The 144,179-nt window shown below is 42.2% G+C and overlaps 2 long non-coding RNA genes across 3 annotated transcripts; one reads left to right on the top strand and one right to left on the bottom strand.

The window, feature by feature from the left end:
- Positions 1-25,011: 25,011 nt before the first annotated feature.
- LOC101137671 (uncharacterized) lies at positions 25,012-131,205 on the bottom strand. The gene is made up of 5 exons (XR_008670332.2): positions 131,039-131,205; positions 127,289-127,343; positions 61,408-61,527; positions 29,625-29,842; positions 25,012-25,630 (listed from the first exon to the last, which is right to left on the bottom strand). It is a non-coding gene; the product is annotated as an uncharacterized lncRNA (long non-coding RNA).
- An 11-nt stretch (positions 131,206-131,216) lies between these two features.
- LOC129525830 (uncharacterized) lies at positions 131,217-139,314 on the top strand. 2 transcript variants are annotated; one of them, XR_008670335.2, is made up of 3 exons: positions 131,217-131,387; positions 132,242-132,364; positions 139,267-139,314. It is a non-coding gene; the product is annotated as an uncharacterized lncRNA (long non-coding RNA). The 2 variants fall into 2 exon arrangements; XR_008670334.2 differs by having other exon boundaries at positions 132,224-132,364.
- Positions 139,315-144,179: the final 4,865 nt, after the last annotated feature.

The following is a 144,179-nucleotide window of genomic DNA, read 5'->3' as shown; positions in this document are numbered from 1 at the left end:
GGGGCAGAGGGGATTTGGAGAGACCTAGGAAGACACTGTTCCTGTACTGGAGATGAGGTTGTAGTGGCTATGATGGTAGAGAGGGGATAAACAGACGTAGATGGATCTGAAAGATATTTTAGAGGTAGAATGAGTAGGACTTGGTTGGCTGGGTCCCCATGCACTCTCGAGGACAGGACTTACACAGGGCTCTTCCTACACAGTGGGCCAAGCCTAATCTATCTCATCAGCTCTGTTTCAGCTCTCACATATCTGCCACTGGATGGATAAACAAATGGGCTTCTTTTGCAGATCTCTTGGCTTTGTTGGAGGAGGTGATAGAAACCTGCTTAGGCTCCCAGGTCTGTCTTGTACCCCAGCACAGGTAGCCAGAAAACCCTGCAAATGGTGGCAGAAATGGGGGCCAGTATGGAGAAGAAGGAGATGTGAGTGCTTGTCCAACTATCACTAGAGTAGCATTTTGTTTCCATTCAGTGCTTAACCCTGGGGAATCAGGATCTCTCCATGGGGAATCCAAGAGGCACAAAGGAGTGAATGATGAAGACCAGGTTCCTAAGCCTTATTCTAAGCTCTTGTCTTTGTAACTCTAACGTTGGCACATGGTAAACTCTAACATGAGCACATTGCTGGAATAAGCAATGAAGAAGGAAAGGTAAATACCCTTAAGCCACAGCAGAAAGATCTTCCCCAGTTTTCCCACTCAATCCTAAGAAGGGTTCCTACCCAGGGCCATTTTGAGCAGAATCCCTCTTGCAGCCTTCCAGAGAAAGTTCTAATTACACGGCTCCCTGGCATCTATCTCTACAGCAGAATTCCTGATGAAGCCCTCAGGACTACATTCCTTGGACCAATCCAAGCTCTTAGGAAAACTGGCACTTGGGGCAACCACTTAAAACTAGGAAGGCTCAGGGAGAAGTAGGTGGAAAGAAGGAGCACTGATTTGGAAGCCGACTACTGTGCCACACAACCCCAGCAGGCACTGTCTACACTGTATCTGTGTGAGAATAGCCCTTGGGTGTTGTGCGGTAGCCCAGGTGGAGAGTCAAGCAACCTGGTCCCACCTCTGAATGTTTAACCTGACTGCATCATTCCCCACACACACCACAAAATCTCAAGCCTTGCATTTATGACTCCAGCATACTTGATTCCTTTCACAGATTCCATATACCACCAATGTCCCATGCCTAAAACAACACACTGCTTCCCGGGCTTGAATTCACAACACGTATATGATGTGTAATGAGAGGAAAAGTCCATAAGGAAAAAACAAATGTCAAAACTAAAGAGCCCAGGTAGTTTAATACCTAGGTGATGGGTTGACAGGGGCAGCCAACCACCATGGCACACATTTACCTATGTAACAAACTTGCACATCCTGCACATGTGCCCCAGAACTTAAAAAATAAATAAATAAAAATAAAATAAAATAAAATAAAAAACTAAAGAACCCAGGCTTGACAAAGAAGCCAGAGAAAACCAGTGCAATGGCTGAGGGGATTTCCTGAAATACAAATGCACTCTGCTCCCCACCACATAGTCATAAACTCTGCCAGACCCAGGGCTTGGATGGCTCATCCCATCCCTCCCATAGTTAATGACTGTGTCCTCTGCTGAGTATGCCAGGCCCCTACATGGCTCCTCCACTCCCCCAACCAGCGCTCCTTAATGACAAGCCCAGGCATCCTGGGCCCCTTTCCAGCCAGAGGGCCGCATTGTTGACATTTATCTTTGGACCACTCAACGACACGATTATAGCAGAAACAAAGAAAGCATACTTGTAGTAAACTTTGAACCAAAAAGGCGAAATTATTAAAATGTTGGGTTTCTCTCCAGTGGCCTTAGCAGAAAGAAGCAAAAAGAAGGCGATATTTACGCATGGGCTTCAGCATCTTTAATTCCCTCCCTGCCCTCTCGCGGCTATGGACTGAATGGTGTCTCCCACAAAATTCATACATTGAATCCCTAACCTCCAATGCATTGGTATCTGAAGACGGGGACTTTGGGAGGTGATTAGGTCATGATGGTGGAGCATGAGAGAGATTATTTCTCTCTCAACACTACATGAGGACGTAAGAGGAAGGCAGCATCTTTAAACCAGGAAGCAAGCCCTCAACAGACACCGAATTTACCAGCACCTTGATCTTGGACTTCCCAACCTCTAGAACTGTGAGAAATAAATGTTTCGTTTTTTTTAAGCCATGCAGTCTATGGTATTTTGTTAAAGCAGCCCAAACTAACTATGACTCCCAACTCAGCCTGCTGGCCCATGGACATGATGACTCTCCCCATCCCCCAGACTCCCAGGAGTTCCCTCATGCAGCCCCTATCTGAAGGACTCTAAGGCAAGAGAATTTTGAGACAAGTGGTAGGGGAATTAAATAAAAAGACAAATCCAAGAAGAAAGGCTGGAGTGAAGCTGTTGCATAGCTTGTAGGTGCTGGTTAACAAGATTGGGCACCAATAGGTGTTATCTCCCCAGCAGAATGTTCACTCTGAGAAAAAAAGAACCATTCACTGTCTCATTCTCTGTAAAAACCCCAGTGCCCTGGTCAGTGTCTGGCACTATTTGTCAAATGAATAAATAAACGAGTGAATGAATCTCTTTCGGTCTCTATTGCAACCTTATAGAGGGTTGTTATACAGACTTGACAGATGAGAACACTGAGATTCTAGACGTCAGATAAATCCCAGGCAGAAAGTTGCAGACCTTGGACACAGATCCGACTCTATAGACACATAGGGAAGATGCAGATCATTGTCAATATAATTCCATGAACTAGATCAATCAAAAAGAAAGCTCTTTTTCTTCAAAATGCTCAGGACACTTTGAGCTTGCTTTGTTTAGATTTTACTTCAAATATCTACTGTATTATATTTATAGCAATGTGAATCTCTTACTCTCTTTTTTGTCCCATCATTTTACATGAGGTGTAGCACACTGATAGTATTTATTACACTTTACTGCAATAATTTTCTAATGCCTCATTAGACCACGAATTTTTATCTCAACATCTCCAGCACCTAGTAAAGTCCACTGCATGGATGGATGGATGGATGGATGGATGGATGGATGGATGGATGGATGAATATGTAAAACATCTTGCATTTTAAAATACTTTCATTTTCATTATCTCATGTAATCTTCATGTTACTTGAATTACTATTATTATGAACATTAAGTACACAAAATCCACTTAGAGGAAGAACAGTCTTTTGCAGGAAAATGCTTTGAGGTACTTGAGATAGTTGAGAATCACAAGAGCAGGAATGTTGATGCAGACGGCTTTAGGAAGGGGAAACTTTGCTACCTTGGGCAAGAGGCAAGGGGATGAATTTTCTGAGATCAGTGAAGAGTAGAGAAGATAGAGGATAAAGTAAGAGGATGCACAGATAGAGAAGGACTTAGACTTGATAAGGTGAGGAGACAGTGAGACTCTTCACGGTGGAGTGGAAAAAGGATATTTTATAGATGGTCTAATACCTTCTATCCTTCTGAAGCTGATCAAATGTCTGCCTTGTAAACCTCTCATCTCTCTTTCTCTTGTCAAAACCAAGTGCCAAAAAAAGGCACTTTTGTCAATTCTACTAACCTTACCCTTGCTTCTTTACAAGTAGAACTCTCAAAAGGAACTGGGCTTCATGTGGGTTGACATGGTACAGAGCAGAGACTGCATTTGGAAACTGGAGAAGATTCACACATTTGGAGTATGTTTATGGGCTTTGGAAGGAGAGGGGATAGGTCTGAACTTCTTTTCCCACTATCTCACTGAAATGGAGGCCCTATTATCCATCTATTGTATACTCTGTGAAGAAACTGAGGCCTGGAGAGATTAAGTGCCTCACCCAAGGTCACACAATTAGCAGTTGACAGAAATAGAACATAATTAAATTCAGGATACTTGACTTTAAATTCCTTGCTTCACTTGCATCTTGATGCAATTTCACAAAGATTACCGTCACCATCAAAGGGGTGGGACATGAAGCTGGAATTATATTCAGGGAGCTTGTATTTTAGACAACATGAGCCAAGATTCAGCTCCCTGTTCTCCCTCATCACAGCAGACCCAGTTGCAGCTTTCCTGACTTCTATCTATAAACCCTGGAGAAAAGCAGTAAAATTCCAAGCCCACAGTCCCCTCGTATGTGTCCCCAGAGCCCTCTAATGCTAGCTCTAACCTCAAAGAAATGGGAAGAAGCGGATGCCGGAAGGCTTGTTTGTGGCTTTGCAGACTATTCCCCAAGCGGGCCCAGAGTATGGCCAGTTGAGCAAACTTGGCAAACAGAGGCCTTCATTACATGTGTCAGAGGCACTCACACACATAGGCTTTATTAGGGACAGGTCCTGGGTGAGAGCAGGCCGGGATAGCATAGGAGAGTGTTTACCCACCTGTCTACCCATCCTCTCCACACCTGGGGCTCACACTAGCCAGGGCACAGGCCATGCTCAAGGAAGTGGCCAAGCAACTGCAGACATCCAGACTGCCTTCTGTCTAGCCCAGTCGTTACCATGTAAGAACTGGCTGGCTAGGCCTCAGGAGATGAGCTGCTAAAATTCTGCCCAGACTCTGCCAGGGCCTTCCCAATGCTCCTCCAGCTCCAACAGCACGCATAGTAGGTGTAGTGCTCAGCAAGGTCTTTGAAAGACTGATGAATGAATGAATCTATTCGGCTCCAACATGGAGTGATTTAGGAATTCTCATTCCTCCCATCCTATCGTCTTTCTCCAGCAGGTGTCTGAAATGAAGTGACTCCTCGTTAAGACTTAAATATCTCTTAACTGGGGAAACACTAAAAAAATTTTTTTAAAAGAAGTAACTTACAATTGGAATGCCATTTAATCTTTATTAAGGACCTACTGTATGCCAAGTTATATATACCATCTCTAATTCTCACTGTAGCCCTACAAAATGGTTTTCATAAATGTAGTCAAAAAGAATCAGATTAAAGTTAAGTTGGGAGGAAAGTATTTAAACCTATGGGCTCAAAACCCATGCTTGGTCCACTATATTGTGTAGTATTTAAGGGAAGATTTGATGTGGGCCAAGAAAAGGAGAATCTTTGTTTGCTACAGGCTTACAAGGTGACAGGGACCCCACCTAGAAGGGAAAAAGATGAAGAGCTAGACTCCAAGGCACTCTTCACTTTCGAAGTATTTGTTGAGAGTTCAGGGAGCCCTTGAACTTACGGAAAATTGCATCTTTATTTCTACTAACTCTAACTGAAAAGTAGTCAATTATGACGTGGACCACAAACCACAATAGCATAAGCAGTTCCTGTGATGTTGCATGACTAGAAATCATAGATTTTTTTTTATCACTTTATAGTTGGCAGAGCATCTCAAAATATCATTTGGACTCATTGCAACATTGAAAGTGTAGTAGTTATTAGCCAGGCGCAGTGGCTCATGCCTGTAATCCTAGCACTTTGGGAGGCCATGGCAAGCAGCTTATTTGTGCCCAGGAGTTTCAGACCATCTTGGGCAACATGATGAAATCTCACCTCTACAAAAAATACAAAAATTAGCCAGGCATGGTGGCATGTGTGTACAGTTCCAGCTACTCAGGAGGTTGAGGCAGGAGGATCACTTGAGCCTGGAAAGCAGGGACTGCAGTGAGCTGAGATAGCACCACTATACTCTAGCCTGGGCAACAGAGCAAGACCCTGTCTCAAAAAAAAAACAAAAGAGAAAAAGAAAGTATAGTAGTTATTAGACCAACTGCTAATTCTTGTTATGTTAATATAAGAAACACTTATAGTACTGTATCCAAAAGTTGGAGTTTTTAATGTTCTTATTGATGTGTTTTTATATAATGAATTTTTCTTTGTAATCCTATGTATATTTTAGGATTTGTATTCTATTCCAAGAAGGGTCTCTGGGCTGCAACAAACTGCCAAAGTATCCATGCACGAAAAAGCTAAGAACCTTTGGTTTAGAAGTCAAAGGTAATGGCTTGTCTATTTTGCAATTTTACCTAACCCCCTACAAGATTGGAACCTGGGAATCTTTCTTCATCTGGCTCCCAGTAAAGCTGTCCCATATGGTGCCCATAAGTGGAAGTAGCCTCCTGGGCAGCATGGCTTGGAGTGGACTGGACCCCCTTGGCCAGGTGGAACAACCTGCACAGCTTCACCTGGGGACTCTGATCCTTCAGGCGATTTCCAATGCTCTCTAAAGCTTCTCAGTGAAGGAGAAGAGGATTAAAATTAAGGTAGAAACTGGCAGGATTTATTTTCTGGTCATAACCCTGTGGACCAAAACAGGATTTGGTCCAGACAGGTTAAAGTGAAAAAAAAAAAAAAAAAACAGTAGAAATCAGCAGATGGTGATGAAAGTGATCCCTAGCTCCCCTCATTGCTCATTAACATAAGACACTCCCACAGTTTACAAATGCCATGGCAATGACCCAGAAGTTATTGCCCCTTTCAGAGAAAGTTCTAGTTTCCCTTAACTTGCATATAATTAAAAGTGGGTTTAAGTGAGTATAAATACAGTTGCCAAGAGCCCATTTGTCTTTTATTGTTGTTTGTTTGTTTGTTTGTTTTTGAGATGGAGTCTCACTCTGTCACCCAGGCTGGAGTGCAGTGGCAGGATCTTGCCTCACTGCAACCTCCACCTCCTGAGTTCAAGCAATTCTCCTGCCTCAGCCTCCCAAGTAGCTAGGATTATAGGTGCCCGTCACCACACCTGGCTAAATTTTTGTATTTTTAGTAGAGACAGGGTTTCACCATGTTGGTCAGGTTGGTCTCAAACTCCTGACCTCAAGTGATCCTCCTGCCTCAACCTCCCAAATTGCTGGGATTACAGGTATGGGCCACCACACCTGGCCCCTCAAGACCCCATTTGTTGCCAACTCTGGGTGCACTGCCTATGAGTTAGCCCTGGTCTGTAGGGAGGAGTACTGTTTAATCAAAAGAACCCTCTCAGACAAAGCCCCAGTTTTGGAGCTCACCTGCCCTGTATCGTCATCACTGATTTGGGTTTTTGAGTTCTAGTTACTTATAACTGTGGTAACAAATTATCACAAACTAAGATGGCTTAAAACAATAGGAATTTTTCCCTCACAGTTCTGGAGACCAGAAGTCCAAAATCAAAATGTCAGCAGTATTGGATCATTCCAGTGGCTCTAAGGAGAGCTACCATGCTTCTCTCCTATCTTCTAGAGGTCACTGGCAATCCTTGGGATGCCTTAGCTAGCAAATGCATCCCTACAATCTCTGCGTGCATCTTCACACGATGTTCTTCCCTATGTGGCTCTATGTGGGTCCAAATTTCCCTCTTTTTATAAGGACACCCATCATAACGGATTTGGGACCCACGTTAATCCAGTATGACCTCAACTTCACCTGGTTACATCTGCAAAGACTCTATTTCCAAATAAAGTCACTTTCATAGGTTCCAGGTGCACACAAATTTTGGGGAAACACTATTCAACCCAGAATAGTATGCATCGCTGACCTCCATTCCAGCCCCAGGAAAGATTAGAGAAGTAAAGCATTGGTTCTCAAAATGTGGTGCCAGCAGCAGCCTCACCTGGGAACTTGTTAGAAATGCTAATGATCAGGCCTCTAGTATCAGAATTTTGGAGGTGGAGCCCAATGATATGCATTTTAACAAGTCCTCCAGAAAATTCTCATGCCTATTCAAATTTGAGAACCTTGAAAATATGGGCGATCTTCCCCACAAGTCGAATCGTCCATTCATTCAACAAACATAGAGGAGAGTGCACCAGCTGCTGGGAATGCAGCCAGGTTCAAGTCACAGTCTTTACCTACTCAGAACTTACACTCCAGTGGAAAGATCAGCACACAAGATGAGATAAAGCACAAGGATTCATATGTCCCTGGCAGTAATCCTTTGTGACCCACAAAAATGGCAATTTCACATGGCTTGCCCTAAACAAAGCACAAGGTTTCCAGGTGCACCACGAAAGTCTCCCAGAGAATGTGCTCACATGTCCTGAGATTGAAGAATGACTCAGGAAAGGCTCAATGAACAACTGAGGGAGGGAAATCCAGAAGAGGAAACCACGCATGCAAACACTAGGATGTGTGGGAACCAGAGCCCAGGCTTCCACAGGCTCTGTAAATCCAGGCTGACCTTACCCTGGCTTCTGCCTTTGCCATGACTACTTCATAGTCACCTTAGTCTCAACTAAGGGAAGTTGCATCTAGACACCAAGATAGTGAAGCCCCCAAGCAGGTTCTGCCATAGTTATGATGTATCCTCTTAGTCCATGAGCACTGAGCTGACCTCTCCATCAGGCAGGTGGGCACAGTGCCTAGGGGCTCCCTTTTAAGGGCCCATGAAAATGTTCTCATTTCCTTAAAATCCAAAGGAAAGACAAATGAACTGATGAAGTTGAATAAAATGTTTTAATTTTATTTTTCAGAAAAAAATGAAATGTTTAGGGCCCCCCAAAATCCATTAAATTATTTTCATATGCTTTTATGGAGGAAGGGGCCCATGAAGACAAATGCGCCTCAAACTCACGGAAGTCATGATGTGGCTGTGAACAAGAAAGCTTCTGAACAGTTTGGGTGAGAGGCCAGGGTCCCTTGGGTCAGCTTCTGGGACTTCATGAATACTCAGCACAAAGGGTGGGGGGCCCCAAGAGATCCCTTCGTCCCAAGGCTTCCAAGGGTCTCCACCAACTAGATGTTCCAGCCCATTCTCTCCCATGCTCCCATGGGTCTCCTGGATACTTCTTTCCCACTGGAAACGGAGGAGGCAGGCATCAAAGAAGAAAGGTAGAGACAGGAGCAGAAAGAAGGGGTTCTGAAACCCTGAGGGTGGGGGGCTTCTGAGAAAGAGTCAGTCACCAGCAGCTTGAGAAGTGGGAAGGGAGCCTTGAAAAGTCCCCTAAACCTGAACGGAGTCCAAGCTCTGCCTCATGGGCACTGTGTCACCTGAGCAAGGTACTCCACTGCCCCAAAGCTCAGTCTTCTGTAAAATACTGTGACTTCTCTGTTATCACCAAACACTTCTCATTAGGTATTAAATAAACTTCACCCAACTATTTATTGTGAGGATTCCGTGAGATATCACTAGTGCACATAGCTCAGGTCAAGTGCATAGTAGGTACACAGAAAGAGTTCATTTCCTCTTCCATTGTCAATCTATATCAAGAGAATGTCACTTGGTTGCCTTCACCTTTTTATTTCAGAGGTATAGGAAGGCCCCTGAGCCTAAAGATTATCTTACTTTTTACTAAGCAGCACTTTGCCTGATATCAGCTATGTTTCTCCACTTATCATGATTAATATGGAATAGGCTCTCAGTAAAGACTGTCTCCCTTCTCCCTGCCACCACTGCAAGGTAGCAAAGTAAGGTGACCTCAAGCTATCCTTCAAGCTGACAAAAATTTCTGCCTCCAGTTTTATGAGGCCTCTGGAACAAATGGTTTTTGGCCTGTGAGCTCTGTGATTCAGGAACTTCATGTAGTTTCATAACTTGACATTGCAAATCAGACCATATCTCTGTCCCCCTCACCCCTGCCCAAGTTTTAAACTCACCAAACTTCTCATTCGCCCTAAAAAAGAATTTGAAATGTTGCCAGTCTAGGACACTCAACTGTCTTTCCTCCTCATCCCCCATCCCTACTGCTTGCTCCCACCACTGTAGCCACATCAGCCACTGATTGTTCAAGCTCGTCTTGGGCTTTTGCATGCCTGCATGGAATGCTCTTTTCCCTACTGTCCTCTGCCTCCCCGATTCAAGCCACTTGAGTCTTTGTTCAACTGTTGTTTCCTTAAACAGATCTTCTCTGATCTTCTCCCACCCATACCCTCAACGCACAAGGGTCATTCTCTATATCCTCACCACCATCACCTCCCATTTCACATACATGATGAAATAAGGGTATACTTGATGATGTGATTGCAAATCAAATCAGAGTATCCTAAATATGAGAGCGCAGTGACTTCTCTGTGCATCATTCACCAGTACTTAATATGCATCATAAATAGAGATCGCTCTCTTTTAATAGCAGGTCAGCTGAGTTCTTCCTGCAAATTCTTCGGCCCTTTTCATAAAGTTCCAGGTGGAAGAATTCCTTCAGGTATCAGGATATAGGCCTATACATACCACAAGGATATACTGGGTGCTGTTCTTTTTCTCATTTTCACTTCATACACTTTCCCTGGTCAATTTGAGCATCTCTAGCCTTGAGAAGAGATGGGACTGAGAAAACAAAAGCCAGGCGATGTGTAACTTTTTTTATTTCCAAAATAGTTTCTTGAGATTCAAAAAGGAAGGCGTTAGGGCAGAAAAGTGCAGAGTTTAAGCTATAGCCATAAAAAACTGGAAAGAGCATGGGAGGAAAGACAAGCTCATTCCTGTGTCACCTGGCCTGACAGGGGAACAACTAGACCAGAGGTATGACGTTACAGGAGATGGGAATTGGGTGGGGAGCACTGGAATGAAGAGGGCCAAAGCTGGCTTAAATAGGGAGAGTGGGGAAGCCATAGGAATCTGCTGGTCAGTGCCTGGAAGGCTTCCAACCATATAAATGCAGGTTGTAGTCTACCCCATATAAATGAGCACTCCAAGTCAACTGGGTAAACAAGCCAGCTTAGCTATATATATCTATATATCACCTGTGACTTGCTCATAGATCATACAGAAGAAAGTCATCTGCTGTGACTTGAGATTTATCTGAGCCCCATCAAACTCTTCTTGTAGCATACCCCCATTTTCTGAGTGACCTGAGACACTTATAAACCTCACAGGAACCAAGGGTAGGATGGGAGAGAAAGCCCCCGAAATGGGCCCTAATAAAGGCTGGGCAATGGGGAAATACACTCTTGTTAAAACGTAGAAAATGTTCAAGTCATCCTATCTATTATAGTCAAGATTTTGGTATCCAGAGGGAGCAATACCAAATCTGAAGTCCTCCTGGTTACATCTTGACACCACTGTGTCACACATTGCACATGCCCAAGATGCATGCGTGGGTCTACTATGGACATGCAACGTGAAGGCCAGTTGGCCTGGGCTGGTAAAGGAAGCTTGGTCTTCTCAGCCTCTCTGAAATCTCCGCCTTTTACAACTATCCAGTTAACCAAGTATTTTTGGATGCCTACTGGGTGCCCAGTTGCTGAGGATACAGAGATAAGCAAACTACAGCCCCTGTCCTCAAGGGTGGAGAAGATACAGTCCTCCACAAATAGCCATGTTTTGAGAGCCAACTCCAGGTCAGGCTCCATGCTAAGTGCCTGACATAGGACATATCACTTAATCCTTAAAATATTCCAGCAAGAAACTGAGCCTCAGAGTGTGTCAGTAATTTGCTCAAGGTCACGCAGCTGGAGTGATGATAAACTTACGGAGAAGTGGTTCGACCTCTTCTTGCCAGAGGAGATATAAAGAATTAAAAAGTCATTTTCTCCTTTTCTGAACCAATAGCCAAGGAAAACATTTAACATAACTTCTGTTTTTGTTTGATTGATTTGGTTTGGTGTATTTCTTTCTTTTCTTGTCTTTGTTTCTTTTTCTTTCTCTCAGGAGAGGGGAGGTGGCTCTCACCTGTAAGGTGAAGTGTGGTGAGGTGCAGCGTCTCACCTGTAATCCCAGCACTTTGGGAGGCTGAGGTGGGAGGACCACTGGAGGCCAGGAGTTTGAGACAAGCCTGGGCAACATAGTGAGACCCCATCTCTTAAAAAAAATAAATTAGCCAGGTGTGGCGGCACGTGCCTATAATCCCAGCTACCCAGGAGGCTGAGGTGAGAGGATCGCTTGAGCCCAGGAGGTTGAGGCTGCAGTGAACCAAGACTGCACCACTGCATTCCAGCGTGGGCAACAGAGCAAGACCCTGTCCTCAAATAAAAAATAAATAACACATAATTTAAAAAAAGAAAGACAGAGGAGAGGTGACTCAAACTGAGATGTTATGTGTTTTCCTTGAGATTGGGGAAGAAACCGTGGTTTAAAAGTCTCTGATGGTGGAGACCTACAGCACCAGACAGTGGATAATGAAGCTTGGGCCTAGGGATAACACAAGGTCACCAGCTGTGGGAGCCTCTTCCCAGACCCCCCGGCCCAGGGTTGGGATAGAGGAAGATGAGGAGCCCCTTCAAAATGGTACTTTGCAGGCCATGAGCAATTATTTCTTCATAGTGGACCCAAGGCCAGGAAGGTGCCTTTAGATCTTGCTGAATTACCTAATTCCCAGGGCTTCCTTATGTCCCCAAAAAAGAAAGAAAGAACCCCTCACTGCCCCCGCTGCCCCATCAAAAGAGACATAACTAAGAATGGGTTGCCTGCCAGCCCTGGCAGGTGGAGAACCAAGCCAGATTTATTTGCTTTAGAAAAATAAAGAAAACGTGACGCTGCTCACACCCAAGTGTCTCAGAGCAAATCCGCACAGGTTCCAGCTGGTGCTGGGAATTTCATGCACCCAACCTCCCTCAAAAGAACACAGGGCTTCGTGGGCCTCTGCCCCATTAAAGAACGACTCCTTCCCCACTAAAACCATCACTTCTGGCTCGGCATTGATGAAGGCACAACGCAGCTGGCGAAAGTACAATAATTAACTCGAGCGCTCCTGAAAGACGATCACAATAATTTATATTTCTCCACCGCCCTCCATCCCCCCACGAGCTTTCCAGATTTTATGGCCATGACTCACCTCCGCTACTGCTGTGGGGCAGCTCCAAGGGAGCGGGCTCACTCACACCACACCGCAGTTTAGGCAGAACATTTAAAAAAAAAAAAAAAAAACACCCAGCTAATTACAAGTGAAATGCTCCCTGTCACGAGCAGGCCAGCTGACTTCATGCCTGGGCGGCAGAACGCAGAACTGCGATAAAACTCCCAAGTTGGTCCTTATATTTTTTAAAAGTCAGATTGCTCAGCCATGATCTCACAGCCCTGCACCCCAGCCAGTGGCCCTGAGCCAGTCTTTGATATATGACCTCAGACAGGGCTGGTGACGGAGTGGCCCTTTCTGGCAGGGTTCATCTTAAGTCAGTTTTCCTATAAGGCCTCGTCCTTCTTGGGCTGCCTGAGAAGGCCCGTGTGCCCCCTCCATACTCCCCAGCACCAAATACTTGCTTGACCCAATGGCGAGGCCACCTACAGTCCGATGGCAGTGCCACACTTTCTCCCGGCAATCCACCCTTCTCTCTACTCCTGCACATTTCTGTCTGTACTAGACACTTGGCTCTTATCCACACTCACTCCTGTAGTGTGATTCAACTCCATTCAATCAGCAAATGTCTACTTGCAGGCATGATAGCATCGTGGCTGAGAACACAGAATTTGAATTAAGAAATAATATGGCTTTGTATTCCACATCTCTCCATTACTAGCTGCATGAACGTGGGCAAGTAATTTAATCTGAGCCTCATTTTCTCATTTGTAAAGAGAAGGAAAATGACATGTACCCCACGTGGCTCTTGATGTAGGAATCAATGCATGACACAATGGTGAAGGCCACAAATTGTGGATTACACCCTACCAGCAACAGTGACGGTCTTCTGGGTGGAGTGGACATCCATGCAGGAATCCTTTACATTTCAAAGCAGTGCTCTGGTTCAGTGATCCAGATGACTAATGTTTTCTGATGCTTCCAGGCTTTAGGGTTCTGAAATTCCTTTGGAAGACATTCTGGGGACCCTTTCTTATCTGTATATGACCAAAATGTTCCATGAAGATAATGTAAGAAAGAAGAGAGAGTCCTAGCATCAGCTCATACTCTCAAATTATATCATTTTCCTTCGGGAGTTAATAGAGAGGGCACTGCAATCCAGCTTCCCAGATTCTCCCAGTTCAGCCTTACTTGATGTATAAAAACTCAGGAGTCTGCCTGGTATGGAAGACTGACCAAGCACTAGATTTGCAGCCAGGAACTCTGGATTTAAGTCCCAGCTCTGCCACTTTCTAACTGTGCGATCTTCAGGAAGTCATTCACCCTCTGTGAGTCCCATTTTCTTTCTCTGTATACAAAGTCTATCATCCATGCTCACTGTGAGGATCACATGTAAAAATGGGAGAAAGAGCACATTATGTAATACTAAGTAGGAGAAACAGTCTGGTAGCACATACTCCCCTGCAAAGAAATCACCACCTGCCTCAGTATCTCTATTTAAATCAACAATTGCTGTGCTAGGCATCGAACCAGAGGAACTAAAAGGAAGGATTTTAGCATTCTTCCCCAAGACTCTCTCAGACAGGATGAGAAATCTATCCCAGATGCCATCTGGGTTCCCCCAAGCCACTCTGCAAAAGAAATGGCATTGAACTCATCAGAAACTACACTCGTCACCTTTCATGGGAACCAAGGCATCTCCACAGTCCCTGCAGGCAGCTGACGGGTGGGCTCTTCATGTTTCTTTGGCCCACCCACTCCTAGGTCACCTGGGATGCCACCGACCCATGAGTCAATGCTTTCTCTGGTTCTACAGAAATTCTTCTTGCTTCAAGAATTTTATCTTTACTGAAGATTTGGAGAATCCCAGGAAAAAGGAACATTGAGTGGGACACGTCATATTTTGCCATCTCCCTGGTTGCTCCTCCATCTCCTGCCACTCAAGTGCAACCACAGACACCCACTTGGGTTGTGTCAAGTGTCCTCATCTCAGCTCTCCCGGACTCAGCATCTGCTGCTGGAGAGAACTCACGTTCTCGACAAACATGGGTGACATTCTCATGTCAGGGTCTAAAAAAGTAAAGCTCCCTCAGTAATATCACAAAAAAATCAAGAACTCCTAGAGTATCAATCTGAATGTAAGTATCATGCAAAAGGTGTAAGATCAGGGGTACAAACTGCAGAGGTGATATCGAGTTCCCAGCTGACTGTGGCATCAGGGACTACCTCTTAACTGGGTGTTGAAGAGCAGGGCAAATCCAGCATCCTCAACAGCAGGAACAGCATGAGCAAAAGCTCAGAGGCAGGGAGACACCAGATATGTTCAGGGAGCAGTGAGTGGACAAGCTGGCTGCTGCCTGGCAGATGGAAGCTACAAAGGTAGAGAGGGCCAGTAGCAGAGAGCTCAAAATGCCAGCAAGAGGGGTCCGCACTATTTTCTCCTAGATTCCTTCTATTTTTCAGCTGGATCTCTGAGTATGCCAGATGGAGTGTGAAGAGGAGAAGCAGGAGTCAGAGATACCGATGAGGAAGTTACACCAACCACCCCAAAATGCAAAGTGAGGACCTAGAACTGGAAGCGGGGCAGGAGTAAAGGAAAGAAAATGATGGGAGTTGGAGAAAACAAAACACAGGACCTGGGAGACCTGGCTTCTGAGTAGAGGAATAGGATAAGAAAAAGGAAAAGCAAAGGCAAACCTGGGGTTTCAAGCCTAAGTAGGAAGAGAAATGCAGACATTGGGAAGGTATCAGTTTGAGGAGAGAAAAGATGAATCCTGATCTGTGGCAGTAGGAAGGCTGGAGAGAACCTTTCTCCCACATCCTCCACTGACTCCTAAAGGCCTATGCTCAGGACCTTGATCAAGACCAAAACCAGTGGCCAAGACTCCCTTGAAGCTGACCAGGTGGCCAGGGCCGTGGGTCCAATGCGCCCTGTGGATCCCCTGAGGCTGATCCTGGCTTTCTCACTAATCAGTACTTAGTCCATCACCCTCTTGTCATAGAAGATGGACCATCCCATTCTGTCCTCCACAACCCTTTGGAGTGGGCATTCTCACCTTCCTTGCCTTTCCTGGAAGGGAGGTGAGACTATGAAAGTCGAGACTCAGCGTAGGTCACACACCAGCAAGCAGCAGCCAGCTCAAACGCAGGCCCTGGGAGACCGCATTCACACCACTGCACACAAAGCACACAATGGGTGAAGTCCAAGGGCAAAAGGAGTGAAACCTGAGGCTGGTCCAGAGTTGAAAATCCTGAGTGTAATTGCTGTCCAGAAATCATGAAGTTTGTGTTGATTTCTTATGATGCTTAGATAAGGCTCTGGACCAGGCTCCTTGGAAGAAGCAAAGAAGTATTAGCGGAGATCTCTGCCCACGAAGCACTTGCAACTTCACAGGGCAGATGAGACTCACAGAAACAAACACTAGCATGATAAGTACATGATTCTCTTGTTTTATTTTCTTCATATCACCTATCACTAGCCTAATCTGCCCAATTTAGCTGTTTGTATGTTTATTGTGTCTTTCCCCATTGGGAACAAATGGCAGCTATTTGCTAATAAATCCCCAATGTCCGGAAAAGTACCCAACCCCTAAAAATCATGCATACCCAAATCCTTGTCTCAGGCTCTGCATCCAGGCAACCAGATCTAAACCAGACTCCAATGCCAAGTCAGCCAAGGGATCTGCCCCATCAATGTCCAGACCTCAATCTCAGGTCGTGCCAATTCAGGGTGAGAAAAAAAGTCCCACGTGCTGAGAGAAGCAGGAGAGACCAGTGGGCATTTAGGAAATATTTGTTGAATGAATGACAAGGAGTTGGGTCAGGCAGGAAAGTGGAAGAGAAGCTGATAGAAGCAAAAGACAACTGTGGGCTAAGACTTCCCAGAGAGGAGGGGTAGGAAGAATTTGATAGCCAACAAGTGAGAGGTAGAGTAAAGGTGGCCTCTGGGAGGAGAGCACCACTTCACTTCTCCTTTTCTCTATCCATTCCCTACCAAGACTGCACTCAATCCCTTCTCATCCACCCTATTCCACCCACAAAGGGGAGAAACGCTTATGATAGATGAGATGGAGCATTCACTGGGCATGTCTAAAAGGCCAGGAATAAATAATGTGTGTCTCTTCAACTCTCTTGCTTCCATAGTTGCTGGAGCCTAAAGACATGCTCTCCTGCATCTCTGGGCTGTTGGTTTTCTTACGAACCTGGAGCCCAGCTCCATCAGAGAAGGTCATCTTTCTTTCTGTTTGACACTCTCCATCCCATTTTGATATACTTTTTTCCTTGAGCCTGCCAAGAGGCACAAGCCTGTGACTCTCTCCACCAGAGGAGCTCCAGCAAATCTGGGTCAAGTAGTACAGACCAGCACTGTGGCAAGCGTCTGCTGCTGTAGTCTCTCCTGCTTCTCTCAGTGCATGGGATCTTTCCTCACCCTGCAGTGGCAAGACCTGAGACTGAGGTCTGGACATTGATGGGCAGATCCCTTGGCTGACTTGGCATTGGAGTCCGGTTTAGATCTGGTTCCCTGGATGCAGAGCCTGAGACAAGGATGTGGGTATGCATGATTTATTGTGGAAGTGAGGAAAGCAGGATAGGAAAGGGAGGAACTAGGCCAAAATGTGGTCCCAGCTGGGATCCAGCTTAAGCCTTATCCCACAGGGAGCTCCGGGGCACGGCTTGTACGGTCTGGTTTGCGTGGCTTATATGACATGGCAAAGTTGGTCTGACTTTGAAACAAGGGATGTCCTCTCATATCTCCTATTGGTTAGTCATTGGATGCAGGCTGCAGGGGACAGCTGTGAGGGGCATGTATGTTTCCAGTGAAGTGTCTCCTATTGCTGAAGAAGTCCTGTGGCTGAAATCTCTAGAGAAGGCAGGAGCTGTGAGTTTTTAGTAGGCCCCACTCAGAGCAGCAGGAGTGTGGGGGCACCGGCCCAGTAACAGGGTCTGGGTGGGGATGTCACCAGCATCCTCCCCAGACTCCTTCAGGGCCACTTAGCTTAAGAAAAGGAAATCTCCATGAGATAGAGCCTGGATGTGCTGTAGTTTACAGGACGGTTTAGAGTTAGGTCTCAGCTAATAATTCAAGGTTGCTTTGTCTTGTTTTGTTCCATAGACATTTATGTCCATAGAGACCTCTCCTGGATGCACTCAAATACACGTAGACCCTTGAACTGACCCGCTTAGTCTCATCCCCACCTTTGGCATCATTAGAAGCACCTCCTTTTGACATCACTTCTCTGAGAGATAATCCTGAAGAAGACAAAAGGACAAATATGTTCTCTACTGTTTATGAAATCCATTTTCATAAGACTGGAGTAGAAGTTGAATAGACTAGACAGGTTTTCTCTGGGAGCCTTTTCCAGAATAGATCCTAAGCATGGGCGCATGTGGAGACCTCAATTACAATGAAAGAAAAGATGTACCAAATATTTTCATTTGGGGAGGTTGATTTTTAAGTGAAAACTCCTTAACCTTTCAGCTAAACTCCATAAATTGATTGCAAATGCCCCATTCAAAAAAACACAAAAACCTACGGAGGGAACTGGCACATATTTCTATAGCCAGTATGCCATTTCAGCCACCCTGTCAGGTCATGTTGGTCCAAATAAGGAGAAAAAAAAATGCAGCATCTTTGAAAAGAAAGCTGAGAAGGCGAAGATGGCCTGGGAAAAAAGGGCTGAGGTAGAGGAAGGAAACGGGGGATAATTACAAATGACAGGAGTTTCCAAAGAAAGAGATTAAGATAACAGAATTCTGTACAGGAGTGGGTGGGACACAGGGGCAAGGGAGAGGTGGGGAAGCCGAGGTGGCATGTGGGGAGTAGGAAGCGGGTACCTGGAGAAGGGAAGGGGTCCTGACCTGGAGGGAGGGAAGTCTGATCAAGTTTATGCTGCCACTCCAGGGGTTCAAACGTAAATTGCAGGTTGGTGTAGAGAGCAAATGAGGCCACGTGGTGGCTCATGCCTGTAATCCCGGCATTTTGGGAGGCCAAGGTGGGCAGATCACTTGAGGTCAGGAGTTCGAGACCAACCTGGGCAATATGGTGAAACTCCATCTCTACTAAAAATACAAAAATTAGCCAGGCGTGGTGGTGGGCACCCATAATCCCAGCTACTCGGGAGGCTGAGGCACGAGAATTGCTTGAACCCGGGAGGTGGAGGTTGTGGTGAGCCAAGATCATGCCACTGCACTCCAGCCTGGGTGACAGAGTGAGACCGTGTCTCAAAAAATAAATAAATAAATAAAAACAAAAAGAGCAAGTGAGGGAAAAGGGCATCTCAGAGGCTCTGATTTTTGTGTAATGCCTGGTGGTGAGAGAGATGCCTGGAAATATGGTGGCCAGATGCACAGGAGATGGGGACATTCCCACAGGGAGAGGGGGAGCTGAAGACAGCCTCAGTCGCTGGGCTCTTCCCTGACCCCTAATCTGTGAGTCAGATTTCTAGCTCAGGCAGAGACGGGTTGATCCCTCTCCCATGGAGTGGGTTGTCTAAGTGCTCCCCTGGCCACCTGTGTTTAGGCCAGTGGCCATCTGGGAAGCATTCAGAGCCTTGAGGCCACTGAGCAATCTAGAATGCAAATCAGAGACCAAGCAAAGGGGATGGTTGTGGACAAGCAGCCCCCTGGCTCTTGTCCCCAGCACGCCCTGATGCTGGGCTCCTGGCAGAGCAAGACTAGCTCCAAGGTCCACCTGCTGGAGCACTGCTTGGCCTGGCCCAGCCGGGCAGGGCAGAACATTCTAGGGAAAAATCCTCAGGGTCAGCCTCTGAGCTGAGGGAAAGATGGGCCGGCTGCCAAACCTAGCAATCCTGCACACAGATTCCCCCATGCGGCCAGACTTCTAGACACATTATCCTCTAGTTCACCTCATTCATTTATTCATTTACTTCATTATTCATTCAACAAATAGAGCAGAGTCTGCTGCACAACTCAGGCTCTGGAGTCAGGCAAAGCTGTGTTTGCACTGTAGCTGTACCACTTCCTAGCTGTGTGTCCTTGGACAATTACGCAACCTCTGTGTCTCAGTTTTCTCACCTGTTGCAGAGACACAATCATAAAATTATCTCAATGTGTTGTTGTGAAGATTAAATGAGGTGGGGGATTCTGCTCAGAACCTGAGCAAGTAAATACTTTGTAAATGATCACTTTTGTTCTTATTATTGTCATTACTGTTATTATTAGTAATATTATCATTAAATTCAAAAGTGTGAAGGTAGAGGATGCTTCTTCCCCACTCATGACGATTTCTTCTATGTGGGAGAGGTCCCACTTCACTGCTGGTTTCTCTCTGTCCCCTGACTTACTCCCCCCAGGGGAGAAGTGGTTTTCTTATTCTGATAAATCTGGAAAGAGAAACTGGGTATGTGCAGCCCAGCCGCGTCTTTTCTCTTTCCCTTGGGAGTGAGGCTGCTATCAAGGAGTACGTTCTGCTGCCCCTCCATACACGTCCCACAAAGGCCTGTCCAGAGCTGCTGTGATTAGGAGGTAATATTTTTAGGTTGGGTATTCGATATCAAGAAATCTACCAATGCACAGATATAAGCTCCATTTTCCAGCACCCACTTTATCAGGAACAAAACGGATGCTCCATTTCCGTCTCCATCTGCCAAGTCTTTTGTTTTACTTTACCAACAGTTCAGAACTCTAGTGAAAAAAAATAGGTGCTATTTATTGGGTACCCTCTCAAATCCCAACAATTGTAAATAATTACATGCAAACAAACAGCAGAGATTTGACCACCTGGGTTCAATGAGACAGTTCAAAGGAAGAATTGAATTCAAATCCACAGATTTTTTTTTCTTCTCTTGAATCCCACCAGGATCCTCATAAACATTCCAAATGCTTGATGATTCTGTGATTTCTAACAGAAATTTATAGTTTCATTATGTAAAAGACAAAAAAAGGGCTCCTTGCCCACTTACTCTTCTTGACCTGTGCCCCTCCCTGGAGCCAAGGTTAGCAGTTTTCATGAGTACTGCTTACTTTTTGTTTAGGTCATCCTTTCCTATTGAATTCCAGATCCTTATCCAGGCCCTCATGCAGGAAAGGGCTTCTTTTATGTGGGTTTTTGTTTTTTTTAATGGGCTTCAAGGGCTGAGCTACCTTTGGTAAACTACGTCTTTGGCTCCCTGGTGATCACGAAAAGTTTCATTCGTGTAGGCTGACTCTTGTTTGGAAACGGTGATTGCATGAAGCAGAGAGATTCTGAGATTAGGGGGGCTAGAGCATTCCAGCTCAATAAATCAATCCCTTTTTAATTGTGTCCCTGTCAGCCAACATTCTTCCAGAGACAAGAGGGAAGGGAGCTTGTTAGCAGAGTGATTCCTCACTCCCCTTTGTGTGCTGATCTCATTGTAAATTAGATGGAGCAGCAGCAAGGAGAGCTGTGCTGCACCTCCCAGGTCTGTCCCAGTCACAAGAAAGAAGCCACTGGATCATCAATATGCTTGACACCAACTCGGAACTTTTGAGAAATTTCAACCTGGGTGTCCATCTTTGCATAGAAAACTAAGTTCTAACCCCATTTGGTGAAACTGACCGGCTCACCCTGCATATTTCTAATCGCTTTAAGTTAAAGATCATTAAATCATCGGTTACATTTTCCAAGTTTCCTCCAAAAGTTGTTAAACAATTCAGTTTCTATTAGGCGTCTAAACTTACCTTTCCTCGTTGATGTTCATAGCTCTGTTGCTCTAGAAACGGGCTGGGCTGACAGTAGATTTACCCTCACAAGATGAATGAAATCCCATGTTATTCACAAAACCCAGACATCTGGGCAGTGTTTGTCTTTAAATGTGAATGATCTAGAACCTTCATCTGCTCCTCAAATTTTAACATATATGGAAATCCCTGGGAATCCTGTGACCACGTAGATTCTAATTCAAGATTTCTGAGTGAGGGGCCCAACAGTCCGCATTCCTCACAAGCCCTCAGGTGATGCCAGTGTTGCCAGTCCATGGACGAGACTTTGAGTAGTAAGGATCTAGAATCCACTTATACTTTCACCTGAATAATGTTCAAAATCTGTAACACTGTCTCCTTTGTCTGGGCTCTGTAGTCTCACAGATCTGGACAAGTTACTTAAACCCCATAAGCCTACTTTCTTCATCTGTATCTCATGAGACAATGCATGAAAGTACTTATAATAGTGCCTCGCACAGAGTAGGCACTTAGCAAATGGTACTGTTTAACAGCATCAGAATCAGTATCACCTAGATCAGGGGAAGCTGCAGCCTGCAGCCAAATCTGTCCTGCCACCTGTCTTTAGAAATCATTTTATCAGAACACGGCCATGCTCACTGATTTCCACATTGTCTCTGGCCGTTTTTGCACTACAACGGCAGAGTTGAGAAGCTGCAACAGGGACCTCATGGAGCCCACAGCCTAACATACTTGCTACCTGGCCTCTTACAGAAAAAGTTTGCCAACCTTTGATCTATATCACTTATTCAACATGAAAAATAACTATGGAGCACCTATTGTGTACTGGGCCCTGGAGATAATAAAAAATTCCTTCCCCTGAAAGATCTCAGCATCTAATAAATATTTAATTAATCCATGTGATATCCCTAACACACTCTTGCCTCCAGGCACCCATCTTTAAAATGAAGATCATTACAGCACCCATTTCAGAGTGTTGCCACGTGGGCTTATTGAGTTAATGAATGTTAAATTCTTAGGATATTACCTAGAACATATTAAGTGTTCAATATTAGCCTTTATTATCATTATCCTTATAGGTGTTTTCATGCAAATTTTATACCCACAAAAGAGGTTTATTACTGCTCTTAATAGATGTAGAAATTGTTAGCAGGCAGAATCTTGTTCTTATTAATCTGAAGCAGCCCCATGTAGTCAGATCACAGATACCTCCCCATCATCTTCTCCTCAGTCCCCTCTGACAGTCTGGCTCAGGACAGTCCTTAAGTTCAATACAGTAATAATAAAAAAAATCACCAGTAACTAATGCTTTCTGAGAGGCAGGTACAGGCACATGTGGAATATATTATTACAATAAATCGCAAGCTATGAGGTAGGCAACTGCTGTTTTCTGCACACACAGATATGGAAACAAAGCCTTCTATAGTCCTTGTAACACAACTGATGAGTGATAGAGCCAGGATTTGAACCTAGTTGTATGTTAAGCATGGTCTTACTTCAAGACCCACAACACAACCCCTGTACTCTGCTGCAAACATCAGAAAGTGAGTGGGCTGGCAATAAACATCTAAGGTATCCTTGCAAATGGCAGGTATTATTCCAATGCTGAGCAACAAATTTCACACCCACATGAATAGGCAAAAACCTTCCCAGGCCTTTGGTTTGTTGGCAGCAGATAAGGCAGTCACACAATTGCATTGGCATCTGCTGCCAGGAGTGCAAACCAGAAACCAAAGGCAAAGAATGGTCAAAGCTATTCAACAGATGGAGTGGCCTGAGGTAAGAAGCACAGGCTTTGGGGTTTTAATCCTGGTTTGATGAACACACCTTTACCTAAAGCCTTAGTATTGGGCCTGGCCCTGGCCCTGTAAACCCACAGTGAGTGGTAGCTGTGCATATTTTATATAAGGTTATATGATGGGGAGCTTTGAAATCAGAGACCAGGGTTCAAACCCCAGCTCCAGTCATTACTAGCTGTGGTTCCTTGAAGCAAGTTCTTACAAAAGGGGACTCAATTCCTTTTCTGGACAATGTGGCCCATGACAGTGCCAACTTTGTAGAATCATTGTGAAGATCAGTTGACATAAGGAATGTCACATGTGTAGCAGGTACAGTACCACCAAGTAAGCCAACGATAAGTATCATTTGTTTTTGTGTTTATGACCCCACCCCAGTCCCAGGGTCTGGTAGGTCTCTACCAAATGTTACTTCCTTTCCCTTCTGTTTTTCCTGATATAAACCTGACTGCAGACATATCCAACAAGTCCTCCTAACCTTAAATCAACCCTTCACATATTTTTAATGAATTGCTTCCTCAAGCTCAAATTTATGGAAAGAGAAAGTAGATTTCTTCTAAGAGTAAGTAGATTTAAAATATGTCATTGCATGTAACATAAGTGCTTGGATCATCTTTTCTCCATTGACTTCCATATTCATTCAGACATGCTCTACTTTCATTGCTGATTGATCTGTATCCAGCCAGCAAATCTTTTTTGAGCACCTACTATGTGCCCAGTACTGTTGTCAGTGCCAAGATACAGAATCAAATAAGGCAGACAGCAGGCCACTCCCGTGAAAGTGATGTTCTAATGGGAAGAGACAGACAAAAAGCATGTGAAGAAGGAGATCATGTAACTTCTCACTTTGCTCTAAAGCAAATAAAGCAGGATTGTGTGAAAGCACTGTGGGTAAAAGGGGAATCAGCTTCAGATTGTGTGGTCATGGAGACACTGAATAATGGGAGAGACAAGGCAGGCAAAGGTGGGAAAGAATATTCCAGGTAATCAGAATGGCCAGTGCAAAGAGTGCAGAGTGGAGAAGAACCTGGCCTTTCCAGAAACATACAGACATCCAGGTGGCCAGAGCAGAGAAGGAGATTCGGCTGGACGGGCTGAAAAGTGAGGGGCAGAAGCCTGGTCAAAGAAATTCACATGAGCTACGAGAAGGAGCATGAATCTCTTCCAGGAGTAATGAGAAGCCACTTGAAGGTTTAAAGCAGGGAAGGAATGTGATCTGATTTTACTTTTAGAGCAATCACTTTGGTTGTATGTGGAGAATCAGCTGGAAGAGGCTGAACAGAAGCAGAGAGACCAGTTAGAAGGCCACTAACTGGTCTCACTGCAGGCAAGAGGAGATGGTGACATGGACAATGGCAACAAATAGAAGCAGGCAGATTCTGGATATATGTTCCAAGTTGAGCTGACTTGCCTAGTTGAATGAGATTAAAGAGAGAAAGATAATCTTTCACTGGCAGCAGGCCTTAATGTTTCTACCAATCAGCCATTTGATCAAGACTTTGATCTGGCCCATGATAGCATCTGCTAACTCTGATCTTGACCTGAGTTAAGGGCCTTAGTAAAACCAGTTTTAAGTGCTCAGTGGTCACTTTAGCAGGAGTGGCATAAAGGGTAACTATTTATATCTGGAGATATTTATGGACACCAGTGCACCTAAATGCCACTCGACAGGTGCCAGTCAAGACTCCTGGTTGCTTCTTCATCCTGAGAAGCCTGTCCCGCTGAGGGCAGCTCTTTCTGCCACTGATAACAACAGAAAGAACAAAAAGTTGGAGCCCAGAGGGTCCTGAGTTTTCACCTGAGGGCTCCTCACCTGGCAGCTACAGGATCGTCGTCCAGGTGCTTAATTTCACTGAGCCCCAGGTTCTGATCTATAAAGCAGGGACCTCCAGAGGTAATGAACGGATCCCACCCAGCACATCATTATTGCTGTGTAAACTCTCACAACATCTCACATCTTTGCTCTTAGTAACCAGTGGTTTGGTTCGCTTTCCTGCATTTTCTCAGAGCTGCCACTCCCTGAGGCAGGTTTTGCTCAGTACGATAAGTGTCCTAGCCACCACATCCCTCCCACTTGACTTGCTGTGTTAGTCTGGGTCCTCCAAGAAGCAGTCATTAAGGCAGGATTAAATGTGTAAGGATTTTATTAGGGAAAATCCCTGTGAGAGAAAATCGGAAGAGAACCTTGTAAGGCTGGGAGTTGTCAGATCACATTGCAGCTCTGGCCTTGAGTGAATGGGAGAAGGAAGAAGGGTGAGTAGAAATGTTCTAGAGTTCCAAGCTACCTAAGAAGATTCTGGCAAGGTCATCTGAGTTCTCAAGGCAAAGTCGACCATCAGAGGAGTCTCGTGTCTTATGACTACTCTGCATTCTCTCTACCAGCCCTTCCTCTCTTCATGTCCTTCCTGCCCAACACAGACCCTGTATTAGTCCATTCTCACACTGCTATAAGGACAAACCAGAGATTGGGTAATTTATAAAGGAAAGAGATTGAATTGACTTACAGTTCCACATGGCTGGGGAGGCCTTAGGAAACTTACAATCATGGCAGAAGTGGAAGCAAACATGTCCTTCTTCACATGGCAGCTGGGAAAAGAAGAATGAATATCCAGTGAATGGGGAAGCCCCTTGTAAAAACATCAGCTCTCATGAGAACCAACTCACTATCACGAGAACAGGATGGGGGAAACCACCCCCATGATTCAATTATCTCCACCTGGTCCCTCCAACAACACGTGGGGATTCTGGGAACTACAATTCAAGATGAGATTTGGGTGGGGACATAGCCAAACCATATCAGACCCCATGGTCCATCACTGGACTCAGGCACTGGCTGGGAGCTGTTTTTGTGAGGCGCAACTTTGGCACAAAAACTGACGAATTTCAGAGCCCAGCAGCAGAGCCCTCAGTCAATGACACGTTATGCAATCAGGAATCTGTGAGGAGCATTCTCATTGACGTCATGCTTGCTGCATCCAAAACCGAGGACTTTACTGGTTCAAAAAAAATTGAAGAAATCATCCAGTAGATAACAGTGTTAGGGAGCTGTAAAATGCCAGACATCGCACCATGTTCCCATCCTCTAAGACCCTTCTCTTGAGGGCCCAACTCCCTCTCTACAGTGGTTTCTCTCCTACATTTTCAGAGTTTACAAGGAGCTTTTGTTCTTCTCTCACAGCTTGGTCCATAAAGTGGGAACTGCCTCAAACACTGTGGGTCACTCAGACAGCCATTCTCTTCACCTCCTCTCTTGTGCCTCCTCAGGGCAGGAGTGGTGACCTAATGCCATGGCGATCCGGGCAGAGCCTTTCATCCACTGAGCTGCATTAACCAGGGGTGGATCTCCGCATGAAGAGGCAGGCCTGGAGGCCACCACTCCCCTGCAATGGATGAGGCGTGGGGCAGGGCAGTTTCCTCCAGGATGCTGCTGATGGGGCAAGACTGGCTTTGCAGATTTAACTCACCTCATAAGGGATGAGTCTAGGCACTAGATTTGGAGGAGCAGAAGTAGAAAGTCCAATTTGAGCTTCTGTTTTAAGCCATATTCTCCAATCCAACTCTGGGTAATAAATATGGAATCTGAACCCTTATTTATCACTCATTTCTATTTCTCAGATTGATTAGAATCAATTGGAAGAAAGAAGTATGATTAACTGGCACCTGTGGCACCTCAAATCTCAATGATGTCACACCTGAGATACTTGGATTATTGACCAAGGATAGTTTCTGTTGACACCACTGTTTGTGTGGTGGGATGCATCAACACTTCTTGAGCCTCTTCTCTAGTCTCAACTCCAAGTGGCTTTCCAAGTGGGCCTTTTTCATCTGTGGTCATGATTACGCTCTGTCAGCCTTTTGCACCACTTGCAGTCACTTGCTTGCCCTTCCCCTGCAAGCTTACAGCCTTAGAAATGCTGGGAAGAAAAAGGTTCCAGCAGATCCCGCTTTCTTCTTCTCAGCCACATACAGGCTCCTCCCACAGTACAGTTAGGCATTCACACACAAGAACTGTAGTTATTAGTTTGTAAAGTTTCCACCCTATCAGGGAGATCATCCTACAGCCCTCTGGTTCATGGAAGATTTGGCACATGGTGCTGAGTCCTTCCTCCCCTAAGTGTTGCCACCATCCTAGGTGACTATTACATGCACGAGGATAAACCACTACACCTTTTGACCTTGGTCTTTACCTCCATGCATTCCTGTCCCAATCATGCATTCCTGTGGCCACTTCTGGACCTGACTTCAGGAAGCACATCTCCACCTCTGAAGTCTTAAAATCAGACATCTTACTTTTTCCCCAAAGCCTCACATTTCAGAAGGTATTCATAAGTGGGGCAGAGACCCCTTGAATGATAACTTCCTGGGGTGTTCCTTAAATATGCCTATCCTAGACCCCACCTCAGACTTACTGAGTTAGACTCACTAAAGAGGTACTCAGAAATATGCCTTTTTAGCAAGCCCCTAGATGATGCTTATGCCTGGTTGAGTTTGAGAACTACCATCTGTCAGTTCAGCCAGGTGGGGTGTTACCCTCACCACGCCTGTCCCTCAAATGCACAGAACCCTCATGTCCTTGACTCCTCTACTTTCTCTCTACCAGCTCCTCCTCGCTTCACTTTCTTCCTGTCCAACAAAGACACCATGGTCCATCACTTTATCCCTCTTAGCAATTTCAATTTCCTGGCCTAACTGGGCTAGCTTTATCCAGCAAAACCCCAGGCCTTGGACAATCCAACTACTCACCTTTTCCATCAGGGCTCATTGACTCACTTATCCTTTCAGTAAAATTTTGCTCAATGCCCAAAGTATTCCAGTCATTATATAAAGTAATAGAGCAGTTTTGTTTTGTTCTTTAACTCATGATCATTTACCATTGAGGAGTTCATGGTTGAGTTGGGGAGAACCACAAAATGATCATTTTGATATATTGTGCTAAGTTCAGGAATAGAAGTAAGTCCAGGGCACTGGGTTGGAGAGGTGCAGCAAGATCAGGAAAGCCCTCTTGGAGATATCTCAGAAGAGTCTTAAAGAAATGATGGAAAGGAGGTAGACAGACAAAGAGGAGGGGGTGCATTCCAGTAACAGGTCAGTGTGGGCAAAGGCAGGATGTAAGAACAGCAGAGCAGGCATGAGACATGAAAAGCAAGTCAGTACTGCTGAAGCATGAAGTTCATGGCATGGAGAGGGGAGAATATTTTCCAAACAAAAACTCAGGATATATGACCCCAATGAGGCGGAATGTTCCAAATTAGGAATGTCTCAGAAAATACCAGAGATGATGTCACCAATATACTGGGTAGTTAGGGCTCAATCTGCCGCCTCCTCTATATAATCCTGCCACTACAGACCCTCAGCTCCCTACTAGAATACACCAAACAATAAAACCCACTGTGCAAGATTCTGGGAGACCCTTTTTATGTCAATCCCAGTGTTGTTATAACAGTGAAAGATAAAAATATCAACAGGGGATTGGTTAAGTTTACTGGGGTATGTTCAATTACATCATGTGTCATCATATTAGACTTCATTTGCTAACAATAACATGAGAAAATCCTCACTTAAAATTATTTTAAATAAAGCAAGTATTTTCATATGTTAGGAGTGACCTCTACTTAAAAAAATAAATCTATGTATATCAGATAATATAATATCATCATAGAACATATAAATGGAAATAATTGTTAGGTTCCCATTTTTTTCTAGTTCCACTCTATTCTCCATGCCACAGTCAGACTGATATTTCTAAAACACAATCTTAACCTGCCCAAAACCCCTCAAAATCCAAACTCCTTTATCATGGAGCCTGAAGCTTAATATCATCTGGCCCCTTTCCCACCCTCACCTTTGCTTGCCATCTGTCTCACTTCCAGGCCTTCACACATGCTGTTCCTTCTCCTGAAATGCCCTTCCTCATTCCCCTCACCCACTTGCCTGCTTGACCAGCTCTGCTCACCATTCAAGATGCAACTGGCCAGGTGCGGTGGCTCACACCTGTAATCCCAGCACTTTGGGAGGCTGAGGCGGGTGGATCACTTGAGGTCAGAAGTTCGAGACCAGCCTAGCAAACGTGCTGAAACCCTGTCTCTAATAAAAAATACAAAAATTAGCCAGGTGTGGTAGCTTATGCCTGTAATCTCAGCTACTCAGGAGGCTAAGGCAGGAGAATTGCCTGAACCCGGGCGGCAGAGGTTGCAGTGAGCAGAGATTGTGCCACTGCACTCCAGCCTGGGTGACAGAGCAAGACTTTGTCTAAAAAAAAAAGATGCCCCTTAGATGTAACTGAGTACAGGAAGCCTCCTCTGACCATCACCTCTTTCGAGTTATACCCAGAGCCCCTTCTATGTTCTCCCATGGCACCCTGTGCTTTCCCATAGCACTTTCCACACTGTATTGGTACTGTCAGCTGACTCCTTCCTATGTTCCACTAGAATTTAACCTCCATGATTGCAGAAGCCATATTCATCTTGTACACACACACACACACACACACAGACACAAAATCTGTATTAGTTATCTATTGCTGCATAACAAATTATCCCAAAACTTAGTGGCTTAAACCAGCAAACATGTATTATCTCACCCAGTTTCTGAGAATCAGAAAACTAGGAACATCTTCATGGTGTGATTCTTGCTCAGGGTCTCTCAGGAAGTTGCAGTCAAGATGTTGGCCAAAGCTGCAGTCATCTGAAGGCTTGACTGGGGCTGGAGGATCCACTTCCAAGATGGCTCGCTCACATGGCTGTTGGCTGGAAGTCTCTGTTTTTCACCACATGCATGTGTTCCTGACATGGCAGCTAGCTTCTCCAAAGGGAGAGCGAACCAAGAAAAAAAGCAAGGACATAACAGAGATTCAGTATCTATTTTAGTCCCATTTCATACACAAGGAAACACAGAGAAGAGAGGAACACAGGTAATGTGCTCAGGATCACACAGCTAGTTAGCATCAGAGGCAAGGTTTGAACCAGGCAGCCTGTCTCTAGAGCTATTGCTCTTAACCATCCTGTGATACTGCCTCTCTAAGCAAATCAGTATATATTTGCTAGATAAAAGAAACTTCCATTTGTTAGGAGCCATGTGTTAATATATGTTCCCATAAATGAGCTTGTTTTTAGTTCATTCATACTATACGCCAAGCACTATGCTAGACACTTGAGATATCATTTCAGTTATACACACATCTATAATCCACATTGCAATGAAGGAAACTTACAATGTTCCAGAGCATCCATGGCTTGGAAAGGGAATGGCAGCTGATGTCAACCCTTGGCCTTGGAAAGCTGGCCTCAAGATCCAGCTCCTTGGGAAGGGCCAGGTCTCTCTGGGGAGGCTACCTGAGCTAAGCTCCCTCAGGCCAGCAGGCCCAGCATCACTGTGTCTAAGGCAGCCAGCTTGCCCCAAGCACCTCCTGCTGGGAGATTAGGATGGGGTCTGGGTGTGCAGGGTGAGGCTGACAGCCATGATTTGGGCCAGATGATTTCACTGGAGAACCATTCTACAGCTGCCTTGCCCAGGCTGTGAGAACGCTTGGAGGGAGACAGCCCAGCAGTGATATCACCACTGAGGTACCAGGCACAATGGCACCCTTGTAAGATGTAGCTTGTGATTTCATGGGTTCAAAATACTGAGCCATGATACCTGCCCCAGCCCAACCCCACCTAGACATAGCACAGTGTAGCTTGCAATGCCCATGAGCTGGGATTAATCCTCTTCCCCAAACCTAGACTTGGGAATCCAGAAGAAGAAACCAGCAATATTTGCCATGGGCAAATTTTTCAACTCTCTTCTCATGCTTAAAATCATAAGAGAAGAACTTAAAGGTCCTTCCACTGAATTGCTATTTGTTCTAGTTTAAGTATAGGTGTTGTTCACATTCCAATGCACCACACGTACTAAAGGACCACACTTTATTCTTTTATCAAACATTTTCCCCACCTTATTTAGAGAGGATTTAAGATTTAGATACACACAAAGCAGGAAGATCACATGAATTATGTTGGAGAGAAAGAAGAGAAATCAATACTGGAACATTAAGTGGAGTGATATGATTTGGCTGTGTCCTCACCCAAATCTCATCTTGAATTGTAGCTCCCATAATTCCCTTCTATTGTGGGAGGGACCTGGTGGGAGATAATTGAATCAGGGGGATAGGTTTTTCCCATGCTTATCTTGTGATAGTGAATAAGTCTCACAAGATCTGATGGTTTTAAAAAGGGGAGTTTCCCTGCACAAGCTCTCTTCTCTTGTCTGCTTGCCATGTGATACATGCCTTTCACCTTCCACCATGATTGTAAGGCCTCCCCAGCCATGTGGAGCTGTAAGTCCATTAAGCCTCTTTCTTTTGTCAATTGCCCAGTCTTGGGTATGCCTTTATCAGCAGTGTGAAAACTGACTAATACATGGAGCCAAGAACAAGGCAAATACTGGAAATATATACCATGGAGTCCTTCACACTTAGTATGGATGGCTCTACTTTGGCAGCCCTGAGCTCCCCAGCAGACAAAGTGAAGACAGAAACCCAATCAAATTCAAAAATCAGTGTTCAGCATCTTTTTTGTTTGTTTTTTTAAACTTGTATATATTGAAATATATTTTTCTTCAATAAATTTATTTTTTAAATATTATAATGTTCATGAGATTAAAACCAGCCAGCTGCTCAAGAAAAACACAGCTACCAGAAAAAAAAATTCCAAGATTTAGCATAAAGAGTATGTAAAGTGAGATCATAAGTAACATCCTTATAAAAATCTCTTGGTGCAGGCTAAGAGATTGAATTGGATTATGTTATATGGCAAAGATGATTGAATATCACTGCCTTGATTATGCTACTTTGTGTGGGACTCTGTCTTAGCAGACTGAAGAGAGAGACTCTTCTGATAGCCTTGAAAAAGCAAGCTGTTATTATGTGAACTCCCAATAGGGAGGGCCATATGGCAGGGAACTGTGGGTGGCCTCTAGGAACTGAAGACCTCAATTCTACAGTCTCAAGGAGCTTAATTCTGCCAACAACCATATGAACTTGGATAGGACTTCTTCCCAACTCAAGCCTCCAGATAAGAATGCAGCCCAGCCACCCACTTGATAGCAACTTTATGAGACTCTGACCAGGGTACCCAGCTAAGTCATGTCTACTCCCTGGTCAACTGAAACCAATAAATGGATGTTGTTTCAAGCTGCTGGCCCTTTACAGAAAAAGTTTGCTAACTTCTGCACTAAAGCACAATTCATAAAATGATTCTATGAGGAGTATATTGGCTTTTGAAAGCACACACAGAGAGAAGTAATAAGAATGTTTGGAGGCCCTACTCTGGGCCAGCACCGAAAGAGCCACTAACATTGACATAAGAGAGTATATGACAGAGCTAAGCAGGGCCCATGAAGGCAACTGAACCAGCTAGATTTCTTCGGTAGCAAACAACAGAAGTTGATTCTGACTAGTTTACCCAGGAAAGAAATATATCTGAAGCTTATCAGATAATTTGTGGAATCAAAGAAAAGACCAGTGACTTATTCTCAGGAAAGGACAGAGACAAGGAGAGTTCTGGGGGTGTAAATAGCAGAAGTGACTAAGAGCTGCAGCAGGACTCTGTCACTGGAATGACTGCACCTTAATTCTGGGTTATATTTTTTGCATCAGTGGGTTCAAAATTCAAAGTCCCAAGAAAGAGAGGATCTGACGTTCTGAGGCTGAGGAGAAGCAGGCACTTGTATTTAACCAATCATGACTGCACAAAAGAGGGAAGAGATTCTTTCCCTAAAGGAAATCAGGATATTAGAGCTGCAAAATGGGGGGAAGGTGCAGAGCAGCCATCAGTGGTCACCACTGCAGCCTGGCCTCCATCCCTGCATCCTCACATGCCTGCATCCCCGCATTACCCTGTTCCCTGGAACTCATCCAGTCCAGCAGCCTTCCAGATGTCTCTCTGCAAGTTTTTGCCATGTTTGTTTTTACACAGTGATGTCCACCTGTCTGAAACATAAGCTTCAGGAGGACAGAAATGATGTTCACCTTCTTCACAGGCTTAACGCCTGCCCAGTAGATAGAAAGTGCTCAAGAAATCTATGTCACATCAAATGAAAAGGCTTCTCCACAGCAAAGAAAACAATCAACAAAATGAATGAGTGACCTACGGGTTGGGAGAAAATATTTGCAAACCACATATCTGACAAGAGGTTAACATCCCAAGTATATAGAGCACTCACACAACTTAATAGAAAAAAACACATAACTCTATTGAAAAATGAGCAAAGGACTTGAGTAGCCATTTTTACAAAGAAGACTTACAAATGGCCAACAGGTATATGAAAAATAAATGCTTAAAATCACTATCATCAGGGAAATGGAAATCAAAACCACAAGGAGCTATCACTTTACATCAATTAGGATGGCCATTATCAAAAAGACAAAAGATAACAAGTGTTGGAGAGGTGTGAAAAAAAGGGAACCCTTGTATACTATTGATAGGAATGTAAATTGGTACAACCACTGTGGAAAACAGTATGGAGATACCTCAGAAAATTAAACCTAGAGCTAGTGTATGATCCAGCAATCCAATCCCACTTCTGGGTATATATCCAAAGGAAATGAAACCAGTATCTCGAACTGATACCTGCACTTCCATGTTCATTGCAGTATTATTCACAACAGCGGAGATAAGGAAACAACCTAAGTGTCTGCCCACAGATGAATGGATAAAGAAATTGTGAGAAATATATATATATTTATATATATATATATATACACATATACATATACATATACATGTGATGGAATATTATTCAGCTTTAAAAAAGAAAATTCTGCCACTTGTGACAACATAGATGAACCCAGAGGACATTTTGCCAAGTGAAATGAGCCAGACACATAAAGAAAATCCTGCAGCATCTTACTTATATGTGGAATCTAAAAAAATCAAACTCATGGAAGCAGAGAGTAGAATGGTGGGGAATATAGAAGGAGATGTTGGCCAAAAGGTACAAAGTCACAGCTATGTAAGATGAATAAATCTAGAGCTCCAAAGCACAGCATGAGGACTTTAAGTAATAACTCTGTATGAGTTCATTTCACACTGCTATAAAGAAATTCCCGAGATTGGGTAATTTATAAAGGAAAGAGATTTAACTGGCTCACAGTTCCACATGGCTGGGGAGGCCTCTGGAAACACAATCACGGCCAAAGGGGAAGCAGGCACGTATTACATGGCGACAGAAGAGAGAAAGAGTGTGAGCAGGAGGAACTGTCAAACACTTATAAAACCATTAGATCTTGTGAGAACTCACTATCACACGAACAACATGAGGGAAACTGCCCCCATGATCCAATCACCTCCCACCAGGTTCCGCCAAGACGCATGAAGATTATGAGGAATACAATTCAAAATAAGATTTGGGTGGGGACACAGAGCCAAACCATATCAAATACTATACTGTATACTAGAAATGTGCTAAAAGAATAGACTTCAGGTGCTGTCACTACAAAAAAGAAACAAAATTTAACTATGTGAAGAGAAGGATATGTTAATTTACTTGACGATAATAATCATTGCACTAAGTATACATATATCAAAACATCATGTTGTATACCTTAAATGTACACGATTTTTATTTTAAAAAGTCATTAAAAGTAAACCGTGTTAAGTGGATGAATGGAGAAATGAGTGTTCAGACAAACTAATTTCTGAACCATTCCACCAAATCCCATGTGGACAAACCTACAGTATTTTTCCTTCTACAAAAATAAAGTAGTGCCTTGCTTCTCTCTCTTCTTTATGTTCCTCTTGGCTTTCCCACCCTTTCCACCAGCTGTAGAGGAGTCCAGCAGACAGGTTATTTTCACAACCAACACCTGATAAGTGGCATTAGGAAAATAAATATCCATCGTACCAATTTTGCTGTGTTGCTCTCCTCCCGTGAAATGATTTGTGAAATGCTATAAACATATGGTAATGGTTCTTGCTGCCTCAAACAAGCGATGGTTTAAAGCTGGGGATGGAAGGGTGAAAGAAGAGAAGAGGAGCTATTTCAAAGGGGCTCTTTGGGACACTGGGCGCTTCTTGAGTCTCCAGAAAGTCAGAGCCTTGCACAGCCATTAGTGAATGCAGACAGCCTTGCTCAGTGAGAAACCAAGGTTTATTATGCTCACATGTCTGCAGGTTGGCTGGGCAGCCCTGCTGCTCTTAGCTAGGCATAGTTATGTGTCTGTGGCCACTGCGAGTAGAAAAAGCAGCTCTGTTATTCCAAGCTGGACTCTCTCGTCTGTTTTGGAATCAGCTAACTGTCAACTGATCTTACATGGTTTCAAGTTGAACAAATGAGCTCTTCTCCACAGGCTCTCACATTCTCTGGCTCACTAGTCCAAGCCTATTTACCCAACAGAAGCAAAGTTCTAGGAAAGAGAAGATATGCACCCAATCTCCTGAGGCCTAGGTTCACAATTGGTACTGTCCTACTTCCTCACCTTCTACTGGCCAAATCAAGTCACAGTTGAGCCCAGATTCAAGGACAGGCAAACAGGCTCCACCTCTCGATGGAAGGAGCTGCAAAGTCTTTGTGTAAAAGGCATATTAATTACAACTGTGGAAGCAATCAATCAGTCACAACCACCTTGGAGCCCATCGGAGAGCCTCCTACAGGGCCTTGCTCTGGGCAGGTGCTCACCACCACCAGACCATCAGCTCATGAGGGCAGAGACCTTACCTGGCTGGTTTACCTCTGGCTTTCTATCATCTTGCACATAGTAGGGGCTCAATAATTAAACATATTCATCAATTAAAGCAAACAGCTATGGGAAAGAAAGCATGTTCTTATCTCCTCTGGTGCATAATTCCACAAAAACACAACCTGCCGAGTCATTCTCCTCAGACCAAATCTCCATGAGTACTATGTGCAGAAAGGGGTTGTTAGCAGATGCTTCTCCCTGATGATGGTTTGAAAAATTCCTCAAACTTAATACCATCAAGGACTCCAGGATTTAAAAGAATCTCTCCACCCTCCAAGAGAAGAAATAGTCTCTAGCCACGGTGCCCTCCGTTTTGTTGCCAGAGTGGTAACGTTTGGAGAGAGCAGAGCAGAGCAGATGGAGCACTTCACCTTTCTTTCCATGACATAGAGCGTCTAAGAATGTGCGGTTGCTCCAGCTGGGGGTGATGGCACGTGAGCATGCAGCTGGGATGTCAGCCCCCAGCACATGCTGCTCTGCTCAGCTCCAGCACGGGCTTGTTGATGAAGCAGCACTGGGGGCTCCAGTGCACAAAGGGAAGAGGCTCCTTCATTGCACTGGAGCCCCCTGGTTGGCCTTGCCCCAACCAGGCTTGGCTGGCCTTGCCCCAAGCTTCCCTACCCAGCTGAGAATATGGGTCAGCTGGGATGTCTTGAGATGACCCAGTGTCTTGCCATGGTCTCTGAATACACAGGCACACACACACATGCATGCACACTGACACACATGTATACATGTGCACACACACTCATACACACAACTTATACACACATGCACACATACACACACATACACATATGCACACATGCACTCTCACACCCATGCATACACACACAGACACAACCTGAAACCAGCAAGTCTTTAGTGCCACCCAGACCACCCCCTTTTGCTCACTCTTCCTTCATCCCAGCCCATATTCCTTATGAGAGTTCTGACACTTTTAAGACTATTGAGGACATAGTCCAAAGAACCAAAGGACTCCATGTGGGATGCTGAGTTGCTGCCTCTTGGTTTCTGGTTTTGCTCCTCCTTTCAACCCCCAGTCCACATCCAGCTGCAGTTTCCCCCCTGGGGTTGATGCTTCCCCCAGTTTCCCCACAAGACCCAGGTCTCAATCCCCTGACACTTCATCCAAAACCTTGTCCCTGGGGCTAAGTTGGATTCAGCATGAGCCACTCCATCTTCAATTCACACAGCCCTAATTCCTCCCATCTAGAGGAAACAAAGACCTATCCTCAGCCATCCATTCCAGACTGACTAATGTGGCCTCCTTAGGGGGTATTTGCACTGTAAAAGATCCCCTCTTGGGACTGGTGGGAGGCACTGGCTGTGCTAAGGCCCCAGGGCACTTTTTAGAGAGATGGAAATGTTCTGTATCTCAGTTATGGTGGTGGTTACACAATTGTATACACTTCTCATAATTCATTGCACTGTAGGTCCAAAAAAAAGATGAATTTCATGATGTATAAAACATTCCTCAATAAATCTGACTTTAAAAATGATTTTTTTTTTAGAAAAAGAAGTTTCCATTTGTTCCATGACTTTTCTGCCCACTCCAACCAACCCTTAACTGTGGTGGTGAGGAATATTTTAGAAAAACCATGCATCAAAGTGGTGCTTTAGGGGCACCATTCTGTCTTCCCCAAAGCTCCTCCAGTCTTTATCTTGTGGTTGCCCTTCTCAGTAGATGAGACTCTCCAGCAATGATACTTATCAACATGAGGGGTAGGGGAGAAGCAGGAGGACACTGGAAATATTACTTCCAGCCTGAGATGTACAAGATAAAGACAGGAACCCAAGAGAAGGTGGGGGAATATGGAGGGAAGAGTAAAACTGAAGGAGAAAGGACTCCAGAAATCCAGGAAAGAGATTCAGCATTGCGTGAAAAATCTTCTGAGAAGGAAAGGAAACACTTGCAGTTTCCTCTGGACTCTGAGTATGTTCTGAGCAGTTAAGATCCATGTGCTCTGGACTGGAGGTGTCTTTACATCTGGGGTTAAATGAGAGGTCAAGGCTGCTACTGGAAAGGATCCTGATTAGCCAAAGAGAAGTCATCGTGGAGTTTGTCACTGTCACACCAAAGGGGGAGTGAGCTTCAGTGGAGAGCTCTTTCTGCCACTACCCAAATGCTACATCAGCCCAGGCTTAGCTCCTAGCCCCCAGTCATAGGTAACAAATAGCCCCTTGCAAATGGGTTGATCACTTGCTGACCTTACTGATTCAAGTGCAGTAGGGGCCTGTGGGGAACTTTTAGTTCCAGGAAGCAAATGATTGATATGTTTGTAAACTCATCCCTGAAACCCACTCGTCTGGAAGTAAGAAATTATGAAAAAGTGCAAAGCCAAGAAGGAGGAAGAAAGGGAGTGGACAGGTAGAACAAGCCTAACTGGATCCCAGCCTGGAAGACTCTCCAGGGCTGAGATCAGAACATCTCAGCAGGCACCACAAAAGAGACCTTGCACCTCCAGATACCCCTGTCCCTGTAAATTCTTTCCATGTATTATGACGGCCAATTTGATTCCACCTATTTTTGAGAATCTTCATGGCCCATAAACACTTTGTGAAAAAAAGACTAAGATGAAGTCCAGAACTCTGAGGAACTCCTCATCCAAAATGGAGGGAAAGGTTCCCCCATACTACATGCAATTTTGCATTTTTTCTAATTTGGCATCTATGTATTTGACAAAACATATGATGCAGCTTTGCAGCAATTGTGGTCCTGGTTATAAACCCAGGAGAAATCAGTGTGTATGACATGCAAAAGAATGTTCATAGCAACAATATATGTTATAACTCAAAACTGGAAATAATCCAGCTTTCTATCAATAGTACAAAGATAAATAAATTGTGGTACATTCAGACAATAGACTGCAATATAGCAATGAAAACAAAACTATCAGGACATGCACAAAATGAATAGATCTCACACATAATGTTGAGCAAAAAGAAGCTAGACAGGAGAGTACGTGTCTACAATTTCATTTATAGAAAGCTCCAGAACAACCAAAATTAATCTCAGATGGGAAAAATCCAAACAATTTTTGCCTTTTGGGAATGACTAGAACAAGAGAGACTTCTGAGTGTTCTTGTCTCTTTCTTGATTTGGGTGTTTGTAACATGGAAATTTTCATTTCTAAAAAAGTTATCCAGCTAAATATTTTGTGTGTGATATGGTTTGGCTCTGTGTCCCCCACAAATCTCATCTTGAATTGTACCCCCATGTGTCAAGGGAGGGACCTGTAATCCCCACATGTCAAGGGAGAGAAGTGATTGGATTATGGGGGCGGTTTCCCACATGCTGTTCTTGTAATAGTGAGTTCTTACAAGATCTCATGGTTTTATAAATGGTAGTTTTTCATGTGCTCTCACACACACTCTGTCTCACCTGCCACCATGTAAAACATGCCTGCTTCCCCCTCCACCATGATTGTAAGTTTCCTGAGGACTCCCTGGCCATGCAGAACTGTGAGTCAATTAAACCTCTTTCCTTTATAAATTACTCAGTTTGGGGTAGTATCTTTATAGCAGTGTGAGAACTAATACAGTATATTGGTACTGCAGAGAGTAGGGTACTGCTATAAAGATACCTGAAAACTGAAAGTGACCTTGGAACTGGGTAATAGGCAGAGGTTGGAACTGTTTGGAGGGCTCAGAAGAAGACAGGACAATGTAGGAAAGTTTGAAACTTCCTAGAGACTTGTTGAATGGGTTAAACCAAAATGCTGATAGGGATATGGGCAATGAAGTTCCAGCTGAGGTGGTCTCAGATGGAGGTGAGGAACTTCTTGGGAACTGGAGTAAAGGTGACTCTTGCTATGCTTTAGCAAAGAGACTGGCAGCATTTTGTCCCTGCTCTAGAGATCTGTGGAACTTTGAACTTGAGAGAAATTATCTGAAATTGGAACTTATGTGTAAAAGAAAAGCAGACCATTCAGGTTTGGAAAATTTGCAGCCTGATGATGCAATAGAAAAGAAAAATCCATTTTCTGGGGAGAAATTCAAGCCTTCTGCAGAAATTTGCATAAATAACGAGGAGCCACATGTTAATCACCAAGACAATGGGGAAAATGTTTCCAGGGTATGTCAGAGATTTTGGCAGCAGCTGCTCCCACAGGCCCAGAGGCCTAGGAGTCAAAAATGGTTTCACGGGCCAGCTGGCTCCTGTGTGCAGCCTTAGGACTTAGTGCCCTGTGTCCAGCTATGGCTAAAAGTGGCCAAGGTACAGCTCGGGCCATTGCTTCAGAGGGTGCAAGCCCCAAGCCTTGGTGGCTGCCATGTGGTATTGGGCCTGTGGGTACACAGAAGTCAAGAACTGAGGTTTGGGAACCTCCACCCAGATTTCAGAGGATGTAAGGAAATGCCTGAATGTACAGGCAGAAGTTTGCTGCTTGGGTGGAACCCTCATGGAGAACCTCTGCTAAGGCAATGCAGATGGGAAATGTGGAGCTGGAGCCCCCACACAGAGTCCCTACTAGGATACTGCCTAGTAGAACTGTGAGAAGAGGGCCACTGTCCTCTAGACCCCAGAATGAGAGCCAATGATAGCTTGCATTGTGTGCCTGGAACAAAGCCACAGACACTCAAGGCCAGCCAGTGAAAGTAGCCAGGAGGGGAGCTGTACCCTACAAAGCCACAGGAGTAGAGCTGCCCAAGACTGTGGGAGCCCACCTCTTGCATCAGTGAGACCTGAATGTGAGATATGGAGTCAAAGGAGATTATTTTGGAGCTTTAAGACTTAATAACTGCCCTGCTGGGTTTTGGACTTGCATGGGGCCTTTATCCCCTTTGTTTTGGCCAATTTCTCCCATTTGGAATGGGAGCATTTACGCAATGCCTGCATCCCCATTATATCTTGGAAGTAACTAACTTGATTTTGGTTTTGCAGGCTCTTAGGCAGAAGGGACTTCACTTGTCTCAGAAGAGACTTTGGACTTGGGCTTTTAAGTTAATGCTGAAATGAGTTAGGACTTTGGGAATTTGTTGGGAAGGCATGATTGGTTTTGAGATGTATAAAAGACATGAGATTTGGGAACGGCCGGGGCGAAATAATATGGTTAGGCTCTGTGTCCCCACCCAAATCTCATCTTGAATTGCAATCCACATGTGTCAAGGGAGGAATCTGTAATCTCCATGTATTGAGGGAGGGAAGTGATTGGATTATGGGCATGGTTCCCACATTCTGTTCTCATGGTAGTGAGTGAATTCTCACAGGATCTGATGGTTTTATAAATGGTAGTTGTTCCTGCAGTCACACACATTCTCTCTCACCTGCTGCCATGTAAGATGTGCCTGCTTCCCTTTCTGCCATGATTGCAAGTTTCCTGAGGCCTCCCAATCCATGAGAAACTGTGAATCAATTAAACCTCTTTCCTTTATAAATTACCCAGTTTCAGGTAGTATCTTTATAGCAGTTTCAGAACAGACTAATACAGTGTGCTTTACATATATTGTATTTTAATAAGATATACATATATATAGTATATCCATTTTTCTAACTATGTGTATCTATATATGTGTGTGTGTGCATGTCTTTATAATTGTGTGAGCCAACTCCCATATATATATATATATATATATATATATATATATATATATAGAGAGAGAGAGAGAGAGAGAGAGAGAGAGAGAGAGAGAGAGGATATATGTGTATGCCAAGCACTAGGAATTTAACACCTTAAAAATGCACAATTCATGCCCTTGTGGAACTTATGAGATAGTGGAGGGAATAACATTAAGTAAACAGTCACCAAAAAGAATAAAGAATAACAAACCATGGAATGTGCTGTAAGAAGAAAGTGGGAAAGCTAGTAATATGAGTTTGATTTTGACCTAACATCAGAAAAGGCTTTCTTTGAGGAATGACATTTCCTCAGAGTGGGCAGGAGTTAGTTGATGTGATGGTTAATTTTAGGTGTCAGCTTGACTGGGTTAAGGGCTGCCCAGATAGCTGATACAGTGTTATATCTGGGTGTGTTTGTGAGAGTGTTTCTGGAAGAGACTGGCTTTTGAATCAGTGGACTGAATAAGGAATATTTGCCCTCACTAGTGTAGGTGGACATCATCCAATCTGTTGAGAACCTGGATAGAACAAAAAGGCAAAGGAAAGGCAAATTTTAACTCTCCTCTGGATCTGGGACATCTATCTTCTTCTGCCCTTGGACATCAGAGCTTCAGGTTCTCAGGCCTTCAGCCTCCAGGACTTACACCAGCAGTCTCCCCAGTTCTCTGACCTTTGCTCTTAAGTGGAGAGTTAGAGCACCAGCTTACTCTTTTTTTTTTTTTTTTTTTTGAGACAGAGTCTCGCTCTGTCACCCAGGCTGGAGTGTAGTGGTGCGATCTCGGCTCACTGCAAGCTCTGCCTCCTGGGTTCATGCCATTCTCCTGCCTCAGCCTCTCAAGTAGCTGGGACCACAGGCACCTGCCACCATGCCCGGCTAGTTTTTTTTGTATTTTTAGTAGAGATGGGGTTTCACCGTGTTAGCCAGGATGGTCTCGATCTCCTGACCTCGTGATCTGCCCGCCTCAGCCTCCCAAAGTGCTGGGATTACAGGCATGAGCCACTGCACCAGGAGCACCAGCTTCTTTAATGCTATAGCCTGCACACAGAAGATCATGGGACTTCTCAGTGTGAGTCCATTTCCATAATAAATCCCCTCTTAAATATCTGTACATCTCTTGGTTCTGTTTTTCTGGAGAACACTGACTCACACAGTCAGTGAACCTTCAGACAGAGAGAGGCGAAGAGCAAAGGTCCTGAGAAGAATGGGCTTGGCCTCAAGAGGGACTGACAGACAGAATGAGGGACAATGGTACACCATGAGGTCAGAAAGGAGGCACAACAGGGAAGAGTCAGACAATGTTATGAATTTGGGGTCTTATTCTGAGAACAGTGGGGAACTTTTAGAGTCTTTTCAGCAGAGAGCAACATAATTCAATCTGCATCTGTTAAAGATATCTGTCACTTGTGTATGGCTACAATTGCAAAAAAGCAAAGCAATACATGCGGAAACCAGCTATGAGTCAACTGCAGTAGCCCAGGCAATGGACTGCAGGGCTGCTGATGGAAAAGGCTTTACAGAGTTCAGTTATTAAAAATTCTCACCAATTCTGGTGAGGAAAAAAAACCCCACTGCATTAAATGTAAGTAGAAAACAGTAGAAACAAATAAAACCTTCATTGGCTAACAATAGCACTCATTTATTCACATGCTTAAATACACCTTGTTTCATCAATACCATGTTTAACATTAACCCCTAAAGCATCTTTAAATTCAGAATGTAAAATTATTTTAATCACTTTTGGCCATGGACAGTGATATAGTTTGGATACTGTCCTTACCCAAATCTCATGTTGAAATGTAATTCCCAGTGTTGGCAGTGGGGCCTGGTGGGAGGTGACCAGATCATAGGAGCAGGTTTCTCATGAATGGTTTAGTACCATCCCATTGGTACTATCCTCACAATAGTAAGTTTTCATGAGATCTGGTCATTTAAAAGTGTGTGGCATCTCTCTCTCTCTCTTGCTCCTACTCTGGCCATGTGATATGCCTGCTCCCCCTTCACCTTCCGCCATGATTGTAAGTTTTCTGAGGCCTCCCCAGAAGCTGAGCAGATGCCAGCACCATGCTTCCTATACAGCCTGCAGAACCAGGAGCCAATTAAACTTTTCTTTATAAATTACTCAGGCTCAGGGATTTATTTATAGCAATATGAGAATGAACTAATATAGACCATCAGACAAAACATTAGGCATAATATCGAAAGCACTGTGTTGCTTGTCCTGATATCTAACCTTTATTGAGCACTCATCCTTTGCCAAGTATTTCTTAGTGTTTACCTGTACTGACTCATTTAATCCTCATGAAACCTCCATTAGGTAGATGCTATTATTATCCCCATGTACACATGAGGACGTTAAGGTAGAGAGGGGTGCCCAAGATTCCCAAGCAACTGAGCATCAAAGCAAAGGTTTAAATCCATGCAGCATGGTGCTAAATCTGCATTTGAACAAATACGCTATAGCTCTTCTCAGGATCAAATCATTGATTTTGACTCTTTTGGAACCTTTTGCCTAACAGCGTTATTTCCAGGCATGTCGAAGAACGCTGGAGTTCATTTGAATTTTCGACTTGGTTAAATTCATTGTTCTGTTTTCCCTTTATTGAATTATACATTCCTGGAAGTTAAATAGCTTCTCTTAAAAGTCAGCCAGAAGCTTTTGACATTTAGATGTTGGGTGCTTGATGTCCTTCATGATACAGGAATCGGTCACATCAGCTACTGTTGGCTTCAAAAAGTCTATGCTGTATTCCAAAATAAATTGACAATTTCAACTGCATTGATGGTATTCCTTTAGGATGGAAAACCAATGAATTCAAGTTCTTATTTCAGTGCTAAATCCTAGTGTAACTTTTTTAAAGAAGTGTTATGTAGGGACAGCAATAAGTTATAATCAACCCTGTAAGGTGCTACCAAATCAAATAAAGCAACTGAAATGGCCACCAGATGCAGAGAGGAAGGTCACACGTGTGCTGGCCATGACAACTTTGCTGCAGTTGACTCTGGTGCTAGGCAGCCGATGAGTTTCTTTTGACATCTATTGTAAGATGCAGCCCTTTTTTAAAAACACAAAAGTAAGAAAACTGACTTCCAGATTTGGAATGTATGATATTTATGAACTATAAATAACATATCTCTTCTATTTAGGCAAGAGGTCAATCTCCTGCATGGCGGGAGTCTACCCCTTCACTCGACTAGTCTGGCTGTCCTGCATCCCATACTAAATCTCCAAAGAGTTTCCCCTGCCAACAGTTTTAGCCCTCCTTGTTCCTCTAGCCCAATGACATCAACTACAACGATAAATGCATTCTAAATACCTTTTGAATATTTTGTGTGTGGCCTCTGGTATCAGGCAGCCTTGTCTCATATTTTATTATGGTCATCAATTAGCTCTGTGAATATGAGCAGGTTACTATGAATTCAGTTTCTCATCTAAAGAATGAAGATAGTAGTACCTACCTCCAGGGTTCTTAGAAGGATAAATGAAAGAATACATATAAATAATTTAACAGAGAATCTGGTACCTCATGACTTATCAATGGATGTTTAGCTGCTACTTACTATTAATATGATCACCATGGTAGCAGATGTCTTATCTCTTGTCAACCAAGACTCTTAGTTAATAGGTTAATTCAAAAATTCAGTTCAAGTGAGAAGTTAATAAAAAAGATATATTCAGATATCTACTACCTATATTGAGTAACTTACAGCAGACCAATGTTTATGCCAAGAAAAAAGCAGAAAAGCCAACTAAAATACAAAAATATGTCTATTTGAAGGCATCAGAGAGTTGCTAAAGCATCCAATACTTGAGAAGTCAAGATCCTGGAGAGAAGAGAACCACAGAGGTGAGCCATTTTCCTCTAGTGGCATTTTCAAAGAATCCAGACAGAGGACAACTGTTAAGAGCCAAGATGTCAGCAAAAATTGCAACAATCTTGGAGAGTTGGGGAGATAAAAATTATAGTTCAGAGCTTTCAGGGCAGCCAGGAATTGAGGGACCAAGATTCCTGAGAGAAGAGAGGCATAGAGGACTGAGCCCAACCCTCTTTTTCCCTCAGAGCAGAAGGATAAGAGACCAAGCAGAAATGTGCTGAAAACTCTCACCTTGGAATTCCTTGTCTAGTGACTGTTTAGAGTTCCAATGCTGCAGCTGAATAAACAAGTTTTTTTGTTTGATTGTTTGTTTGTTTGTTTGCATTTAAAATTTATCTTTAAAAAGACTAAAGAGTAGAAAAGTGCCAGAGTTCACATTTTTAACCACTGGGCCAGAGAGGACCTGGACACTATGCTTTGATCTTGACTTCTTTACCACATTTTGGCTTAACCATGTATTTTTAGGAACATCAAAGAATCCTAGAGTTTTTCCTGAAAATTTAGAAGAAATGGAGAAATTCCTTTAAAAAAGAAAAGAAAAGGAGAAAAGAGAAGCAAAACTTTGAAAAACTGGCACAGGATTTTTAAAAAAAGAAAAAGTCCTCTAATTTAAAAATTGAATTTGTAATTAAATGCCTCCACAAAGAAATCTTCAGGTCCAGATGGCTTCACAGGTGAAATCCTCTAAATATTTGAAGATGAAATAGCACTAATCTTAAACAATTTCCTCTTAAAAAAAGTAAAAAAAAATACTGCAAACTTCCCAATATAACTATAATGTCCAGCATTGCTTTGAAAACAAAGCCTGATGAGAACATAAGAATTGAAAATTATTAGTCATGTCTCTCATAAACCTATATGAAAACATTATAACCAAATATTATCTAACCATATATAAAAAGAATAATATATGACAACCAAGTTGGGTTTATTCCAATAATGTAGAATTGCATTTTACATTCAAAATTAATCAATCAATATAATTCACCTCATTAATACAATATGGGAGCAAAATCATAAGATCAGTTCAATAAGTTCAAAAGCATTTATAAAGCCAACATCCATTCATGATTTTTAAAAATAATAGCAAAGTAGGCCTAGAATAGAAGTTTTAAAATCTGTAAGAGTATATATATATATTTAAAAACTATAGAACACATTAATATTTAATAATGCAATCTTGATAGCTTTTCATCTGAGATCAGAAATGAGACAAAAGTATCTACTAACAGCACTTTAGTCAAAATTGCACTGGTCATAACCAGTGTAATAAGAAAAGAAAAAATAATTAAAAGGTAGATAGATTGAAAAAGAGGAAAAAAAGAACATAGAAAAGCCAAAAGATTCTACAGACAAATAATTAAATTAAGAAGCGAAGCTACCAGGCACGGTGGCTCATGCCTGTAATCTCAGCACTTTGGGAGGCCGAGGCGGGCAGATCACAAGGTCAGGAGTTCGAGACCAGCCTGACCAAAACAGTGAAACCCGGTCTCTACTAAAAATACAAAAATTAGCCGGGCGTAGTGGCTGCACCTGTAATCCCAGCTACTCAGGAGGCTGAGGCAGGAGAATCGCTTGAACCCAGGAAGTGGAGATTTCAGTGAGCTGAGATCACACAACTGCACTCCAGCCTGGGTGACAAAAAAAAAAAAAAAAAAAGAAGGGAAGCTAACATCAATATATTTTTGATGTTATTTTAAATACACTGTCAATAAACAATTACAAGTGAAAAATTTAAAGCTACCTCAAAAAATAACATTAAAATGTCAATACTTAAAATGAAAACAAAATATAAATAAGACTTTTGTCCTAAAAACTGAAAAGCATTCTTCGGATAAATTTTAAAATGCCTGAATAAGTGGAGGAATTTGCTATATTTTCACGGAGAAGAAGACTTGATCATTTAAAGGTGTCAATTCTCCCCAAATTGATCTGTAAATTCAATGAAATCTCAATAAAATTCCTAGTAGGTAGGGTGTGTGTGTGTGTGTGTGTGTGTGTGTGTGTGTGTGTGTGTGTGTGTTTGTGCCAGAGAAAATTCACCTGCTGTTTTAACATTTATATAAAAATGAGAAGTGCCAAGGATGGCCAAAATAATATTGAAGAACTTTAAAAACTGAGAATTTATACTACCAGATATTAAAACTTTTATAAAACTACAGTAATTAAAATAGTATAGTATTGGTGAAAGGATAGACAAATAGACCTACAGAACTGAACAGAGTTCAGAAACAAAGATGAAAATGCCTGCAGTGAAGATGGGATGGTCTTTTCAATAAATGGAAGCAGTCAGTTGGATATGGAAAAAAAAAAAACCTCATCTTAACCCCTCCCTACACTACACACAATAATCAATTCCAGGTGTATTTTATTATCTAAACATAAAACAATACAACTTTTAGAAGATAACATAGGAAAACATTCTAATAATTATTAACAGAACCACAAAAGGAAAAAGTGACTAATTGTACCGTGATAATATGAAGAATGTCCTTTTCAAAGACACTTGTATTAGAATGAAAAGACAAGCCACAGGGTGGAAGAAGATATTTATAATGCATATATTTAATGAAGGAACTAAAATCCAGAATACATAAAAAAGGAAATAATGTCTGAATTAATAAGTAAACAATATAGACATTCCAGTAAAAAAATAGGCAAATGACTTGAATAAACACCTTGCTAAAAGAAATATAAAAATGCCCAATAAACATTTGGAAAGGTGGCACTCTTCATGGAAAATGCAAATGAAAGCCACAATGAGACACCACGCACTGAGATCTTGATTTCTAAATCCTATTCTCCAATAAAAGAAATCAGGGCTTCTTAAAGAAATGGGTGAGGCTGGGGCAGGGAAAATGTAATATAAACCTGGAGTATCTTGTAGTACCAGAAAGTAAGAAAGTACTTTAAAAGCAAAAGGATTGTGGGGATGGCACATTAAAGGAACATAGGAGTCACCCTGAAAGAGCTCCCAATTGCCAGAGATGAAAAAATGTGAGCAGCAAATAAATAATGTAGTATTAGATTACAACCCAAAGATTATAATTAACTCATGTTAATTAATATTAATTAACATGAGTTCTTACGGATATGAATGAATGAGATTAAACAAATCTTCCTTGCAGAAAAAATCCAAATAATATACCTAGATATTCCACCTTCCAAAAGGTAGAACTTAAGTCTCCCTCTCCTCCCAACTTGAGGTGGGCTAGGCATAGTGATTCACTGCCAAAATATAGGATTGAGAAAAGGAGAAATAGTGACTTCACAGTGGAGAAATCTGGGGAGAACATTACCTTCACCAAGTGATGAGAGTTAACATCATCAATGATGCCATGTGGCTGTCATGTACTCTTTAATTTTGGTGTAATGAGAAGAACACTTTACCTCTGTAACATTATTTCCAAAAACTCTTACTTCCATTCTGGCCATAAGAAAAACATCAAACAGACCCAGAATGGGGGACTTGCTATAGGAGGGCTTGCCAGTATCACTCAAGACTATCAAGGTCATAAAAAACAAAGGAAAGACTGAGATACTATCACAGACCAGAAGACACTAGGGAGGCATGACAACCGAATGCAATGTGGTACCCTGGAAGAAGGGTTGCTATAACAGAAAGAGGATAAAACTGGAAAAAACTGATGAAATCTAAATAAAATCTGGAGTTTACTTAATAGCAACCTACCAATATCAGTTTCTTCACTTTGACAAAGATGCTACAGTAATGGAAGATGTTCACAAATGGGGAAAATTGAGTGAGGGCTATACAGGAACTCTTCACACTGTCTTTGCAACTTTCCTGTAAATCTAAATTATCCCATAATAAAAGATTTATTAAAAGCAAACAAAAATATTAGATATCACTTTACCCCCACAAGAACAGCTATAATTAGAAACAATAACATAGACAATATCAAGCGTTGGCAAGAATGCGGAAGCCATTAGAACTTTCTTACTCCACAAACAGAAGCAGAATGGACACAACCACTTTGAAAAACTCTTCCTCAGTATCTATTAAACCTGAATATATGTACAACTTAGGACCTGGCAATTTTTCTCTTAGATATATACTCAAAAGAAATGTCTGCGTGTGTTCATCAAAAGATCTGTATAAAAGTGTCTATAGTAGCACTATTTATAATAGCTAGTCACTAGGAACAACATATATATTCTTCAGGGTAGACTGAATAGATAAACTGGGGGTATTCAACACTTCCAGAGCACCACTCAAACTCAGATGGTGGACAGCTGTCCAGGTGTTGTCTTACTAAAGGTCACTCACATCTCTATTTGACTATCATTTACTGAGTGCTTACTGTGTACCAACACATAGCTCAAAGAATACTATACAACGAGGTTGAGCAAATTATTGCAACACTAAACAACATGGATGGCTTTTACAAACATAATGCCAAGCAAAACAAGTTAAGCTCCAAGCAAAAAAAAAAAAATTCTGATTTATTTAATAGGTGAAATTCATTAATGCTGATAAAAGTCAGAGTAGTGGCTACATTTGAGATGGGAGTGTGTAATGCTTGGAATAAGGCATGAGGAAAGATTTGGGGGTGCTGGCAAAGTTCTGGTCCTTGATCTGGTTGCTGGTTATGCTGGGTGTTCACTTTACAAAAACACATCCCACTATAATCTTAGATCTGTGAGCTTTTCTCAATGTATGTTATACTTCAATAAAAACTTTACTTAAAGCTAAAAAATGATACGTACATACTTCAAACCTGTTTAATTTTAACTTAAAACATATAAATGCACATTCATTCACCACTCTTTTGATGTGGAGCCAAGGCTTTTCTTTGAGAATGGGTCTGCTGACTGCAGCTCCTTGTCATCTTTCTTACATACACCACACCCTTTAATGCATCATCTACAATTTCCAGCATCAGTTTCTTTGAAGTTGAGAGAGACCTTAAAGACCCTTGTAAAGCAATCTGAGTAAAGAATCTTGCTAGAATTTTATGATTTTCCCAATCCTTTCATTGTCTCATCCACACCCAATTCCATAGTAAGTTTTAGCAGTTCTTAGTCTGCCTTTACAAAGCTTTCAACTCAGCATTGATAGAAACAGTTCCCTTTTTTTTGGCACAATTTATTTTATTTTGGGGTTAATACTGGATTAAGTAATTAATAACTAAGAATGACATAAATGGGCTTGGAACCAAACACAAATGCTCCTTAATGGACATGCAATTCTGCTGACAGGACCAGACATATATAGGTTTGCTAGATACTAACCCGCATTTGCAGGTACTCCCCATAATGCGAGCATGCATTCATCAATGAGCTTTGCAGAGGAAATAAGCTTCACTTCATCCCCTATGTGTGTCAAGTGGACATCTCATGTATGTCTCTAAACTCCCAGCTGCTATCACTGGTCATTCTTGGATCATCTTTTACCTGGGCCACCATGGAGGCCCCTTAATGACTTTCCACATAGGAATTTTTATTTCTAAAGTAAAACTCATGTACCTGTTTCCTGCTTAAAATTATTTATATGTAGAATGCCTGGCATACTGTGAGTGCTCAATAAATATACACTAAATGAGCAAGTGGCTAAACGATTGGACAGAGGAGTCTTCAGTTCCTCCAGGACAAAGTTCCAGATCTTAGGTCTGTCCTATGAGGCCCTTTACCGTCAGGTCCTGCTCGCCTTTCCAGTCATCTCATCTCCTATCTCCTCAGTGTATCCTGCGCTGCAGCTCCACTAAGCCCATTGCACCTGCTGGCCCACAGCCCATCGCCCATGCTGCTTCTCTGCTTGAAGTGCCCTTTTTCCATCGCCTTCCCTACATAAGACCCAACTATTCCCTCCTCTTTGATTGCTGGCCCTGTCACATTCCAGTGGAGCTTATCCATAGTTCTGATCTCCTGCTTTACAAACCCCATTATTATAATTCCTTGTCATATGCCTGTCGCTCCCATAGACAGTTCAACAGAGAGACTGAAGGGCTAAGATTCAGCCCCTTTATTTGGCTTCACAATCTCGATGTCTAACTCGACCTTGGCATACAGTTGGTGCTCAACACAGGCATGAAGGCAGAAGCCTGCTGGCCAGAGTTCAAATCCTGGCTCTGCCACTTGATAGCTGTGAAGCCTTAGGCAGATTCTTTCTCCAACACTCAGTTTCCTGTAAAACAGGAGCAATGCTGCTCACTTCACAGTGCTACTATGAAGACTAAGTGAGATCCCTGATGTAAAGAGCCTGGCACGCAAAAAGCACTCAATCAACAGAACCTAAAAGCATGTGGGAGTGTTCACTCTCAGGGTCTAGACAACTGTTCACCTGTGTCCACCCAGTTCAAATGGAAGTCTGGGTGTGATGAGAACCTCAGTATCTGCACACAGCAGATACTTAATATGTATTTGCTGAATGAATGGGTGATGTTCCCTGTCCTCCCTGTCCTTTGTCTCACTCTCCTCTCTGCCCTTAGCACCATATTCTCCATATCCAGCCCCATCTCTGTGGGTAATTTGAAATTAAAATCCCAAAGTTATTTTTCATAAGCGAGAACAATCACTCTTGAGTCTGCTGGCACAGCATCCTGACAGGGGGCTGGCAACGGCCGGTTCACAGTGAGCCCTGCCAGGGGACTGCGCACATGCTTCTAAGAATAACTCAGTGTCCAAGAATTCCGCCTGTTCTATCACAAGCTGGGGCCGGCAGGCAGCTGGTTTGCATTAGCGTGGAGGGCGATGGCATTCCACTTTACTACAGTGAGGCTGCCGCCCCTCCCTCCCTCCCTCCCTCCCTCTGTTCCCACTTGGGGCTGTCATTGAGCAGGCAGAATCTTCATTTCGCAGCCTTGAAAGCACCAGGAAAGGGTCTGGTTAGAGGTAAACTGAAGAGCAGACGTTGTTTGCCTTCTGGGTCCTTTGTCTCACATCTGGGTCATCACACTTCCATTTGGGCATTGTCCTAAGTCCCCAGTGATCCAAGTAATCCAAGGCCACAGGAATATCCCATCTAAACCTGCCTTTACAAAAGCAGTCTGTGCCTGCAATTAGTCCTGACCATTCATCCATTCATTCATTTCTACACAGAATTATTGACGACTAAACCTAAAGGGGGTTTAGGAAATCACTCAAGGAGGCAATTTGATCTATAGTGGTATTATTCTTCTAGGGAAATTTGGAAATGTCTGAGAGTATTTACTTTGGTGGTGTCAAGAAGAGAAAGAGCACTCCTGGCATTTACTGGGCAAAAACTAAGGACACAAAATATCCTGTCATGCACAGAACATTCCCACATGATAAAAAAAATTGTCCAGGAGAAGTATATCAATAGTATCTCCCTTGAGAAGCGCAACTGGAGTGGAATGTGTCATCCTGTGTCCACCCATTCCTTTCTTACTCCATACCATATTGGGTATGAGCACAGGCTTCCTCATTCCTGGCTTCTACATATCTTATCATCAAATATTTGAAATAGATTTGTTTTGTGGTAAAGTGAGAAAAAAAGACCACGGCCATGGAGTCAAAAAGACCAGGGCAAATATTATGTTTCTGCAAATCTAGCTATGGAAACTTGACAGAGTTAATGCTTCTTGGAAGCCCACACTCCTCACCTGTACAATAGTACTCATGATATCTGTGTTACATGATGGTTATGAACATGGGTGCCATATTGCACAACTCCTGAAATTGAGTAACATGGTCCAGTAGTAAGAATTAAATAAGAACTTGCATAGCATGCTGGATGCATAGTGGGCATTAAGTATACTGTAGATGTTACATGTAAAGTGCCTTGTACTCTGCCTGGCATGCAATAGAGGCTCTATAAATTTCAATCCCATCCCCTTCTCCATTCTATCTCCTCCCTCCTCCCAAGATGTCATGTAACTCACTAAAGGTCCTCTATAATTCATTGATTAAGGGCTAAATGGTTGGTTCCACGCTGGATGGTTGTGAGGGGACAGAAAGGGTACTTATGAAAAAGCCATGGTCCCTACTGTCATAGAACTTAAAAATTGGGGGTTCTAATAAGACCTATATGTATACATGTGTTTGTACAGATGAGTGTAAGATGGATACAAAAATATATTAAACTATAAAGATTTGCAGTCTACCTCCTCTGCATTCTACCTCCCATTATTCCAAAAGGAAGTATCTCTTGATCATTTGGTTCATTACCAGGTCTTTATCGTGCTTACAGAGAAGGAAGATAAAAGGATGAGAGAAGCCAAATTGCTGTAAATAAGACAGGATAAAACAAGAGCGGGAAAGGAATAGGGAGGAGACATCATAGAAAGTGAGAAAGAATGAAGAAGAAAGAACAAAGAAAGAATGAGAAGTAGCTTTCTGGAGGAGTGGGACCTTGGGACTATAATCAGAGAAGCCCCATTGTGATCCCCTGAGATATGGTTACAATCAACTAGAACTCCTCAAAGATTCTTCCCAAAGATTTCTCCAAAGTCTGGGTGCAGTCATTATGTCCAGCCTCTTGCTTTCTTCGCCCTTGCTTTCATATTCACACTCTGTCAACCCAGCTATAAAACCCAGCTCATTCTTCAATTCCCTGCAAAAAACCTGCCAGCTCAAGGCCCTTGTGAGAGTGTCAGACTTTCCTTGAGGTGTGGGGGAAGGAGAGAAAAGGAATGACATCAACAAAGCACAAAACAACTTCACAATGAATATCAGACACTCCCCCTTGTAAAGGCCCTTCGCCATGGGGAACTTGCTCTTCAGCTCTCAGAAGCCCCACCTCAGCTGATCTCACTGGTTCTTCCTTCTCCTCCCCACAACTCCTCCTCATCATGTCTCTTCTTTTCTCTTCTCCCCACTACTCCCCCACCAGAAGCAGAAAACCAATGATTCTTTTTTCCCTCAGTCTGAGCAACTGAACCATCTCCCTTTGTTCCTCTGAGCCAACCAAAACCCATGCCTTTTGAGTTTTCTTGTACCCTCAATGGACAAATCAAGGTGTGTTTAGTCAAAGCTGTTCCCTCTTTTAAAATAATGAAGTTAGATAATAGACCTTTCACCTCATTTTTCCTATCTGCAACTTAAATAAGTCCAAATTGTTGAGAGAAATAAAACATGATGGAAATTCAGCGTGCTAGTTCGGGAGGATTTCCTAGGCAAGGTTGACTTTAGGCCCTTGAAGGATAGATGGGATTTGGACAGAATTTGACAGGGAACCCAGTGGTATCACAACATAAATAAAAGTGTGGAGGCTGAATTGGCACAGAACATACAAGGGAGAGTGAAGGTCTTGTCCTAGCTGAAGCCAATGACACACTGGCTAGTAGTAGAGGATAAAAATATGAGAGTTAAGGTAGGATTGTGCATGGAAGACTCTGAGTGTGCCGGCTAGGAACCTGACCAAAACCTGATCTCACCTTTGGGATAAGCCAAACCATTTTTCAGGTTTTCTTTCTTTCCTTCTTTCTTTCTGCAAGAAAACCATATCAATGATTTTTTAGCTACATGTAAAAGTTAATTTTATGTGTCAACCTGACTGGGTCATGAGGTGCCCCTATAAACATTATTTAAACATTAGTATTTAATACTAAATTTTAACATTATTAGTTAAGCGTTATTTCTATGTGCCTGTGACGGTGTTTCAGGAAGAGGTTCATATTTGGATTGGCATATTTGGATTGGCAGAATATCCAGTTCATATTTGGATTGGTAAAGCAGATCTGCCCTCCCCAGTGTGGCCGGGCATCATCCAATCTGTAGAAGGCCTGAATAGGACAAAGAGATCAGGGATGAGCAAATTCTCTCTCTCCTTTAACAGGGACATCTATCTTCTCCTGCTTTCTCACACCAAGCTCTTTGGCCTTCAGAGTCCAGGACTTATATCAACACACCCTCCTACCCTCTAAGTTCTCAGGCCTTCAAACTTGGATTGAATTACCCCACTAGTTTTTCTGGATCTCCAGCTTGCAAATATCAGAGGGTGGAACTTCTCAGCCTTCATAACCATGTGAACCAATTCCCATAATTAATAAAATAAATCAGGTGGAGCCAAGATGGCCGAATAGGAACAGCTCCAGTCTACAGCTCCCAGCATGAGCGACACAGAAGACGAAAGATTTCTGCATTTCCAACTGAGGTACCGGGTTCATCTCACTGGAGATTGTCGGACAGTGGGTGCAGGACAGTGGATGCAGTGCACCAAGCGTGAGCCAAAGCAGGGCGAGGCATCGCCTCACCCAGGAAGCACAAGGGGTCAGGGAATTCCCTTTCCTAGCCAAGGAAAGGAGTGACAGACGTCACCTGGAAAATCAGGTCACTCTCACCCTAACACTGGCTTTTCCGATGGTCTTAGCAAATGGCACACCAGGAGACTGTATCCCGCACCTGCCTCAGAGCATCCTATGCCCACGGAGCCTCACTCATTGCTAGCACAGCAGTCTGCGATCAAACTGCAAGGCGGCAGTGAGGCTGGGGGAGGGGTGCCCGCCATTGCCGAGGCTTGAGTAGGTAAACAAAGCGGCCGGGAAGCCCGAACTGGGTGGAGCCCACCGCAGCTCAAGGAGGCCTGCCTGCCTCTGTAGACTCCACCTCTGGGGACAGGGCATAGCCAAACAAAAGTCAGCAGAAACCTCTGCAGACTTAAATGTCCCTGTCTGACAGCTTGGAAGACAGTAGTGGTTCTCCCAGCACGCAGCTGGAGATCTGAGAACGGACAGACTGCCTCCTCAAGTGGGTCCCTGACCCCCGAGTAGCCTAACTGGGAGGCACCCCCTAGTAGGGGCAGACTGACACCTCACATGGCCGGGTACTCCTCTGAGACAAAACTTCCAGAGAAACAATCAGGCAGCAACATCTGCTGTTCACCAATATTTGCTGTTCTGCAGCCTCCGCTGCTGATACCCAGGCAAACAGGGTCTGGAGTGGACCTCCAGCAAACTCCAACAGACCTGCAGCTGAGGATCCTGACTGTTAGAAGGAAAACTAACGAACAGAAAGGACATCCACACCAAAAACCCATCTGTACGTCACCATCATCAAAGACCAAAGGTAGATAAAACCACAAAGATGGGGAAAAAACAGAGCAGAAAAACTGAAAATTCTCAAAATCAGAGCACCTCTCCTCCTCCAAAGGAACGCAGCTCCTCACCAGCAACAGAACAAAGCTGGATGGAGAATGACTTTGACGAGTTGAGAGAAGAAAGCTTCAGATGATCAAACTACTCCGAGCTAAAGGAGGAAGTTCGAACCCATGGCAAAGAAGTTAAAAACCTTGAAAAAAGATGAGACGGATGGATAACTAGAATAACCAACGCAGAGAAGTCCTCAAAGGACCCGATGGAGCTGAAAACCAAGGCACGAGAACTACGTGAAGAATGCACAAGCCTCAGTAGCCAATTCGATCAACTAGAAGAAAGGGTATCAGTGATGGAAGATCAAATAAATGAAATGAAACGAGAAGAGAAGTTTGGAGAAAAAAGAATAAAAAGAAACGAACAAAGCCTCCAAGAAATATGGGACTATGTGAAAAGACCAAATCTACATCTGATTGGTGTACCTGAAAGTGATGGGGAGAATGGAACCAAGTTGGAAAACACTCTGCAGGATATTATCCAGGAGAACTTCCACAATCTAGCAAGGCAAGCCAACATTCAGATTCAGGAAATACAGAGAATGCCACAAAGATACTCCTCAAGAAGAGCAACTCTAAGACACATAATTGTCAGATTTACCAAAGTTGAAATGAAGGAAAAACTGTTAAGGGAAGCCAGAGAGAAAGGTCAGGTTACCCACAAAGGGAAGCTCATCAGACTAACAGATGACCTGTTGGCAGAAACCCTACAAGCCAGAAGAGAGTGGGGGCCAATATTCAACATGCTTAAAGAAAAGAATTTTCAACCCAGAACTTCATATCCAGCCAAACTAAGCTTCATAAGTGAAGGAGAAATATAATACTTTACAGACAAGCAAACGCTGAGAGATTTTGTCACCACCAGGCCTGCCCTAAAAGAGCTCCTGAAGGAAGCACTAAACATAGAAAGGAACAACTGGTACCAGCCACTGCAAAAACATGCCAAATTGTAAAGACCATCAAGGCTAGGAAGAAGCTGCATCAACTAACGAGCAAAATAACCAGCTAACATCATAATGACAGGACCAAATTCACACATAACAATATTAACCTTAAATGTAAATGGGCTAAATGCTCCAAATAAAAGACACAGACTGGCAAACTGGATAAAAAGTCAAGACCCATCAGTGTGCTATATTCAGGAAACCCATCTCACATGCAGAGACACACGTAGGCTCAAAATAAAGGGATGGAGGAAGATCTACCAAGCAAATGGAAAACAGAAAAAGGCAGGGGTTGCAATTCTAGTCTCTGATAAAACAGACTTTAAACCAACAAAGATCAAAAGAGACAAAGAAGGCCATTACATAATGGTAAAAGGATCAATTCAACAAGAAGAGCTAACTATCCTAAATATATAGGCACCCAATACAGGAGCACCCAGATTCATAAAACAAGTCCTTAGAGACCTAGAAAGAGACTTAGACTCCCACACAATAATAATGGGAGACTTTAACACCCCACTGTCAACATTAGACAGATTGAGACAGAAAGTTAACAAGGATATCCAGGAATTGAACTCAGCTCTGCACCAAGCAGACCTAATAGACATCTGCAGAACTCTCCACCCCAAATCAACAGAATATACATTCTTTTCAGCACCACACCACACCTATTCCAAAACTGACCACATAGTTGGAAGCAAAGCACTCCTCAGCAAATGTAAAAGAACAGAAATTATAATAAACTGTCTCTCAGACCACAGTGCAATCAAACTAGAACTCAGGATTAACAGTGCAATCAAACTAGAACTCACTCAAAACTGCTCAACTACATGGAAACTGAACAACCTGCTCCTGAATGACTACTGGGTACATAACGAAATGAAGGCAGAAATAAAGATGTTCTTTGAAACCAATGAGAACAAAGACACAACATACCAGAATCTCTGGGACACATTCAAAGCAGTGTGTAGAGGGAAATTTATAGCACCAAATGCCCACAAGAGAAAGCAGGAGAGATCTAAAATTGACACCCTAACATCACAATTAAAAGAACTAGAGAAGCAAGAGCAAACATATTCAAAAGCTAGCAGAAGGCAAGAAATAACTAAGATCAGAGCAGAACTGAAGGAAATACAGACACAAAACACCCTTCAAAAAATCAATGAATCCAGGAGCTGGTTTTTTGAAAAGATCAGCACAATTGATAGACCACTAGCAAGACTAATAAAGAAGAAAAGAGAGAAGAATCAACTAGATGCAATAAAAAATCATAAAGGGGTATCACCACTGATCCCACAGAAATACAAACTACCATCAGAGAATACTATAAACACCTCTACGCAAATAAACTAGAAAATCTGGAAGAAATGGATAAATTCCTCGACACATACACCCTCCCAAGACTAAACCAGGAAGAAGTTGAATCTCTGAATAGACTTACAACAGGCTCTGAAATTGAGGCAATAATTAATAGCTTACCAACCAAAAAAAGTCCAGGACCAGATGGATTCACAGCCAAATTCTACCAGAGGTACAAGGAAGAGCTGGTACCATTCCTTCTGAAACTATTCCGATCAATAGAAAAAGAGAGAATCCTCCCTAACTCATTTTATGAGGCCAGCATCATCCTGATACCAAAGCCTGGCAGAGACACAACAAAAAAAGAGAATTTTAGACCAATATCCCTGATGAACATCAATGCAAAAATCCTCAATTAAATACTGGCAAACCGAATCCAGCAGCACATCAAAAAGCTTATCCACCATGATCAAGTGGGCTTCATCCCTGGGATGCAAGGCTGGTTCAACATACACAAATCAATAAACGTAATCCAGCATATAAACAGAACCAACGACAAAAACAACATGATTATCTCAATAGATGCAGAAAAGGCCTTTGACAAAATTCAACAATGCCTCATGCTAAAAACTCTCAATAAATTAGGTATTGATGGGACATATCTCAAAATAATAAGAGCTATCTATGACAAACCCACAGCCAATATCACACTGAATGGGCAAAAACTGGAAGCATTCCCTTTGAAAACTGCCACAACACAGGGATGCCCTCTCTCACCACTCCTATTCAACATAGTGTTGGAAGTTCTGGCCAGGGCAATTAGGCAGGAGAAAGAAATAAAGGGTATTCAATTAGGAAAAGAGGAAGTCAAATTGTCCCTGTTTGCAGATGACATGATTGTATATCTAGAAAATCCCATCGTCTCAGCCCAAAATCTCTTTAAGCTGATATGCAACTTCAGAAAAGTCTCAGGATACAAAATCAATGTGCAAAAATCACAGGCATTCTTATACACCAATAACAGACAAAATCATGAGTGAACTCCCATTCACAATTGCTTCAAAGAGAGTAACATACCTAGGAATCCAACTTACTAGGGATGTGAAGGACCTCTTCAAGGAGAACTACAAACCACTGCTCAACGAAATAAAAGAGGATACAAACAAACGGAAGAATATTCCATGCTCATGGGTAGGAAGAATCAATATCGTGAAAATGGCCATACTGCCCAAGGTAATTTATAGATTCAATGCCATCCCCATCAAGCTACCAATGACTTTCTTCACAGAATTGGAAAAAACTACTTTAAAGTTCATATGGAACCAAAAAAGAGCCCACATTGCCAAGTCAATCCTAAGCCAAAAGAACAAAGTTGGAGGCATCACACTACCTGACTTCAAACTATACTACAAGGCTACAGTAACCAAAACAGCATAGTACTGGTACCAAAACAGAGATATAGAACAATGGAACAGAACAGAGCCCTCAGAAATAATGCCACAGATCTACAACTATCTGATCTTTGACAAACCTGACAAAAACAAGAAATGGGGAAAGGATTCCCTATTAATAAATGGTGCAGGGAAAACTGGCTAGCCATATGCAGAAAGCTGAAACTGGATCCCTTCCTTACACCTTATACAAAAATTAATTCAAGATGGATTAAAGACTTAAATCTTAGACCTAAAACCATAAAAACCCTAGAAGAACACCTAGGCAATACCATTCAGGACATAGGCATGGGCAAGGACTTCATGTCTGAAACACCAAAAGCAATGGCAACAAAAGCCAAAATACACAAATGGGATCTAATTAAACTAAAGAGCTTCTGCACAGCAAAAGAAACTACCATCAGAGTGAACAAGCAACCTACAGAATGGGAGAAAATTTTTGCAATCTACTCATCTGACAAAGGGCTAATAGCCAGAATCTGCAATGAACCCAAACAAATTTACAAGAAAAAAACAAACAACCCCATCAACAAGTGGGCGAAGGACATGAACAGACACTTCTCAAAAGAAGACATTTATGCAGCCAAAAGACACACGAAAAAATGCTCATCATCACTGGCCATCAGAGAAATGCAAATCAAAACCACAGTGAGATACCATCTCACACCAGTTAGAGTGGCAATCATTAAAAAGTCAGGAAACAACAGGTGCTGGAGAGGATGTGGAGAAATAGGAACGCTTTTACACTGTTGGTAGGAGTGTAAACTAGTTCAACCATTGTGGAAGTCAGTGTGGTGATTCCTCAGGAATCTAGAACTAGAAATACCATTTGACCCAGCCATCCCATTACTGGGTATATACAGAAAGGATTATAAATCATGCTGCTATAAAGACACATGCACACATATGTTTATTGCAGCATTATTCACAATAGCAAAGACTTGGAACCAACCCAAATGTCCAACAATGATAGACTGGATTAAGAAAATGTGGCACATATAAACCATGGAATACTACGCAGCCATAAAAATGATGAGTTCATGTCCTTTGTAGGGACATGGATGAAACTGGAAACCATCATTCTCAGCAAACTATCGCAAGGACAAAAAAACCAAACACCGCCTGTTCTCATTCATAGGTGGGAATTGAACAATGAAAACACATGGACACAGGAAGGAGAACATCACCCAGGCCTGTTGTGGGGTGGGGGGAGGGGGGAGGGATAGCATTAGGAGATATACCTAATGTTAAATGACGAGTTAATGGGTGCAGCACACGAACATGGCACATGTATACTTATGTAACAAACCTGCAAGTTGTGCACATGTACCCTAAAACTTAAAGTATAAGAAAAAAAAAAAGAATTACCCATAGTATAATTAGTTTATAAAATTCTTACCAGAATTTTTTCCTCAGTGAAATTACAAGTTAATTAATTTACAAATGTCTTACCAGAGATGGATTCATGAATTCTTCTAAATAGACCCGACACAGTTTGCAATCCCCGTCATCTGTGATGTGGCCTCCATACATGATCTCATCAAAGAGATAACGGAGATCTTCCCACGGGACCTGTGGAGAAAACCACACAAATATTCACTGCTGGGTGCAGAGTCTGCCTCAGAGTAGCCAACCAGTGGCACGTGCCCCTCTAACACAATGCCCTCCAAGCCTCCGTCAATAGGAGGATTTAAAGGTGGTTCAGAAATTGTCTAAGTTTCTGCAGAGAATTTCTTGGCAGAATTATTTTCAGTGTCTTCTAATATAGTCAGTGAAAATTCACTAACATTGAGCTGTTTATGAAGTTTTTTTTCTTTAAGAGATGAGGTCTGGCTTTGTTGCCTAAGCTGGAGTGCAGTGGCACAATTACAGCTCACTGAAACCTTGAACTCTGGGGCTCCAGCAATCCTCTCGCCTCCGCCTCTCAAGCAACTAGAACTACAGGCACAGAACACTACATCTGGCTAATTTTTAAAAAATTTTGTAGAGACGGGGGTCTCACTATGGTGTCCAGGTTGGTCTCGGATTCCTGGCCTCAAGCCATCCTTCCTCCTTGGCCTCTCAAAGTACTGGGATTTACAGGCTTGAGCTGCCACGCCCAGCCTTACACAGATTTTAAAAGAAACTGAGTCATCCCTAGAATATGTTTGCAGGGGAAGTTTATACATTCAAAATCTCATCTAAAAATTGTGAAAGGATGTTGGTTCACAAGGCCTTTGAAGTATGACATGTTTTTATTATCTGCTTTATATCAGCTTGTATTATCTGATTCAGGAAAAGAAAGCAACACCCACACAATTTGAATTTGGGGTGTAATTAGAATCCTAGTATTTTCCAAAAGTCCAGGCAAACAAATCCCCTTGCCACAGATGGAGTTGAGGGCTTGTCTTATGGCATGACTGGCCTAATGACTGTTCCAAGGGTTGTAACTAATGACTATACCATGCTTTATTCAAGAAAAAAATAAAATAAAATCAATCAATAAGTAAATCTATTGATTCTGTTTCTCTGGAGAACACTAGTACAATATGCAAAAGTAAAGCAAGAACATCTGGAGAAAGTCAGGAATCCAATAGATTAAAGACATCTAATTTAGACAAACAAGCTCAGTACCTGTTTGGTTATGCTCAGAGCCTCCTAAAGCTATGTCTCTGTGAACACTATTGCCTTTGGGGGTAAAAAAGTTTCTTTTCTGTGAGGATTTCATCGACTACCATAGCTAAACATTTTTTTATTCTTTCAGAGTTGGGTATGTTCCATTTCAAAAGATAGTTTGCAGGAGGATCAGAAATCAAATAGACAGGTGCTTGGAAGGAACTGTTAAAGGTCCCCATCTGTTCCCCTCACAGAGGATGAGACAAGGAAGAGAAGCAGGACTGCGTTTGGTGCATCTCAGCATGGACCTGTTGCTGCTATACCACTGTGCTGTTATTTAAGACTGAAAAACACACATTTTGGGAAATGGATTGCTATATGGACTTATATATTATGTATTAGTGACCTTGTGATTTACGTATTAGTGACCTTGATCTACTGAAGGCTAAAGAGTAAAGTTGTGTGTAGCGACAAGAAGCAGGTCTTCCCTGAAGGGAATGAATATTCGTATTTTTTAACTATGCTGGGACGAAGTAGGTGCTGAGATAGGAAATTAAAGCCTTAGCCCGGGATGAGTGAGGCATGACTTACTCCTTCATGTCTCTGAGCCCTGCGCTCACTGGGACCTGGACATAGAGACACAGACACACTAGAGGACGCTTCTGTTGGAGAAGATGAGATGGACAAGAGTAAGAGAGAACCCTTCAGAGAGCCCCAGGAAAGGAACCTCTGAGCCCAATTCTGTCTGGTAGTAAGGTTTCTCTCATCCTTGTAGTTCTCTCCCAAAATATCCAGTAGAACCCTATCAAAAGACTCAGCCCAATCTTTGCCATTACTATAGGAAACAGGACAGTCCTGGATTCTATACAGGAAGGAATGGCAGCAGCTTCAAAAAGAGCTTTCCTGTGTCAGCTGAAAGTCAACCAGGGGCAAGCAGCAGCACATGGAAAGAAGACAGCAGCAGTCCTGGAGCCAGCAGAGGCAGGCAGCAACTAGATGGGTGTGTGGAATGGGCAAGGATTCCCACAGGGATGCCCAGACTCACCGGGGGAGGGAAACCTGCAGGAGCTGCAGTCATCGTGGCAGGTATTTCAAAGGAAGGATGACCCCAGACATGGGTGCATTCTGACATTTGGGTTCCTCAGAGAAAAGGAGATGACTCTCATTCACCACCACAATTTGCAATTTTGAGGTTAATCAAAAAAAGCTTTATTGTTCCCACAGCCTGGCTTCACAGTGCTTAATGTAATATAGCACTGAACTTGAAAAACACATTATTCCTAAAAAATACTGCTAGTATTCCTTTATTTTAATATTTGAAGGCTCCTCATAAAAAGTGTGTGGCTGCTGGAACACGGAAAGCAGTCAATGTATTTTGTTTGAATGGTTTAACAATGAACTGATGAAATGGCTCAGCAGTAGAAATGGGACATAAATTGGTCCAATAAGAGATAATCCTAGAAGTACTGCTGGTGTGATCAAGAAAGAGTCATTCATTTGTGAGAACATAAACCTAGAGCTGCCAGTGACCACCTCAACAGTAAACCCCCACCCATCCTAAAAATGAATTCAATGCCAAGGAAGGCAGAGGCAGAGAGAGAGAAGCAACTTCCTGATAAAACCATGTTAAACACCTGGATCCAGCCATGACTAAAGTCAGTAACCCTGAACGTTTTACCATTAGATGTGTATCATTAGGACTCTTAATTATCAGAACACAGGTGTGCTTGTTGACCTAGGAAAAATGGTGGTGGCTGTGTTGTACTCTTCTCAAACACTTTTCCTTAAAAGAAAGCAAGAAGAAACATTAGCACAACAATGATTTTCTGAAAGTCTGAGGGAACAACTCAAACCTTGTGGAACAAGTGCAGATTCAACAGGGCTATGGCTCTGTGCCCACAATCTGTCTCACTTCCATCACTGTGTTTTTTCAAAGAATGTGCAGAACTTCAGGATTTCTCCTCATGACCGAGCATGGCATAAGAAGAAAGAGCACTGAACTCACTGCCAAAGGATCTGGGTCATAGGTCCTACTCTGTCATGGATGAGGACCATGGAACCGTTCATGTGTAGGGCCAGCATCTACCACCCACAGGCCATGTACCAGATTCTGTGATGACTGGGTTCTTTTTGGGTTTTTTGTTGTTGTTGTTCTGTTTTGTTTCGTTTTTGAAATGGAGTCTCGCTGTGTCACCAGGCTGGAGTGCAGTGGTGTGATCTCGGCTCACTGCAACCTTCACCTCCCAGGTTCAAACGATTCTCCTGCCTCAGCCTCCTGAGTAGCTGGGACTACAGGTGCATGCCACCACGTCCAGCTAATTTTTGTATTTTTAGTAGACACAGGGTTTCACCATGTTGACCAGGATGGTCTCAATCTCTTGACCTCGTGATCCACCTGCCTTGGCCCCCCAAAGTGCTGGGATTACAGGCGTGAGCCACCACACCTGGCCTGACTGGGTTCTTGTAACTCATCTTGCTGAAAGTGACCAAAACATAGATGAACTAATTTAAGCCAAAGGGAGGACAAGGACATTTATGGACTCTGTGAATCTTCAGAAGTTTCCAGAAAGTCCAAGTTGCATGTAGCAAATGACTGGATTTAGTAAGGGAAATGCTTCAGTAATTTCTTAAAAATCTAGAGAGCTTTAGAGAATGAAAGTTCTCTAAGCTATGGTCTTAAACATCAAGAGATGAACAACTCTTCATAAAACAGCATGTCTCATCCACACACACTTTCACTCACCTCTCCCTCCTGTACCCTGGGTCCATTGTCTCTGCAGGCTGGACTGAGAAGGAGGAGTATAGAGGCCTCTTTGAGCAAAACATAGCCCAAGAGATATGGTCCAACCTCCTTTTGGATAGAAGTTTGAAATACAATGTTGGAGTCAGATTGTCAAGGAAGTTTGCTTTCATCTTATTTGAAATGAGGAATCATTAAGGGCAGACAATATTCATTCAACAATATGTGTTAAGTGCATAGCATGTACAAGGCCCTGTACTAAAGAAAAAAATAATAAATAATGTACAGCCCCTGATCTCAAGAGACAGGCAGTTGAAAAACAAATCTAGAAGCATCTAGAGCATCACTATCCAACAGAAATATAATGTGAACCACAAATGTAACTTTACATTTTCTAGTAGCCACATTACAAAAAATAAAAAGAGATAGGTGAATTTCACTGAATATTTTATTTAACCCAATACAGTACATTGAAAATATTATTTTAACATGCAATTACTATAAGAAAAGTATTAATGAGGTATTTTACATCCCTTTTTTCATAATAAGTCTTCAAAATTCAATGTGTATTTGGACTCAATTTGGAGTAGTCCCATTTCAGCTGCTCCATACCCACATTATCATTAGTGGCTATCTGCTGGGCAACATAAACCTCAAAGATGTTCGTGGGAGAATCATTACATGGAGAAGAAATAAAGTATCTGTCTTTCTGGGCACCCAGTGTCCATTTCAGCTCTTTTTCCTTAAATGTTATCCTGATTTTCCTCTCCTGTGTCATCTGTCCTCCGCTTAACTCATATGCATTTTGGAGGGAGTCGACACCATTTCAGATCCATAGGTCATTATATAGCTGTAGACATGGTGAGACAGACAATATAACAGTGGTTGCCTCACCTCCAAGGGGAGAGAGGGAGAATGGAGAAATTGCCAATAGGTATATGGGTATAGGGTTTCTATTTGGGTTAATGAAAATTATCCATAGTGGTGATGGATGCACACCTCTAAGAATATTCTAAAAACCACTGAAATGTACACTTTTAAAGGCTGAACTTTATAGTATGTCATTTATATCTTAATCAAACGGTTTCTTAAAAAACTCTTGACCTCGGTTCAAGGTCAGGGTTCAAGGCAGAGTTCCTCAAAAAGGTACTCTAAAATCCATCTTAGTAGGGAAAAAAGTTTATAATAAACCAATGTACATGTGATTAAAAAAAATCCATGTATGTTTACAAAGCATTAAAGTTAAAGTATTATACAAATCCAAAAAATTAGTATATATGCATTCTGGAAGCTTACACCCTAGTTGGGAACACACTGGCAGGAAATAATATAGGTTACTTAGAATTTGCTACGTTTCTACCATATCAAGTCTTTTACCTATATATTATTGCATTTTCATTTAAATCTCACAACATCCTCATTTTTGAAAACTAAAAATTTGAAACTCAGAAACGTTGGTTGAATTTCCAAAGACCATCTTGCTACTAGATAAAACATCTGGAGTTTGAACCAAGGTCTGCCACACCATGTAACCAAATAAACGGTATCAGGTATCATGAGTCTTGGGTAATTCATTTTATGATTTCTCTTACCTGGTTTTGGCCTGCAGCTTCACTGAGCCTTTCCCTGGGATATCTGGGAGACCATAGCAGAGCCCAGACTGTCCTAGTGGGTTGTGCGGTGAGCTTCAGGAAAAACGGCCCAATCCATTCCAGAACATAACGTATCAAACCCTTTCTTCCTGACACATGGGTATACTTGGTCCCCTCTTGTATAAATGGCATATTTCTTCTTCAATATAATTGTGTGTTCTTGTATACCTACAACCTTTGTGTTTCCAGCAGAGGAATTATGCCTTCAGATTCCAATCCCGTTTCAGATGTGAGTCAAGGGATCCCGGCTGGTGTTCAGCACACTAAACAGTAACCAACATAAATATCCTGGAAGCCAGAATCCTAAGGTTGTCTCCCACTCGGGAGGTTGTGAGGTTTCCGTTGTCAGTGTATGCTTCGCTTTCAAGACAAGGCAAGCTATGTGTGTGCTAAATAGGAATGTTACATGATCCACCACCCCCACTGGTGCTAAAAGGAAAATATGGGTTGAATGTAAGAGGAAAAAAACGGCGCCAGAAAGAAAGAAGAGCCAAACTAAATTTGGCATTTCACCTTTCATTTCCCCCCAAATGCTGCCTATCCACAACCCCAACTCAGTGTCAGATGTTTCAAATGTTTTCATTGTTCCTCCCCCTAACCCCGCTCCAAATCCCAGAAAGAAAGGAGGAGGGGGAAATCAATGCCATACAGATGTGTTTATCCCCTCTTGCCTGGATAAAAGGCTTCTTTCAAGTATTGTGCATATCTTCCAGGCTGAGGCTCTGCACGCTTAGGAATGCCACATGGCAGTTAGGTCAAGGCTGCTTCTCTGCTGTCCTTTTCATGTCAAACCCAAGCTTCTGTTCTCCAATGCTAAGGTTGACAGATGTGTTTTCAGGCAGCCATACACTGAAAACACATGGCAGACTGAAGCCCCTGGGCTCCTGGACCAAAGCATGGCAATGACACTGGGGAGACAATTCTACAATTTCCCAAGAGACTCCAGAGGCTCCAGGATACCACTGGGGTGGAAATGGGTGAGATAAGGATGATGCAGGCTGGGACCACACTCAGGAGAGAGGGAAAGGAGTAGGAACTTCAGTAAGACCTCATCTCTTCCTAGAATCTGGTCTGTTTGGAGATCCTGGGTCATGATATTAAGTTGTAGCAGAGGCTTGCCACACCTTGTGTTACTCATCTGTGTTTCTTATGCACACATGCAGGTAAACACACCTCTCCCTCCCTTTCTTCTTTCTTCCTTCCATTCTTTCTCCACTCTCTTCTTCCTTCTTTTTCCCTCTTTCTTCTTCCTGTTTTCCTTTTATTCTTTCCTTCCTTTCTTTCCTTCTCCCTTCCTTTCTCCCTCTTTCTCTATTTTTCTGCCTTTCTTTTCTACTTTCTCTCAAATGCTTTTTTCTTTCATCTTTCATTCTTTCCTCTTTTATAATAACTTTCCCATCTTCATCTCTAATCTCTCTCATGTCTCTCTCTTCCCACCTCTCTCTCTCTGTCTCTCCCTCTCTCTCTCTCTGATTTCCTCATCATGTATAGTAGAGATCTGTTGTTTTCACCTGCCCAGTATCTACTCCACCTTCTTTTAGTAACAGCATACTGATTTTCCTTGGGAAACCAATCTCCTCCTTTCTTAATCCATCTGGTTTGGCTGGTCCTGACATCCCCCTATCCTGGTCAGGACACTCAAAGTTGGCCAATCTGTGTCAATGAAATCCAAGTCCAAAACTTTGGTTGTAACTATTAGAAAAAGGAAAAACGAGAAGCACCTGTCCTTCAGGGATCCTGAGAAAATAGGAATACGTCTGGAGTTGCTGGCAGCCTTTTTGCTGCTTCAATTCTTTCTGTTAATTTTTTTTTCTTAAACCAGTTTTAGTTGGTTACTGTCACTTGCAATTGAAAGCAGCCTGATTATACCATATCTCTCTCCTATTTCTTCTTTTTTTTTCTTCTCTTCTATCTTTCCTTACTATGTCTTCCCTCCCCTTCCCTTCACCCCACCCCTGCCACTGTCTGTCTCTCCTTGTCTCTCCTCTGTCTTTCCTCTTTTTTTCTCTCTCTCTCTCCTCTCTTTCTCCTTTTCTCTCTCACACCCACCTCTCTCTCATGTGTTCTTACCAAGTCTCAGAGCCTGAAACACACTGAAGGCTCCGTATCCCTCCGCTTTATTAATTCTGGGTTCAGGCCCTCTTCCGATGGCTTTGCCCAGAGTTCTGGGGCACTGTTTTAGGGGACTAGGACTGCTTTGGCTGCCTGCTGAAGCTTGAGCTACTCACCCACCTTAGCAGCACATCACCTTACATCCCAGGTTAGGTGGAATTTTTACAAGTGTCTGAGTTTTCCCAGAAGCTCTCGTTCTTTTCTCTTAGCACAGCTCAATCTCATTTCTCCCTGTTGCCTCAGTGGTGGACAGTATGGTTTCTCTGCCCTCCAAGGATCGACACAGTCTTCCTTAACATAAGGGGCCCAGTCTGACAGAGGCATCAGTGTGGCCTGGGTGCTCTCCCCACTGTATTCCCGCACGCTCTCTGCCTGTGCTCCAGCCAACTTGCCTGGGTCGGGAACTTGCCAGGTGCCATCTTTGTGATCAGAATTTTCAAGAAATTTTATTAAGAACCTAAGGCAAATTTAATCTAGACTTGTGATGCAGTTGGACTCAGTGGCATGCACCTGTAGTCGCAGCTACTTGGGAGACTGAGGGAGGAGGAATGCTTGAGGCCAGGAGTTCAAGGCCAACCTGGGCAACATAGTGAAACCCTGTCTCTAAAAAAACAAAAAATGAATAAAAGTAGCTGGGCACAGTAGCGCACCTGTAGTCCCAGTACTCAGGAGGTTGAGGTAGGAGGATTACTTGAGCCCAGGAGTTGGAGAGCAACTTGGCGATATATAACAGGACTTCATCTCAAAAAACACTTTTTTAATTTTTAAAAAAACCTTGCGAATGCTATAGAAAGAGCACAGATTGAGGGGGTAAAGCAGTTGTGTCACCTGTGTGGCAGAGCCTTTTGATGGTCTCCTTAGATGCATTTTCCCTTCATTCCTCCATAATAGAACCTCCAAATCTTGATTGGGCACATAGCCACCAGAATAAATACTACATTCCCTGAGTTCCCTCGCTGTTAACTATGGATGTATATAACAAAGTTCTAACCAATAGAATATAAAAGGATATGACTTGTGTCATCCTTAGGTGTGTAAATCCTTATGTACTTATGATATGGCTTGTGTAACTTTCATGATGTATTCTTAAATGCAACGCTTCTTCCAATTTCTTTTCTTTTTCTCTTTCCTGTGAGCTGGACTGAAGTTGTGATGGCTAGAGCTAGAGCCGGCACCCTGGACCACAAAGTAGAACTCTTGGATTAAGGAGGACAGGGCAACAAAATGGATAGAGCCTTCGTTCATTGCTGATCATGGGTCCATCATTTCAGCCCTGGGCTACCAATGTTTGTATGAAAAAATAAACTTCTACCTTATTTAAACCACTGGTTTTGGCAGGGAAGCAGAGATGTTCTCTCACTCATTTTCCACCAACTCCAAATGGAGGAGATCAGAATCTACGACCACTAAGTCCATTTCTGGTCCGAAACACCAGTGGTTCTAGTTAAAGTCATAGATATGTTTACAGAGTGCAGATTTCTGAGTTTAGCTTCAAATTCAGCAGCATGGGTCGGAATAACTGGCACAGCCGAAGGAAGTGTAGGGCTCTGATTCCTTTTCTCCCCATCACTCTGTGTTTAGTGGCCAGGGGGCGCTAAGCACAGGCAGAGTGGAGCCAAAACAAAAGTAAAACTGGTATCACTTATGGAGTCCTCGCCTTGTGCTGAACTTCATTTAATCTGCACAACAGCCCGGGAAGCAAGTGCTATTACTATCTCCTTTCATGGTTGAGGAAACCGAGGCTCATAGAGGCATGTCAGGAATTGCCAGGATCCAACCATGGTGTGTCTGACTTCAGAGCCGGTTGTCTCCCAAAACGACATCTCAACATGGGAAATCCAGAGATAAAAACCCACCTAGGTAAGCCAGTGTGTACATGCCTATGTGGAAGGGGGAATGGGTAGAAGCAAAGAGGCCAAACCCTTCTTCCATGCCCAAAGCCAGAGACACCGTATGCCCATATACCTTTGCTTGAGTATTATCCAGCTGGTGTAGTGGAAAATGACAGTTCCCTGGAACTGCATGGGAGATCTCAGCACAGGACAAAAACCTGGCCAGTGGGAGATACTGGGGCTGGGAAATGCGTCCCTGCCCCCTGGCACATTGAACAAAGGAGAGACACGCCTGGTTTGTCTATAGAGAGCAGACTTGCTTTTTAATTCCCTCTTAAAATCAATTCAACTCAACCCCATGCCTGCCAGAAATACATAAGGCATGGCCCCACCCTCAAGGAGAACACAATACAATGAATATAGCTGAGATATTCATGCATCCTCAGTAGGGAAGGTTTTATTGTCCTCATCCTACCAACCAGGAAGCTAAAGATCAGAGAGATTGAGTGACTTGCAGAAAACATATGGTGGAGCCAGGATTTGAACTCTGTTCCAAAGGCCCCAAAACCTGTACAACTCCATGCTGAAAATTAGCCTCCTAAATGAGATTAGAGTCCTAATCTCAAAGCCAATGCCTCCTTCTAAGAGCAAAGTCCATTTAAAAAAAAAAAAAAATCAATCATCATTTCTTCCAGCTCTTGTTTGTAGACATCAGCCTAGAATCACCAACCCTCTTGTCTAGATGGTACCTTGGAGAATATCTAGACCAACAATCAACTTACAGTTGAAAAATATGAGTCCTGGAGTGATCACAACCTTACCAATGATCCCACAGCTCTCTTTGGCAGAGCCACCATCAAACAGAAGGTGCTGACTCCTGTACTGCACCAACCTGCTGCTTCTATACTGGAATGAGCCTACATAAACCCGTGGGTCAGCCTGTGAGTTCCAGAATCAGACAGTCTTGGGTTCAAATCTTGGCCTTGCCACATTTGTACCATGTGACATTAGCCTCCCTATATCTCACTTTTCCTTAGGCACACTTGGGCATAATCATAGTAACTGTGATGAGAAGCAAAGAAGGCGATGCACAAAAATGATGTGCTTGGTGCCTGGCACACAGTAATTCCCTGGCAAACGCCACTGTGCAGGCCACTCCCCTCTCAACCAGCACATCCCAAACAAGAGCATCAGAGAAGGATACAATTAAATCAGCACATAAAACATGAGCATTTTCCCTCATCTCAAGCTGACAGATGAATACAACCTGGAGATTATATATCATGTCTCAGAGAAATAATTCTAAACAAGGAGACACTGAGCCAGAGCACTGGAGCCTCCCACCCCCTTGGTTCACCTTCTTATCTGCTAAGGCATCATTCAGCCTGTGCCTTCACACCTCACCCAGATGTAACAATCAGGTTCCAGTCTTCTCTCCTAAGTGAGCGTTAGGATTTCCAGAGATGAGTGTGAAAGGCATCTAAGCATCTAAATCCCTGGGAATGGAGAGAGAGTGAAGTCCCTTTCTTTCGCTCCCATTTCCTGCCACTCCCATGGCCTCACCCTCTGCACTCTCCCCCAGCCCTGAGCCTTCTCCAGCAACGAGCTTTTGGGAAGGGGGCGCTGTATGAGGAGGGAGAGACTGTTAAGCCACAAATCAGAAAGCAGCAGGGATGGTGCCTGCATATCTCTTACTCAAGCTTGAGAACAAATCCGAAGCACCCCAACCTCTTACAGATTTGGGAATGCTTGCAATACATATGTCAGCTGGCTAGGAGCTTTTGTTTAAAAAACAGTAAAAACCTGCCCCCATTTTGCCTTTGTCTATAGAACCTGCTGCACTTCCAGAGTGGAAGAACAGGAACATGAAGCAGTGATAGGGAGAAAAGCACAGGTGCTGAAGACAGAGAGGCTTTGGTTTGGCTCCCCCACCACTGGGAAGGTGGCCTTTAGGTAACCTAGAGGAATTTTTTTTAAAGACAGCTTTGGTAAGATATAATTCACACACTATACAATTCACCCATTAAAAGTGTACAATCCAATGGTTTTTAGGATATTTGCAGAGTTTCGCAAACATCAATTTTAGAGCATTTTCATCACCTGAGAAAGACACTCCATAACCATTAGCAGTCACTCCCAATTTCTCTCCCTGCCTTAGCTATCCTCTCCCTCCCTCTCCCAGCCCCAGGCAATCACTGACTAACTTTCTGTCTCTATATATTGTCTATTCTGAATCTTTTTTCCTCCTGTCTAACTATAAATGTCTCCCTATAAATATATCCCTTGACCAATATCTCCCCATCCACATGGATGGGGAACCTTCCCATACCAGAGGCTTGGATGGTTAGGGAGGGGGTCCCACTCACCACCCAAACCCTTGTCCTTCTATGAGAAGAGCGTTTTTAGATTCCACATATAGTCATGTTGTAGTTGTCTTTCTATGCCTGGCTTATTACACTTAACATAATATTCTCCAGGTTCATCCATGTTGTCCCAAATGACAGAATTTTGTTCTTTTTTGTGGCTGAATTGTATTCTATTGTGTATATGTAACACATTTTATTTATCCATTCACCCATTGATGGACATACAGGTTGGTTTGGTCCTGACATCCCCCCATGGTTCCGTGTCTTGGCTATTGTGAATATTGCTGTAATAAACATGGAAGTGCAGATATCACTTCTGCATACTAATTTTATTTCTTTTGGATATATACCCAAATTCACTGGGATCGCTGAATTCATATGGAAGCTCTATTTTTCATTTTTTGAGGAACATCCATACTGTTTTCCATAATGGCTGTACTAATTTACATTCCGACCAACAGTGTGTAAAAGTTCCCTTTCTCCACACCTTCACCAACATATACCTTTTTTTATTATATCTATTCTAACAGTAGTAGGATAAGATTGAGACGTGAGGCCAGCTGGGCTTCTGGGTCGGGTTGGGACTTGGAGAACTTTTCTGTCTAGCTAAAGGATTGTAAACACACAAATCAGCACTCTGTGTCTAGCTAAAGGTTTGTAAACGCACCAGTCAGCACTCTGTAAAAATGGACCAATCAGCACTCTGTAAAATGGACCAATCAGCGCTCTGTAAAATGGACCAATCAGCAGGACGTGGCGGAGCCAAATAAGGGAATAAAAGCTGGCCACCAAAGCCAGCAGTGGCAACCCCCTCTGGTCCCCTTCCACCCTGCGGAAGCTTTGTTCTTTCGCTCTTCACAATAAATCTCGCTGCTGCTCACTCTTTGGGCCCGCACTACCTTTATGAGCTGCGAAGGTCTGCAGCTTCACTCCTGAAGTCAGCAAGACCACGAACCCACCCAGAGGAACAAACAACTCCAGATGTGCCACCCTTAAGAGCTGTAACACTCACTGCAAAGGTCTGCGGCTTCACTCCTGAAGTCAAGCGAGACCACAAACCCACCGGAAGGAAGAAACTCTGGACACATCTGAGTATCTGAAGGAACAAACTCCAGACACACCATCTTTAAGAACTGTAACACTCACCACGAGGGGCCGCGGCTTCATTCTTGAAGTCAGCGGGACCGAGAACCTACCAGAAAGAACCAATTCCGGACACAAGATCTCATTGTGGTTTTGATTTGTATTTCCCTGATGATTAGTGATGTTGACCATTTTTTCATATATGGCCGTGTATTGCTTAATGGTAGGGATACATTCTGAGAAATGCGTCCTTAGGTAATTTCATCATTATGTGAACATCACAGAGTGTACTTATACAAACCTAGATGGTATAGCCCATCACACACCTTGTAGTCTTGCATGTCTTCTTTTGGAAAATGTCTATTCAAGAATCATTACCTAGGCTATATGGTAGAGCCTACCGTTCTTAGGCTACAAACCTGTACAGCATGTTACTGTACTGAACACTGTAGGCAACTGTAGCACAGTGTTAAGTATTTGTACATCTAAACATACAAAAGATACAGTAAAAATACAGTATAAAAGATTCAAAAATGGTACACCTGTATAGGGCACTTACCATGAATGGAGCTTGCAGAACTGGATGTTGCTCTGGGTGAGTGGGTGAGTGAGTGGTGAGTGAATGTGAAGGCCTAGGACATTACTGAACACTACCGTAGACTTTAAAAGCACTGCACACTTAGGCTATACTAGATTTATTTAAAAATATTTTCTTCCTTCAGTAATAAATTAACATCAGTTTATTGTAACAGTTTTATTTTATAACCTTTTTAAATTTTTTAACTTTTTGACTCTTGTAATAACACCTTTTTTAACACTTAACTTTAAAGCACACATTGTCCAGCTGTATTAAAATATTTTCTGTATATCTATATGCTTTTATCTTTATTGTATACACTTTTTTCTATTTTTAAAATTTTTTGCTTTTCTTAACTTTTTAAACTTTTTTGTTAAACCTCAGACACAAGCACATACATTAGCCTAGGCCTGTACAGTGTTGAGATCATCAATATCACTGTCTTTCACCTCCACATCTTGCCTCACTGGAAGGTATTCAGGGCAATAACACCCATGGAGCTGTCATCTCCTGTAATAGCAATGCCTTCTTCTAGAATACCCCCTGAAGGACCTGCCTGGGGCTACTTTACAGTGAACTTTTTTTTTAATAAGTAGAGGAAGTACCTGCTAAAATAATGATAAGAAAGTGTAGTACAATAAATACATAAACCAGTGAAAAACTCATTTATATCGAGTATTATGTACTGTGTATAACTGTATTTGCTATGCTTATATAATTAGCAGTGCTGTAGGTTTGTTTACACCAGTATCATCACAAACACATGAGTAATGCATTGCACTATGATGTTAACACAGCTACTGCACTCACTAGGCAATAGGAATTTTTCAGCTCTACAATAACCTTATGGGACCACCATCATATATGGAGTACTGTCACTAACTGAAACACTGCTCTGCAGTGCATGACTACACCTGTTGGCCATTTGTATATCTTGTTATGGGAAATGTTTATTCAAGTCTTTTGTCCCTTAATGGGGTAATGTATTTTCTTGCTATTGAGTTGTTTTAGTTCTTTATATATTGATATTTACTGTTGGTTGATATAGTCTGAAAATATTTTCTCCCATTCTATAGCTTGTCTCTCTGGAAAATGTTTATTCAAGTCTTGTCCATTCTTTAATGGGGTAATATATTTTCTTGCTATTGAGTTGTTTTAGTTTCTTATATACTGATATTAATGTTTGCTGAATGTATAGCTTGAAAATATTTTCTGCCATTCTATAGTATGTCTTTTCACTCTGTTAGTTGTTTCCTTTGCTGTGCAGAAGCTTTTTCATGTGATGTTTTTGCTTTTGTTGCCTTTGCTTTTGAGGTTATATCGAAAGAATCATTGCCAAGATCAATGTCATGGAGAGTTTCCCCCACGTTTCTTCTAGTAGTTTCGTAGTTTGGAGTCTTACATTTAAGTTTTTAATGCATTTTGAGTTGACTTTTGCATATGGTGCAAGACAAGAGTAACTTCATTCTTCTGGGGCTGGGCACAGTGGTTCACACCTGAAATGAGGAGACCACGAGTTTGATACCAGACTGAGCAACATAGAGAAACCTCATCTCTACAAAAAAAAAAGTTGTCTTTAGCCAAGTGTGATGGTGTGCACCTGTAGTCTCAGCTACTCCGGAAGCTGAGGTGGGAGGATTGCTTGAGCCCAAGATTTCAAGGTCACAGTGAGCTGTGATTGTACCACTACCCTCCAGCCTGGGCAATAGAGTGAACCTCTGTCTCTAAAAACAAATTACATTTAAAAGAAAATGTTATTCTTCTGCATGTGGATATCTAGTTTTCTCAACACCATTTATTGAAGAAATTATTCTTTTACCAGGTGTTCTTGGAATCTTTGTCAAAAATCAGTTGACTGTAAGTGTGTAGATTTATTTCTGAGCTCTCTGTTCTGTTTCATTGGTCTATGTGTCTGTTTTTATACCAGTACCATGCTGTTTTGGTTACTATAGTTTTGTAATATATTTTGAAGTTTGGTAGTATGACACCTCCCAGCTTTGTCCATTTTTGTTAAAGATTGCTTTGGTAATTGAGGGTCTTTTGTGATTTCATGCCAATTTTAGGGCTTTTTTTCTATTTCTATGAAGAATACTATTAGCATTTTGATACAGATTTCATTAAATCCATAGTTCACTTTGGGTAGTATGGACGTTGATCTACCAAACAACAAGCAGGCTTTTTTCTTAAGGAAGATGACTTGTGTAACTGACAGTTTCCCTTTTCAAAATGGCTGCTAGAAATTCAAGGGCCCAGTTTGGGGCCCTGGAAATAGGATGTCATTAGCCTGGACTTTTCAGTCTTTTTGCTGGCTCCACATTAATCTACATTCTTGTTTTGTTTTGTTTTTCCATAGTACCATTTTATGTATTTTAGATATACTCCTAAGCTTGTAAATCCTTTCTGAATTGAGGCAATAAAAGTAAATAATACAAAACAATGCCTGCAGAATTGTTTTCCGAATTACCAGTAATGTAGGTGAACTTCTCAATATTCTCATTGAGTAATACTAAACAAATAGTAGATGTTATTATTCCTGTGGGTTTTCACAAGCATTATCTGGTTTGTTCTGAGGGAGTTGAGGCCAGATTTAACATGAAGAAACAGAAACTCAGATATGTAAAATAAGGAAGCTGATCCCCAAGCAAATCATCCCAAAGTGACGATTTTCCGATAATTTTTCAATTAAATTTGTGGACAGCATTGACTGTAGTTAAAGGTATAGCTAGTAACAACAAATTACTCTGTTGTTGAGAGTGCTGGTTTTTAAGTGACACAGCGTGAAAACAAAACCATGAACTACATTGTGGAAGTAGGTAAGGTTGGAGTTTATTGCCCCACTAAGTTTATTACTAATCAATGATGCAAATGAACCACCCCACTACCACCAACCTCACTCATTATGAAAATCACCACCACCACCTCGACTAAATCCTTCACCTCTACCACCATCACCATCACCACCACCACCTCACCATCACCGCCACCATCACAACCACTGCTACCATCACAACCACCGCCACCATTACAACCACCGCCACAACCACCATCACCACTGCCATCGCCACCACTGCCATCACCACCACCACAATCATTATCACCACCACCACCACCACCGCCACCACCATCATGACCACCACCATCACCACCACCACCTCCACCATCACCATTGCCACCACTACCACTACTACCACCTCTATCACTGCCATCATAACCACCCACACTACCACCTCTATCACTGCCACTGCCATCACCACCACAGCATCACCATCACCACCATTACCTGCACTGCCACCTCTACCACTACCATCATTACCATCACTGTCACCATCACTCTGACCTCACTCACCGACTTATGCTCATGATATTAAAGCTCAGTTATGCTTTTTAAATACAAGCAAAACAGAAAGATGACTTTTGGTAAAGCAGACGAAGAGCCAGCAACTCTTTTAGCATAACATCAGTATAAGTGATAGAAATACCTGGTAAATGCTCTATGAAAATCTAAAGGCAGGGAAAAGAGGAGAGAAGGTTAAAGAAAAAGACATTTTCATCATCAAAGTCGCCATGAGAAAGGACACCACTAGGGCAGGTGAAAGAAAGGGATCTATACCTACAGGAAGTTGGAGGATGAGCTAAAAAGAGAGGCAGAGTCACTCCCAAATCCCTCAATGCTACATGGACTCTGTGAGTGCTGAAAGATGGGACTCAAATGTTTAAAAAAGGGATCTTTTGTGCATTATTCTGAATTATCTGAGTGTGCTTGGCTGGTTAACAGTGGGTAAATTTAATAATAAACTCTGCCAGATCTACCCTCCATCAATAGGATTGTAGAAATAGGATTATGTTTTGGTGGTCTGTCTAGAGGAAAGAGTTCTTTCGATCTTTTAAGTGAAGTATTTTTCAGAAAAGCAAATTTTTCACACTGCCAAGATGGGATTCCTCTTCCTTGATTGGTTGGGATTGAGTTCCATTACCAAAGAATCCCTTTTCATATTCTTGTTTCTGAAGGGACAGTGGGAAAAAAAAAAGTAAAACAAAAAACTAAAAAAAAAAAAAAGAAAGAAAAATGAAGGGGCAGTGAAGAAGGGGAAAACCCCCATCATATTGATAGGCCCTCAACTAGCTCCAGCTTTCAACTTCACAGATGCCACACCAGAGGGGCTCAGAAGAGCACAGGGCATTTTTCACTTCAAGGCAAGCTGGGTCATGGATGAACTATATTATCTTAAATGAGTAACTCAATCTCACTCATATTCTTTAGCATGTATAAAAAGAGGGAATCAGCCTAAATCATTGGGAAAGCCCTCTCCAGCTTTATTCTTCTTACTGAATGCGTCCTACCTTACACTTTCTATTGACCTGTCTTGCTGTCAGGTTACTTGGGCAAGTCATTTTACCACTCTTGGCTTAGTTTTCTCATTGCAGGTCAGAAGCACATACTGGGTTCCTATCACATGTCAAGTACTAGAGATACAAAGGTAAATGTGGCAGACTGCATTCTTGGTCCCAGTTTGCCCTTTGCCATGTGACTTTGCACTTCTTTCCACTTAAGGGGCAGGGTACATTTTCCTGCTCCTTGAACTTGGGTTTGGCCATGCAACTTGCTTTGGCCAGTGGAATACAAGAAAAGTAATGGAATGCTAGTTCCAAGCCTGGGCCTTTTAGGCCTGTGTGTTTTTCTGTTTTCTCTATAGCAGCTCTGCCATCATTGCAAGAAGAGCATCCCAAGCAAGGTTAGGCTGTTGGTCCAAGGAGAAAGGTCAGAGAAACACGGAGCACAGCAGGGTCTTCCCACTGAGCCCAGGCTCCATCAGCAGCCCTTGGCCAACACCCAGCTGTTTGAGCTAAAAAGTGCTAACCATCGTATGCCTCTGCGGTTGTATGCTTATTTGTTATGCAGCATGATTGTGGCAATAACTAACTGATACAGTGAGTTGTGAAGGAATGATTCACGAATGAAGAAACCAAAGGGCATTTAGACTGAGTCTCAAAAGGCATGTAGAAATAAGCCAGATTTGGCAAGGAGAGATTCCAGGCATGGAGAGAACAAAGGCATGGAGATTCAAGAGAGCAAGGCAAGGCTGGGGAGTAACAAGGTGACCCCAAGAAGATCCAAGAATGCCTGTGGAAAAGACAGAACTTGAATGACCTAGTTATTTGAGAGAATTGTAATAGGCCCTTCCAGCTGTACAATTCTACTTTCTATGATTCTGCTGGTTTCACTCAGTATGTCAGAACTTGGCATGGAGCTTCCTACACTTTCATCATCAAAAGCCTTTAATTCTGTTTAGTTTATCAGAGCAAGATCAAAGCGAGGGGCTGCTGCTTCTCCAAGAGGTCCTACTGACAATCTCTCCAGGTTTTTGCACAGGCATTCCCTGGTCTGTCTCATTTGTCTTTTAGAGTACATCTTCCCCCAGCTTGCAGGTCTCTACCAGTGTTCTTAGCACCTTATCTTTTCCTCATTGTGGTATTTATCTCCCTGTTTTGTAATTGCCAGTTTACTTATTTTCCCCCACTAACTTTCAGCCTCTTAACCATAGGGACCAGTGTCTCATCCACTCTTGTAATGGAAGCCCCTTACACACACAGTGCCTGCACTGGAGCAAGAACTCCATACACATTTGTTGAAATGGTCTGGGTGGGCCTGAAGCTCCCACCGAGAGCAGCCTCTGATGTCGACCTGGGTTTACAGCATTATCTATCTAGCCTGCTCCTTTTTTTTTTTTTTTTTTTTTTTGTGATGGAGTCTCGTTCTGTCACCTATGCTGGCATGCAGTGGCATGATCTTGGCTCACTGCAACCTCCACCTCGCAGATTCAAGCGATTCTCCTGCCTCAGCCTCCTGAGTAGCTGGGACTACAGGTGCACACCACCACACCCAGCTAATTTTTGTATTTTTAGTGGAGACGGGGTTCCACCATGTTGGCCAGGATGGTCTCAATCTCTTGACCTCCTGATCCACCTGCCTCGGCCTCCCAAAGTGCTGGGATTACAGGCGTGAGCCACCGCACCCAGCGTAGCCTGCTCTTTAAATAGACCAAATATTTATTGCCCTTCTTAAATAGTTTTAAAACAATACAACTCAAAATAAAGTTTGACAGTGGTGGCTTCCCATAGGAAAGAAAACAATATTTTTCTAGAGAAATCCACAGATTATTAGTAGCATGAGCCAGGAGTTCATGTAATCTCCGCAAGGACCCTCTGAGATGCTGCTTGCCATTTTGACAGCCAAAAAACAGAGCCTCAGAAGAATCTGAGTAATCACCCAAGTCTCACTGCTAGTAAGTGGCAAAGCTGGGGTGCAACCAAGGCCCAAATTAGAAGCTTCCCATTTATTACTCTTAATGGCAAAACCATGATTACTTTTGCACCAACCTAGTATATGCCTCTGTCTTGGGGCTAATGGCCATGCTCACAGGATACCCTTGCCTGGGGAAGGAAGGCCTCAGTGAGAAAACTTCCTACTTATCTGGCCCTTAAAAACAATTTCGAGACCATCTCCCTCAATAGTTTCATTAAAGAAGGGGAGGAAAGCACATAGCAAATTGAAGAGTGGCAAGGTCTCTAAAAGTCAAATTTCTGCCATTCTTGCTTTGGGGGTTGTGAAATCCCTGGTGACCTATAGCGGATCCCATGCATTCCAGCAAGTGCGTAATGAAAACAGCCTGGTCTCTCTATGTGGGTCTACAAGAGTGCAGAGCTCTCCCCAAAGTCAAGAGTTATGTTATTTCTCAGCCACTCACAGAAAGTCAAATCAGGCTGCCTCCGGAAAAAGTGAGGGGCCACCATGGAGGACGCCCTTCCTTTGAGCCAGATTCCCATCCCGTGAAACTCCATGTGAGATGCCCTTGGGAATCATTCATTGTTTGGAATTTAAACATCTCATACTTTTCCTAGACGTGGAGAAAGTATTTTTTAGGTATGCCAAGAATTAACCAGCAAGGGCATCCATTTAATTGTATTTGAAACAGAAGCTAATGTTGTTAGCACACCAGCCACATTTGCCGATAGCATGAGGCAAAGAAGGACAGTCGGGGGAAATTATAAAAATATTAGAGAGGAGAACCTACTTTAAGCAGAAGTACCTGGGGACAAAAGTGCTAAAATGGTCATTGTTATACTGCATTCATCTTTTTGTTAGCAGGCAAGAAACCTCACTTTCTGTCTACATTCATTGTATTGTTGCGACATCTTTGATCTCCCAAATCAGCAAGAATCCCAAAGGGAAGCTAGCAGTGGTTTTGATTATTATCTTTAAAGTCTAAAATTCCTTAGGTGAAATTCAGTATGAAACGCATCCATGCAATGGGGAAGGTGAGTGGCTGTGTCAACATCTGGGTCTTATTAAGGAGCAGCTATTTTCACTAGGCAGTGAACTGGAGAAACCAAATTCCTTGATAAAGCTAGAAATTTCCAGGAACTGCTTGTAAAAGGCATTTCTTCTGTCTGGTTATTTTGTATAACACACAGCACTGTGAGTTCCTGCCCAGCCAAGCCTTGGGGATAAAAGGCATTATCTATTTGTCGAGTCGTCTCTAAAGCTTTAATGCTCTGGTTCACTGTTTGGTTTTGACCTTTGTAGAACACTATGCAATTTACAACACCTTTCCACATACCTCCTGCCTTTTGATCTCCATAGCAGCCCTGAGAAGGGGCAGAGGCAGATGCTGTCCTCATTTTACAGTTGGAGAAACTGAGGCCGAGAGAGACTCTGTGATTTGGGCAAAGCTGGTGAGACAGTGCTTACCTTCAGTGAGCAGGTGGATCATCTGGAGATCTAAGTAAGATGAAGATTCTGATCCAGTCAGTCTGGGGTGGAGCTCAGATCCTGTATTTCTAACAGCTCCCAAGTGAGGCTAAGGCTGTTGGTCCGTGGACCACACTTTAAGTAGCAAAAAGATAAGAGGCAGATTCAGGGCTCAAAATGGAGTCTTGAGTTTCCAAGCTATTATACTAAATCATGTTGCTTATGTAAATATTGAGGTGTAAGTTCTACAGAGCCTGACTCTCTGGGTTTAAAACCTACCACTGGCACCTGTTAGCCTTACACAGTTGTCCTAATCTCTCTATGCATCCTTTTATCATCTGCAAAAAGGAGGTGGGGACAGGGAAATGGTAACAACATTCCACAGGATTGTTACTGAGAATTAAAGGCAATAATGCATTAAAACAGAACAGCATCTGGCACATAGTAGGAGCTTAGTAAACGTTACCTTTTTTTTATTACTTATTAACCAGGTTAGAGTCAAGCCCTAATTGCAAAGAGTCTCTCTCAGAGCCTCAGTTTGCTAATCTGCAAAATAAGAAAAATAAAAGATAATTCCTAGGTTCCTCAGAAAACCAAGCAATCCCACTTTGGGGTGTATAATCCAAAAGAAAGGAACTTAATATGATAAAGAAATATCTACACTCCCACATTTATTTGGCTATTCACAATAGCCAAAATATGGAAGCAACCTACATGTCCATTATCAATGAATGGATTTAAAAAAAGTAATATGTTCACACAATTGAATTCTATGCAGCCTTTTAAAAGGAGGAAACTCTGTCATTTGTGAAAACACAGATGAACCTGGGGAACATCATGCTAAGTGAAATAAACCAGACATAGAAAAATGAACACTGCATGATGTCCATCACTTACGTGTAGAATTTTAAAAAGTCAAATTCATAGAAGTATACAGAAGAATGGTGGTTACCAGGAGCTGGGGGATGAGGGCGAATGGAGAAAGGGGATATGTTGGTCAAAAGACACAAAATTTCAGTTAGACAGGAGGAATAAGCTTTCAGGATCTTTTGCACAGAATGGTGATTATAATAAATAATAATGGACTGTATATTTCAAAATTACTAAAATAGTAGATTTTAGATGTTTTCACCAAAAAAAGATATGTGAGGTGATGAAATTGTTAATTAGCTTGATTTAGTCATTTCATAATATAAACATATATCAAAACATCACATCATATCCCATAAATATGTAGTACTTATAATTATTTGTCAATTAAAAATAAAATTTACAGGCTGGGCACAGTGGCTCACGCCTATAATCCTTTGGGAGGCCAAGGTGGGAGGGTCACTTGAGGTCAGGAGTTTGAGACCAGCCTGGCCAACATGGCAAAACTCCATCTCTGCTAAAAATAGAAAAATTAGCAGGGCATGGTGGCAGGTTCCTATAATCCCAGCTACTTGGGAGGCTGAGGCAGGAGAATCACTTGAACCCAGGAGGTGGAGGTTGCACTGAGCTGAGATCACACCACTGCACTCCAGCCTGGGCATCAGAGCAAGACTCCAACTCAAAAAAATAATAATAAAGTAAAATTTATAAAAGTCAGCTCCTAGGAGGTGTTGTGAAGAACAAAAAATATAATGAATATAAAGTTGTTTGTAATGATTCATGCCACATGCACACAAAAATTGTTGTTGTTGAACCTGCTCAGGCTCTTGTAGCCCAGAGTATCTAAGATGCCACTCACAGGGCAGGTTTGTGAGGTCACTGAACTTGCTAATAACTGTACAAAACCTGTTACCCTTTCCCCCACCCAAAGAGCTTCAGTTCCTTGAAGAGTCTTATGCCTCTTTGCAACCATGGTGTTTAGCATAAAACCTGGGGCAGAGGAGGTGCTCACTCAAAGCGTTTTGGTAATAGGTTTGAAATAGCTGCCCACTTCCCCAAATCTACACCTGGGACCAAGGGAGGAAGGAGCTTTCATTTGGCCTATCCTGTTGGTGACAAAAATGGCTTTAAATACTTTTAGAGCTAAAGTCCTTTGTATTCTTTCATACCAAGGCTACAGAAACACCCAATCTAATCTCAGATCCTCCAGACAAAATATGGAAGGGGGACTTTTCCATTGTCCTTTATAGATTCACTCTCCCTCTTTTCCTTCATCAGCGCTTTGAATTAACTCAAGGGAGAGAAAGAATCTGCTGACTTACTGTTTTCTCCAAATAGAAATCTCAAAAAAAAAAAAAAAGAAGGGTAGGAAGATAGGAAGAAAGATTGTCAACCAAGTGGAAACACAGTCACCATCAAAATTCTGTAACAAGAAATGCCTCAGCAGATGAGCTCTTTGTAAAATGAAGAGGCCTTCTACACCAAGATATGGATGTTTGAGATCTAGCTTCATACACATTGCAAATCTGACACTCCTACATATATTTAGGCACAAAACAAGAGATTCTGTTATATATAATCCAGTGTTAATCATTTGCCATATCAGAAAGGTAAAGGACAATTCATTCACGCATCCATTCATTTAACAATTATTAATTGAGCACTGTGCTAGCTGAACAATTCAGATTTGTTGCATGAACTCCCAGAAATTATAGTCTGTGGGAGATGTGAACTTATAATTAGGTAATTACAATAGACTGTGTAAGTACAATGATAGAGAAGTGCAGACTGCTACAAAGTTTAACCATTTTAATATAACAATACTAAACATGCACATATTTACTAAAATAATCTCAAATTATATAGATCAAAAATTAATAGAACTATGGGGAGAAAATCAGCAAAACCATCATCTCAATGATTGATTGATCAAGCAAATGAAAAAACAAAAAATGCAGAAAATCCTAACAATCCATTGACAAGCTTGATTTAAGGACATATTTAGAATCCTACTTCCAATAATTAGAAGATGTGTGTCTCAAACACATAAAACAAAACGTTTACTTTAAAATTGCCATGCAGTACTTAAAGTCTCAATGAATTTTTAAAAATGAGTATCCTATAGTAGATATTTTTTAATTACAACGCAATTAAGTTAGACATCAATAAAAAATTTAAACACACTTGGAATTATAAAAATAAACTTATAAATCACTCATGGGGAAAAGAGAAGCCAAAATGGAAATTTAAAAGTACATAGAGCTCAATTCTGACAATAATACTATATATTAATACTCACAGGGTGCAATGAAAATAATACTTCAAAACAGGTTTATACCCTGAAATGTTTGTATTAGGAAAGAAGAAAGGCTTAAAATTAATGAGCTGAGCAACCAACTAAAAAAGTTATTAAAAGAATAGAATAATAATACCAACATAATATAAAACAAAAACATAAGGAAAAAGGTCAACAAAGCTGGAAGTTTGTTCTCTGAGAAGACTAAAGACACTGATAAACCAGTAGTGAGCCTGATCAAAAGTAAACAAACAAACATATAAGTAAGAAATATTAGGAATAAAAGAGGAATATAACTATCATACAGACTGAAAATAAGTGAATATTTAATATTAATACATTTAAATTTAATGTTAATAAATTTGACGTATAGATTAAAATATATAAATTCCTAGGAAAGCTAAATAACCAAAACTGACTCAAGGAGAAATAGAAACCCTGTATAATCTTATAACTGTTGAGGAAATTTAATCAGCAATATAAATCCTTCTGAAAAATAGCCAGCCCAAACTATTTCATAGAATACATTTCACAAACTTTCAAGGAACAAACCATTCAAATATTCAAATTCAAATATCTTTTCCAGGTAATTGAAAAGAAAGAACATTCTACAACTTATTTTGTGAGGCTAATATAATACTGACACCAAAAACAGACAAAGAAGGTTTAAAAAAGATAAATTATACATCAGTCTTACTCACGAACACAAATGTGAAATTTCCAAACCAAATAGTATAATAAAAAAATTTTTTTAACTATAACTTTGTGACCAGGCTGAACTATCCAAGGAAATGCATGGGTAATTTAACATCAGAAACGTTATAAATGTAATTCAACACATAAATAGACTAAAAGAGAAAAAAAAATTATATTCTGAATTCCCCAGAAACAAAGGATAAAGTGTGAGTACTCTTCTGAGGCATGAAAGCCAGAGAGCAAGAGTGAGCGGTAAGAAGAAAGGAGAGTCAGAAAGGAGAGAAAACTAACACCAAGACAAATTATCAAGCCGCTGCTGCATGAGTGACGCAAGCCCATGGGACTGCATGAATGGCCATGTAAAATGCATTTCAGCACTGTCTATACAGATGAATGACAAATCCTTTTTCTCAATGAATAAATTTTGGTGAGTGCCAAATGGTTCTCATACTGTTTCCCACTGCGGCATTAACAGAGACAGGAAGAGGCATGCAGTGAGACCCAAAGGTTAATTGCTGTCAGGGTGCACCTGTGTGAAACTGATCAGTGCTCACACAAAATTGGTCACTGCATCAGTGGCTGAAACAAGAAAAAAATTAAGGCTGCGCAACTCTGAAGTCATACATGGGAAGTGCCCAAAGCACCATATAATCTTTTCAGTACAAACAGAAAAAGCCTTTGATAAAATTCAACAAATATTCATAATTAAACAACAATAAAAAAAAATCTCTTAGCAAACCAGGATAACAACAGAACAAAGTTTCATAACCTCATATAGGATACCTATTAAACCTGTAATAAGCATTATTTTAATATTTGATATTTGTAAAATGTTAGAATTATTACAATTAGAATCAGGAAAAAGACAGATACCATTCTCACTACCTCTTTTTCACACTAAACTGGAAGACATCGTATAATCCTCCAGGAAAAATAAATAAAAGGCATAAGTATTAAAAAGAAAGAAACAAAACTCTATTAGCTGATGATATGATTGTCTATGTAGAAGACCCCATTGAATCTGCAGACAAATCAGGATAAATGACGAGAGATTTGCAAGGTTACTAGATCTTATGTCAATTTTCAAAAACCATTTTCGTGTCTACACACTAGCAACAAAGTTAGAAAATTTAAATTTAAAGATATAGTTTACATTTACAGATGAAATAATATCATGTTTGGGATTTTCTTAATCATAATCTTGGGAAGGGTAGGAAGAGAACAGCTGTCTTCTCACATCATGCCACCACCACCACCTCCACATGGTCATCACTACCATCTTTACTAGCATCCTCAGGGCAAATCACTGCCACCTCTACCTGCTCTCACCATGATCACTGCCATTACACCATTACTGCTATCCTGTCACAGGCATTGCTACCACTACCACCATCACACTGTCACCATCATCTGTACCATCTCTAGTACCATCCTTTCTCAAAACATTAATACCACCATTGCCACCCTCACCATCACCATCACCATCACCACTGTATTATTTACTACCATCTTGACTACAATCCTGTTACTGACATCTTGATTACCATTGTATGGCCACCATCACCACTATCAGCAGCAATGCCATCTTCACTACCATCCTCATGGTAAACCATCACCACTGTCACCACCATCATGGCCACCACTATCACCAATCTAAATGTCTCTGTCATCATTATGACATCCTGCTGGAATCATTACTACCACAACCATCACCACCATCTCATAGTCCCCATCATTACTACCATCCTTACAAGCAAACCATTAGCAGCATGACCAACATCCTCATCATCACCATCATTATTACTTCCATCGTGGTACACTTGGGCTATCACTACCACAACCACCATCAACTAGAGCTAGGTGTCCCTCCACTGTGCTCCCAAAGCCTGTTGCATGCATTGTTCACACTGCTTCATAAAATCTGTGTACATGTTGTCTCTCTCATTGAGTGGTGACCTCTTCAAGAGCAGGGACAAGAACTCATTTTATTACATAGTTCCTACACCAAACACAACACCTGGCACATAGAAAGTACCAAATCCGTATCAGTTGAGTAAAGGAATGAATGAATAAATGAAAGCTACTATAAATAATAATAACTAACAATCACGTAAGGCCTTCATGTAAAGCTCACAATAATCCTATGAAGTGGGTAGTACCACCCTTGTTTTTTTTTCAGACAGGGTCTCACTCTGTCACCCAGGCTGAAGTATAGTGGCTCAATCATAGTTCATAGCAGTCTCAAACTCCCAGGCTCAAGCAATCCTCCTGACTCAGCCCCCTAAGTAGCTGGGACCACAGGTACACACCATCACACACCCAGCTGATTTTTTAAAAATTTTTTGTAGAGACGGGGTCTCATTATGTTGCCCAGGGTGGTCTCTAACTTCTGTGCTCAAGCAATCCACCCACCTCAGGATCCCAAAGTGCTGAGATTACAGACATGAGTCACCCTCCCGGCCTACCCCTATTTAAGGATGAGGAATTTGAAGGTCAGTGACTTGCCCAAGGTCACATAATTAGTAAATGGCTAGGCCAGAACATGAGCCCATTTCATCTGGCTCCAGGGCCATTGTCACTACCTGCTGTATTATAGTTTGCCCCAGCTTTTCCCCATATTTCTAGCTGTGAGGTATAATCATGGAGGGAAAGCATTCATCTCATGGGAACCTCAAAATCCTTGGAATGTGGATTACCTAGAGCCTACTTGTCAGCTTAGCTACCGTGAGTTGGGCTGTGCCTCTGAATATGACTCCCTTGAAAAATATCCCCAATTCTCAGGGGACATTTTCAACTCTGGGTTGAAAGTTGATAGTTTGTGCTTGTTTCTAATGAGCTTCCTGTCTTAGAAGGGGAAAACAAAGGCTATCTAATAAACACAGCTGATTAGCAAGCCTTGAAATATCCCAAACTCCTAAGAGAGGAAAGCCAATTGTGTGTGAGGGTGTGCAAACTCACACGGGGCAGTATAATTGAAGGAAGCTCTCAAGGAGTTGGTGTATTTCAGAGGAATGTATCATCCGCTGCCACAAAGCTGGGCTCCCTGACCCTGGCCTTGGTTTAGCTCCTGGAAACGCACTTCAACAGGACGGCATGTAACTATCAGTGGTGACACATTCAAAACATCCTCTGCACATTCCAGCACTGCTGGGGGTGGGGAGTGTCTACAAGAAACACCTGATTTATTAAGAAATCCCTACTCCTTTAAGCCAAGATATGCTAGCGAGGCTCCACAATGACTTGGCAGCACCACAACGACCTTGCACACTCACCCAGCTTTGCTTTCTGAGCGGGACTCCCAGAAGAACATGCTCCATGGTGCCCTCCTTGCTCACAGACTCCACTTCGGCTCAGCTACAGTATGTAAGCCACAGCCAGCAGCATCGTGCTTACTTATTTGCTATTGGGTTAATTGGGTATCATGCATGGTACTATTTTTCTGCATTGTCTTAGCTGATATGACAACCCAATCAACCAGGTTGCCTTTGGATCGTTATTTTATAGACAAGGTAACCAAGTGTATTAGTCTGTTTTCACACTGCTGATAAAGACGTACCCGAGACTGGGAAGAAAAATAGGTTTAATGGACTTACAGGTCCACATGGCTGGGGAGGCCTCACAATCATGACAGAAGGCAAGGAGGAGCAAGTCACGTCTTATGTGGATGGCAGCAGGCAAAGAGAGAGAGCCAAGTGAAAGGGGTTTCTGCTTATAAAACCATCAGATTTCACAAGACTTATTCACTACCATGAGAACAGTATGGGAGAAATCATCCCCATGATTCAATTATCTCCCACTGGGTCGCTCCACAACACGAGGGAATTATGGGAATTATAATTCAAGATGAGATTTGGGTGCGGACACAGCCAAACCATATCACCAAGGATAGAGAACTAAAGACTCCACCAGGGAGTTGTAGGTCGTCAGTGCTGCAGCCCAAATTTCATCCCAGGCCTTCAGACTCCAGAGACTGTGGTTGCAACCACTGTGCTGCACTGCCTCCCCAAAGACTTAATTAGAGGGCCCTTCAAGGGAAAGCTCCAAGTACATGTGAAAAGGGAACTCTTGCAGGCCTCCATTCTTCTGAACATGCACACGTTAAATGGAAGTGCAAACTTTCCAAGTAACTTCTACGCATTTCGTTTAAGGTTGGTGTGTGTGTGGCAGTTCTGTAAATGCCCTCAAGGCAGGAACTGTACATGATATCTTTTGTGTCTCCCATACCTAGCCAAGTGCCTGGCATATAGCAAGTGGTCTGGAAGTGGGTTTTTAAAGAGGGGAGTGAAGATGATGATCCTAATGAAATGATGCTGCTCTCTGAGCCCTGTGGTTGTTTTCAGTCTGGCCTCCCACACTGTCCTGCAGGCAGCCTATACTCCAGCCCCATTGATCACCTCCCTTAGTCCCATAGACACACCCACGCTTTCACATCTCTGTGACTTTGCCTACGATGTGGCCTCCACCTGGAATACTGTTCTCTGCTCTCTCACATTTCTTTAAAAGCCCATCTCAATACCACTTTCTCAGGAGACTTCTATGGGTCCCTCCTGCAGCTAGAAATAATCCCTCATTCCGAACTCCCACAGTTCCTGTTAGTTCCTTCCTGTTCTTTCCCTACCCCCTTTCATCTCTGAGGGTTATTGTGATGCTGAACTGAGATCATGTTCAAGGAAGCTCTTTGTAAACCAGGAGGCACTGTCCAAACATGAGGGCTTATGAGGGCCCAGATCTCTTCAACTAAAGAATAATATGGTCAACAGTGTCCAATTCTATGCTGCTCAGTACAGTACTTCACACACTCAAGGAGCATTTGCTGAAAGCCTGGTGTTTCCCAAGCTGGTCTTGAACTTCCAAGCTCAAGCAATCTTCCTACTTCAGCCTCCCAAAGTGTTGGGATTACAGGCATAAGCTACCATGCTCAGCTCAAAAAAAAAAAACAAAAAACAAAACAAAACAAAACAAAACAAAAAAAACACTTCTTGAATGACAGAATTGCACCACGGAAGAGGAGAAACAGAGTTTGGTGAGCAGGTAGCAAGCACCCCCTTCCCTCTGCCTCTCTCTGCACAGCATCCCCCAAGTATCCCCCAAACTTGCACACACCCACATACATACCACCATTCCCACTAAACAGACCCCAGACACCACAGCCTTCCAAAAACTTCTATTTTTTTCTATCCTTGCACATTCTGCTTCCATGTTCTTCAGCCCCTCCCAACAGCCCCCAAGCTTTGTGACTCCTCTAGCTCCACTAAACTATTTCCCTCTCCAAGTACTAAAATGCTAAGTATTTATTTTAGGATGGAAGAAAATTACAGCCTGTAATTAGCACACTTTTTGAACATATTGCCTAAACCACTGCTGTGTGGTGGAGCCAAGAACAAGCAGTAGTAAAATTAACAAGGTTTATTAAACAGAAGACACCATTCAGAGCTGAGCTAATACAACAACCACATGGAACTCCCTCCTCTCTCCCGGGGCAGCTCTCTCGATCATCCCTTAAAGAGGAATGACACTCTCCTCTGAAAGCCAAACTATGCATGTCACAAACAGGGATCAGGGAAGAGAGCTGGATTTATAACTCAGCTCTAAGATCTATGAGCTGTGTGACCATAAGTTAGTCAAACAACCTCTCTGAGTCTCAGTTTCCCACCTGCAAAATAACGAAAACCTGTCTGATATACCTGATATGTAACAGGACTACTATCTTCACATCCATGCATACAGGATCTAATACACTAATACATGCTAAAATGTTTTCTAAACTTGAAGGCCTATATCCTTTTAGGTTATTATTCAACATTTTTCTCTTTCCATCTTCTTTCTCTCTCCCCAACAACTCTCACACACTCCTCCCTCCAAGGCCTTGGTGTAGGACTAAGGTGTCAGCTAAGTAGGAGGGGTGACTTTCCCTAATTTGAACAAAGATGTCATATGGGTGAGTGGTCCTAATCTGGGATGCATGGAATGGAAAGCAACAGAAACACAGGGGAGTGCTAACAACATCACCTGGGGCAGATGGGAATGGCTTCTGGCAAAAGGCACCATTTGAACGAATTGCCTTTTGGAGAAGTCATTTGCCAGGGAGAGAAGGTAGGAAAGGGCCTTCCCATAAAAGGAAAACTCATTGAGGAAACACAGAAATATGAAAACCTACGGCCAGTTTGGGAAATGGCAAGTTGGTCCTTCCGGCTGAAGCCCTAGGAAGGTTGAAATAATGCTGAATGCTGGGAATTTATTAGATGTCTAGTCATGCATTTCTTAAATATCTCATCTACTGAGTGTCAGGTCCTGGGTGCTAGGCCCTGAAAAGTTTTTAAAGGATTGTTGAGAGATATTATTCACAAAGAAAGTAAATGTCCTTCTAATTGTGAATTCCAAGAGTCTTCTTTCTCAATGCAACATCCAGCCATGCCCACTGGATCTAGGAATGTAGGCTGTGGCATGATGTCAACAATGAGGCTCCCCCAAACGATATGGGTTTCAGATTTTTCTCTGAGACTTCAACCAGTGAAATGTACAGACACTGTGGATTTCTAGGCGGTAACCACACATGGGAATAAGCCAAGAATCTTCTTTAATCCAGATAGATTGGATGTGACCTTAGGAAGGCAGACTGAAACAGTTTAACATGTGGAAATTTTTGCTAGTGTGTTGTACCCAGTCTGGAGAAAGACTATGTAAAGAGCAGAGGATGATCAGATCAAAATCTACCCAACAGGGGCAAGAAGTTGGGCCATCCAAGTGCCACCCAGTGGAAAAGCGGTTCTATGCCTGCCGCTCAGACACCAGTAGCATCAGCTGGGAGCTGGTTAGAAATGTGGAATTTCAGGCCCCTCCTCCCGACCCACCAAATCAGAATCTACTTTTTCATAAGCTTTCTGGAAAATCTGTATGTATATTACATTTTAAGAATCACAACTCTAGACTTTTTCCTATAAAGTGTCAGAGATGAATATCTTAGGCTTAGCAGGCCTTACGGTCTCTGTCCCAACTACTCAGTGCTGCTGTTGCAGCATGAAAACAGCCACAGGCAAGATGTAAATGAATGAGTCTATTCACTTGAATGGCTCTATTTTAACAAAACTTTACTTATGGACACTGAAATTTGAATTTCTTATGATTTTTACATATTATAAAACAGCATTCTTTACTTTTTTTTTCAGCCACTGAAAATGTATAAACCATTCTTAGTTCAGAGGCCATACAGAAACAGGTAGTGGGCCATATTTGCCCCCCAGGTCAGTTTGCCAACTCCTGCTTAGTCCACAAACTTGAGTATCTATGCCAACTCAGTGCCCTAGGTAATTTCTCCGGTTCCAAAACTCTTCTAGTTCTCTTTGTATAATACATCCCTTAAATATGATGCTGGTTTGTACATCAGTCTCCTATGCACAGTTAATGTGAGTCAGCCCTGAGAAGCCACTTCTGCTGTACTGATATATCAGGTATCCGAAGGACAGATAGAAGAATGTGGTAAATACACAAAGATGAAGTCCTCCCTATGAAGCTTGTGGGTGGAAAATTAGCTGCCTTCCCTGTCAGGAGCCCTCCACTGCCAAACACCTTGTATTTAAACCAGCACAAGAATGCCTGGGCTGCCTTACAGATCAACTCCCACCAAAGCAGAATTAGGGATGTTCTTTCATATACAACTAAATTACACAAATTTAAGTAGCCTTCAAATCCAAAATGTATCCTTAAAACAGTAGTTTTATAACTGAGATCTTTGTATATATTGTAGTTCCTTATAAATTACTTGGGGAAAAAAGCGTTCAGCTATCAACATGAAAACACTTTAGAAACCTCTGTTCTAGAATAATCCATCTCATTTCATTTCAGATTATCTCTCTTAGCACTCTGATGATGCCACTTCAGGTAGAACTGTACTATTATGTGATTGTGACACTTTGAGGTTCAAACAAGCTTGCCATGGGGCCCTCTTCTTCCCTTTTAACCAAGCATAGCACAGAAAGCCTTTCAGCCTTTCACGGTGAAAGGGGCACAATCGGACCTAGGATTTTACAAGCTAATAAATGAGACTGCCACTGCAGAAGACACAAGACCTTTGGGTCAAAGACAAAGGATGTTATTACTCACAGCACAGCAAGCAGCATGAGCAATAGCAAGTTGATATCAGTCTCCCTGGCCCCCAAGTCCCATAGTGACAACATGTTAAGGCCCAGATGGATGCTTCACATACATTGAGTCTGCATCAAAGCTGAGGAACTCTGAGCTTAGGGAATCCCCCCACTTACATAGCAAGCAGTAAGCCGGCCTGCTCTTTATCGCAGAGGGAGTTCATCTCTTAAGGGTGCTCAATGCAAACATCACTCTGAGATTTGGCCTAGTTAAAGAAAGGTCAGGGCCTTGCATTCTTGGCATACCCACATACCCAGCAGACATGAGGAGCTTAATGATTCCTAGATTTATGTAGCCCAAAGAAACAAACAGCATAGAGTTTAGAAAATGCATTAAAGGAAGCTCTTTACATTCAAAACACAGTTTTTCCTGGATTAATTTGGATCTGCCTCCGGATTTGATTTGGATCTGCCTTCCAGAAAATGCAACACTTTACCTCCTTCACAGATTTCAGCCACAGAACTACAGTAGTCAATCTAATTATCCCTTGATAGTGCCCTCTACCCACTACATAGTAGCTCTATGAATACAGGGGCCGTGTCTTAGAATCTACTGTGATTCAGAGCACCTAACACAGTACCTAGGCTATACCAGGTGTGTAGCAATTGTTGAATTACTGACTTAAAGTGTTTTATTTGAGCAGGGATTCCCAAACCTTGGCAAACCCTGCTCCCTCTGTTACAACAACATTTAGCAAACAACCATCCCTGGCATCCCTAAGCATCTCTATAAGGACACCAGAGCAAATTTTGGGGAAACCTGAAGGCTTTTTAACCTTCTCTCAAAAACCACCCTATTAAAACAAGAGCTCGCCAATAGCCAGAGCATTTGCTCCACCGATCTCTGCTGCTTGTGCCAGATTAAAAAGTGCCTGGGAACTGAAAGAGGCATCTTGGGCAGGAAGAAAAACCAGCTACTCTTTGTGGGGAAAAGCAAGAGAGATCAGATTGTTACTGTGTCTGTATAGAAAGAAGTAGACATAGGAGACTCCATTTTGTTCTGTACTAAGAAAAATTCTTCTGCCTTGAGATTCTGTTAATCTATGACCTTACCCCCAACCCCGTGCTCTCTGGAACATGTGCTGTGTCAAACTCAGGGTTAAATGGATTAAGGGCGGTGCAAGATGTGCTTTGTTAAACAAATGCTTGAAGGCAGCATGCTCCTTAAGAGTCATCACCACTCCCTAATCTCAAGTACCCAGGGACACAAAAACTGTGGAAGGCCGCAGGGACCTCTGCCTAGGAAAACCAGGTATTGTCCAAGGTTTCTCCCCATGTGATAGTCTGAAATATGGCCTCGTGGGAAGGGAAAGACCTGACCGTCCCCCAGCCCGACACCCGTAAAGGGTCTGTGCTGAGGAGGATTAGTATAAGAGGAAGGCATGCCTCTTGCAGTTGAGACAAGAGGAAGGCATCTGTCTCCTGCCCGTCCCTGGGCAATGGAATGTCTCGGTATAAAACCCGATTGTACGGTCCATCTACTGAGATAGGGAAAAACCGCCTTAGGGCTGGAGGTGGGACATGCGGGCAGCAATACTGCTTTGTAAAGCATTGAGATGTTTATGTGTATGCATATCTAAAAGCACAGCACTTGATTCTTTACCTTGTCTATGATGCAAAGACCTTTGTTCACGTGTTTGTCTGCTGACCCTCTCCCCACTATTGTCTTGTGACCCTGACACATCCCCCTCTCGGAGAAACACCCACGAATGATCAATAAATACTAAGGGAACTCAGAGGCTGGCGGGATCCTCCATATGCTGAACGCTGGTTCCCTGGGTCCCCTTATTTCTTTCTCTATACTTTGTCTCTGTGTCTTTTTCTTTTCCAAGTCTCTCGTTCCACCTTACGAGAAACACCCACAGGTGTGGAGGGGCAACCCACCCCTTCACTCTTTATCTCCAACACTGGCTATTCCCAACTGACCTGGGAGTTTTAGGAAAGCCTACCTGGTGTATCTGTTTCTTTATGCCTACAGAGAAAGATCATCTGGTTATTTTTCTAGAAAAAAAAAAAGGCATGGTGGGGGAACTGTGGGCTAGAGTAAAGGACCTTATTTCTAGCAGCATTCCCCTCCATATAACTACATAATTTCAGCCTTGAGATTCTACTTTATCAAATGTCCCCAAAGACATATTCCAGAGAAATAGGATTGTTTAAAGTGGGCCCTCCTGGCCTTCCACAATCGGCTATTCTCCCAGGACATTACCCATGGCCCTTTTTCCCTCCCAGCAATATCTGTTCTCCTAATCTCACTAAGAAATCCAGGCCAGCTGGTGATTTCAGGCTCCTTTATCTGCTGCAATAATGAGTATCCCAGAGTGCCCCGGACTCTGCCAGCTCCCAGGCCCCAATGCCAAGTTGAATAATAAATAGTTGCCATGAGGGGCTGTCTCGACACCTACAAAAAGGAAGAGCAAACACAATGGCTTAGCAACAATACTTATGTGCTTCAACTTGAGAGTTCTCATTCCCAGGCCAGGCTCCAACATACTCACAATTCCCACTGATTTCAACGGAGGTGACGTTAGGTGAATGGTCTTTCAGGCCAGGCCCTTAATTGTTTCTTCAATATCACTATTTTATTTTTATAAATCTGATGAATCTAGTGTCAACTCATTGTGATAGAAGGGGGCCCACTGCCACTAACTACAGAATAAAAGCATAAATTTTGAATCACAAGGATATGGTGTTAAATCTCCTTTTCAAAGGAAAAATTAAAATGAAATAATGTCTTTTGCAGCAACTTGGATGAAACTGAAGGCCATTATCCTAAGTGAAATAATTCAGGAACGGAAAACCAAATACCGCATGTTTTCACTTATAAGTGAGAGCTAAGCTATGGGTACACAAAAGCACACAGAGTGGTATAATGGACATTAGAGACTCAGAAAGGGGAAGGGTGGGAGGATGTGAGAAATGAAAAATCACCTTTTGGGTACAGTGTATGCTATTTGGGTGATGGGTACAGCAAAAGCCTGGACTTTACCACTATACAATCCATCGGCATAACCAAAAACCACTTGTACTCCTAAAGCTATTCAAATAAAAATAATTTTAAGTCCATTAGCATCAAAGAGAAATAAATGATAAATCTCCTTTTCCATTCTTATGAGGCAAGGGACTTTGTCAAAGTGCCTTATTTCTGAGCTTTGGTTTTATCACTCTAAAATGGGATGATAATATATACCGTTGGCCAGTTGTGGGGATTTAAATGGATAACTCATGAAAGGTACTCAATAAAAATTTGTTTCTTTTTCTAATGTTCTATGATTTGATAAGGGTCAGAAGTACCAGTAGACAGTGTTCCAAAACCTAGAAAAGTCACTAGCAGGGTTGAATTAAGAAAATAGAAAGACAATCCACAGAATTGGAGAAAATATTTGCAAATCATGATGAGGAACTTGTATCCAGAATCTTTAAAGCACTCTTAGAACTCAGCAATAAAAAGACAATCTAATTTAAAAATGGGCAAAGGATATAAAATGACATTTCTCCAAGGAAGATATACAAATGGTCGATAAGAACATGAAAAGATGTTCAACATCATTACTCATCAGGGAAATGCAAATCAAAACCACCAACCACCACTTTACAACCAGTAAGACAGATAGAATCAGAAAGACAGATGATAGCAAGTGTTGGTAAGAATATGGAGAAACTGAAACTCTCATATGTGGCTGCTGGCAGTGTATGATAAAAATGGCACAGCTGCTGTGAAAAATAGTTTGGCAGTTCCTCAAAATGACCTAGCAATTTCATTCCTAGGTATACAACCAAGAAACGTGAAACCATAGGTTCATGCAAAAACTTGTTCACAAATGATCAGAGCAGCATTTTTCATAACAGTCAAAAGTAAAAATAACCCAAATGTCCTGTAATTGATAAACGGGTAAATAAAATATAGAATATCTATACCATGGAATAGTATTCAGCCATAAAAAGAAAAGAAGTACTGATACATGGTAAGACATTAATAGATCTTGAAAGCATTATGCTACATGAAAGAAGAGAGTCACCAAAGACCACACACATTGTATGATTCTATTTTTGTGAAATATCCAAAATAGACAAAGTTATAAAAACAAAAGATAGATTGCCTGTGGCTGCAGGGGAAGAGAAGAGAAATGGAGAGTGATTGCCAGTGAGTACAGGATTTCTTTTGGGGGTGATAAAAATGTTCTAAAATTCGGTGATGATGAGGGATGCACAACACTATGAACATACTAAAAATCACGGATACGTTCATTTTAGACAGATGAATTTCACGGTATGTAAATTATATCTCAATAAAGTTGTTTTTAAAAAATAGAACTCACCCAGTGGGACCAAACCTGCTTCTCCAGGGAGACCAGAACCACTGTCCAGAAAAAGATTTGCCATTCCTGAAACTTGGGAAAGTGGGGCGGGCATGGTAGCTCACACCTGTAATCCCAGCACTGGGAGGCTGAGGCAGGCAGATCACGAGGCCAGGAAATCGAGACCATCTGGCTAACACAGTGAAACCCTGTCTCTACTAAAAAGACAAAAAATTAGCTGGGCGTGGTGGTGGGCGCCTGTAGTCCCAGCTACTTGGGAGGCTGAGGCAGGACAATCACTTGACCCTGGGAGGCGGAGGTTGCAGTGAGCCGAAATCGCGCCACTGCACTCCAGCCTGGGTGACAGAGCGAGACTCCATCTCAAAAGAAAAAAAAAGATACCTAGGAAAGTAACCTTAGTTCCTTTTGATTTGAACTCAAGGAGACAACCAGGTCCTGGACCCAAACTAACTACTGAGAAACAGAGAGTAGAGTTGTCTACAAAGCCGAGATGGTTTGTATGGAGAATGTACTTTGCAGTGTGAGCTCACGTGGGTCCAGCACACCTCCTCATGAGCAGCTCACAGCCAAGGGGAAGGCAGAGACCCCTGATGGGGATTTTCAGTCCCTTCATGGTTACAGGGAAGCACAGTGATACCCTAATAATCATTTTTTATTTTGTCATTATGAAGGTATATTTCTCAAGGCAGAAAGAATGAAGTTATTTTATTCAAAATTTTGTTAGCATAATTAAAATCTTTTTTTTTAAGGCAGGCTGGAGTGCAATGCCACGATCGTAGCTCAGTGCCACCTCAAATCCCTGAGTTCATGCAATTCTCCTGCCTCAACCTCCTAAGTAGCTGGAACTATAGGCACACACCAACGTGACCAGTTTTTTTGCTTATTTTTTATTTTTATTTTTTGGAAAGTTGGGGCCTTGCTATGTTGCTCAGGCTGGTCTCCAAGTCCTTGCTTCAAGTTATCCTCCCACCCTGGCCTCCCAAAGTGCTGGGGATAACAGGTGTGAGTCACTATGCCCAGCCTAAAATCTCTCAAATATTTGGGGACCTCCATGTGCACCCTTGCCTATATGAGGTTAGGCCTATCTACTATGCAAATTGGTGGCTGAGCTGAATCAATAACTCAGAGGATGTGAAGGCCAGGCCAGATCATCTTCCACCTAGTTGCAAGCTTCCACCCTAGATCAAGTTCCCATGATCTGGCACCTAGATAATGACAACATCTTCCAAACTGGTCTTTCTACTTCCTCCTTTTCTGCCCTCAGTCTGTTCTCCACCAGCACCAACAGTGGTCCTTTTAAAACATTAATCATGTATGACTCCTCTGCCCAAAACCCTGCGATGGCTAAAAGCCAGTGTCCTCATGGTGGTGTCAGAGGCCCTGGAGGCCTGGCTTTCCACAAGCCCTACCTGCTCACCACTCACTCCACACTAGCCTCCCTGACAGTCCTCGAACACCTTGGGTAGGTCCCTTTTTAAAGCCTCCACCCCAACTGTTCCCTTGGCTTTTAATGCACTTCCCCCAGATACCTGCATGGCATGCTTCCTCACTGCTTCCAAGTCTTTGCACAAATATCCCCTCAGGGAGAACTTCCCTAACCATCCTCCTTAGAATCAAAATCACTCCCTACTCTGGGCCCCCCTTCTCCTTGCCCATTTTTCTTTTCATACCACTGATTGCCACCTGTCACACCATATCACCCCCATTTGAATGGAAGTTCCATGAGATCAGGCATCTTGGTCTGGTCTGTTCACTGCTGTATCCCCAGCACCTAGATCAGTGCCTGGCACATTGTAGGTGCTCAGTAAGCTTTGTTGAATGAATGAACAAATGAATTCATGATGCTTTGCCTCAGAGGTAGCAACTGCAACATTTGAAGGCTGGGCAGAGATTAAGGAACCAGCCAAACTGAGAAGAAGAGTTTCAGAGGCAAGTGAATGAAGAGGTGATATACCAGAAGCCAAGGGGGCAGGAGGAGTGCCCAGCAGCTTCAAATGCCACAGAGAAGGGAAGCTGGATAAGGACTGAAAAGTGCAGGCTGAAAAGATAAAAAGATGAAGACAAGGAGCTTGCTTGAAGTTTTTTTTTAAACATGCTACAAAAATATCAAATGATGTTTCGATTAATCATACTATTATTAATTTTCTCATAAGATCTGAGCAATCTTACACTATGAATAGCAATGAATAGTGTTATCCTGACATAGCTTTCATCTTTCTATGAACAGTTGCAGAATGCCCACGTTTATGGAGATGTCAGGAAGCAAACTCAATTTACAGGATGCACAGATGATATTATTGTGGCTCTGTGTAAATATTCGTCTATTATAGTCACTGCTAAGTGTGACAGGGAACATTAGAAAACACTGTTAGATATTTTGTTTCTACTGTCTCTGTAGTAGTGTAATGTCATGATTTAGGAAAGGGTTAACCTAGAGTCATACAGCACCTTGATTAAAAAATTATCAAACCATGATCAGAAAGCTTCTGTGTATCAGGCAATAATCTAGCTGCTTTCTGCTTTCACGCAACAGATAATGTCATCTGCAGAACAAGCTAGTGAGAAAATATTATGATTCCAATGCCCTGGTAAGAGCTCAGACCTTGAAGTCATATTGCCTGGGTTTTAATTCCTGCTATTTACCAGCATGTGGCCTTGAACATGCTTTTTAACCTTCTCTGGGTCCTATAATAATAGCATCTACCTCATAAGACTAGAGTGAGGATATATGCAAAATAACATATATGTATGAAGTTCCCAACATAACAAGGAGTCCATGTTAAGCTCTTAGAAAATATTTTGTTACTACACGTAGTGAAAATTGAGCCTGAATGAATCTGGGTAAGTCATTTACCCATTGTACTCTATCTAGTAAGTGAGAGTCAAGATTTGAATCCAGCTCTTCCATCTCCTTCTATGATTCTTTCCCCATCTCATCATAGTTGTCGCACCACATTTTCTAGTAACAAGGATGCATAATGGAACATAAAAGTTACACAAATTGGGTGGCTCTTCTGCTTATCATGATGTCAGATGGGGCTGCAGTTGTCTGGGGGCTCTGTTGGACCTGTGCATCAAAAAAGGTTCACTCACAGATCTGGTACCTCAGTAGGGATAGTGGAATGCTAGACATAGCTGGGATATAGGGACAGATGGGTGACCAACACATGAAACTGGCAAGAAATTGGTTTCCAGAATATATTTTAAAATTATAAATCAATAAAAATGAGGCAAACAACTCAATAGACAAATTGGCAAAGTACGTAGTACATAATCATTACACAGAGAAAGAACGTGAAAGGCCAATAAACATTGGAAACATAAGAAAAATATTCAACCATAACAGTAATCAAGGAAATGCAAGTAACATTATATACTACTAGACTAGCAAAAATTAATAAGCTAACAATACCAAGTTTTGGAAAAGATACAGAACAAAGAAAACTCCATCTATTATAAATTGATGTAATCATTTTGGAAAACAAATTTTTTTATTTTGACTTTTTTCATTCAGTGTAGTTACTTTGCGATTTATCAATGTTAATTATGTGTATTAATAATTCATTCCTTTTTATTGCTGAGTAGTATTCCCTTGTATGAATATAACACAATTTGTATACACATTCACTTACTAATGAACTTGTGTGTTATTTTCCACTTTGGAACTATTACAAATAAAGCTGCTATGAATATTCATGTGCAAGTCTTTATGTGGATCTATGCTTCTATTTCTCTTGGATAAATATATAGGAATAGAATAACTTGATTATAGGATAGGTGCCTGTTAAAGTTGAGGTTTATATATTCCAGTGGCCAGCAGTTTGATTTCTACAGACTAGGTGGTATGTATAAAAATGTTCTTAGCAGCAACATTCATTTAAAAAAAACTAGAAACACCAGGCGCGGTGGCTCACACCTGTAATCCCAGCACTTTGGGAGGTCGAGGCGGGCGGATCACGAGGTCAAGTGATCGAGACCATCCTGGTCAACACAGTGAAACCCCGTCTCTACTAAAAATACAAAAATTAGCCAGGCGTGGTGGCGCACACCTGTAGTCCCAGCTACTCAGGAGCCTGAGGCAGGAGAATTGCTTGAATCCAGGAGGTGGAGGTTACAGTGAGCCGAGATCGTACCACTGCACTCCAGCCTGCCAATAGAGTGAGACTCCGTCTCAAAAAAAATAAAATAAAATAAAATAAAAATAAAAATAAAAAAACTAGAAACAATCTAAATGTTCATTAGCTATAGAATGTATTAATACAGTGTGGCATTTTCACTCAAAGGACTATTATACGGCAATAAAAATTAACATGCTAAATCTGTAAGTACCAAAATGTCTGAATCTTGGGAACAATACCGAGTAAAAAAAGAAAAAAAGGCAAGTCACTAAATAGAACATCTGTATACAACATTTGCATGAAGTCGAAGTTCAAAATCAGGTATGACTAAACTACATATTACCTAGGGAACATTATACACAAAATTCAAGATGGTGGCCAACTGAGGACGGGCTTCAAAGGCAAATGCAATATTTCATTTCTTAAGCTGGGTAGCAGGTACATTGCTGTTTAGTTCATTTTTACCCTTTATACCTTACCCATATATTATTAAAACTCATCTATCTATTCAATAGTTAATAATGTAGCACATGTGAACTCTGAGTCATTATTAGTCCATTATGATCGACAGCACATAATATCTTAATGCAAATGCATTATCTTAAAATATTGGAGCCATGTTTTGCCATAAAATATAGTGCTAAGACACCAACTACTGACTCTTCAGGAAAAGTCCCATCTACAGAAGACATGCACATTTCCACCAGTACTCATGTTTGTTATAAGGTAAGCACCTAAGATGTCAACTCTTTGAAATCAAGAACTAATCTGTCTTGTTCCCTGCTTGGCCCCAGAACTGTGCCTGGGATATGGCATGAGCTAAATAAATATCTGTGGATAAAGGTAAAAGAGGAAGGGAGGAAAGGAGAGAGGGAAAAATGAAATGAGAGAAGGAAGGAGGGATTGAGCAAGGTCTTCTCAGAAGTATATGTTGGTATTAAAGAAGTAGAAGGTATTTCTTTGGACTGTGAAACTGTGCCTCCTGTGGGACCATTTTTCATGCAAACACAACCCAGAGACCACCTTCCTCCCCTGTTACCCCCAGAGACAGTAAAGGATGGTATTGTATCTCCCATGTGACTAACAGGAACTGCCCTCTACCATACAACATCTGCCATTTTTCCAACTCTTCAATTACAGCAGACAAGCACCAGAGCCCAGCCAATCACCACAGCCTGACCTTATCTGTCCCTATGGAATTCCCTCCCTATACTCGGACTCAATCACATCAGAAGCTCTGGAGGTAGCAGCTGGCATCAGTATTTCCTAAAGCTCATTAACTAATTCCAAGATACAGCCAAGAAGCCAAGATTGAGAATGAGAGCCACTGACCTAGAGGACAAAGAGCTCTTCATCAATACACACACAGTCACACACAGAAAGACATATACACGCATATACACACATACAGAGACATACACATATACAAACACACACAGAGACATATACATGCACACAGACACATACACAGACACACACAGAGACATATACATACACAGAGACACACGCAGAGACATATACATACACACAGACACAGAGAGACATCCATATACACACACACACACACACGCAGAGACATATACATACACACAGACACACACAGAGAGACATCCATATACACACAGACACACACACACATACGCAGAGACATATACATACACACAGACACACACAGAGACATCCACATACACACACACACACACAGAAATATAAACACATACACACAGACACACAAAGAGACATATACACACACAGACATACACAGGCATACACACAGATACACAAAAACACATACATACACAGAGACATACACACACACACAGACATACACACAGACACAAACATACAGAGAGACATGCACATGTACACACAGAGGCATAACACATACACACACACATACACACATATACAAACTGCTCAAAACCTAGTTCTAAGAGCCACTGCATCAGAACTCCTCTTAGCATGTTGTAGCTGTGCACTTTCTTGCCCACTTTTTAATTTTAGTTAGATTTGTACTTATCTCTTCTGCCTGATTGTAAGTTTCTGGGATCTAGGATTTGGTCTTCTTCCCCCACCTCTCAGCGCCTGGTAGCCCCTGGTGAGCATTGGTGCCCCATCGTGGCTGACTGTGTGGGCAGCCTTGGAGGCAGCAGACATTAAGGAAGGCACTCCCAGCAGAGTAGCTAGGCTTGCAGTAAATCCTTCAAGGATGTGGCCTGTACAGCCTCTGCTTTTCTTTTCTGACTCACTTCTTCTTTTCCTCTGCTCTGGTCCGGACATTCCTACCCATTTCCTGGCTCTCTAGCAAAAGTGGGGAGACCCTGGCCAAAAACCCAACTTTTCAGCATTGGGCTGTGTCAACCCTGCTAAGAGGCTGCTGCTTTAAATAAATGCATCTGGGCATTTCAGATTCACAGCACAGACCCACTTCCATCCTTCCTAGAGCTTCGGATCACTTGAACTGGCTGAAGAGGGAACATGAAGGCCCAGACTCCCACCGAGAAGCAGCTAATAAGCTAAAGAAGGGAGAGGAGAATGTCTAACTGGATTGGGGGACCGTGGGGATCCTGGCCAAAATTCCCCATCAAAGACACAAAAATCAATTTTGAATGGATTTGGACAGATAGTCCTGCCAGGACATTCCAGCAGCGTCTAAATACCAGCAGCAGACAAGGAGAATATTTGCTGTTCTGCAGGATCACCCTGTGCGCCCAGACTGCCAGGGAACTGGATCCCTCCAGCTCAGCCACCTGTCCCCAGCCCCTGGCACTCGTCCTCCTCCATGAGACCCTCTAGCCTCCTGAGTCACCATCATGCATTGCTTAGTCCTCCCCGGGGAGCATGTCTATTGCTATCTTAAGGGTAGTGTGTTCCTTGCACTTTTTATTTCCTATTAGGCAGAGCAACTGAATGGAGATGCCACATTCATGCCCAGAGCAGGTGAAGCAGGTGAAGCTTTTGGCCTTAAAGTTAATCTACATGAAAGCTAAGAAAACAACTTTTTCTGCACTCTCCAGCTTCCATGTCTTCTTAGCTGCAGGTTGCTGAAGAAATGTCCCTACCCCCAGCCTCCTGCATGGATGACAGAAGCATCACTGAGGAAGGGATGGCAGATGTTTTTTCTCTCCATTGCAGGCTCCAATAGATGGATCATGCCTACTGGGGTGCAGACCTGCCCCAAGATTCAGCAAAAAATCACCATTGAGTGATGTCTGCCACAGGCCTAGGAATGAAGCTTAGATGCTTGCCTTGTTTCTGTCAGCCTGTAGGGGAAGATCAAGCTTCCCTATTGAGCCAGAAAAGGGATTTTCATACAGATCAAGTACACAATGGTCAACACTGGGGCTGCTGGAGGAGGAGTGCAACTTTTGGTGGGCAGAGATAGTTTTCTTCCATGGGAGGGCTCTTCCTCTCTTTGCTTCCTAGTAACTGAGGAAACAAGATAATCTTCTTAGTCAGGAACATCTTGTATCTTAGAAGACAAAGACAGGAAGGAGGAAGAGGACAGGGCATGAGTGGCTCTTGGAAAATGAGCAAAAGGAACCTTCCAGACTCACATCCCAGCTGTCAAGTCAAAAGGAAGGTAAAGAACAAGGGCTGAAGCTCTGATTGCCCACAGTTTGCACTGCCACTCTTACTCCTCGCGCAGACCAACCTAGAATCCTACACAGGATATGGGTGGGGGCGCTGGGGCAAAGATTCAGGGGATATGGTCCTTGTTATGTCTCCTTCGTCACAATGCTGTCAGTGAGGAAGGGTCTTATTGCAAAGAAGGAGATGGAAAGAAATGGGCATCTTATCTGTGCTGCTGGAGGTGGGGAATTGGACAGGATTTTCTTGTTTATGCAGATCATTGATAAAAATGATGTACAACATACCAGCTGGAGGAAGCCTGGTTGTGTAGGAGTTCAACCAGAAAGGAAAAAAAAGAAAACTTCAGAGCCACAGTGAACCATAAGCTGGACCTGAATTTGCAAAACAGCTTCTGTTTTGTTTGTTGGTTGGCTTGTTCTTTGCTTTTTGTAAAACAAAAACAATAACAAAAAGACTGAACGACAGTAACTTTGATGCTATCTAATAGCTTTGGCCCTGCTCCTACCACCTCCCTGCTCCTCTGTGTCTGAGTGAAAATAAAATACAAATATGTTATCTGGGGTAGGGAGAAACACACACATTCCCATTATCACATTAGCAGATTAGCTGGGTTCCAAGAGCAGGGCCGGAGGAAGCCAAGACAGGATGTCCACATTTCAGCAGGGAAAGAAGAGGGTCAGAAAGGTCCTGAGTGGGAGGAAAGAGAGTCAGGTACCTTGGTGTGGGGTCTTCTGAAAACAGGGGCAAGCAAAGGGACAATGGATCGTAGGCTAGGTGAGGAAAGGCAAAACCGCCAAGAGCCCTGAAAGAAGGGCAGACTTGCCGTGAAGTGGCACCTATGTCTCCATCTCATTGAGAATCAGTGCCAGCAGCCCCATTCCCAGTTTGTCTCTGCCCCATCCCCATGGAATCCACTGCTATTGAAATTAGCCACTCTTGAGGGTGCCTGTTAAGATTTTCATTTACTGTTTCTTCATCAGAGATAAAAGAGTTTTCCTTATTTAAACACACACACACTGAATTTGGCTCAGTGAGATCCCACAGAAAGACCTCTTTGGGTAGCTAGAGTTTCAACCTGGGGCATTTGGGTTTAGACAGACTCCTGGGAGTTCTGATGGGACCTTTTCTGAGAATTTCCTTAGGGTTTTGGCAGGATTTTGTTTTCCTTCCATGAGGCGTTTCCTACCTTATGAAAGGAAAAATTCTTAGTTTCTGTATTCAGAAACTTAACACCCCAAAAAAACAAGGCCTTTTAAAACTCAGAAAACCATCCTCAGGAGGCATCTCAGCTCTCAGTTCAGCCAGTCGACAGGGTTTGTTGACCACGACTTTCTCTCTATACCATACTGAGCAAGACACATACAGAGAAGTTGAAGGCTTGCCCCCAAGGGAGACAAGCAAATTCCCTTCATTCAACAAAAATGCATTGAGTTCTTTTTACATTCAAGGCATTGTGCTTTTCTAAGAGGAGAAAGAAGTCTATTAGACAAAGCTCTATTTTTAGAAATACATGCAAATAACTACAGGAAATAAAAGAATGTGGCAGGAGTTATAAGAGAGGTTCAGATAAAGTCCTCAGGACTATGAGGAAAGAGAGGAATAAACTTCTAGCTGAGAGAGCCAAAAAAAAAGAAAAGAGAGAGAGAGAGAGATGCCATGGAAGACAAAGCAGTTGAGTTAGGCAGGGCAGAAGTGGCTCCTAGGAACAGGCTGCTCTCAGAAATGAGGCAAGTGAGTAACAGGGTGACAACATGAGCTCCAGAGCCAGGATGCCTGGCTTCCGGTACAGGCTCTACCACTGGTCAAGTGTGTGAAACTCTTTCCAAGTTGACTTATGTTTCTGAGCCTCAGTTTTTCTCATCTGTGAATGGGGCCAATAATATCTACCTCTTAGGGACCATGGAAAGGATTACATTAGGTAATTAATGTTAGGCTCTTGGCATAATGCCTGGCACATAGAAAGTACTCAAAAAATGTCACTTCTTAATTAGCTTTGAAAAAGATGGGAATCTGTGGGGACTGTGGAGGGTGGCTGAACAGGAAGTCTTGATTGGCCAGTAGGGAAATTCCAGGGCAGAGGTACGGGATGAGAATGTTTGATCTGCTGCCAAAAGAACCATGCTGAATGAGATAATTCAGAAAGACCAATTCACAGAATCCAAGTAAAAGGGAACAAAGACAGGACCAACAAGAGGGTCCTTTGGCCCAAACCTCACTATCACAAAATGCCCCAAGTTTAGATTTTTGCCATTACCTCCATCTGTGTTTATACATAAAACATAGAGAGCCACTGCCAACCAATGTGAATTTATATAAACATTTAATTCCACCAATATTTGGGCATTTCTTCCTTTTTAATAAACTAGAGGCTTCAAAACATGGAAATGGCTCAGGCTCCGCTCGACCTCTGAGAGATCTTCTTAGCAGGGTTTAGGTAGACCCAGGTCTGAAATCGAGCCCAGCCTAACAGGGGGGCCTTTCTACTTGGAAACAGCAGCCATGCGCTATCTGACCTAAAGCAGCCATGCTCATAAACTGCATTATGGGATCTGGGCTTATGGTAATGGGACCAATCAGTTTACCTGGTAGAGGAAACAGCATGAGGAAAAGCTCAGAAGGAAGAAAGCAAAGTGTGGGCACAGGGACAGCACATCCTGAAGACTGGTGGAGTGTGGAGTCCAGGAGAGGAGGGGTGGGACCAGGGGCTGGAAACCCATGTGGGAACCAGATCGTGGGGAATATGTAAGCCAAAGAGTCATGAAACCTTTGTATAATGCTGGCAATTTACACAACTAACAGCAGAGTGCAAGGCATTTCTCAGCATCACAGCATTTATCCCTTGTTCTGGGACAGCTTTCTTTGCTTCCACCACCTCACAAAGCTCTGTCGTTCCTTAAAGTGGTCCTTCCTCTTCCCAGAAACTTCCCAGGAAGAGCATCAGTTGTTTCTTCCCATGCTCCAGGTGTGTTATTGATTCAGCTGTAAAAGAATAATATGCCCAAGGAGCAAAATTTGTCCGTGGCCACCAAGCCATTCATTGCAAAGGTGGTGTCTGGTTTAACTCCTTGGTCCTTCTTAAATGCATCAAACACCTTCTTGTCTATGTCGTCTGTTTGATGAAGGTCAAGTATTAAAGGCTGTTCTGTGATGAAAACCAAAATATAGAGACATGCATAGGAAAAGGATTTTTATCAGGAGAGGCAGTCTAAGAGATATTACTTGGAAATAGAGAACCTTCTGGGATATTTAGATGGCTTGTGAAGATTATGAGCCAGAATGTTGAAATGGGATTCTCCTAGAAAACCTGGGATGAAAGGGATGGAAGAGACTGCCAGTTGCCTTCCAAATGTCCATTCTCCCTTCGGAGGGAGGAAGCAAGAGATTCCCTATTGTTAGTTTACCCATCCTCCTATCAGACTAAGTACTGGCCAATGTTAGCCAATGTGTTGGATTTCCAGAAAGAATCCATTAAAGAAGCTGATTCACATAGAGCATAAATCCGACTGCTCTTTGGTTTTTCATGCTTCTTCCAAGTAGGAATGCACATGTGACCATCAGAGTCCCAGTAGCCATCCTAGCCCATGAAGTGACCTTGAGCATGAAAGTTATACAATATGGATGATGGTGTAGAAAGAAAGTTGTTGGATCTTTGATGACCATGAAACCACCATGCTGGTCCTGGGCTACATACCTTTGCATTTCTTTTACAAGAAAAATTTAAATTTTTTGAAAAATCCTTATGTTTTAACCACTGTCTTTTCTTCCACATGCAGCTGTCTCTAATCCTAACTAATACAGAAAGCTGTTTAGGCCCAACCACAGGAGAACAGACACATCCAAAGCCCATCTCTCCATCTGTCAAATATCTTTGCCAATCTATCTCTGTAATAAATACCTAGCGCCAGCCAGACTCTGAAAGGAGGGATAAAAAAAAAACATGCAGACTGATCCAGATGGTGCCTGTCTTCTTGGCAAAGTTCATCTTTTAAACGCTACTCCTTCAGAAAAACTTTTGTTAACCCCTAATCCAAATAAAGTCTCTATGTGATTCTCTCTTTAAGCACCTACTATGTTACAATCACTTGTCTCAGGGCCAAAGTACAGTCAGAAAAAAAGAGGATCTTGAAGCCTCTCACAATCTGGTGGCGTGAAAAAGGCATATTAACAAACTATTTCAATATGACATGTGGGCGACAAGCTAGAGGGTCTGTTTGAGGGGATGTGAGAACTCAGAGAAGGGTACTTAGTACCACCCTGGCTGGGCTGTCTTGGGGAGATACCACCAGAGCTGAACCTTGAAGAAATGTAGTCTTAAGGGGCAGATTTCCTAAAAGGAAAGCCTGAGATGGAGATTCTTGTACAATTTATCAATGGAGTGATCATAGAAGAGCCCTGTAGGTGACTGAAGAAAAGTTGAAAGGACAAATGAAAAACAAAGACGAGGAAGTGGCCGGGCGCAGTAGCTCATGCCTATAATCCCAGAACTTTGAGAGGCCAAGGCAGGCTGATCGAGCTTGAGTACATGAGTTCAAGACCAGTCTGGGCAACATGGTGAAACTCCCCCTCTACAAAAAATTTAAACAATTAGCCAGGCCTGGTGGCACATGCATGTATGCATGTAGCCCCAGCTACTCTGGATGTTAAGGTGGGAAGATTACTTAAGCTCAGGTGGTCAAGGCTGCAGTGAGCTGAGATTGTACCACTGCACTCCAGGCTGGGTGACAGAGTAAGACCCTGTCTCAAAACAAACAAACAAAAAAAATGTGGAACCACTGTATTCTAGTGTCAGCCTGATCTTACATGGAGCTCTGAGTGTGAGTAGTCCCACAGTTAAATGTCTCTCCTTGAGGAAGGCTAGGCCCTGGTAATTCCACTGCATTCAGTCAAGGGCTGCTGCCCGCTGCTGCAAAGATGCCTGGAGGGCATAACCTTCCAGGCATTTCCCCTCCGGGACCCTCCATAACTAAGGCTGATTCTCTGGAAAATAGTACAGCAATGAGCTATTAGCAACCAATATTCAAAGCACCTGGCAGATGGGTGCACCAGGCCAGTGAAGAAGCCCAGCTGCATCTACTCAGGTGAGAAAGGTCATGTAAGCAGAAGGAACAGCCTGAGCAAAGGCTACCCAATTTCTGCTGGCTGTGTGTGGGTTGGGAGGTGGTAGAGGCATTCCTCTCTAGCTCATGTCGTATTGGGCCCTGAGAAGGGAGAGATGAGACAGAGCAATGGGCAGAAGCCAGAGAGATTCCTCTGCCATGCTATGAAGTCCAGATTCCATCCCATATTCATACTAATACAACATGAATAAAAATAGTGCAATATTTATTTCATGGTTAGTATGTGCTAATGTCTGAGGGCTTTCATTTGTTTTCTTTTTCACCCATGCAATATCACTGAGGCAAGTGGTATGATTCATTGCACTTTACAGATGAGGAAACTGAGGGTGAAAAAATAATGTAATTTGTCCAAGAGCATATGACTAACAGCTGGGACTAGAAGCCATTGTCTGTCTGAACGTATGCTCATCCCACAGTAATGCAAGTGGTTTTAAGCAAAGGAGTGATATTGCTAGATTGATTTGCATTTTGAATATTGCAGTGGGGCTGCCCATCCTCACCTTGCTAACTTCTCACTGACATACATTTATGGGGGCTTCTTCCCTTGCATTTTTCAGCTGAAAAAAAACAAACACAAAAAACTTGAATGCCCCTGACTCTGGCCATCTAAATCCCATTTCCAGCTGCTGAAGCCCCTCCAGCTGAGACCCCAACAACCATCCCTTTTGGTTCCCCCTCACCCCAACCAGGTTTCCTAAGCAAGTGCTCCTCCACGTCCCAGAAGAGCCTAGCTAGAGTCCCCACCCTTCCACTAACCAGCTGCCAGCCCCAACCCAAACAGATCTGACCCCTGGAATTTTTTTTTTTTTAGCACTGCCTGTCATGCAGCTTGTTCCTTGGCCTCTCCTACCCAAGGGCAAAGCAAAGGGGTTCCAGGGACCCCAAGTGAAGAAGACAGAACTCTGAAGGGATGGTCAGACAATACATCATGGACAGGGCTCTGATTGTCTGATGTCAGAAATTCTGCAGATGGAACTGCCTATGAGTACACTCTCAGGCTACAGTCAAAGCAGTTACTCCCAGGGCAGGCAGGCATAGGGAAGGAATGTGAGAGCTCTACAGAGGTAGATGGAAGCTGCTGTCCATGTTCTATTTTTCATGCTGTGGTCTTACTTAAAATGAGTAAATTAGTACCTTAATAAAAAAAAAATTAAAAGAGGCCTTACCCATGGGCCAATAATGAAAGCATTTCATGGACCAAGTATTTGTATGAATCTAGTTTGCGTTCCTAGGTCAAATATGCACATATCTCTACAAGGCAAAAATTACTACTTGATGAATGAGTCCCCACACGGAAAATGGCTCTTAAGTTATGACTGGAAGGGGACACAAGCAGGGGGGGATGGTTCCCTGCAGTGCTGATAGCATTCTTTTTCTACATCTGGGTGCTAGTTACTTGGATGTGCTCATTTTGTGAAAATTCAGGGAGGTATGATATGCTCTTTTTTCTTTATGCTTCAAAAAAGTAGCAAAGAACATTAAACATTTTTTAATTGCTCTACTTGATCTGGATCCGTATCTAAGAGCAGCAACCACTCCAGGACACAACTGGGAGGACCCCACAATACTGTCTTCCGGGGAATTCCTTCAAGGCATCGCTTATTAGCTTGTGCCATGCTGAGTCACACTGGAGCTAAAGAAAAAAAAAAACAACAGTAAAACTGATCCTGGCTTTGGTTTAATGTGTGATATTTTGTTCATCATTGATCATTGACTGTCTACATTGACTGTGACTATTTTTTAAGGACGTTGTATTAAAATGTTATCTATCTTGATTACTAAGCTTTTTGGTACTCCCTTAAATTTTGCATCACTCTATTCCTGACCCTGCTTGTACCCCCCAACAGCTCATCGTTGAGCTTGACCATGAAAACCTCAAATTCCCTCTTCCCCACAGAAATGTCTGTACTACCACGAGCCCAAAAGATGACACTCCCAATGAGGCTCTTGAGCTCCTTAATGACAACAGTGGCCTTCCCAGTGACTTCAAGTTAATAAAGAGCATCCACATAATCTCATTTATCCTCAGTCAGCTTGTGGGAAGGCATGAGTAGTATCCCAATTTTCAGGTTAAAATATGAGGTTTTGTTTTGATAGTAAAGCGAGATTTCCAAGATGACTTTGAGCAGGGACAATGTTTAATTAATCTCTCTATGACATACAGTGTTTAGCACAACTTCTTGCAGCTCAAGGATCAGCCTGTATATCTTCAAATCCTGGATCCACCATTTCCTGGCTTGCTGTGTGACCCTCAGCAAATTACTGAATTTCTCTCGGCCTCTGTTTTCTCATCAGCAAAATGGAGATCAGAATAATTGATTTTTATTGAGGATTAAACAAGGTTATCCATGAAAAGCACTTAGCAGTGTGTTTGGCACAGACCAGGTATTTAATAATATGAACTATGATTATTGCCCATAGGACAGGCTTGAAAATATTCATGGAAAGGAATCTGATGCCAGTTCAGGCTGTCAGGATCAACTTTTACTATGAGGCACCTTTTAGCTGTCATCAAATCACCTGGGAAGAGAGCTTTCAAAGCAATCTATTAGCAGAAAAATTATCTGAATTCTAGAAATAGGTGAAGAAGATTACCGAGCATTCCTTCACTGTAGTGCTGAATTTGACTTTCTATTTCCTGGGCTATTTTACAACTCTGTAGAGGCAGAGGCTGGCTTATGGAATTTTGTCTAGTCCAGATGCAAATAATTTCAGTCTAGGGGAGAAGATATCCCATAGATTGCAATACATATTAAATTGCATATATATAAACACACACACGTCTGTGTGTGTGCACGTGTGTGTGTGTGTGTGTGTGTGTGTGTGTGTATCTCAAGCATCTTACATGCTTTTTGGACAGGTTTTAACATATTACTGCTTCTCTAATAAATGAGCTGAATAAAAAATCTTTGACATGCATCCCTTTTGTTATTGCATGTCTTTTTTGGTTTTGTTTTTAGAGTCACATTTTTTTAACCTTTGGAAAATCATACTTTAACACCATGCACAGAGATAAGGCTTTCTCTGGGGGCCCAGAGGAGGCCTTTAGGGAAGCCACATGATTCCTTGCTGAACAAAAACATCGCAGCAACACCTTTCAGGTTGGATTGGCCACTGAGCAGCCCTGAACCTGGCCCCCACCCCCGCCTCAGACACAGAAGGGATTCCAGCTGTAGGACTTCACTCCCAAGTGAGGCCTGGGGAGCACTGACAGCTTTCCTTCCCTGCCTCCAAATAAGGATCCAGGTCAGTGCAGAGGCTGGGCCGGCTCCCTGGGGTTTACCAATTATTTGGCAAAGTGCAGAGATAACATTCTGTGCAAATTTCCTCACATTGTTCTGCCTGGCTCTAGGTATTCCCAGATAGAATAATCTAGAGATAAGTGATGGGAAAAGAAGCTAGTACCTGGGCCTCTCCACAAACACGCCCAGTCATTCCCACCACTACGTCCTCCACTCAAGATGTCTGTGACCTCATCTCACCTTCTCATTCTGCTACTCTCTGGCAAAATCTTCAGAATCCCAGTGGAAATCCCCTCCTCCTGGAGTCAGAATAAAATTTTGGTGTGGCCCAGTGGAGCTTATGGTAATAGACACTGCGTTTGAGCACGACTTTTATGGTGTCTGGTGGTGCCCATCAAAGAAGGAGCCACATTCCAGTATCCTCTTCCCCTCAGCCCAGCCCTCAATTTGCTTCCAGGAGGGACCTTGTTTCCTCCTCTTGCTTCCATCCTATTCCCAAGCCCCTTCCTGATTAAAAGAGAAAATGTCTGATAAAACCCACCTTAGCCTTAAACATCTCATTCATTCAAATGATATTTAGTGAACTCTTCATATTTGTTAGATATCGTGGTGGGTGCTGGGGTCACAATAGACCCTGGTTGTTCTTGGCATTTACATTCTACAGATAAGGAGGAAGACAGTAAATCACTACATAAATGAGTAAACAGATTATGGTGGATGCTATAATCTAAATAATGGAGTGGTAGAATATCTCCCTTAGATACAGTTATTAGAAAAATGTTATCCAAGAAAGAGACATTTGAGCTGACATGTAGATGAACAAGAGGCCAGATTTGTGAAAAGGTAGAGGGAAAGGAATCAGAAACAGAGAGACTAGCAACTGCAGTGGTCCTGGATGTGAAAAGTCTGGCATTTTTGGGAAATGCTTAAGGGTACCCAGCCCCCAAGATCCCCTCCAGTGATTCTCACCTCCTGCGACTCATGTCCTTAAGCAGTTCCCTCCCCCTCTCGATAGAGCTGATTTATGTAACCAAGAAGACATTTCAAAAGTGAAGGAATGTGCCTTCCAAGCCCAGGTCATAAAAGACATTGCAAATTCAGTCTTGCTCTCTTGAATTACTCAATTTATGGGACATGAGCTGCCACGTTGTAAGAATACTCAAGCAACTCAGTGGAGCAGTACACATGGCAAAGAACTGAGGCTTTCTGCCAACAGCCATGTGAATGAGACCATCCTGAAAACAGATCTTCCAGCCCCAGTCAAGCCTCCAGATGATTGCAGCCCATGCTGACCACAGCCTTATGAGATCCCTTGAGACAGAACCACCAGCTAACTTTTAATTCCTGATCTTTGACTGCAGCTTTATGAGATCCTTTGAGCAAAAATCACCCAGCTAACTTTTAATTCCTGATCCAAAGAAACTATGAGACATTAAATGCTTATTGCTGTTGTTTATGTTAGTCTGTGGTAATTTGTTATACAGTCATAGATAACAATATAACCACTCAAATATGGTGAACCAGGCAGAGAGTGATAGAAGATGAAGCCAGAGAGGCTAGCAGTAGCCAGGTCACATGGCCAGTGGAGGCTGCAGTAGGAGCCTGGATTTTATTCCAGGTTAGATGGAAACTTATTGAAGAGTTTAAGCAGTAGAGTGGTGCGATCTCATTTACATTTTGTAAAGATCATCAGAACGGAGAATGAATTTTAGAGGGACAAGAGTAGAAACAAGGAGACCAACTGGGAAACTATTGCGTTAGTCCAGGATGTCAAGAAAGGTGACTTGGACTAGGTAGGGAACAGCACAGAGGGAGGGAAGAGAATGGATTCAGCATATATTTTGAAGACAGTTATCATGACTTATAGATAGATTGGCTATGAGGGATGGTGGAAAGAAAGGAATCAAAATGATAGCTAGGTTTTTAGCTTAAGTAACAGAGTGCAAAATAGTGCCATTTACTGAAATGAAGATTAGAAGGAGTAGATTTGGAGGTAAGAGAATCAAAAAGAAAGAGTACCTCAGCTCCCACTTCCTATTACATTTGGAAGCCTTTGGTACAATATGGCCAAAATTATATGGATTATAATAATACAGATTATATTATTTGTATATATAAAATTATATAAAATTATATATAATTTATACAATAATCAATTATATATTGGACATTAATTCATCTTAACCCAGTTTTATTTAGCAGTCCTCCTCAGCTACTAAAATCTTTGCATTTTGTAAGATCCATTTGCCTTTCACACACTGCAGCTAGGTGCAGCAGCTAAGAATCTCCTTGAGGTGGTTTTTTGTAACTGTCCACTTAGCAGGTGTTAAATAGACAAGTTTGAGATGTACACGATACTGAGGGTGGCTTTCAAGTTGTGCAGTACATCTTGTCTTTATATTTATCTGTCTCCCACACAATGTTAGCTCTGGGGCTGGGACTTTGTCTGTCTCACACTTATATCCCCAAGATCCACCACATTGCCTAATATGTGGTAACCATGCAAAGAAAAAAGTGTGTTGAATTAATGAATGTCCATTGTATATAATCCTGCAAAGCAAAAAATAAAAATTAAAAAATTAAGAAAATCACATGTCATTCTACTGCACAGAGATAACCATTGCCAATGTTTTGATACAATTCCTTTAGTCTTTTTTCTATTCATAAATATTTGTATCATCCATATGTACATTTGCACCCATATTTGTAACTTTTCCTCTACTTCTTTTGAAAGAAACAGCCAGCATTTACTGAAAGATCTGTGCTATGAAAGATCCATTGTAATAAGCCACACTTCTTGTTGGTTTAAGCTCCTGGGAACTTCTAGTCCAGAAATAGAGTTGGAGTCATGGCTAGCAAGGTACATCTGTCATGAGGCTCAGCATTTTGGAATTTATCCTGGCATTTTAAATATGAAGTGGGGAGAACAGTTGGTCCTAGCTCTGCCAGTAGGAGTGTGAAAGACCCTAGAGGAACCTGGCCCAGGAGGCTACCTTTACTGAGACTCTGACTAGCAGTACAGTTCTCCACTTCATAAGAGCAATTCTTTCCTGAAAATCCCTCTTAATAGGGCAAATCATCCAAAGTTGAAAACAACACTGTATTATTTTCAGTGAGAAAACAATTTTGCACCTTAAGCATACAAATTTACCCCCATTCTACTAAAGAAAACCAAAATATTCAAGGACAAACAAGAAATAACCACCAAAACTCATTAAAAAGGACAAAATTACTTCAATTGTTAAGTTATATTAACCTAACAAAACATTGCCCCTTCATCAATTATTCCACATAATACTGAGATTAACTTGCTCTCAATCCATTACACAGAGCACAATGAAGACTCTGCTTTTGAATTTTAAAATGATGCTAAATTTTTTTTTTTTTTTGAGAAGGAGTCTCACTCTGTCGCCCAGGCTGGAGTGCAGTGGCGAGATCTCGGCTCACTGCAAGCTCCGTCTCCCGGGTTCACGCCATTCTCCTGTCTCAGCCTCCCGAGTAGCTGGGACTACAGGCGCCCGCCACCATGCCCGGCTAATTTTTGTATTTTTAATAGAGACGGGGTTTCACTGTGTTAGCTAGGATGGTCTCGATCTCCTGACCTCGTGATCCGCCCGCCTCGGCCTCCCAAAGTGCCAGGATTACAAGCGTGAGCCGCCGTGCCCGGCCCCGATGCTAAATTTTTAAACAATATAATCTTTAGAACAAACAAGGAAAGAAGCCCAAACAAGGCAGTAGAGACAAAAGAAATCAGTTAAAGCAAAGAATTATTTCACACTTCCTGAAGAGGTGGGTATCATTGGGAGCATACGATTGTTTTTTATAAACAAGCAAATCACTAGGATTCTCAAACACCTGTTAAGTGGCCAGTTACCAAAAACCACCTCAAGGAGACTCTTAGCTGCTGCACCTAGCTGCAGTGTGTGAAAGGCAAATGGATCTTACAAAATGCAAAGACTTTAGTAGCTGAGGAGGACTGCTAAATAAAACTGGGTGGATAAGATGAATTAACGTCCTACATATAGTTAATTATTGTATAAATTATATGTAATTAATTTTGTATAATTATATTTAGAGCAATTATATTTAGAGCAACTCTTTCCTGATAACAGTTTTCCTGCAGGTGAAAGTACAGTGTCTCAAAAAAAGGATGTCTTTTTTTTAAAGTCACACAAAATTGTCAAATGGGATAGCAGTGGCCTTGAGCAATTACAGTACCATATGATAAGTGCATTAAGGAGGGGACAAAAGTTATCATTGTGAGCATATCTGAAGGTAGTCTTTAGGAGTAAGGGAAGGCTTCCCATAGGAAGTGACGTTTAAACCAAGCCTGAGAGGCAATAAGCACTTACTTTTGTAACTAAAATAAAGCGTTTAAAATTAGTATTGGCAGTTATTAAACAATCAACTATTGAATATTGTAGGTAAATAAGTAAACGAATGTATATATGAAAAAATAAATATAAGATTTTTTTAAAAGCAGAAAGATCAAATGATTAGTCTGCTCTACCACCAATTTGAGGGAGAATCCCAAGTGGAAAAACAATCAGCCAACTCTCAGCCCTGAGCTCAAAGTGTGATCCACAGCCCAGAGCACCAGCATCACCTAGCGCTTGTTAGAAAAGCAGAATCTCAGACCCAGCCAAGACTCACCAAATCACAATCAGTATTTTCACACAGGTGATTTGTGTGCACATTGAAACTTGAGACGCGCTAGACCATGATTCACCATTTCAGCTGCACATTAGAATCACCTGGAAGCTTATGCAAACCTGATTGCCCAGTGCAGACTGGTGGTTAAAAGCACAGATCCTGTGTCTAATTCCCAGGCTGCTTAGCTTATTAACTGTGGGATCTTTGGCCAAATCCATAAACTTTCGGTGCCTCAGTTTCTTCGTCTTTGTGATAGACAGCTACTGACATGATTCCCAGAGGCTCCTGTCTCCTGGCATTCATACCCTTTTGTAATCTCCTCCACTTGTGTGTGGACTGGACCTAGTAAACTCCTTCTACTTAATAGAGTACAGCAAGAGCAACAGAGGGCTGCCTTCTCTGCTTTCAAGATAACATCTTGTTGCAGTGGTTTCCTGAGGGGAAGAACGCTGTGTCCTCACGTGGAGGAAGGGATGGAAGGGCAACAGAAGGCTCCCTTCAACCTCAAGCCCTTTTATAAAGGTGCTAATCCCATTCATGACTTAATCACTTCCCAATGGCCACATCTCTTAATACTGTTGCATTGAGGATTCAGTTTCAACACAAATTTTGGAGGAGGCACTATCATTCAAACCATAGTATAATAGATGTCATTTCCAAGATTAAGTTATGAAAGACTGACTTAAATCTTGCCCACCATCTCTGTCTGACTCTTCTCACTTGCTCAATTGATGAGGCAAGCTGCCATGTTGTGAGCTGCCCTACGGAGATACTCAAGTGGCAAGGAGCTGAGATCCTGAGTCCAACAGCCACAAGGAACTGAATCCGACCATCGGTCAAACAACTTAGCTTGAAAGTGACCCCTCCCAGGCTGGCCCTGAGATGCATGTAGTCCTGCCTGACACCTTGATTACAGACTTAGGAAGGCTCTAACCCTAAGAACCAGCTAAGCCACATCTGGATGCTTGATCCACAATAATGGTAAGAACATAAATGTTTGTCATTTGAGGCCACTAAATTTTGGCTATGCAGTAATACATAACTAATACAATCTATAAAATGGTGATGATAGTAGCAGTCATTGCATATATTTAATACAAAATTAAATGATTCACATAAAATGCTTAGAACAGGGCCTGGCATATAAGAATCATTATATACATTGTGCTATTAGTTATTTTACAAGGCATTAATGCCTTTGGTATCTGTATTAGTCCGTTTTCACACTGATGATAAAGACATGCCTGAGACTGGGTAATTTATAAAGAAAAAGAGTTTTAATGGACTCACAGTTCCACATGGCTGGGGAGGCCTCACAATCATGGTGGAAGATGAAAGGCATATCTCACATGGTGGCAGAGAAGAGAGAATGAGAATCAAGTGAAAGGGGTTTCTCCTCATAAAACCATCAGATCTCATGAGATTTATTCACTACCAAGAGAACAGTATGGGGGAAATCGCCCCCATGATTCAATTATCTCCCACCGAGTCCCTCCCACAACATGTGGGAATTATGGGAGCTATAATTCAAGATGAGATTCGGGTAGGGACGCAGCCAAACTGTATCAGTATCCGCCAAAGAATACAAACTATTTTGCTACCGTCAAAAGGCCCCAGCCTCCTCTGCCTGCTGAAAGCTTTCTTCTCTACCTTCCTTGTCAATTAATTGTCACTCCTAGTTGGCATCATTATGTCAACTCCTGGCTATTCCTCCTCATCCAGAAAAAAAATGTTTTAAAAGCTGTTTCTAATTAGCTATAGACTGGGAAACTTGATAAACCAATACGTTATGATTGTGACTAAACTACAAGTAAGTAGGCTCTGATTCAGGGTCTGAGGAATTCTCCTATGAGTACAATTAAGTATTTTTGTTTTAAAACAAGGGGTTTGTTACCATCAAAAAGGATGGCCCTGCTGCTTTCCATTTCTCAGCTATGTTCCAGTCAGTTGAGGTCACCAGATTTAGGAGGCATCTCTGAATGTCTACCATGAGATCAGCACATTCTACATCAACTGTAATTCATCACATCTCTGATTTTACTCATCCCTAAGTGCAATTCCCCTTGGCCCTATCTGGAGTTTGTTTCTATCAGCCAAAACATACACTTGTTTTTAATGCCTCCATATAATCAAGTTTAATTTCTTTCTTTTGTTATCAAGAGTTCCCACTATACAGGGATTAAAGGAGACTTCTCTGAGGAAGAGAAGATTAAATTAATTACCTAAAGGAGAAGTTGAATGTAAATGTGTGGAGGAGAAAAGAGGGGATTGGAAGATGGTTTAAGGCAGAAGGAACAACTTACGTGATTTCCCCAAGGTGGGAGGGAGCAGAAACAAAGTCAGTGTGGCTTGGCTCGACTCCCTGTGTGAGGGATAAGGTGCCCTGAATGGGGCAGGGGCCAAAGCGTGATGGCCTTACACATTGGTTAGGAGTTTAAGTTTCAATCTGAAGACACAGGCATGACACTAAAGGGTTTTAAGCAAGCGTTTGAAACACTACAGCCCTTTAGCCAAATCTGGTCCTTGGCCTATATTGGTAAACAAATTTGTATTAGAATATAGCCACATCCACTCATTTACATATTATCTATAGCTCCTTTCATGCTACAAGGGCAGGGTTGAGTAGTTGTAACAGACACCACACAACCTGCAAAACCTGGAATATTTACTTTCTGACTCCTTATAGAAAAAGTTGTTTACTACCTCTGTTTTAGGCTCACGAGTTCCATGATCAGACCTGCCTTCTACATAGATTCTGGCTGCTGCTCGACAATGTGCTGACACAGGGGCAGAGCTGCTGTTACTTTTTCCTTCCTTTACATACTAGCTGGAGCTGGAGCACCGTGAACTACCCTTGTGTAAGAGAGTGGGGAGACAGAGGTGAGGCCAGCGGTTTGGATCATCCACAGACAGGTAAATCAGATCCTACAGAGACTGGTTGCATTTTTAATAAACAAAGGGCATCTTGAAGAATAAGAGAGATGATATACAGACACATTTTTTTTATTTTCATTGATGTATAAGAAAATGTGGTGGCAGGTTAATACCAAAAAAAAAAAAAAAAGACTAGCATGAGTTAGAAGTTTAAAAAATAAAAAAAACAAGCCATTCCTGCCAGCCTGCCATCTGTGTGTGGTGACTCTCTCCCCAGGATGAACCAGAGAATGGTGCAAATCTGAGATTGCTGTTCTCATGTGATAATAGGAGGGAAGTCACAAAGATGTGAAAAGACAACACTGGTCCCCAGATGCACGGTTGCGTAGGTCCTTCCTGGGTTTACTTAGCAGCAATGTTTGCTTTTAAAAAAAAGTTATTATTCACCAAATTTGGTTGGGCCAGTGAGATAGAAAATGGGAAGCCAAGGGGAGTCGTTTCTTCAGGACACTGGCAGAGGCCCAGAGTACAAAGTTGTCTACAAACTCTCAAATCAGTGTGAGACTTGAAAGAGAAGTACGTGTTGCCAACGCGGTTTTGCCAGAGTAGAATTGAAACCATACCTCTACCTCATGCAGGCATCCTCCACTGGGAGGATGTTCTTATAAATCCCAGCTTTGGAGCCCATCTCATCTGCAACCCCCTCCCTGTTCCCCGTCTCTTTCACTCCCAAAACCAGAGGAACATAATAAAGACAGAAGGCATGCATCTCTCCAGAGCACCTCTGGGCTGAAAGAAGTGGAGAATCAAAAATCCACAAAGGATGAACATGAGCCCCCTGGTCCCTTGTGATCATGTTCCCGGGGACTTCGCCATTGTGGCCTATTTGACGCAGGCCCCACTGTGTGTTGCAAAGTCCATGGCTGCTGGGAGTAGACCCCACAGTGCCCATAGCAGCAGGAGACTCCAGATCTTGCTGTTTTTTGTTTTTCTTTTTTTCACCTGAGCTACTCCTCCCAGTATCTAGCCAAGGCATTCCAGGTTGATTTACGAAAATCTGACCTCAATCCAGAGAAACTCCCAAATGAGCCCAGTGGGAACACAACTAACTACAGCCTGGATTGCTGCACTTGCAATGAAAACCAAGGATGAATCACAGCCACAGAACTGGAGAAAAGAGTTTTTCGTTCTGGGACAGATTCCACTGTTTCCACCAGGAGGTCCTGAACTTGATATTCAAGGACTCCCAGAATCTGACTCACTTCTCTCAACTTTCACTTCCTACACAGACACTGTCAGATGGATTTTGTTCCCTGTTCACCCATGGGGTACCCCAGCCCCATCATTGCTCCAGCTAGAAATCTTCACCCTCATCTGGTCCCTCCATATCCAGGAAAACACTTCAGTAAAAACCAGGAGGCACCTGTATACATGTAGAGAGGAAGGGTCCCTACACAAAGCTAGAACCAGTTTTCAACTGGTTCAGGCAACCAGGAATTTCATTTGGTTTTACAGTGAATTAGTTTTTGCCAAAGCATTTTTGCCCAATGTATTATCTCAAAAGGAACATAGTGCTATGTCTTTTACTGAGTCCACAATATATACATTTATCTTCTCTCTGGTAATATCATTGTGCCACAACAGTACCAAAAGGAGGGCATTATTTCTAAAGTGTAGCTGTAAAGTCAAGATTCAGGACTATATTGTAGTTCACTCCAGGGTTGAAGGATAAATTGACTTCCTACATAAAAATTAAACTTTACTTGTGAAGACACAGGTGATAAGGTACTTGGATTCTCTTCACCAAAAAGGAAAATAAGGCTGGGCATAGTGGCTCACACCCGCAATCCCAGCACTTTGGGAGACCGAGGTTGGAGGATTGCTTGAGCTCAGGAGTTTGAGACTAGCCTGGGCAACAGGGCAAGATGCTGTGTCTACCAAGTTTAAAAATTAGCTGGGTATGGTGGCACACATCTGTAGCTCCAGCTCCCTGGGAGACTGAGGCAGGAGGGTCACTTGAGCCCAGGAGGTTGAGGCTGCAGTGAGCCATGTGCATGCAGCCACTGCACTGCAGCCTGGGTGTCAGAGTGACATGCTGTCTCAAAAAAAAAAAAAAAGAAAAAAAAAGGAAAATGAAACTCCAGAAAATTTCTTTGCCAACTATATATTGAACTACTGAACTTTCTACAAAGTTAACATTCTGCCTGGTGTTCTGGTTAAATTTTAATTGAAAAAAAACTAAAATAATTATATATTATTAGCCCTAGATTAGCAACATTAAAGGCCGATAATCAATAGTACTATAAGAAGTACCTAGCGCTTTGGTGATCATTTGTAAGCACTGCTTTCTCCTTCCATCATGAAATGCACTCTTCTCTTGAATTCCACTTTCTGGAGTTCTTTCTACAATTCTGGGCTCTTTTCTCATTCCATTTTGTAGACTTGTCCACCATTATGCAACCATTAAATTATGCAATTCTCCAGGTATCTGCTCTGGGCCTTCTAGTCTTCTCCCCTACATTGTCTCTTGAGAAAATTGCGTGCATGCTCCAGGATTTGAGTGACATCTCTAAATTCATAGCACCTCCAGTAGATTGAGGAGTGGTCCCAAAAAGATGTGTCCAAATATGAACCATTGCCTGTTGATGTGACCTTATTTGGAAATAGGTTATTTGGAGATGAAATTAAGCTAAAGATCTCGAGATTAGATCCTCTTAGGTTTAGGTTGGACCCTAAATCCAATAATGAGTGCACATGTACCCTAAAACTTAAAGTATAATAAAAAATAAAAATAAAAATAAAAAAAATAAAAATTAAAAAAAAATAATAATAATAATAATGAGTGTTCCTGTAAGAGAAAGGAAAGAAGGAAATACTGACACACACAGAGCGGAAGGCCATATGGAGATGAAGGCGGCAGACTGGAGTCAAGCAGCCCCAAGCCAAGGAATGCCAAGGGTTGCCAGGAGCCAACAGAAGCTAAGAGAGAGGCATGGCATGCATTCGCCCTTGCAGCCTCCAGAGAGAACCAACTGCCAACACATTGATTTTGGACTGCTGGCCGACGGAACCACACAAGAATAAGTTTCTGTTGTTTTAAGCTGCCAAGTTTGTGGTAATTTGTCACAGCAGCCCTAAGAATCTAATACAGCACTCAAATGTGCATCTAAGTTCTGTGGCCTCTCTCTGAGTTCCAGACAAACATCTACAACTGCCAACGTTACATCTCAGAGGAACCTAAACTCATCGTGTCTCTGATTTAATCCAACATCTTGTCTGCCCAAGCCCATACCCCAACATGGCTTCGTTCTGTCTCCCCAACTCAGTGGATGGTATCGCTATTCATCCAGTTCCATCAACCAGTTCTCTGGGTGTCACCCATGATGCTACCCTCTACTTTCTTCCCATAACCAGTCACCAAATCCAGGCAATTTTACCCCCTAAATGTCTCTTAAGTCTCTCCATTTATGTCTATTTTTACTGTCACACCTCAGTCCAGTGAGCATCAGCTCTTGCCTGGACTATTGCTGCAGCCTCCTAACCAGTCTGCCTACTTCAAATCTTGCCCTCTACAGTCAGTTCTCAGCCCAGCAGCTAGAGTGATCTTATAAACATAAATCAAGTCACATCATAGTCCTTCGATGGCCTCACATAGCCCTAGGCCTGCAAGGCCCCCCATTGCCTGACCCCCCAACTACTTTTTGAGTCTTGGCTCACAAACTTTTTCCTCTAGCTCCCTGAGCTCCAGCCATTCTGGCTCTTTTTTCCTCCCCAGAAACCCTTGTAATATAGCAGGACCTCTGGTTTTAAATATCCTACAATTCAAATCCTGGCTCAGCCTCTTCTAGCTGTGTAACTTTGAGCAACTTACTTAATTTTTGTGTCTAGGTTAGGAGAAGCAGGCGGGGAAGCTAGGAAGTCCATTTCCCCATCTGGAAAATGGTAATAACAATAATTTTTACTTTACTGAATTGCTGTAAGTATTAAACGACCTGATTCACATCAGTCATTTAGCAAAGTATCCATTACATTCTAAATATCAGTGTTACCATCTTCTAACAACTTCACCGTCTCCCACTACAAGGAATTTCCTATACCTACCATATCTCCACATCCTCCACCTAATCCATTCCCCATTATCCTTCAAACGTTGTCGCCAATGCCTTCAGGGAATTATCCAACCATCAGCCTACCTTGGGGTCCTCTACAGAATTTCAGGGTCCCATGTAGCCTTTATTCCTAGCGTTTATCACAGCAAGACTTGAGTCTTACCATGCACAACTCTTACATTACCAAAACAATTGCTTATCCAACAATGGACACATTGAAACCCTGGAATTTCTTCTAATGGAATTTTTTTGACCATGTATTTTTTAATGGTATGATAAACACACTGAGAACAATTTTCAAGGTGAGTGATAATGGAGTGATTCGCTAGGCAGCCGATGGCTTGTTGAAGATGCTGTATCAGCTCACTCTCCACATTATAAACAGGCAGCATGGGTCAAAATGGACAGATCAAAAATGACTCTGTCAGAAGTATTTCACTATGACAATCTTAATGCTTACAAATGAACAAGAGATGGTAGGGAGGTACTAGGTGAGAGATAACTTTGGAAATACATGGCAAATGCAAATAGATAATATGAACAGATTGTACCCAACACATTTAAACATTTTCTCCTTCACGTTCCGTAGAATCTCACCTGAAGATTTTCCTCTGAACTCTGCTTTCACTTGGTTGTCCAGTGACCAGGAACCCTGATAATAAAATGGCAATAATGTTATGCTCTCCCTAACAGTAGTGATATAGTTTTTATTTCTGCATCCCTAACATAAAGTTTAGGGTCAGTCTCACAGGAACTTCTCAGAAAGTGCTAATTGATCAAATAAATGAATGTTTTTGGATACCAATTAACAACACAGTTGTTCCTCAGAGAGATCCCTCAAGAAGTATGGCCATTTGACAAGAGTTGTAACCTGAGGGCTTCAGCGAACATGTGATACTACAATTCCTATGCAGTGTGAACCAAAAAGTATTTGAGACAAATTTCAATCAATTTAGAAAATCTACTTTGCCAAGGTTAAGGATGAGTCCATGACATAGCCTCCAGAGGTCCTCAGAACATGTGCCCAAGGTGGCTGGGGCACAGCTTGCTTTCATACATTTCTAGGGAGACATAATACATCAGTCAATGCATGTAAGATTTACATCAGTATGATCTAGAACAACTCAAAAGGTGGGGGCTTCCAGGTCAGAGGTAGATTTAAATTTTTTCTGATTGGCAGTTGGTTGAAAGAGATAGGAATGTGTGGGTTATGATAAAGGGTTGTGGAGACCAACGTTTTATCAAGCAGATAAAGCCTCCAGGTAGCAGGTTTCAGAGAGAATAGACTGTAAATGTTTCTTATCAAACTTAAGGTCTGCGTTGATGTTACTGCTGGAGGGGTATAATGAGGCATGTCCGACTCCTCTTCCATCATGGCCTGAACCAGATTTTCAGGTCAATGCTGGAATGCCCTTGGCCGAGAGGAGGGGTCCATTCAGATGGTTGGGGGGGGCCTTAGAATTTTATTTTTGGTTTACATGCTGTTTTGGGCTTCCCACAGCCAAGTTCCCTGGATTTTCCCCTTGGGAGCCTCCCCTTCTCTACTCTCATTCTTTTTTTTTTTTTTTTTTTATTATACTTTAAGTTTTAGGGTACATGTGCACATTGTGCAGGTTAGTTACATATCTATACATGTGCCATGCTGGTGCGCTGCACCCACTAACTCGTCATCTAGCATTAGGTATATCTCCCAATGCTATCCCTCCCCCCTCCCCCCACCCCACAACAGTCCCCAGAGTGTGATGTTCCCCTTCCTGTGTCCATGTGCTCTCATTGTTCAATTCCCACCTATGAGTGAGAATATGCGGTGTTTGGTTTTTTGTTCTTGTTTGTGCTTTGGGTGGAACACACGGGTAGGTGTTCAACCATGAGCTATAATCCTGGACATGTGACCCAAACCTAGCCAATCAGAACATCACATCCTCCTAGACACAGCAATTGGTTCTGAGATGGACACGTAATCCAAGCCATGGCAATCAGTCCAATTGGAGCCAATCCTGAGTCTTTTGTTTGAATAACCAGAAAGAGTTGGTGAGAACCAGACTCTTTTCCACTGGTCTTGGGGAAGCAACCCTGAAAGCCAGGAACAACCTAAGGCCATCAGTAGAGGAGGGCCATCAGCAAGGAAATCAACCCAAAGGAAGCAGAACCCAGAGAAGGAGAAATATCAGGTCTTGAAGACATGTTTGGAGCCCCTGGATCTAGCCATACCTGAACTCACATTGCCCCTGGACTGTTGCCATGTGACCCAACAAAGTCTTTTTTTTTTTTTACTTAAATTAGTTTGACTTTCCTGTCACTTGCAGCAAAGAAGACCCTGATTAATACTCTATTTTCTGAAAACATCTGAGTTTTTTGATGCCTTTAACCTAAGAATTTCAGCTTTAATACACTATATGAGTAATTAATGATGCAGGTCTCAGGAGGGTGAAGCAGGAGTTACCAGGTCACAAAGGCCCCAAGGGTAACATGTGAAGATCTAGACATTTCTACAGCATAACTAGTGATAACTGTGAAACTTCCAAGGACTCAAGTGGTTAAAGTTAACTGTATCTGAAATTCAAACACTAACTGGAATTAGTCACATTTAACTGGAATTAGAATGCATTAGGTCACCTATTTCCATTGTAATACCAAATTAGTTCCCATTAATTGGCCCCTATTTATTTTCAGTCACTTGCTTCTGTCAGATATTTGTACTGGCATTTCAGTCAGGAAGACGTTAGCTAGGCCTAATTGCTCAGACTGTATTTCACAGACAGCCTGTGCTATCAGATAGCTCTGGAAAGAAAACAATAGATGGCTTAACATGCAACTCTAGGAATGTCAGGTATGTGGTCATAAAATCTAATAATTTCAGAGCAGGGAGAGCCTTAGATTAGCTGCTAACCTTCCCTATGGCCCAAAACATTAAGTGGCCCCACAGCTAAAGTCATTTCTGACTGTTTTTTAAAAGACATTTTCTTAAAGAGTAAAAATCATGACTGTCATACAAATAGAAAATGAACACGTCAAAGGTTTTATTTTATTCACCAATTAATGAGGAAACCCTAAGGTGTTAAACTGGTTCAAAGGAGAATTCAAAGAGCAGACGCCTATGTAGGCAATCAGAAATGCCCAGCAATGAGGAAATGCATTTGTTAATAGATGCAAGACTGGTTTTCTCCACCAAACATTCATTTGCATTGACTCTGGATGAGAATCATTTACATTACTATGGTTTTTTTTTTTTTCATTTACAGAGTTATAAAATAGCTCAAAGACAGTGAAAGGCGCAGACTACTATGAACTTAAAGAACCCAAATTAAAGTACTGGATAGCACCCAGCCATATGATACCCAGTAATTCTTTTCTCTCCATGCCATTCAAAAATTTTTAGTTTTTCCTCTCAGTATATGATGTTTGCATTAACCAAAATATATTACACGTTATTAGAGCATTTTTGTTATTAGAGCAGTGAGGTTTGAAAAACCTCACTGAGCCTCAGTTTCCTCATTTTGAAAGAAAGGAAATTGTAATATTCATCTTGTAGGGTGTGGTAAAGATTAAACGCAATAATGTCTGGGAAATCCCCTAGAACAGCACACCCAGAACCTAGTTTAGGGAAAAATTTATGCTTCAATGGAAAACTATGCATTGTCTAGGGTATACCCTTCCAGATAATCTGATTCTGATTCTATGGGAGCTCTGTAACTGTATTACTGCCTAATAAAGTTACAGTCATTTATCTAAGTACTGTAGTAATTACAGTACTTACATTCAGTAATTTTGTCTATAGACATGAAAATAAATTCTGTCTGTTAGGGAGAGAACCTGTCTCTTCCCCCGACAATAAAGCCAGTTTTGCAGTCGCTTGCAAATTTATTTCATTATTTCTGATCTATAAAAGTCTTTGTGGTTTGACTTCTCCTTTAAACCAATTGTAACATTTGTCAAAGGCTGGCTCCACTAATACCACAGACACAACCTCTTGATAAGACAAAGCTGAGTTCATTGCTTACTGCAGTAAAGGAAACACTGTTAGGAGCAGCAAATCCATACGGGTCTACAGCAACCTCAATTCTTGCCTCCTCAGAGAAAGAATTTGACATAAGGCAAAGGAAAGGGCATAAGACAGAGTGAGAGACCGTGGCAAGTTTTAGAGCAGGAGTGAAAGAAAGTAAAGTACACTTGTAAGAGGGCCAAGGGGGCCACTTGAGAGATTCAAGTCTGCAGTTTGACCTTTAACTTGGGGTTTTATACGCTGGCATTCTGCATGCGTAATGGCCTGCCAGCCCTGGGGGTGTTGCATGCGCAGTGTGTTTACCTTAGTTGTGTACATGCTCATACGCCGCATTCTTCCCTTACCAGTCAAGCGTTCCTAGAGGAAGGTCAAACACCAGTTAAACTCCACCATTTTGCCTCTTAGTGCGCATGCTTGAGCCCGCTTACCCAGCTGCTGAGATTTTATCGGGAAGCTACTGATCAGCAGCTTCAGGTGTTTTCTGTCTACTGGGAGACTGCCTTTCCCCGGCGTTGGCTGGGACCAATTATCATTTTAGAGACAGTTTAACAACTGCCTAACCATCACCTGATGGTCACCTGACATTCTTGGGCTGGGAGTTCGCGGGGCTCTCCTGCTGTGCTCACCATTGCCTAACTATCTACTGTAACAATACCACCTAGCAAAGCTGTGGCCGTGTCTTGCAGGAAGAAGGTGAGGTCAGAATTTATTAAGAATTGGAAGTTGATTTAAGGTGGGCTTTGAAAGCCCAGATATGATTAGGATTGGGTAAGGTTCATGGTACAACAGTTCAGAATTGCTAGAAACAGCAACGTGACAATTTCAAAGCAAGAGAGGTGAAGAATCTTCAGGAAGTTTTAATAATCAACATCTGCCTGTGTAGCCCACTCTAATGAAGACACAAGAATAGCACAATGTCATGTTAATGCAGAGTAGGGTGTGTTTGGTTCTCAGCACCCAGCCTGAATATGAGGTAAGGAGACTTCTGTTCTCAGCCCCTCCTGAGGTCATTTTTCAGCCTCAGTTGAAGGATAAACCATTGATTTCTGAGGATGTAATCAATCCAGCTCTTTACCACTATTAGAGGTGTCATAATTGCATATCAAGATTCTATCAATAATTGCATCTAAGTTTCTGGAGGTGGTTGTTTCAACCTCTAAAAGGGTCAGATTTTCCAGTTCTTTCTGCCTTCCTTTTGACAGAACATTTGATGGGACAGCTGCTGAGCAACAGCATTTATGACTCCAGAGATCACACATGTGAACCCTGCCACACAGACAAATACTAAAGCAGGATTATGATCAGTTTGTTCTTCACTTCTCAGTCAGGAGCCAAGGGCATCCAGGTTACACTAAAAGAACAGATCCCATCCCCCAATCTGAAGAGTTCACAGAACCAGACATGGAGTTGTTAACCAAATGACCTAAGTTTCTGATTTCTTTGTTTACTTCCCCAGGTCTTTTTATTAATATTAAAAATCTAAGAGAGGTCTGCAGAGATTTACATATGACATTCTTCTCCTAAAACAGCACATGTTCTTCCTCCAGAGTCCAATATGATGTCTAAAGCAGATGTGTTCTGAACCCACCACTTGTCCAATTTCATCGTCTTCTTGGATGAGGAGTTCTGTGGCTTAGAGGAGAAAAAGAAACCTTTTTCTCTACTCTCAGGTACTGTGAGTGGGACTTGTGAATTAATCTGACAAAAGACATTAAATGAGGAAAAAGGCATACAAATTTTATTTGATGTTAATATTTTAATTTTTATGTAGACAGAGGCATTTTTACAAGTGAAGACCCCAAACAAGCAGTTAGCCCTGGGGGATTATATACCATTTTAACAACGGGCACTAAATCCTGTGTGAGAGAAGTAACAAGACAAAGGAAAGTTAGGGTTTAGGCTCCTAGGGGCAGCAAATTGTGGGAAGGTGACTAGAACATGTATGGTAAATAAGGGTTGTTTAGTAAGGTTTGTTATGAAGAGAGTCATCCTTCTCTTCCTAATACGGGGAACACCTTTACAAATAGAAATTTATGTCAGTTTTACAAAGGGAAATATAAGTCCGCTTTTAAGCAAAAAAGGGGAGAGCAGAGAATTCTTCCTGTGCCTGCTATTTCTCAGTTTCCTTCAGCTCAAAATAATTCTTATGCCAAAGTGACATATTTTGGGGTGACAATTCTGGTACCCTGCAGTGGCCTTCATGGCATTGTCTAAATTGCTTGCTATTCTCTTAACCATACCAGGTAGGATTCCCCCAACTTTTCACACCTCTTATAAGCATGAATAAAGAGACATAAGGAAACGGAAAAAATTCAAAATCCAGAATTCCCTTGAAGTGAAGATCTACTGGTCTCTTTTTCCTAGAGGATAAATCAATGAGACAATAAATAAATAAATAACCTTTATATTATAGGTGAAGACAATAAGCAGTAAAACAAGGAAACAAGGTCATCAAAATTGAACAAATTTTGCTAAGATTCTAATACATTTTATAGCTTTTCAGAAGCATTTACACATACTACAATCTTCTTTTTCCCTTAACAAAAACATATATTATTAACTTGCATAAAAACACGTACCTCTCTGCCAAGATTATTCCTAATAGAGTCTCATTCAGGTATATTCAGTTATAATTTTTAACCAAAGTAAACTTCTTTCCCAGAGAAAACTGGGGTAAGCAGGAAGTGTGGATAATTGTCCACTGTCACACATCAGCACTTTGCAGACTAGCAGAGCTCATGAATATAACACAATTTTCTACAGCTACACACAACCCTAATACAACTTCTCAAAGTGGCAAAAATGATCACATTCATTAACAGGCACAAAGATAGCATATAAAAATAAGAAGCAAAAGTATACAAACTTTAAGTTATGCTTAATAATTAACGTTTTAATATGCTATCTTACTCAGAAATTATATTGTCATCCAATGACTATCTATTCATTAACTAAATTTAATAGTTCCAAATATCTTGGAAATTAATAGTCTAACAGACTACAAAACATAATTAGTGTTGAAGTAAAATTTTTCAGAATAAGTCAACACAAATACATATTTTTCATAACCATAAGTATTAAATAGAAGTAAGCCTAGTTTATTTGATCAGTTAACCTGTGTAAGTTTAAGAATATACCCAATTAAGGCTGGGCGCGGTGGCTCACGCCTGTAATCCCAGCACTTGGATCACAAGGCAGGTGGATCACAAGGTCAGGAGATCGAGACCATCCTGGCTAACATGGTGAAACCCCATCTCTACTTAAAAATACAAAAAATTAGCTGGGCATGGTCATGGGCGCCTGTAGTCCCAGCTACTAGGGAGGCTGAGGCAGGAGAATGGCGTGAACCTGGGAGGCAGAGCTTGCAGTGAGCCGAGATTGTGCCAGCCTGGGTGACAGAGCGAGACTCCGTCTCAAAACAAACAAACAAACAACAAAAAAGAATATACCCAATTAGAATAAAATCATAAGCTTCTATTATACTTTACCCTGATAAATCAGAGAAAATATAACTTTTTCATTAAGCCAAAAATAATAAGTCTCATTAGCAAAATTTCACTGAAAGCATGTAAACTCAGACTCTTAGACCGTTTAAGTTTCTATAAGATTATCATCTTTAACATATCAAAAGTATTTATTCAATTTTTTTAATTTCTGGGAATTTTTTAAAATATTCAGTTGATAGAAGCACTTATTTCAAATAAATCAATTAGAAGGGCTCCTTTAATCTTTAAAGTTTCCTCTGAGCACCTCATTGATTAGTCACTGCATTTTTTACACAGAGTCATCTCTCCACATCCGTGGGCTTCACATTCATGGATTTAACCAACCTCAAATTGAAAATATTCTTTAAAAAATGTACATCTGTACTGAACATGTAGACTCTTTTTCTCTTCATTATGCTCTAAACAATACAGTATAACAAATATTTACACAGAATTTACATTGTATTGGGTATGGATATGGTTTGGCTCTGTGTCCCCAAATCTCATCTTGAATTGTAATCCCCACATGTAAAGAAAGGGACCTAGTAGGACATGACTGGATGATCATGGTGGTGGTTTCCCCCATGCTGTTCCCATGAGATCTGATGGTTTTAAAGTGTTGACAGTTCCTCCTTCACTGGCTTTCTTCTATTTCCTGCCACCTTGTGAAGAAGGTGCTTGCTTCCCCCTTGCCTTCTGCCATGATTGTATGTTTCCTGAGGCCTCTCTAGCCATGTCAACTGTGAGTCAATTAAACCTCTTTCCTTACAAATTACACAGTCTCAGGGAAGTTCTTTACAGCAGTGTGAAAATGAACTAATACAGTAAATTGGTACCAGGAGTAGGGTACTGCTATAAAGATGCTTGAAAGGTGGACGAAACTTTGGAACCAGGTAATGCACAGAGGTTGGAAAAGTTTGGAGGGCTCAGAAGAAGACAGGAAGATGTGGGAAAGTTTGGAACTTCCTAGAGACTTGTTGAATGGCTTTGACCAAAATGTTGATAGTGAGATGAACAATGAAGTCCAGGCTGAGGTGGTCTCAGATGGAGATGAGTAACTTACTGGGAACTGGAGTAATGGTCACTCTTGCTATGCTTTAGCAAAGAGACTGGTGGCATTTTGCCCCTGCCCTAGAGATCTGTGGAACTTTGAACTTGAGAGAGATGATTTAGGGTATCTGGTGGAAGAAATTTCTAAGTGGCAAAGCATTCAAGAAAAAACAGAGCATAAAAGTTTAGAAAATTTGCAGTCTGACTACGAGGTAGAAAAGAAAAACCAATTTTATAGGGAAAAATTCAAGTCAGCTGCAGAAATTGCATAAGTAATGAGGAGCCAAATATTAATCACCAAGAAAATGGGGTAAATATCTCCAGGGCATGTCAGAGATCTTCACAGCAGTTCCTCTCATCACAGACATGGAGGCCTAGGAGAGAAAAATGGTTTTGCGTGCTGGGCCCAGGGCCCCTGCTGCTCTGTGCAGCCTCAGGACATGGCACCCTGCATCCCAGCCACTTCAACTCCAGCCATGACTAAAAACAGCTCAGCCCATTGCTTCAGAGGGTGCAAGCCCCAAGCCTTGGCAGCTTTCATGTGGTGTTGTGCCTGTGGCTGCACAGAAGTCAAGAATTGAGGTTTGGCCACCTCATGTTCTCACTCATAAGTGGGAGCTGAACAATGAGACCACATGGACACAGGGAGGGGAACGTCACACACCAGAATCTGTCAGGGGGTGAAGGGCAAGGGGAGGGAGAGCATTAGGACAAATACCTAATGTATGTGGGGCTTAAAACCTAGATGACAGATTGATAGGGGAGCAAACCACAATAGCACATGTATACCTATGTAACAAACCTGCATGTTCTGCACATGTATCTGATACTTAAAGTAAAATAAAAAATAAAAAAGAAGAAGAAGAAGAGACATCAGAATATCTCCTCTATATTGTTTGACTTTCTACAGTAAATAAATACATAAATAAACAAAGAATTGAGATTTGGGAACCTCCGCCTAGATTTCAGAGGCTGTATGGAAATGCCTGAATGTCCAGGCAGAAGTCTGCTGCAGGGTTAGAGCCCTCATGGAGAACCTCTGCTAGGGCAGTGCAGAAGAGAAATGTGGGATTGGAGTCCCCACACAGAATCCTCACTGGGACACTACCTAGTGAAGCTGTGAGAAGAGGGCCACTGTCCTCCAGACCTCAGAGTGGTAGATCCACCAACAGCTTGCATCATGCACCTGGAAAAGCTGCAGGCAGTCAACACCAGCCCATGAATGAGCTACCCAAGGCCACGCAAGCCCACCCCTTGCATTGGTATGCCCTGGATGTGAGGCATGAAGTCAAAAACTATTATTTTGGAGCTTTAAGATTTAATCACTGCCCCGTTGGCTATCAGACTTGCATAGAGCCTGTAGCCCCTATATTTTGGGCAATTTCTCCCATTTGGAATGGAAGCATTTTCCAATGCCTGTAATGCCATTGTATCTAGGAAGTAACTAACTGGCTTTTGATTTTATAGGCTCATAGGTGGAAGGGACTTGCCTTGTCTCAGATGATACTTTGGACTTGGACTTTTGGGTTAATCCTGGAATGAGTTAAGACTTTGGAGAACTGTTCAGAAGCCATGACTGTTTTGAAATGTGAGAAATACATGAGATTTTGGAGGGGCCAGGGGTGAAATGATATGGTTTGACCTTTTGTCCTCACCCAAATCTCATCTCAAATTGTAATCCCCATGTGTCAAGGGAGGGACCTAGTGGGAGGTGATTGGATAACAATGGTGGTTTACCCCATGCTGTTCTCATGATACTGAGTGAGTTCTTTTTTTTTTTTCTTTTTTTTTTTTTTTTTTTGAGATGGAGTCTCACTTTGTCACCCAGGCTGGAGTGCAGTGGGGCAATCTTGGCTCACTGCAAGCTCCGCCTCCCAGGTTCATGCCATTCTCCTGCCTCAGCCTCCTGAGTAGCTGGGACTACAGGTGCCCACCACCACGCCTGGCTAATTTTTTGTATTTTTAGTGGAGACAGGGTTTCACCGTGTTAGCCAGGATGGTCTCGATCGATAGTGAGTGAGTTCTTATGAGAGCTGATGATTTTACAAGTGTTGACCATTTCTCCTTTGCTGGCTTTCTTCTCTCTCTTGCCACCTTGTGAAGAAGGTGCGTGCTTCCCCTTTGCCTTCTGCTATGATTGTAGGTTTCCTGAGCCCTCTCTAGTCAGGTGGAACTGTGAATCAATAAAACCTCTTTCCTTTACAAATTACCCAGTCTCAAGGAAGTTATTTTAGCAGTGTGAAAATGGACGAATACAGGTATTATAAGTAATCTGGAGATTATTTAAAGTATATAGGAGGTTATATGTAGGTTATATGCAATTACTACACCACTTTATACTGGTTATTTGAGTATCTGCAATTTTTTGTATCCTGAAACCAATTCCTCATGGATACCGAAGGAAGACTGTATTTTCTCTATTGTTTTTTAGCCAAGACAGGGCAATTCTTTTTGCAATGTCTTTTTTTTAAATATGTACTACTATCTTTATTAAGAGACTCCCTCCTTTGGAGTTGAATGACTAATGTGGGAGCATCCAGATGTTTTATTGGTAAGGCCATAAATTTATTCAGATTTCCACTTCGTTTTTGTCCTAAGCTCTTTTCAAAGCACTCAGCAAGGAATTGGGAGTTCTGGCAGTAGGGTCATTTCCTATTCTAATCTATTCTTATGTGCTAAATTCCCAACTTCTGACTTGGCAATATTTATTTGTGAAAAGTTAAAGGAGAGCCAGGGCTGCATCTGCTTCAAGATCTTCTCCTGAATGGTGTCTAAAGGTATAAAGAACTATCTCTGAAGTCTCCAAAGAACTCATCCTTTCCTTGCTTCCGACTGGATTACAGTCTAATCTACCTTCATAGAGAAGACTTTGGGTTAGACTCCAAAAGACCTTATCCAACATTTACAGCTTTTCTAAGGCCCTCTGATTTTCTGTAAAAGCCCGGGTCCTTTTAAATTGTTCTTGAGAGCTTCCAACCCTGCTCTTTCTATCCAGTCCTTAGCATGTAAGATTACCACTAGCACATGAATTTATTGATAAGATTAGTGAGTCCTGCATTATACATTCATAAGATAATTTCTCTGCAAATTTCTCCCTGTCCTGTCTGGGCTTTGAAAAGTCTTTTGACAATGGCTCTCAGCTAAGACTGAGACCAGGGTTTGAAATCAACAGAAAAGGGTTTGTTTGTTCTGAGGGAGATTTAACTCTAAGAGACAATGGAGCTTAAGGTGATGCAGGAGAGCCTAGAGGGAGGAAGAGCAAATCAGAGGGATAAATGGGGCAGAAGGAAATGGAAGCATATAGGATTTCGGGAGAGTAGTAGTATAAAGGCTATTATTAGGTTAAAATTGTGATTCAGGAGGGTCTAAAGAGAGAAATTGATTTAAGATTATTTAAAATTTTGCTTTGGCCAAGTAATATCTTAGAAAAAAGATTTTGGAATCTGAATATTTCAGATTTTTTTATAAGCATTAAGAAATGAGGACCATTGGAAGTTTAAAGTGCTCCTTTTTGAACTGAACTTCTCAGTCCTCATGGCCTGCTTCAGGAAAGGGCTTATTTCAGTGCCTATGCTTGTCTACTTCCCTATGAATTTTCTCTTCCTGATAGACAACAAATATGACAAGAGAGGCAAACAGCAGTGCTAGTACGAAAAGACTTCCATCAACCATATACATTTTTTTTTTCCAATTTGGGCACCTAAGAAGAGTTTCTTAATCCTAGAAATTAAAATTATAAACTCAGCATCTGGGAGCTCAATGAAAGAGATCAAAGTTCCAACCACTGCAAGATTCATTCACCCCATTGATTAGGTCTTATGACCTAATCACCTCTTAAAGATCCCACCTCTGAATACTGTTACAATGGCAATAAATTTCAACATGAGTTTTGGAATGACATTAAAGCCAAAGCAGTTATAAAAGTGAGTTCAGCTCTCTCTTGTTTTTTCTCTCTCTCTGTCTCTCTCTCTTTCCCTCTCTCCCTCCTCTCTCTCATGCTCTCTTGCCCTTCTGCCTTCTACCATGGGATGATGCAGCATGACCACCCTTGCAAGATATGAGACCCTCCACCTTACACTTGCCACCCTCCAGAACTGTAAGCAATACATCTCTGTTCTTTATAAACTACCTAGTCTTAGGTATTCTGTTATAGTAGGAGAAAACAAATTAAGACAGAAAATTGGTACAGAGAAGTGGAGCTGTTACTATAACAAATACCTGAAAATGTAGAAGCAGCTTTGGAACTGGGTAATGTGTAGAAGGCGGGAGAATTTGGAGGAGCAGGCTAGAAAAAGCCTAGATTGCTATGAATAAAGTGTTAAGGACAATTTCAGTGAGGGCTCAGAAGAAGACAAGAAGACCAAAAAAATTCTGTAATGTCTTAGAGATTACTTAAGTGGTCATGACCAAAATGTTGATAGAAATACAAATGGTAAAGGCCATTCTGATGAGGTATCAGACAGAAATGAGGAACAACATATTGGAAACTGAAGTAAAGGCCATCCTTGTTATGCAGTTGCAAATAACTTGGCCAAATTGTGTCCATGTTCTAGGTCTTTACAAAATGCAGAACTTAAGAGAGATCAACTAGAATATCTAGTGGAAGAAATATCTATGCAGCAAAGCATTCAGGCTGCCAGGCTGCTGCATGGCTACTTTTAACCATATACAGTGAGATGTGAAAGGAAAGAAATAACTTAAAGATGAACTTTATAATTAAAATAGAGGCAGCTGGGCACGGTGGCTCACCCCTGTAATCCCAGCACTTTGGGAGGCTGAGGCAAGTGGATCACAAAGTCAGGAGTTTGAGACCAGCCTGGCCAATATGGTGAAATCCCATCTCTACTAAAAATACAAAAATTAGCCAGGCGTGGTGGCGCACACCTGTAGTCCCAGCTACTCAGGAGCCTGAGGCAAAAGAATCACTTGAACCCAGGAGGCGGAGGTTGCAGTGAGCCAAGATCATGCCACTGCACTCCAGCCTGGGCAACAAAGCAAGACTCCATCTCAAAAAAAAAAAAAAAAAAAAAGAGGCAGAACAAAAAGATTCAGAACATTCAAAGCCTGGCCATGTAAAGAGTAAAAAAGCATGTCAGGGAAAGAAAAATAAGGGTGTGGCCAAGAGACTGTTTGCTCAAGAGATTAAAATGGCTAGAAAGGAGCCAGGTACTATTCATCAAGACAATGGAAGAAAGACCCCAAAGACATTTCAAACATTTTTGAGGCTACACTTCCCATCACAGGCAAAGCTCTAGGAAGGAAGAATGGTTTCAGGGAAAAAGCCCAGGGCATCCTCCATGGGCTCACCATCCAGGGCTGCCTCAGGACTCTGCTTCCCTCAGCATCCCTCAGCCACCCCAGCCATGGTTCAAGCGGGCCTTCGTATGTCTCAAGCCACAGCCCTAGAGGGCTCAAGGATTAAATCCTGGTGTCATCCTCATGGTGCTAATTCTGTAGATGTGCAGAGTGGATTAGCTATGAAGCCATGGTGGCCTCCATCTAGATTTCGAATGATTTTGTAAACAGCCTGGGGACTAGGTAGAGGCTTGTCACTTGGGCATAGCTACAGCAGAGAGCTCCTACCAGAGCAATGCCAAGCAGAAATATGGTGTCAAAGTCACCACAGAGAGTCCTCACTAAGGCAATGCCCAGTGGAGCCATGGGAGCAAAACCACCTCAGAGACCCCAGAATTGTAGCACTACTAGCATGCAATGCTTGCCTAAGAAAGCTGCAGGCACAAGACCCCAACCAAAGAGAGCTCAAATATGAGCTGAGCCTAGCAAAGCCATGGGGACAGGGCTGCCTGAGGCCTTGTGGGCTAAACCCCCACCGCAGTGTGCCCAGGATGTAGAATACAAAGTCAAAGGGTACGATTACCCAACATTCTCCAGGGAAAATGTAGTTTTCTGTTAGGTTTTGGACTTACTTGGGTTCAGTTACCCCTTTTCTTGCCTATTTCCCCCTTTTGGAATTGAATGGGAATGTCTTTCCTATGACTGTCCCACCATTGTATTTTGAAAGTAGACAACATGCTTTTAGTTCACAGGCTCACAACTGGAGGAAATTTGACTCAGAATGAATCACGTCTTGAGTCTCACCTATATCTGATTTAGATGAGACTCTTGAGTTGTTGCTGAAATGAGTTAAGACTTTTGGGACCTTTGGGATAGAATGCATGTATTTTGTATGTGAGAAGGGTACGAATTTTGGGGGATCAGGAGTGGAAATGCCATGGATTGAATGTCCCCTCCAAAACCCATGTTGAAATCTAATTTCCATTATAACAGTATTGAGAGGTGGGACTTTTAAGAGGTGAGTAGCCCATGAATAAATCAATGCAGTTATCACGAAAGTGGGTTAGTTCGCATGGGAGTGGGTTCCTGGTAAAAGGATGAGGTTTGACCCCCATTTATCTCTCACACACATTTGTTCTCTTGCCATGTAATGTCTTCCGCCATGTTTTGATGCAGCAAGAAGGCCGTCACCAGATGCAACCCCTCAATCTTGGACTTCCCAAGCTCCAGAATGATAAGCCAAATAAATCTCTTTTCTTTATAAATTACCCAGTCTGATATTTTGTTATTGCAGCAGAAAAAGGACTAAGACAGTAACAAACCTACTCTCACAATACAACACATAACACTGTTTTGGTCAACAATGGACCACAAATACAACAGTGGTCCCATGAGATTATAAGGGGACTGAAAAATATCTATTGCTTAGTGATGTCTTGATGATTCTGACCCTGTGCAGGCCTGGTCTAATGTTTGTACCTATGTCTTAGTTGTTAATTAAAAAAAAGTTTTAAAAGTTAAAAAAAATTAAAAATAGAAAAAAATTTATTGAATAAGGATATAAAGAAAATAGTCTTGTGCAGCTGTACAATGTTTTTGCATTTTAAGCTGTGTTATTATGACAGTCAAAAAGTTTTTAAAACAGCGGGCAGATCACGAGGTCAGGAGATCAAGACCATCCTGGCTAATGTGGTGAAACCCCGTCTCTACTAAAAATACAAAAAATCAGCCAGGCGTGGTGGCGGGCGCCTGTAGTCCCAGCTACTCGGGAGGCTGAGGCAGAAGAATGGCGTGAACCCAGGAGGCGGAGCTTGCAGTGAGCCAACATTGCACCACTGCACTCCAGCCTGGGCAACAGAGCAAGACTCCATCTCAAAAAAAAAAAAAAAAATTTAAATGTTTATAAATTAAAAAGTGGCAGTAAGCTAAGGTTAATTTATTATTGAAGAAATAAAATATTTTTATAAAAATTTAGTGTAGCCTAAGTGTACAGTGTTTATTAAGTCCACAGCGGTGTACAGTAATGTCCTAGGCCTTGACATTCACTCACCACTCACTCACTGACTCACCCACAGCAAACTCCTGTCCTGCAAGCTCTATTCGTGGTGAGTGCCCTTAACAGGTATATCATTTTTATCTTTTATACTGTATTTTTACTTTACCTTTTCTATGTTTACATACATAAATACTTACTATTGTGTTGCAGTTGCCTACAGTGTCCAATACAGTAATACGCTCTACAGTTTTGTGGCCTAGGAGCAATAGGCCATATCATATAGCCCAGGTGTGTAATAGACTAGACTATACCACCTATGTTCGTGTAAATGCACACTCTATTTGTTTGCATAACAAATCAAATCACCTAACAACACATTTCTCAGAATGTATCCCCTTTGTTAAGGGGTGCATGGCTTAGCTGACTTGAAATTCAAACTCACAAAGTCAATTCGCAATAAAAACAATATATCCTGTGGTCAGGGTAGCTTTGATATCATGAGAGGAAACTCCAAGAAGGCTACTCTGGCAGCCCCATTGTCCCTCTACATCCCCAACCCCATAACCCATGCCAAAGTCAGAATCTGACAAAGCTGACTGACACCCCAACAACTGGTCTCCCTGTAGGATTCTAACTGGTATTTTCCAGCTATGTCTTCCCATAAGCAATTTACAAGCTTTGTTAACTGCATCATCAAAATTTCCAAAACAGCAGTCTGTTTTTCTCAGCAAAGAAAATAGTGTGAGAGAGAGAAAAAAAGAGAGAGCTTTTCCAAAGAGTGTTAAAAAGCCAAGAATCAATTGTATGATATCATTGAAACTTTGGGTGGTCTTCCCCCGCCCCCTCACAATTCCTGGCTTTCCAGCCCTAAGTAGTCCTGACTTAAGATATCTTGAAGATCACCAGAAACAGTCTTGCAGATCATGCATGAAGCCTTATCTTTTTCTTATTATGCTTTTATTTCAGAGGTCACCCATCTACAGTGCTCCAGGAGGCTCACAGCATTAATGAATCCCGTGCTGAATTTACAGTAGCAGCTCTCAGCCCACACATTAGTGCCACTTAGACAGAAATCAGATTTCCTTTCTAAGCCAAAACTTCAATAACTCACAGATCAGCCAGCTGAACTCTCTTTCTGAGTTACAGATTGAATAGTGCAGGGGAAGGGGCAGTGATGGAGCAGATAATCAAAAACAAAGTCCAAGGCAACCATTTTCCCATTTTTAAATCTTCTCTAATCTTGTTTGCAAAATAATTGTTATTTGCTCCAAGAAGAATAGGGAGCTCTTTGCTCTAGGTTAAACAGAGAATGGTTCTTAGGATACTTGTAAAAGTGTTTGATCAATTATTTCCAATTAATAATCATTTACTAGCTGAGCGACATTAAGAGTCCATTTCTCTGAATATCAGCATTGTTTTTCTTGTTTGAAACTTAGATGAACTATTGTGTTGGTAAACTTAAAGCCACAAAAGTGACCATTTTAATAGGCTTAGGGGAATTATGTCAGGTTAAGAATGATTAACATAAGCCTAAACACCTAAGTGTATAATAAGACTAGTACTGTGATTCTTTGCAATCAGATATGCATAAAGATGATAAATATGAATGGACCCAGTTATGTAGCTGGAGAAATGAACCTAATCAGCTTCCTTTTCCAG

Source organism: Gorilla gorilla, chromosome 10 (assembly GCF_029281585.2).
Source record: "Gorilla gorilla gorilla isolate KB3781 chromosome 10, NHGRI_mGorGor1-v2.1_pri, whole genome shotgun sequence".
NCBI lineage: Eukaryota > Metazoa > Chordata > Mammalia > Primates > Hominidae > Gorilla > Gorilla gorilla.
The sequence above is the reverse complement of the archived record's forward strand: the minus strand, read 5'-3'. Positions and strand labels throughout refer to the sequence as shown.